General features: G+C 38.2%; 1 protein-coding gene across 3 annotated transcripts; it reads left to right on the forward strand.

Moving 5' to 3' along the window:
- The first annotated feature begins 17,454 nt into the window (after window positions 1-17,454).
- QSER1 (glutamine and serine rich 1) lies at window positions 17,455-100,475 on the forward strand. 3 transcript variants are annotated; one of them, XM_043580890.1, is made up of 13 exons: window positions 17,455-17,967; window positions 54,105-54,217; window positions 55,282-55,443; window positions 58,195-61,875; window positions 73,854-74,176; window positions 75,129-75,245; window positions 76,354-76,487; window positions 78,202-78,419; window positions 86,380-86,517; window positions 88,898-88,995; window positions 94,356-94,508; window positions 95,746-95,841; window positions 96,819-100,475. In XM_043580890.1, exons 1-13 carry the CDS (start codon window positions 17,771-17,773, stop codon window positions 96,957-96,959), a joined length of 5,571 nt encoding a protein of 1,856 aa, XP_043436825.1. In that variant the 5' UTR covers window positions 17,455-17,770; the 3' UTR covers window positions 96,960-100,475. The 3 variants fall into 3 exon arrangements, with proteins under 3 accessions (XP_043436825.1, XP_043436826.1, XP_043436827.1); XM_043580892.1 differs by lacking the exon at window positions 17,455-17,967 and adding an exon at window positions 19,629-19,805; XM_043580891.1 differs by lacking the exons at window positions 95,746-95,841; window positions 96,819-100,475 and adding an exon at window positions 93,086-93,211 and having other exon boundaries at window positions 94,356-94,464.
- The last annotated feature ends 14,977 nt before the right edge of the window (window positions 100,476-115,452 follow it).

Genomic DNA, 115,452 nt, shown 5'->3' on the forward strand with positions numbered 1-115,452 from the left:
TTGTGGGAGGAGGACAGAGGGTATTGGGAATTCTCTGTACTTTCCAATCAATTTTGCTTTGACTCTAAACCTGCTTTAAAAAGTGAAGTTTATTAATAAAAAAAAATTTTTAAGACAAAGTTTTCCTAGGGCCAATTGAAAGGTTTTTTTTTAAATACTTCTTTATATGCTATTAAAGATTAGGGGGGAAATGAATTGGCTTAGTAATTATTTTTGTGTATATTTAACTAGACAAAGCCTATAAGTGAAATTTCAAGGGAGTCAAAAATATATCCTAGATTTTGATTACTGTGATGAGATTGTGAAAGAAACAAAGATACAAGTTTTTAAAAACTACATGGCATAGCCACATCATCTAAGGAGGAACCTGTCCTAACAGTTTAGTGAATATGCTTCCAACAGAAACACTAATTTACAGGGCACGTAGATGGCTCCACTCATGCTCTAGCGCCCTCTCTCAAGAATAAACATTAAAAAAATAGAAGAAACACTAATATGGAGAAGAAGAAGAACTTTGGGGACTACAACCATAAAGATTTAGGAGGTGGGGTTGATTAGAGATACCCTTACAAAGTTAGTGCAATATTGTCTAGAATCCATTGCTGATTCTAAGCACATTTTTCTCACTCAAAGATTGGAAGAAATGACGCAGTCACTTGTAAATTGGTTAGGAGACAGGTCTAAAAGATAGAAGTCAGAACTCTAGTTGAAAGTCACAAAAGCTTGGGCCACCTGGCTGGCTTAGTCAGAAGAACATAGGACTCTTGATCTCAGGGTCGTGAGTTCTAACCCCACGTTGAGCATGGAGTCTACTTAAAATAATAATTTTTTAAAATAAAAAATGGTTCTAAAAAAGGAAAAACACCAAGATTCTAATTGGCCAGGCATGGGTCATATTTGCGAGCAGGCCTGGTTCATGTACCTATCTTGTATCCAGAGTGCAGCATATTTTGATTGGAAGTTGGGGAGAGACAGTTCCCTGAAAGAAGTGCTATTACTAAATCAGGGGCAAAAGGATGTTGAGCAGAAAAACCAGAAGCTCTCATCAGATCAAAAACCATCCTTGGGGAGCTTGGCTAGTTCAATTGGTAGAGCACAGTAGAGCATGCAACTCTTGATCTCGGGGTTGTGAGTTTGATTTCCACGTTGGCTATAGAAATGACTTAAAAATAAAGTCTTAAAAAAAAATCATTCTAAGACAGGTGGCAAGACCAGTTAGGATCTCTTGTACCAAATCAGATGAGGTGGGGCAGGGACTAAACTGTCCAGAAACAACAGGACAGTCAGAAAGAAGGCTATTAGGGGTACCTGGGTGGCTCAATCGAGTAAGCGTCCAACTTCAGCTCAGGTCATGAACTCATGATTTGTGAGTTTGAGCCCCACATCAGGCTCTGTACTGTCTGTCAAGCTCTGTGCTAACAGCTCAGAGCCTGGAGCCTGCTTTGGATTCTGTGTGTCCCTTTCTCTCTGCCCCTCCCCTGCTCATGCTCTCTCTCTCTCTCTGTCTCTCTCTCTCTCTCAAAAATAAGTAAACATTTAAAAAATTCTTTAAAAAAAAGAAAAAGGCTATTAGACAGTAGCCCTAACCTCATTTGCATTTCAAACCGATTACATTTGTTGAGGACTGTAGTTGTTTTCTTTTGCTGTATAACAAATTTAATGCCTTCAAACAATACACATTTATTATCCCACAGTTCCTGAGTCAAGAGTCCAGGCGCAGCTTACAAGGTCCTCTCCTCCGTGTCTAACAAGGCTGCAATCCAGGTGCTGGCCAAACTGTGTTCTCATCTGCAGGCTTCAATGTGGAAGAACCCACTTTCGTGCTCACTCAGTTTGATGGCAGAATTCAGTTCCTTGCATCCGTAGGACTGAAGGCCCTTATAGGCTGGAAGCTAAAGGCCGACCTCAGCTGCAGAGGTCACTTGCATTTTCTAGAAGCTGTTTGCAGTTCCCTCCACATAGGATTTATCAACATGGGCACTTTATCAACCCAGCTGAGAGATCTTTGGAGTGTGTCTGCTAGAAAAGGAAGCCTTATGTCATGTAACATAATCCCAGCAGTGATATCCCATTACCTTTGCTACTTTCTATTGGTTAGAACAAAGTCACAAGTTCCACCTGCACTTGAGGAGAGGAGAGTTACAAAGGTATGAATACAGACCTGAGGAATCATTGGGGATCACCTTACGGTCTATATACCATAAGCATCTATCCGGTCTATATACCATAAGCATCTATCATGTGCCAGTTTCTAGGCCAAATAGTTTCTCTATTATCTCTCAGTTCATATGAGTATGTTAAAAAGTCTTTCAGTTATAAAGTGTTATAAAAATGTGAGTAAACACCTAATACTAATATTATTATTGTTTCTTGAAGACTTTGTAATGTCTCAGTATTTACCATTTTCATTCATCTTGTTCATTTTCCTACAATTGTTAGCATTAAACAGTCTTGAGTAGGTTAAAGTGTTTATATAAAAGACAATATTTTTTAAAGTTTTTTTAATGTTTATTTTTGAGAGAGAGACACACAGAGCACGAGCGAGGGAGAGGCAGAGAGAGAGGGAGGAATAGAATCCAAAGCAGGCTCTAGGCTCTGAGCTGTCAGCACAGCTTGAATTCAGGAGAGCCGTGAAATCATGACCTGAGCCAAAGTCAGATGCTTAACCAACTGAGCCACCAGGCACCCCTAAAAGACAATAATATTGAGAACAATTTGGGGAAATTGGTCCTATTCCTCAGTTAGCCAAGGCACACCCAAAGGAAAAGGAACTAAAAAAGAGTGGGTCAGACCCTAATCCTTGAATGCCTCTGAATGTCTTCTTTACTCTCACATTTGATTTACAATTTGTTGTGTGTAATGTTCTAGGTTAAAAATCATTCTCCTTGGCATGTTGTAGATATTGCTGTAATATCTTTTTTTATGTTTTTATTTATTTTTGAAGGAGAGAGAGAGAGAGCATGAGCAGGGGAGGAGCAGAGAGAGAGGGAGACATAGAATCTGAAACGGGCTCCAGGCTCTAAACTGTCAGCACAAAGCTTGATGCAGGGCTTGAACTCATGAACTGTGAGATCATGACCTGAACCAAAGTCGGATGCTTAACTAACTGAGCCACCCAGGCACCCCTGCTCTAATATCTTTTACCATGTAATTGCCATTAAGAATTCTAATAGCATTCTTGGGGTACGTGGCTTACTTAGAGGAGCATGTGGCTCTTGATCTTGGGGTTGTGAGTTTGAGCCCCACATTGGGTATAGAGATTACTTAAAAATAAGATCTAAAAATTTCTAATAGCATTCTCATTCAATTCCTTTACATATGACCTTTTATTTCCAATAGAACCTTTTTTTCCCCTTAAACCATGATAATTTATTTTCTTACAATTCTGGAGGCTGGAAGTCTTGAGATCAACATCAGCAAAGCTGATTTCTTTGGAGGCCTCTGTACTTGGTTTGTAGATAGCCATCCTCTCTCCATGTTCTAGATGGCCTTCCCTTGGTATATGTCTCAGTCCTGATCTCCTCTTCTTAGAAGGACACCCATCAGGAGTGCCTGGGTGGCTCAGTCAGTTGAGCATCTGACTGTTGATTTCGGATCAGGTCATAATCTCTTGGTTGGTGGGTTTGAGCCCCATGTCAGGTTCTGCACTGTAAGTGCAGAGCCTACTTGGGATTCTTTCTCTCCATTTCTCTCTACCCCCCGCCCTGCTCTCTTTCTCTCTCAGAATAAATCAATAAACTTAAAAAAAAAGAAAAGAAGAAGGACATCAGCCGTATTGGATTAGGGCCTACCCTAAAGCCATTATGTTTACTTAACCAACCCTTTAAATATCCTACTGTCAAATCTAATCATATTCTTTTTTTTTTTAATGTTTATTTATTTTTGAGAGAGACAGAGACAGAGCCTGAGCCTGGCAGGGGTGGGGAGTGGGGGCCTGGTTCAGAGAGAGAGGGAGGCACAGAATCCGAAGCAGGCTCCAGGCTCTAAGCTGTCAGCACAGGGGGCTCAAACTCACGGACTGTGAGATCATGACCTGAACTGAAGTCGGACGCCTATCCGACTGAGCCACCCAGGTGCCCCAAATCTAGTCATATTCTTAGATACTGAAGGTTAAGGCTTCAACTTCAGTTCATCCCATAACACTGGTCTCCTGTTTTTGTTCTTGTCTCCTAAAGTCCAGTTTCCATCCTCTGGAACCTTTTCAAATCTTTTTATCCCTGGTCATCTCCAATTCATTATTCTGAGTCTTGGTATAGATTTTCATTTATTGTTCATGGTATCTAATATCTCCTTTCAATATAGAGATCTGTGTCCCACCTCCACACCCCCAAATCTAGGAAATTTTCATCTATAATTTTTGGCTTCATGTATAATTTTTTCTTCTCCTTTGTTTCTTCCACTTTTTGTGTGATTCTTAATGGTTGAATATTGGACTTCCTGAATTGATCTACTATTTTCCATTTCTTTCTCCATTTATCCTACTTTCTGCATAAGTTCTTATACTTTAACTTCCAACTCTATCAAATTTTAACTTTTTTTAAGATTTTATTTTTCTATATAACCTCTACCCCCAATGTGGGGCTTGAACTCACAACCATGAGATCAAGAGTTGCAAGTCTACCAACTGAGCCAGCCAGGCACCCCGAATTTTAACTTTTTGAGATTGTCATGTCTTTAATTTCCAAAAGCATTGTTTGTATTCTATGAATTGTTTCTGACATTTATAACAACTTTACTTGTGTATAATTTACATGCTATAAAATGAAGCCATCTTCAGTGAGCAGTTCCATGAATTTTAACAAAAATAGACACCAATGTAATAATCATCCCAAGTGCAGAAAGTTCCCATTTGTCCCTTTCCTGAGTCTCTAGCCTCAGGCTACCACTGATCTACTTTATATCACTATAGATTAGTTTGCCTATGTTAGAATTTTACATAAATCGAATCACATGACATGTATTCTTCAGTGTCTGGTTTCTTTCATTCAGCAGAATATTGTTGAACATATTTGTAGTTTATTTCTATTTATTGGTGAATAGATTTTCATTGTATTGATATTTATCCATTCATCTGCTGATAAGCACTTATGAATAAAGCTACTATGAGCATTCATTTATGAGTCTTTGTGTAGATACATGCTTTCAGTTCTTTCAGGTAAATACCTAGGAGTAGAACAGCTAGTAATAGGTGAGTGTATGCTTAACTTTGTAAGAAACTACCAAGTTATTTCTCAAAGCGGTAGAACTATTTTACACTCCCAAAAGGAATGTATGAAGGTTCCAATGGCTCCATATCCTTGCCAAGTCTTGCTGTTATCAGTCTTTTAATTTTACGCACTCTGGTGGGTATGTAGTGGTATCTCATTGTAATTTTAATTTGCATTTTCCTGATGAGTGATGATAGAATATACCTTTTTATATGCTTGTTAACCATTCATACAACTTCTTTTATCAAATGTTTATTAAAATCTGTGACCACTTGATTTATTTATTTATTTATTTATTTGGGCGCGGGGAGCAGGCAAGCATGGGGAGAGGGCCAGAGGGGGAGGGAGAGAGAGAGAATCTTAAGCAGGCTCCATGTTCAGTGCAGAGCCCAGCACAGGGTTTCATCCCATGACCCTGGGATCATGACCTGAGCAGAAATCAAAAGTTGGATGCTCAACCAACTGTGCCACCCAGGCGCCCCTCTGTGGCCATTTTTTAAATTGCCTTGTTTATCTTCTTACTTTTGAGTTTTAAAGAGTTCTGTGTATGTTCTGGAGATAAGTCTCTTGTCATATGTGTTTGGCAGATATTTTCTCCTAGGTCGTGGCTTGCCTTTTCATCTTCTTAACAGTGTCTTTCAAAGAGGAGAAGAGTCCAATTTATCAGCTTTTCTTGTAATGTTCATTGTCTTTTTGTGTGTCCTGCCAAGGAATTATTGTCTGCCCCATAGTTGTGAAGATTTCCTTATGTTTTCTCCTGGACATTGTGTAGTTTCAGCTTTTACATGTAAGTCTAATTTTTATGTGTATATGGAGTTAGGGTCAAGGTTCACTCCCCATCCCCCCCATAGAACTATGTAGTTGTGTTAGCAGGATGTATTTACAAGGCTATCTTTTCCCCACCAAGTTATCTAAATTATCTTGGAGCCTTTGTCAGAAATCAATTGAAGATACATTTGGAGTTCTCTGTTCCATTGGTCCCTATCCTTATGCCAATATCATACTGTTTTGCTCACTGCAGCTTTGTAGTTGAATCTTGAAAATAAATAACATAAGTCTTCCAACTTTATTCTTTTCCCGAATTACTTTGGCTATTGAAAGTAGTCTGCATTTCCATATATATTTTAGAATCAGCTTGTCAACTTCTAAACCAAAATACTTTGGAGAATTTTACTAAGATTGAGTTTAATTTATAGAAAAATTTAAGGAGGGGGTGCCTGGGTGGTTCAGTCAGTTAAACGTCCAATTTCAGCTTAGCTCATGACCTCAAACTTCTTGAATTTAAGCCCCACATCGGGCTCTCTGCTGTCATTGCAGAGCCTGCTTCAGATCCTCTGTCCTCCTCTCTCTCTGCCCCTGCTCCACTCATTCTCTCTCTCTCTCTCAAAAATAAACGTTTAAAAAAAAGAAAACTTTGGGGTGCCTGGGTGGCTCAGTCGGTTAAGCGTCTGACTTCAGCTCAGGTCATGATCTCACAGTTTGTGTGTTCAAGCTCCACATTGGGCTCCATGCTGACAGTGTGGAGCCTACTTAGGATTCTCTCTCTCCCTCTCTCTGCCCCTCCCACAGTTGCCCTTTCTCTCTCTCTCAAAATAAATAAATAAACTTTAAAAAAAAAAGAAAAATTTAAGGAGAATCAACCTTTTTTTAAGAGCTGATAGCTCAGAGCCCCGATGCGGGGCTTGAACTCACGAACCATAAGACCATGACCTGAGCCGAAATAAAGAGTCAAATGCCCAACTGACTGAGCCACCTAGGCGCCCCACTCTCTCTTTTTTTTAAGAAGAATCAACTTCTTAACAATTGAGTCCTCCATTCCATAATACATTTTTCAAGATATTGAGGCCTTTTAAATTTCTTTCATCAATGTTCATAGGTTTCAGTGTATAAATGTTGTATATATTTTGTTAAGTTCATCTTTAAGTAGTTCATGTATTTTTACACTATTTCAAGTGGTATTTTAAAAATTTGATTTCTGGGGCGCCTGGGTGGCGCAGTTGGTTAAGCCTCCGACTTCAGCCAGGTCACGATCTTGCGGTCCGTGAGTTTGAGCCCCGCGTCAGGCTCTGGGCTGATGGCTCAGAGCCTGGAGCCTGTTTACCATTCTGTGTCTCCCTCTCTCTCTGCCCCTCCCCCGTTCAAGCTCTGTCTCTCTCTGTCCCAAAAATAAAATAAATGTTGAAAAAATAAATAAATAAATAAAATAAAAATTTGATTTCTAACTCCTAGGTGTATACCCAAGAGTATTAAAAACATGCATTCACACAAAAATTTGTGTACAAATAGTCATAGCAGCATTAATCATAATGACCAAAATGTGGAAATACTCAAATGTCCACCAACCTATGAATGAATACACAAATGTGGCATATCCATTCAATGGAATATTATTCAGTGGTAAAAAGGAATGAAGTGCTGATATATGCTGCAACATGATGAACCTTGAAAACATTATGCTATGTGAAAGAAGTCAGACACAAAAAGGCATATCATTCCATTTACGTGAAATGTCCAGATTAGGCAAATCCACCGAGATAGAAAGTAGATTAGCGGTTATCAGAGGTTAGAAGAAAGAGGGAATAGGGAATGTTTGATGTTGGCTATGAGGGAATTTGGGGTGGTGGTGGTGGTGATGTAAACGTTCTAGAATAAGATAGTGGTGATGGCTGCACAATCTTATGAATATACTCGAATCCACTGAATTGTATACTCTAAAATGGTGAATTTTATGTTTCGTGAATTATGTCTCAATCTTTAAAAATCTCATTCTCCAATTGTTTATTGCTACTATATACAAATATGATGTTTTTTATTTATTGACCTTGTATCCTGTGATCTTGTGAAATTCAATTATCAGTTCTACTTTTTTCAGTAAATTCCTTAGGATTTTCAATGACATAATCATGACATTCACAAAGAGAGTTTTACTTTTTTATTTCTATTTCCTTCATCTTATTGCACTGACTAACCCTACAAAATGGTGTATGAAAGACAGAGATATTGGAAGAAAATGTGGCAAATGTTAACATTTATGAAATGTTAATGAATGATTTAAAGGTATTTTTGTACTATTCTTTAACTTTCTTTATGTCAAATAAAAAGTTTAAAATCAAAAACCAAAAACTATGTGTGTGCCAAGCACAGTTCTTTTTTTTTTTTTAATTTTTAAAAAAATGTTTATTTTTGAGAGAGACAGAGACAGAGCGTGAGCAGGGAAGGGGCGTGAGTAAGGGAGGGGGGGAGAGAGAGAGGGAGACACAGAATTTGACTCAGTCTCCAGGCTCTGTCAGCACAGAGCCTGACGCAGGGTGAACTCACAAACCGACCTGAGCCAAAGTCGGACGCCCAACCGACTGAGCCACCCAAGCGTCCCTGTTCTAAGCACAGTTCTAAGTGTATATGAAATTATTTAATTCTCTCAACACTTTGGTGAAGCAGTGGAAACGGAGACCCAGAAAGGTTGAGTAGCTTACCCAAGGTCCCACAGTAAGCAGCAGAAGCAGTATTTGAAGCAGCCTGGTTCCAGAGTCTATGCTCTTTAACCATTGTGCTATTCTGTCTCTCCAAAGGGTGCATCTTTCGTTTGTATTTTATTCACAAGGGCATTCATAGTAGGTCAGCCCCTCTTATTTAGTGTCCATTAGGTTATGTTTCTCAACTGGAATTCCTCTTAATCTCAGGTTTTTGTTTTGTTTATTTATTATTAATTGTGGCAGCTGGAGAAGAACCACTGAACTTTATTGACTTTAGTAGATAAGTGTCTGAAAAAAAGTGGTAGAGAGTTGTCACTCAAATCAAGATGGCACAGAAGGTGAGGATGCTCAGGTCACAAGGATACCTTGTATAGTGCTTGGGGCAGAGGGACTTATGTCTGAAACTAACTGTAAAGAGAAAAGGGACCAGTTGTGATTCTAAGCTCATCAGTACTATAAAGCAAATAGCACAAGTGTGGCTGCTGTGACCTTAATTTCAACAAGGTAAGTCTAAATGGATCCATGCATTCATGCTGACATGGTACACTCAACATAGTGCTCTCATGGACTGTCGGTGGAAGAGAAATTGATACACTCTTTCTGGAAAATAATTTGACGATATGGATCAAGGACATGAAGAAGCAGTCATTAAGGAGCATTGAGGAGCATTTGTGCTCCAAGACAAAGAAAGTCCACTTCTAGGAATATAGCTTAAAGAATCAAAGGATTACGTATTTTCAGAAAGTTGCTCATTGCAGTGTATAAAGTAAAAAATTAGAAATGAGGGGAGCCTGGGTGGCTCAGTCAGTTGAACATTTGGCTCTTGGTTTCAGCTCAGGTCATGATCTCACAGTTCGTGAGTTTGAGCCCCACATCGGGCTCTTTGCTGACAGCGTGGAGCCTGCTTTGGATTCTCTCTCTGCCTCCCTGCTCATGCCCTCTCTCTTCTCTTGAAATAAATAAAACTTAAAAAAAAATTATAAATGAATGTCCAACAACAGTTGAAAAGTTAGTTGAATTATGTCAATATAGTAGGACTATGATGTAGCTATCAGCATTTTAACAAAATAAAACTATTATAGATAAAATTTTAGCACTAAGAATTAACCAGCCACCGTTCCATTTCCTGAATACCAGCAGCTCTTATTTTGGGGCCCTGTTTTTGCTTTCTGCCTGAGCTCTAGCTACTTTTCTAGCCCTATACTTTTGAAACCAACTTCATAGAGGCCTCAGAGTTTTATAAGGTGTGTTGGTAATTGCGTGTAGGGAGCAAAGGAGAGGGCCAGCAAGACTCAGGATTCCACTTTTATCAGTATTATATACTAAGGGGGCATGTAAGCTTTCATTTGGAAGAACTACAGTGTGTTTTAAAAAAAGACCCAAGCTCACTTGTTTCACACTTTATATGGATAACATCTTTGGGATTGTCTGCCCCAGTTCTAACCTCTTGAACATGCCTTTAGAATGTAGCTTTTAGCACTTTTAACAATACTCCTTTACTCTACCTTGTTCCCTATGTCAGTCCACACCTGAAAACGGAAGATTCAATAACAACGTTGCCTTGGGAACAGCCACTTATAAAAACATACATAAAAATTTAAAGTGCTAAAATTAAGTAGTTATATCAAATAATAGTATAAGACATGTTTCCCTGAAAGCAGAACATGAAACAATGATTTGAATGCAGGTAGTTAATTGGGAGGCGGCAAGAATGACTGAGCAGGGAGTGGAACTGGGCAAGAGAACAAGCTAAAGGGTATGTTATCAAAGTTGTTGCTGTTAGCAACAATGGCTCCCTTCCACTAGGACCACTGAGAAGGGTGCAAAATGCCTCCCATAGCAACCCATCTGGAACCCGGGAGGCTGACTTATTCACTGACTTCTGTTCTCTATGATGGGAGAGATGCAAACTCCTCTACACTCCAGCAAGCTCCAGTGGTGTCACAAGAAGTGGAATACAGAAAGACACATGCAGTGTCTTGGGATAGAATGCTGTGAGCATGAGGTAAGTCAGAACTGTCTCAGAGGTGAGCCAGGGGATGTGATGTGGGCACCAGAGGGGCCTGCTATAACATGTCATGAGCAATGCTTCCTCTGAGTTTTTAAACTTGTGAGAAAGCAGTCATATTACATGAGCAGCATAAAAATGAGCACATACACATAAATATAATAAAATTGGTATAACGAATAGTCCAGCGCTTACCTTGCTACTTTCATAAATGTTCTCCATGAGTGGATTTGTGTGTGTGCATGCACACGTGCATAACTATGAAGAGACTGAGTTTCATTTTCTACCTTGAACAGAGCCATCGCTCCATAGAAGCAGAAAAAACTTGAAGACACATTGAGCAAGAGGGCATAAGTTTCCCCAGAATTTGCAGATATTTGGGAGAAGTTTTGGACTTCCACAAGGAATGTGAGCCTACCATATCTAATCTTAAGTAACTGAGAAATTCCATATGACAAAATTGAATCTGTTACCAAGTAATGAGATGCTACTAGTTAGTAACTATATACTAACATTAACGTGCATGAAAGGGGTGCTGGGTGGCTCAGTTGGTTAAGTGTCCGACTTCGGCTCAGGTCATGATCTCACAGTTTGTGAGTTTGAGCCCCCACGTTGGGCTCTGTGCTGACAGCTCAGAGCCTGGAGCTTGCTTTGGATTCTGTGTCTCCCTCTCTCTCTGCCCTTCCCTTGCTCATGCTCTGGTTCTCTCTCTCTCTCTCAAAAATAAAATAAACATTAAAAAATCGTGCATGGGGCGCCTGGGTGGCGCAGTCGGTTAGGCGTCTGACTTCAGCCAGGTCACAATCTCGCGGTCCGTGAGTTCGAGCCCCGCGTCGGGCTCTGGGCTGATGGCTCGGAGCCTGGAGCCTACTTCGGATTCTGTGTCTCCCTCTCTCTCTGACCCTCCCCCGTTCATGCTCTGTCTCTCTCTGTCCCAAAAATAAATAAACGTTGAAAAAAAAAATTAAAAAAAAAAAAATCGTGCATGATAATTAGGTGAAGTGTAGACAACTCCGAACTAGCTTCCTTTACCACTACCATACCTAGGGCTTTGGGACAAAGGGAACAGAGAAGTAACAAGGGAGAGGATATAAACCAGCATTGCAGGGGGCTTTCTGTTCAGGCAGAGCATGCTTCAGGGTCTTAAACTTAGGCTGTAGCTGAAGAATCTAGAGACTTGAGAACACATGCTCTACCAACCCTGGTTGAAGTTCAGTCCTTCAGCAGCAAAACCCCTGGAAAGTATTTGCCTCACGTTGTATTTATAAACAAGTAGGACAACAGGAATATAGTGGGACTGTCTTAAGTAGTGAAATGTTTTTTCTTTTCTTGTTGTTGTTGTTGATGGTGGTGGTATGTGTGTGTGTGTGTAAATCTATGAAGGGCCTGTGCTTCTCATGTTGGTACACCGATGTTCCATCTAGCCTGAAGATATAGACTACAGTGGGACATTAGGAAGGGCAAGGGAGTGTTTTCCATGGTTTTGATCATGTTATTCCATGCTTAAAATGTTCTCATGGCTCCTTAATGTGAGGAAATTTACTAAAGTAATTGTTTTGGTATTGGGCCAAATATGTGATTTGAACATAAAAATAAATATGGCAATGGATTATAATCCTATGTTCAAGGACCCTCCCAAGATCACCTTCACATTAAAAATCAATAAGTATGGTAACAAATTATGACCCACCCCCACCAAGAACACCCTCATGTTCAATAATTTATTATAGGAATTCAAAAGTCAGAGAAGTTGTTATACTGATGGTTATAGTTTATTACAGTGAAAGGGTACAGATTAAAATTGGCAAGGGAAAATGGCACATAGTGCAGAGGGTAAGGGAGACCAGGTGCAGCTTGCAGTGTTCTGCCCAATGGAGTCCTGTGGGCATTAATCAGTGAAGTACTGCCAACCAGAGAAGCTCACCTGAGCCTTGGTGTCCAGGGTTTTTACTGGGAGTGGGTCACATAGACATGACTGACTGCCCTGGTGGCTGACCTTAATTCTCCAGCCCCTCCAGAGGTCAAGCTGATACTGTGTGGTCCAAAGACCCCCCACCATAAATCACATCATTAGCATATCTGGTATGAACCAAGGCCTCAGGTAAACAAAGATACTCTTAATGGGCAGGGTATTCCAAGTGCTTAGAAGTTATTGCCCTGGAACCTGGCAAGGGCCAAATCTTTCTTTACAATGTACAGGGTTTGGACAAACTGGACCTGCTTAGTTAATCCTTTACCACACAAATCCGTTGAATAAGAATCCATGAGTCTGTACTGAAATAGATAAGGAAAATTCCTTCCTGTAGAAGAATGATCACCTATTATAGAACAAATGATGGAGTTAGAAAAATTACTATTTGGTAAACATAATAATAGTTGCTTCAAGAAAGAATCACTAGTGGATGTAGCACTGAGTTGATTGGTGACCCCCTAAAAGATGTGTCCATGTCCCAATCCTCAGAACATGTGAATGTGACCTTATTTGATAGAAGGGTCTTTGCAGATGTAATTAAATTAAGATCTCATCTTGAGATGAGATCATCCTGGATTACCCAAGTGGGCCCTAAATCCAATGACAAGTGCTCTTATAAAAGACACAAGAGAATGGCTTAGTCAGAAGAGTGACTCTTGAGAAAAAAAGAAAAAGAAGAGCAAATCTTGATCTCCAGGTCATGAGTTCAAGCCCCATGTTTTAGTAGAGATTACTAAAAATTAATTAATTAATTAAAACAAAACCCCCAAAATGTAAGAAAAGACAGATATACAGAGGAGAAGGCCTTGTAAAGACTGAGACAGAGATTGGAGTGCCATGGCCACAACCCAAGGAATGCCACCAGAAGCGGGAAGAGAAGAGATGAATTCTTCCCTAGAGCCTTCAGACAGTGCACACAGCCCTCCAGACATCGTCATTTCAGACTTCAGAATTGTGAGACAGTAAATTTCTGTTGTTTTAAGCCAGTTAGTTTGTGATAATTTGTTGCAGCAGCCACAGAAACTAATAAGGAAGCTAAAACCAGTGGTAAAAGAAGAATGCCTGAGGAATTCATGTAGTCTTAAAGTGCCCACAAGATATGTATTAATTATAAATTTTTTGTTTATCTTTTGAGAGAGAGACAGTGCAAGTGGGGGAGAGGCAGAGAGAAAGGGAGACACAGAATCTGAAGCAGGCTCCAGGTTCTGAGCTGTCAGCACAGAGCCCCACGTGGGGCTTGAACTCACAAACCATGAGATCATGACCTGAGCCGAAGTCAGATGCTTAACCAACTGAGCCACCCAGGTGCTCTGATACATATTAATTATAAACGAAAATATGGTAACTCTTCAGTGGAGAAACCTGGCAGGACCAAGCTTATGGAGTTTTGGAGTCAAACAAACATAGGTGGCCTGAAGCTTCACTTGCACCGTCATCAATTTGTAACTTAACTTCATTAGCCCTCAATTTCCTGTAAAATGGAGGTGATAAAAACCAATGCCCACATCTTAAGGATATTTTGAGGATTAAGTATAATAATCTATGTAAAGCCCATAGCACAGGACCTAGCACATACATATTCAATATTTACTGGTTTTTCTTTTTTTTAAAAGATTTTAGTTGTAAGTACTCTACACGCAACATGGGGCTTGAATTCACAACCCCAAGATCAAGGGTGGTACAGTCCAACAACTGGGTAAGCCAAGTGCCCCTATTTATTGGTTATTTTGATGAGAATAGCTATCATCTACAGAATGAGGTTAAAATTTCCTGTAATCTATTCAAAGAGATAAGAGATACACTCAATGAAAGACCATGATCAGGCCATACCTGTATCTTTCCAGGTCATACTTAAATTGTTTTTCATCCCCAGATCTCCTGGTCTTCTACCATTCAACCTTCCTTTTTCTAGACTCCTGATCAGCTAAGCCATTCATCAGAGCCTGAGTCCATCCACATCCATAGCTCAGACCATTTCTTTATACATACAAAATTGATGATCAAGTATGCTTCTTGAAGTTCTGCTGAGAGGAATGTGCCTTATCACTGTCTTTCAGTGACACCTCTGAGTGAGGCTGTGGCTTCCAAAGAAGCAGGCTCTTCTGACTCCATTGCTAGCTCCCCGATGGATACGACAGGCAATGGAGAGCAGTCAAAGATGACTGATAGGGTTAAGCCTCATAGACAGAGAAAGTAATAGTGGGACTTACTGTATTTCTGATGTTTTAATTTCTGATGCTGACCTAAGGGACTAGAATTAGGGTTGTCCTGGCAAAGATGGGGCTTATGCCAGAAAAGAAAGGAAAAATGAAAAACTAAGCCCCCTCCATCATCAATCCATTTCCCACTCCCAATATACTTGGTAAAACCACAAACTTGACCTCCTTGGATCTTTCCAGTTAACAGCTGGTCTGTTTGTAACATTAAAATATATTAACTCATTGACTGCATTTCCAGTCAGGCAACCCCAAATTCTGCCTTTCCCAACAAACTAATAAACAAGGCTGCCTCAGTGGAGATGGAGTTCCACTGTTCTCTCCTCCATCTGATAGCCTCCATCACCTTAAAGCAAGTGGCTGAACGCTGGGCCTCCGTTTCCTCAACAACAAAATAAGGGTGATGAACTACCCAGTCTAACTCCAATCTCCCTACAAGTTGAAATACTTTGTGATTTTTCTAATGGGAGGGAGGAAAGCTGGAAATGTGAGGACACCGTTCATGATATATTCTGAGGCATTAATAACTCCTAGACAATAAACTCAGAAGGAAGTGAAGATGGAGGTGAGGAAGAGGAAAGACTCCTTCTGAAGTGTAAGATTTCAATTCCTCTTGCCACCAAACTGCCTTTGATTGCATTGATTTTCAAAACTTGCCCCCAATTTTAGAATTGCGATAGAAATAGCGGGCAAAGAAACATCATATATGATGACAGAGGAATATTATTTTTAAAATACCAAAAAGTTCCCTTAATTTCTTTTCTGATTTATGTGACATAAATAAACTACATAATGGTGTGAGGGACTATAAAGGTTTTATTACCACTTGTTTGGTATTGCCTGCATATCTGAGTACCAGTTGTGGGTATCTCAAACTAAGTGCCATAAAACATTTACAGCATGCCACCCCACTTCCTACACTTTCCGTGAAGACAAAACTTGAGTGCTCACAAAATACTTATAAATGTAATAGTTAGTAGTGAGAACTTTCTTCTTTTATTTAGATTACAGATCTCCAGTCTGTAGCAAGAAAAATAAATGTGGTAAGGAAGATTTATGTTACTTCTCGGCAGGATCTCAGATTATCTGGCAAATTCCTTCCCCAAGGAAAACTACTTTTCAAAGAAACCCTCAGTAAATGCATACTGGAATTAACATAAAATTGGCAAGATCACTTGTGTCTAGGCGTTGGAATTCATTTGTAAATAACAACTGCTCACTTCCTTGCTTCCCCACCCGGGGACCAGACTCCCAAGCATTACAGGTGCCGAAAGACTTAGAAAAAGGAAGGAATAGGAACAAAAGGATGTTGGCGCCAGGAGGAAAACAGAATCTCCCAGAACAAAAATAATCTCAGAAGGAATAGCAGATTCAGTATCAGGTATTACCGAAATTTAAACTGGCTCTTAAAATGGTGAACAGATAGTTTTATTAACTAGGTCTTCTATTATGCCTGTCTGTTTAAACTTTTAAGCTTATCTTGAGGGGCAGATTTCGGTGCTAAGCACGTAATAGTTATTAAACTAATATTGACTTTTTAAATGGGTGATGGTCAATAAATATAAACTTTACTGTTTAACTTTTACTTTATGCCTTAAGGACCAAACGATGATTTCTATGATCCCTAAAGTTCACTACTCGTGAGTTATAGAAGAAACACAGCTCTGATATAAACACAGAAGATCTTCAAATAATAATTAAATCAACCCCTGCCAAACAGCGTGGTCAGATAAGAAATGTTTGGGTAGAGTCTTGCTGAAGTCCCAAGACTCAAAACAAAAAACTCCAACACAAAGTGTGCACAGTGAGTTTAAATATATTGTAATTAAAGTCATCCAGATGGTAGTTGGATCAATCAATAAGAGGCAGTATTTACCTTGGGATAGAAGATTCTGAAATCCAGAATGAGAAAATCCCTAAGGTGGGGGTGGGGACAGTTAATAGGAGCCCCTGGGAAAGGTCTTTTCAACGAGGATTGGAAAATAATACGTTTGAATTTGAATCTCTTTGAATATAAATCTCCCCTAACAACAGGAAAAGGGTCCTCTAGCCCAGCAAGCTTTGTGCAGGAAGGGAGTAAACGGAACTGTAAAACAGCCCGCTCAGCTGTTTCTGGTTTGGGACTGGGAGCAGAGAAAGAAATCGCGATGTGGGAACTGAGTATTTGAGACACTGAAAATAACTCGAAGGGTCAAATAACGAACTCCAGGCAAAGCGTTGACAAGCCTCCCCCTTTGTAGCACCTACGCTGGGTTTCCGCTCAATTTCCCCTCCCTCGCGCTAGGAGAACTGCAGGCGCGGCCCCTTCCCACGCGGGACGCGGCGAGCGTGGACAGCTCCCCTTGGAGCAGCCGAGGGCGGGAAGTCCGCGGCCCGTTGGCTACCGCTGGCGGGCAGCCCTCCGGGTCCCCGAAGCCGGCTGGGCCGGCAGGCCTCGAGCCTTCTCCGCCCTGGCTGGCCTGAGAGAGGCGGCCGGTGGCGGCAGAGGCCGCGCGGGCCGCCCGTCTGGCCCGCGAGCGGCGAGCGCGGGGCGCCGAGGGGAGGCGGGGCGAGGCCGTGGGGCGGAGGGGGGCGGGAGGTGCATCCTGGGAAATCCACCAACATGGGGCGAAGCGGCCACCGCCGCCGCCGTGAGTCCCGGCCGCGGATGCCGCTGCTTCCCTGACGCCCAGCTGGGGCCTCGCGGCGCGCCGCGGCCTGGGTTCCCCCGGCAGAGACCGGCCAGCGCGCCCTCCGTCCGTCCTCCCGCCGGGGCCATGTGAGGGGGCAGCTCCCTCCGCCGCCGCCTCCTCCTCCTCTTCCTCCCCCCGCCCCCTCCCTCCCCTCCCGCCCCCCTCACTCTGGGCCCTAGAGGAGCCCCCACTGCTGCCCGCCCTCCCTACGCAACCCCCACGATGGACAGGAACTACGCGACCTCCGGCTTCGCGGACCCGCCGCCGCCGCCGCCGCCCGCGCCCCCCGCCGCCCCCGCCACCGCCAGCGCCGCCGCACCACCCCCCGCCCCCGCCTGGGCCTACGAACCCCGAGCCGCGGCCGCCGCCGCCGCCAGTAGCAGCTGCAGCAGCGGCAGCAGCCCCAGCCTCAAGGCCAGGTAGGGAGGGTGGGCGGCGGGGTCGTCGTGGGCCAGGAAAGGCCGGGGATGCGTTTGGGGCCTTCGCTCCTGTGCAGCGCCGCCCAGGGGTCCGGGCCGGGCGGAGAGCCTTCCACTCTTCTCCTAGCCCATGCCCGCGTCGGGAGAGGCTGCTGATGACTCCTATGAGGTGGTCTTGGGGTGGGTGGGGGCGCCCAGTGCAGGATTCGCGCCCGGGGCTGCTCGGGGACTATGAGTAAAAGGGAGGGCTGAGCGGGAGTCGTGGGTCTCCGTCACCTCGCGGGTCTTGGGCTCTCTCACATGGTGAAGTTTGGGTTCGTGCCTGAACTCGGCGATCAGGGAGACCCGGGACTGGCTCCGGGGGGCCGAGGGGGGCTCTGAGGAGTTCCGGGCAGTGACATTCCATTGTATTGGAATGGACAATGTGGTTGGGGACCCCGGCAATGTGAGGGTGGGGGAGGCGCGAGAGGAAGAGGCGTCGAGCTGTGTCTCTGACATTGGGAGACCCGGGAGGGCTGGATTGCGGGAGAACCCCTGGGGCGTGGGGGCCCGGGAGAGGGCCTGGAGGGGCGCGAAAGCTGCGAAGGGGCTGGGTGACATATGTTTGCGGTGGTGGCCAAGACTAAGCTATTTCTCTTCCACGCGTTCAAAGTTACTGTTGGGTTTCCTCCCCTTTTAACAACAGCAGGAAGTAAGGGATCTTTTTTGCCTTCTGTATCTTGGGGAGACTAAGAGTTGGGAAGAAATTGGAGCGGGGGGTCAGCGAAGGCCATAAAGGTTGAAGAACAGAAGCATGCTTCTCCATCTCGGCTTCTGAAACCCCGGTTCATTATGTAGAGTGGGGTTCGGTTCAAGAGTTCATCTTTGCTACATCATGACCAAGAGAATCTAAAATGTTGACTCTTACTAGATATTTAAGCTCGCGGGAAATGTGTAGTAGTGCCACACTTTGAAATGGTCCATTTGAATGATAACTGGAAGGCGTGGTCTGCTTTGGACGATTCGGGAGCGGGGTGTTTTAAAGCCACCTCTGCCGAACAATGCAGAATCTGGTAGGTGCAGCTTCTGATTACAAGGACCAGGGAATCCTGGGTTGCTAATGACTTCATCCTCAGCTACCAACAGGAAGCTTCGTGGCTTTATGATCTCATCAGATTTCTTCACTATTGTCACAACAGAAGTGAACTTTTTTTTACTTTATATATTACACTGTTCTAGATTATCTTCTTTGTTTTTATCAAAGTTCCACGTTCGTGATTTGGAAAATAATGTGTGAAGAGTAGCTGGTCTTTTGTCTTAAATACTACCTCGGGATGATTCTGAGAGAATGAGAAAAATTTGGTTCAAGAAAAGGGAAATAAGCTTTCTTAGAAAATTTTAGGTCCTTTGTTTAAAAGAGCTGGGATTTAAAAAATAATAATGTGATGTGCCAATTTGGAGCTAAATAATTGAAACTTTTCAGAAATAGTCATAACTTTGTATTATATACAATTAAGACATTTCAGGGAGTTTTATGAAAAATGTTTGGCACTTTTCCCATTGATTTTTTTGATGCTAATTTTACTATCGTTTTTCAAGTGGCTTTTGCATTGAGTACGATAATTTACAAATTAAAATTACTTTCTCTTCAGTAAACAGTAATGATAGGTATTTGTGTATCATTTTTTATGTTTTAAATTAAAAGTATTAGGTAAATGGAACAATTTCTACCTAGTTATTTCTGTTATTTCTTTTAGCAGAATACTTCTGAGGCAAGAAACTAAAATCTACTTGTCATATTTTCCAAATGTTATTTATCACAGTAACAAAGAATGACTTCCCAAACACATTTGCAAACAGTAAGTAGATTCATTTGGGACACGTAATCTAAAAGAGATTTATTTTCTGTTTTTTGGAAGTTATTGATTCTTAAATGCTAAGCCCCCCCCCTTTAAAAATATGTATTTTGGGGGTGGAGTCAACTAAATTTTAGCATAGAACATGCAGGTTTTCCCCCTCCCCCACCAACTTGCTTTGTTAACATCTTGTGTTAGGATCAGGCCATCTGTACAGGGCTACGCACACTTCTTAATTGTACCTCATTTTATTCTTCAAATTGTGCAATGTCCTCTTTCATTTCAGTTATATAGAAAATACTGAATCTGAAATATGGCCTGTAAGTCTTTAGCTATTCTGCATTTTTAGAAGCCTATTCATATTTTTATAACATTTTTAAAAGCTTTTTCATAATTCATATATCAGTTGAATGTTTTTGTTCCCCTTTGCGGCAGTTTCTTCTTGAAGGTGCAAATGAGTACTAGTGTAATGATATATGGATACTTATCCATAAAGAATTAGTCTGTCACCTTGTTTCCAGTAACCTATTCAGAAGTGAACAGATGGTAATGACATTCAGTTGTTACTGACATGGGATCTAACATCCTACTTTGTGTCTTTGCTTGGTCCTGAGATGGAACATTTTCATCAGTTGATGGGAAAGAATGTGGTAAACAATTTTTCATTACTTTGAAATAATACTTTTTTGGTGTAACAGCTCCATCAGATACGAGGTATTTCTCTTGTTTTACAATTAAAAAATAAAGAGCTAATGGGAAACTCCAACCGTTTATCTTAGGGTGTATAGAGGATTTTCTGAATATTTCTGAATATATCTGAAATACGTGCTAAGTAAATGGGAAATTCAGGGATAAAAATTGGTCCTATAAATCTCCATTTTTTTTTTTTTGGTGTGTTCTTCGTTAGTTTTAGGGACTGAATGACTATATCTTTGCTTATCACCATGCATTTGGAAATACTTTTGTGGGGCTGTCTTAAATACCTTTGTATACCTTTTGGAAATAAGATGATCATCAGGAAGCTGCATACCTGCTGCCTTTTCTCTACCTGTTATTTATATCATGTACAGAACATCAAGAGGCTGTTTCCATCATAGTGATGATAGATATGTTTGTATTTGAATATGTACCAGAAAGTGACTAAATAAAAATGCTTTGTTTAAAGTAGGTTTATATCTGTTTTTGTAATTTTGTCACTTGAAACAGTCTATTTTTTTGCCACCAGTTTTTAAAATTTCCTGATACATAAGTTCTTTCTCATCGTATAGAATGTGTAATGAGTAGGGATAAGACCCCTCCAAAAACCAGAAAAATAATTAGCTTCTCTAAAACTGGTCAGCTATCTTGAGGACTTTTGGGGTAAGTTTTAAATCTAGAGTTTCTCTCAAGGCTTTTGGGAAAAGATCTTGTAAGATCACAATTTATGAGTAGAGACAATCCCAAATTAGTGAAGGGTTATTTCAAACAAACTTTTGTTATTCACAAAGTATTTTCTCATAGAGACCATGTTGTAAATAATAATAGATATATTTACTGAGCTAATTTGTGCTAGTTACTGTTTTAAGTGATGCATATGTGCATGCATACACAAAACACACACACAAACATGCTTAATCTTAATCCTCTGAGGTAGGTATTATTTTTACCTTTTATGAATGAGGAAACTAAGGCATAGAGGCATTAAGTATAACTAAGTCAAAGTATAATTAAGTGTAATATATTTATAGGCACCTAGTAAATAGGGGAGCTGGGATTTAAACCTGGGCATTGTGGATCTGGAGCCTGCATGTTTAATTACTATATTGGACTACTTCATGGTAAGATAATCTAACAGTGTAATCTGCCTATATTATGGGTTAAATGAGCTTTTAGAGCTGGCCTAGAAACCTACCATCATTAGTATCCTTATTTCAGTGTTCATGTCACTGTTGACCTTTTTTTCCCAAGGGAAATGTGCTTTTTTTTTTATTATTCTTTTAAATGTTTATTTTTGAGAGAGACAGAGTGTGAGCAAGGGAGGGGCAGAGAGAGAGAAGGAGACACAGAATCTGAAGCAGGCTCCAGGCTCTGAGCTGTCAGTACAAAGCAATGCGGATCTTGAACCTATGGACCGTGAGATCATGACCTGAGCCGCAGTCAGTCGCCCATCTGACTGAGCCACCCAGGCGCCCTGAAACATGCTTTCTTTTACTTTCATAGCACTGTACTTTGCTGGTTTTCCTCTTGCCTTTCTAACCCACTGCTTTTCCCTGTTCTTCATTAATTCTTCCTCTTCTGATCTCTACGTGTCGCTTGCTCAGGACTTTGAACTGATACAATTTCTTGTGCTTTCTCCTGAGGATAATTACATCCATGCGATGACTTTTGTTTTTTTAAGTTTATTTATTTATTTTTGAGAGAGAGAGAGAATGAGCTGGGGAGGGTTAGAGAGAATCCAAAGCAGGCCCACACTGTCAGTGCAGAGCCCGATGTAGGGCTCAACCCCACAAACCGTGAGATCTTGACCTGAGCTAAAACCAAGAGTCAGGTGCTTGACTGACTTAGCCACCCAGGTGCTCCGTGCCTATGACTTTAAATACCATCTCTGGAGATGCCTATGTATATGTCTAAGGCACAAACCTGTTCTGATCACCTAATCATATAACCAGCTACCTCTCTGAGCTTTTACTTGGGTATATAAGGACCATTTAGTGATGAATTCCTGCTGTCCCCACCTATTTCACCTCTGCTTCTCTAATGAGGCCTGTCTCAGGAAGTCACACTTTTGTCCATATAGTTACCCAGGTCAACCTGGGAGTTGTGTGTGCTTAGTCACCAATCCCTCCTGCTTTTTTTTTAATCTCTTAAATATATCTTGAAATTGTCTACTTCTTTCTACTCCTTTCCCTTCTACTGCTCCACCCTGATCCAAGCCACCATTATTTTTCACAATAACTGCAGTCTCCTCCAAACTAAACAATCTTGAACCTTTTCTTCCTTCAGTTAACTCTTAGAGAATTCAGACTGATTTTTTTTTTAAACATAAATTTGCTAGTTTGATTATGTTGCCCCTTTGCTTTATAAAACCTTTCCATGGTTACTCCTGCATCTTAGGATCAAGTTTTTAAAATTTATAAAAACAATGTATGTGGCCCTGCATTTACTGGTCCATTTTAAATTCCTTGGGCCATTCTAAATTCCTTCCTACCTTAAAACTTTCATACATGCTGTTACCTCCACTTAGACAACTCCCTCTTTCCCTCCCTCTTTACCTGACTTCTTAAGGTATTTATGTCAGAGACTCACTGTCTTCCAACCTCTGTCCCATGTTGTTTTGTGCAATGGTATATATGTTTTCACACTGTATTTTAGTGTACTTTAATATAATTCTTAGAAATATCATATACTTATATGCTATTTATGTAATAGATACCTTCCTCTTTAGAATGCAAGTTCTTTGAGGGACAGTTTTGTGTACTGCTATGTATCTAGTACTCACTCTAGTGTCTGGCATATAGGTGGTGCTTAATACATATTTATGACACAAAAGCCTGAACTCTTGAGTTAGTTTGGGAATTGGAAGCCCTTTCCTTCCTGCTGCAGCTTCTACTCCTTGACCCTGTAGTAGGAACCAAGACAAAGGGTTTAGGACATTTGTGATTATCATTGGTTAGAAGTGAGGATGTGGGCTGCTGCTTGTTTTCTACGTTTCCTTGCTATGCTCTCTGGAACAATGAATACTAAACTGTATCTAGCAAAACTTAGTCCTAAGTTTTTTTCCATTCATTAAACAAATATTTGAGTGCCCAAAGTACGTGAGACACTATTGCTTTATCCCAGGTATTATATATTTCTTCAGTGAAAACTTGAGAAATCATTCATTTGTGCATTCATTAAAATGTATTGAGCATCTTTGAGTTTCTGTTACTGAGCTAAGTTCTATAGGTACAAAAAAAAAAAAAAAAAAAAAAAAAAAGAAAAAGACACTGCTTTGCCTTTCAAAGAACTTGTGATCCAAAGAGGAAACAGGATAATATCACTTGCTGCCTCTCTGCTTGGTTTCTAAATGTTGAAGTGCCCAGGGGCTTGGAGTTCCAGACTTTTTCCTTCTCTCCTCACTTATCCTGGGTGAAGTTGCCATACACATCATTTAACTTTCAAATTTATATTTCTATATTCGTATCTAGTTACAACGGTGCCTCCGCATCATCTCCACTTGGGTATTGAGTAGGTATTTCAAACATACTATATCCAAAACATGGTTATCACCGTATGCCCTACTGGTCCTCCTTTAATCTTCCCAACCTCAGTAAATAAGATCACTTGCTTAGTAGTGCTGGCCCAAAAGACTGGAGCCACCTGTGATTCATTTCTTTCCGCCCATATTCATCCCCTCGGTAAATCCTGTTGGTTTGATCTCCATATCCATAATTTCCCACAGGACTATGAGTGTCTCCTATTGCTTTCCTTGTTTCCACTTTAGCCTTCTAGAGTTTATTAAACATGCAACAGCCAGTTAACATTGCAAAATACAAATCAGGTAATGTTGTGACCCTGCTTAAAACCTTCCATTGTTACTCAGAGGAAAATCCAACGTCTTTATCATGGCCTACAAGGCCCTGTATGATCTGAGCCTCAGCTAATTCTCCAACCTCATTATTCTACTCCCCCTACCATCCTTCAGCCATGCTGGCTTTATGTCTGTTCCTGAAACATGTTAAGATTATTTGTGCCCTAGGAATTTTGCGCTGGCTGTTCTCTTTATCTGGTATTCTTTTCACAGGTCTTCCGCTTTGTTGCTTCTTCTGGACACCCAGGTCTTCACCCAGGCCTCATAAAGGCCTTCTCTGCACTATCTAAAGTAACCTCTCATCATTGCATCATATCATAGAGTTTTGTTTTCTTCATAGCATTATCACTGTCTGAAGTAGTGATATATGTATTGTTACTACCCTTTCCTCATCCCACTACCTACCACTAATAGAATGTATATTCCATGAGGACAGAGATCTTGTCTGTCTTGTTCACCTCTGTAGAAGGCAGCTTGGAGTAGTGGTTGATAGCATAAACTCTGAAGTCAGAATTTTTGGGATTCTATTTTGACTCCACTTGCACTATGATCTTAAATAAGTTTCTTAATCTCTCTGTGCCTGAGTTGCTTGTATAAAATAAGCATTTTTGAAAAAATTTTTTAATGTTTATTTCTTTTTGCGAGAGTGAAAGAGAGTGTGAGCGAGCATGAGCAGGGGAGGGGCAGAGAAAGAGGGAGACACAGAATGTGGCAGGCTCCAGGCTCTGAGCTGTCAGCACAGACACCGGCATGAGGCTCAAACCCACAAACTACAAGATCATGACCTGAGCCAAAGTCAGATGCTTAACCAACTGAACCACCCAGGTACCCCAAAATGAACATACTTTCCAGAGTTCTTGAAAATTAAATGAAATAACTCAGAAAAGTGTTTAGAATGGCATCCACATTCTGAACTATATAGAATATTAGTTTTAAAAAAAAATTTTTTTTAATGTTTATTTTTGAGAGAGAGACAGAGTGCGAGTTAGGAAGGGGCAGAGAGAGAGGGAGACAGAGAATGTGAAACAGAGATCATGACCTGAGTTGAAGTCGGACGCTTAACCGACTGAGCCACCCAGGCACCCCTAGAATATTAGCTTTATTGTCAGCACTTAGGACAATGTCTGGCAGGCACGTTGTAAGTGTCTACTAAACATTCAGCAAATGAATTGAAGCCCTGTAGTACTAAGCAGAATATTTGTTTCTTTTTAAGTGTTACCAAAATGCTTTGGGGACTTAGAAGGAAAAATTATATAAAGTTCAAGGGGATCATGGAAGCCTTGTCAGGTATATTACATACATCTGACCTGAATTATTGTTAATGTTGCATGAATAGAATAAGGGATGAGCATGAAGTGGGGGTGCCTGGGTGGCTCAGTCAGTTAAGTGTCTGACTTCAGCTCAGGTAATGATCTCACTGCTCATGGGTTTGAGCCCCACGTCAGGCTCTGTGCTGATAGCGTCAAGCCTGGAGCCTGCTTCAGATTCTGTGTCTCCCTCACTCTCTGCCCCTTCCCTGCTCATTCTCTCCCCCCCCACCTCTCTCAAATATAAACATAAACATTAAAGAAAAAAAATTTTAAAAAGGAGGAAATGGAATCAGACCAGTTAAGGGCTGATCCTTAAACTGACATAGCATCACTTACGGTCAAAGCAGTTCTGGGCCCAGTGTAGAGTTATGGGAGAAAGACTATACAAAGGTGTGTTTCATTGGGGAGGTCAGCAGAGTAACACTCTACCACAGTGTATTAGTGCTAGACTTGGACAGCTTTGATGACAGACTACGGAGTATAGTCTATACATCTCAACAGGAAGCTTTGAAAGGTTTTTGAGAAGGATGATGATGATAGGAGCAAATAAGTGTTGTAATATTATTTTCTCAGTTAAGTACATAATGCATTAGAATTGGCAGAGGTAGGGACACCTGGCTGACTCAGTCAGTTGCGCATCCAACTCTTGATATCAGCTCAGGTCCAGGGTTGTGGGATGGAGCCCCGTGTTGGGCTCCGTGCCGAGCATGGAGCCTACTTGGGATTCTCTCTCTTTCCCTCTGCCCTCTCCCCAACTCACTTGCTCTCTCTCTAAAATAATCTTTTAAAAATTGGCATAGGTATAACACAGATACCAAATGAGAGGCAATTCATCAGTCCAGACAGGAGGGAGGTTGTATTAGTCAAGGTTCTCCAGAGAAATACATGATTTGTAATGGATGTGGATGGAGTATATGTATGTATATATGATAATTGTGGTATCTATCCATGTATGATTTATTATGAGGAATAGTTTCACACGATTATGGAGGCTGAAAAGGTCCATGCTCTATTCTTTGCAGTCTGGAGACAAGGCCTGTTGTGTAATTCAGTCTGAGTCCTAAGGCTTGAGAACGAGGGGAGCCCATGACATAAATCCCAGTGTGAGGACTGGAGAAAATGAGATGTCCAACTCACACAGTGAGGCAGGAAACAGGGGGCAGTTTATTTCTGGGGAAAAGGAGGCAGAAGCATGCTTAATCTGGGTACCCAGTGGCCAGTGAAGGTGACCTTGTCATCTTTACACCTGTAGGCATCTACTTAATCTTTACTTAATCTCCAAATAAAGATAACAATAAGATCATAATTTTTTCTAGCAGGATACAACTATCCTGTGTACAACTGAAAACCTGCCAGTCCCTTCCCCAGGAGAGCAGATTAAGTCCTTGAGTGATGTTTATTCTTCTCCTTGATATCCTATAACTTAAATACTGTAATGTAAAATTAATAATACGTAAGTACTGTGATAGAAAATCAGTACATCTTATGTCATATGATAAGGAAATAAGAGGAAAGAAAACAAATATACATGGACACAAAAACATAAGCAAAATAAGGAGGAAATACTCATGACAATTATAGTCCTGTTTCTTTAGCTGGTTATATACTCATAGCTAGTATTATAACTACCTCTTCCACTACCCATTCTGTTTGCCTTCAGCAAGTATCTCAGCTGCCTGTGGTTCTTTACCTGGTTGGGTGACCCAACCTTCATTTCTAAAGGGCCTGTACCATTATGGTGCTGTTTGGACTTAGTTGTTTTAGTTTTCCGTTGACTTTAATCACAGGGCATGGTAATACTTGAGCATCACCTTAAGGGACTTCCTGTATTCCACACATACTCATCATTGCTTGCATTGCAGAGTATTTCAATTTTCCCTTGGTAGAGTAGGAATTCCTTTTTTTGTCTGTTGATTCAGAGGCATGAGAAGCCCAAAGTGGCCGAGTGGCAGTCTTAACTTCCAGTCCAGTAGAATCATTGTTGGGTCTCCTAATGAAGCATTTTTCCTGCTGGATCTTAGACCTCCAGGCCAGCAGAGCATAAAGTCACTGAAACAGGGAATTTCACTTAGTGGTTCACTAAGGATGTTAATGAGTGGTGACACTCCCATTCTCTCCCTTGATTCCTAGGCCCATGAAAACAATACTAGGCAACAGGATGATGATTCAGAACATACACGGAGTTCTAGAGAACCTTGCCCCAGTCCTCAAGGTGCCCCAGTCCTAGTTGGTGCTTAAATAGTCTTCAAGAGGCCATTCCACCATTCCATCAAGCCAGCTGCTTCAGGATGATGGGATACATGGTAAAACCAGTGAATTCCATAAGAATGGGCCCACTGTTGCACTTCTTTTGCTGTGAAGTGAATTCCTTCATCAGAAGGAATTCTGTGTTGGAATACCATAATGGTGGATCAGGCATTGGCATTCCATAAGTCCACAGATGATAGTTGTGGCAGAAATCCACATCCAGAGTAAGTATCTATTCAAGCAACAACAAAGTGTTGCCCCTTCCATAATGGAAGCTGTTCAGTGTAATCAACCTGTCACCAGTAGCTGATCACCCTGCGGAATGGTACCATATCAAGGGCTCAGTGTCGTTATCTGTTGCTGGCAGATTGGGCACTCAGCAGTGGCCATAACCACGTCAGTCTTAACATGTGGAAGTGCATGTTGCTGACCCCATGCATAACATCTGTCTCTGCTGCCATGGCCACTTTGTTCATTAGCCCAGAGTGGCTGGTGAAGAATGTTGTCTGATATCCACAGACCAGGTCATTCTATCCACTTAATGATTAAAATCCTCCTCTGTTAAGGTCACCTTTTGGTAAACATTCACACAGAAAACAAATCTTCGATTTTTTTGCCCATTCAGGTGTGTATCCATATACTTTCTTTGTCAGCAATTTTCCAGTTATGTTCCTTTCAAGTCCCAGGCCATCCAGCCGAACCATTGGCTGCAGCACCTGAATCAATATATAATTGCTCTTCTGGCCATTTCTCTTTTCAAGGAAAATGGACATCCGGGTACTCTGCTTGATGTTCTGCCTACCAGGAAGATTTCCCTTTACCACTGTTCTTCAGTGATATCCCAGAAAGGGACTGTAGTGCAACAGCTGTCTCCTTTAGCTAGTGCTTACATATCTTACAGATAGGTAAACCAGGCCTAAGTCTTTTCCTCTTTCAATGGATTGTAAGGGTATAGGCTGGGAGAGAGAAGGCAGAGTAACAGGAATGGGGACCATGGGGATTTCGGCCACTTCTTTTTTTTTTTTTTTTTTAAGGTTTTATTTTTCAGTAATCTCTATACCCAAGGTGGGGCTTGAACCTACAACCCTGAGATCAAGAGTCACATGCTCTGCTGACGGAACCGGCCAGGTGCCCCCGGGCTACTTTTTTTTTTTTTTTGGTAATATTTATTTTTGAGAGAGAGAGCGCGTGCGTGTGCACAAGTGGGGGAGGGGCAGAGAGAGAGGGAGACAGACTCTGAAGCAGGCTCCAGGCTCTGAGCTGTCAGCACAGAGCCTGACACAGGGCTCGAAGTCACAGACCGTGAGATCATGACCTGAGCTGAAGTTGGATGCTTAACTGACTGAGCCACCCAAGCGCCCCCTTGGACCACTTCTTTTTTTTTTTTTTTTTTAATGTTTTTGTTTATTTTTGTTTATTTTTTTTTAATTTACTATTTCTTTTTATTTTTTTTAACGTTTATTTATTTTTGAGAGAGAGAGACAGAGACAGAGACAGAGACAGAGCATGAACAGGGGAGGGTCAGAGAGAGGGAGACACAGAATCTGAAACAGGCTCCAGGCTTTGAGCTGTCAGCACAGAGCTTGGTGAGGGGCTTGAACTCACTGATCGCAAGATCATGACCTGAGCTGAAGTCGGCCGCTTAACTGAATGAGCCACCCAGGCGCCCCTGTTTTTGTTTATTTTTGAAAGAGAGAGTGCAAGTGGAAGAGGGGCAGAGAGAGAGGGAGATACAGAATCCAAAGCAGGTGGAGGCTCCAAGCTGTCAGCACAGAGGCCCATGCGGGGCTCGAACTCACAAACCGCAAAATCATGACCCTAGCTGGAGTTGAACGCCCAACCGACTAAGCCACCCAGGCGCCCCTCCCTTGGACCACTTTTTAATGTAACTTTTTCCTTCAGGGCCTGCTTGGGCCTGATAGGCTATGTACTATGTCCATTTGATGATAGAGTATTGCTGTGCACATCCATCTTTATGGCTTGGTGGATCAGATAACACCCAGTTTATGATAGGTACCTTGGGTTCCGTGGTAACTTGGGGGCCCATGGTTAAATGTTCAGTTTCTGTTGAGAACCAGTAGCAGGTCAAGAGCAGTTTTTCAAAAAAGAGAGTAGGTATCTGTAGATGATGGCAGGGCCTTGTTCCAAATCCTAAAGATCTATGGCTGTAATTCACCGAAAAGGGCCTGCCAAAAGTTCTAAATAGCAGCCCTATCTGTTACTGACACTTCAAGAACCAATGGATCTGTTGGCTTATATGGCCCAAGTGGCAGAATACCTTGCACAGCGGCCTGGGCCTGTTACACATCCTTTCTTGTCACTCAAAACTAGCAGTTTTTTGGGTCACCCAGTAAATGGGCCAGAATAACATACACCCTAGTAAGGAATATGTTGCCTCCAAGTCCCACTGGGTACATCTCATGCATCCTTCTTAGTTGTATGAAGCCCAGAGACAAAAAACCTATCCATCACCTCAGTAAGGATATTTCAACATATCCCATACCACTGGACTACTAGAATTTCACTGAAGTAGAACACCCCTGAATTTTGTATTTTCCACCCAGTGATATATAAATGTCCTACCAGTCAGTCTAGGGTATTTGCTACATCTTGTTCAGTTTATCTAATCACCATAATATTATCAATGCAAGGTGATCAAGATCTGTGCAGAGTAAATTATGATGTAGAGCTACCGAATCAATATAGCACTGAGGTAAGACAGTAAAAGTGTATTGCTGGCATTGCCAGCTGAAAGCAAACTGCTTATGGACAGGTATGGAGAAAAAGGAATTTGCCAGATCCATAGCTGCATACCAGGCACTAGGGAATGTGTAATAATAATTTGCTCGAGCAATGAAACCACATCTGGTACAGAAGCTACAGTTGGATTTGCCACCTGGTTAAACATAGCAATCTGCTGTCATTTTCCAAGACCCGTCAACCTTCTGTATAGGCCAAATACATATGAATGGAGATACGGTGGAAATCACCACCCCTGCATCATTCAAATCCTTTCCTTGGTAGCACCAATCCCCTGCAGCTCCTCTGAGGATTTAGTATTTCTTTTGGTTTAAATTTTTTTGAGGTAGAAGCAATTCTAATGGTGTCCACTAGGCCTTATCCTCCATAATAACCCTCACACCACAGGTCAGGGAATCAGTGTGGGGATTCTGTGAGCTGCTAAGTATGTCATTCCAATGATGCATTCTCAACCTGGGAAAATAACCATAGAATGAGTTCAAGGACCCACTAGACCCATGTGAGATGAACTTGAACCTGACCTCCATAAGCCCCTACTCTTTTTTAAAAAAAAATTTTTTTTTCACGTTTATTTTTTTGTGAGAGAGAAAGAGTGTGAGTGGCGGAGGTGCAGAGAGAGGCAGACACAGAATCAGGAGCAGGCTGTAGGCTCTGAGCTGTCTGCACAGAGCCCGACATGGGGCTCGAACCCACGAACTGTGAGATCATGGCCTGAGCTGAAGTTGGATGCTTAACCGACTGAGCCACCAGGCGCCCCAAGCCCCTACTGGGCTACAGTGATGTTTTGGGTCTCCTGGAATTAGCGTCAGGTTATAGCCCACATCCAGTAGTTCCTGAAAGATCTGACATTATTTCCTTTTCTCCAGTATACAGTTACCCTGGTAAAAGGCAATACATACATAGGTCCTTTTGGAGAAGGCTGAGAGAAAGATTAACAGTATACATTTTCAGTAATGTACTGCGGTCCTCCCTCATGGGGACTTGGCCTCTTTATTCAAAGACTTTTGAGTCTGGGGCCCCTGGGTGGCTCAGTTGGTTAAAGTGTCTGACTCTTGGTTTCAGTTCAGATCATGATCTCACAGTTTATGAGATCAAGCACCACGTGGGGCCCTGTGCTGGCAGTGCTGAGCCTGCTTGGTATTCTCTCTGCCCCTCCCCAACTCACGCACATGTTTTGTCTCTCTCAAAATAAATAAAACTTTAAAAAACTTAAAAAAAAATTCTGAGTCTGCAGTCTGGTTCAAGTCTGGGAATTGACTTAAGGGCTTTTTTATTATTTGAATTAGGCTTTTGTTCACTTGACCTAGAAATTTTGTGCTTATGTAGATTAAGAATTTGGTTGGCTTCCTGTCTGTTTTACTTTCAAGGAACACCATAATCAACATCAAAGGTCTAAGTGATTCAGACTATTCAGATTGCTGCTTTGAGTCTGCTGTCCATTACAGTAACCATGTCCACCTTGCCTTTTGTAGTTGATTGACTCTTGGCCCCTGCTACCCTGGAGTCTAATTATACTCATTGTATTTAGGTTAATTGACAACAGTTTCTACAGTGAGGTTTGACCCACAGAGATGGGTGGTCACAGAGCACTCCACAGATGCCAGGATTCCCTTCACAAATTTATTCCTCACAGTATTGGTGAAAAGTATGTCTTCTGGACCTTCCCAATGTGGGGAAGTAGGTCTTGATAAACCTACTGGAACATTCTAATCTCCATAAGCCTTTGAATCACTTCTACATTAAACCAAGGCATGTGGGCATTTCCAGTTTGCACCTGGTGGCTGACTGCCTTTTAGTCCATTTTTCAGCTAACCAGCCAAAATGCTAGAGCCTTTTCCAGCTCCCTAAGCTGTGGCATTAAATGCAGAATCTCTGCTTAGTGAGCCCATGTCAATAAATTTGGCCTGATCAAACCATGTTTCTTCCACCGTTAGATCCACACACATGCCCATTCCCATACATGGTCCTCAGATTTTTGTCTATATAAGTTAGAAATCCAAGTATTTCTTTTAGACTGTAACATACTTCATCCTGGACCTGACACATGGTGCCTCACCTTTAGGGGCCAGTTGGGACTTCAGTCTAGTTATGGGTCTAGAAACACAGACAGGTGGTAGGGATGGGTCCTGAGGAGAATCAGCATTGTCTTACATAGCAAGTGCCTCAGGGGAAACCATTACAGATTCATCAGGCAGTGCAGAATTAATCCCATCAGATGGAGGTAGAGAGGATGCTTCTACTGTGGGTGGGGAAACCTCTTCCACCAGTAAAGAAGACTGGTAAGAATTTAGAGGCCCAGTGTCTCCAGCTCCATCAGATCTTTCCACATCTCGCCATCCCAACTTGCAGGATCTCATTCTTCTTTCCCAATCAGTGCCCTCACTTTAACAGTAGCCGCCCTGTGATGCTGAGAGTTCAACTTGTGTTGTAATTCTACCACAGGATGAGGTTCTACATGGACTTTCAGCCATTTCAGCCCAGTGGCTACAGGAGGTAAGGATCTCCTTCAGGAATACCTAGAAGCTCTTAGGTCATTTACTGCACTAGAGCTGGGAATTTGAATCACTGAGCTCATCCTCTCTTTTCACCACTTTGCCCAGTGACATTAGGAGCAACCAGCCAATGTCATATTCATTAGTTTTCCAAAAAGGTTTGAAAGTATAACATACAGAGTCATTTAGCTCCTTGCTGCTTATAAGGGGATGATGAGGAATATCCAGTGCAGATATTTTGCATATCTCTATAAAATAGAGCTCATGCCATGGACTATCATTGCTCTTTACAACTGGAAACTTTAACTCTAATCAGATTAGAGAGCCAATTGCGGAAACCCTAGGACCATTTTAGAAAACTCATCCTTAAAATTCTCTTCCTCTGTAACCAGTCTTGGTACCAAAATCTGTATTGGTCAGATGTTTTCCAGAGAAAGAGAACCAATAGAATGAATACACACACACAAGTATATATAAATGGAGATTTATATATATAATGCAAATTTATCATGAGGAATTGGCTCATGCAATTATGGAGGCTGAGAAGTCTCATGATCTGCTGTTTGCAGTCTGGAGACCCAGGAGAGCTGATGGTATAATTCAGTCTGAGTTGTAAGGCCTGAGAACCAGGGGAGCCCATGGTATAAATCCCAGTTCGAGGGCAGGAGGAAATGAGACAAGATGTCCCAGCTCAAGCAGGAAAAAAGGTACAAATTCCTCCTTCCTCTACCTTTTGTTGTATTTAGGCTCTCAGTGGTTTGGATGATTCCCACCTATATTGAGAGGGGCTATCTCCTCTACTGACTCCATGGATTCAAATGCTAATCTTACCCAGAAACACTTTTTTTTTTAATATTTATTTTTTGAGAGAGCCCCAGTGGGGGAGGGGCAGAGAGAGGGGAACAGAGGATCTGAAGCAGGCTCCGCACTGACAGGCTGACAGCAGTGAGCCATTGGGCTTGAACTCACGAACCGGGAGATCATGACCTGAGCTGAAGTCAGACGCTCAACCAACTGAGCCACCCAGGTGCCCCTCACCCAGAAAACAGTCTTACAGACACACCCAGAAATAATGTTTAATTTGGGCTCTCTATGGCCAGTCTAGCTGACACATAAAATTGACCATCACAGAGGGTGTAGAAAGGAAGAGATGGGTATAAGAGACATTCAAGATAAAATTGCCTGAGATTGTTGAAAGGGAGGGTATGTGTTAAAAGGTAAGCAAAAGGAAGTACTGACCTTTTTCTGGTGACTGGAAGAAGAATGGTGCAATAAAAACAAGTAGAGATGTTCATTCATTTTGGTCAGCAAATACACCATACACCTCTTCTAGGCTTATTGGGAGTTCTAGGCAATTAAGAAGGACAATTAAGACAGACAAATATAAAGTCTTGTGGAGTTAATATTCTTGGGGTGGGAGATCAGACAAGCAAATAAACAAGAAAATGTCCTACCCGAGGAATTCGTATTTCCCCAAGATTTGACGAAAGGGCTCTCATGCAAATGTCTGATGGCAGAAACAAGTCTGATAATTCCCCTCCCTGACATGATCTTACGCTAGCTCAGTGGTTTTCCAATTACGAGTCCTTCAGATTACCCAGAGGGCTTGTTGAAACACAGGTTGCTGGGCCTAGACCTAGAATTTCTGAATCAGTAGGTCTGGGGTGAAGCCCAATAATTTTCATTTCTATGTGATGCTAATGTTGTTTGTCATCTTATCATCCTTGGCTTCTTGGCATTGTCTCTGCTTAAAAATAAAGTATTTGTCCTCAGCCAACAAGACCAGAAAAGTTAATATAGGAGTCTGAATAGACATTTGTGTAGAAGACAACAGTAGAATCTTAGAGATTAATATTTCTTTTTTTTTTTAATTTTTTTAATTTTTTATTTTATTTTTTTAAATTTTTTTTTTTCAACGTTTATTTATTTTTTGGGGGACAGAGAGAGACAGAGCATGAATGGGGGAGGGGCAGAGAGAGAGGGAGACACAGAATCGGAAACAGGCTCCAGGCTCCGAGCCGTCAGCCCAGAGCCTGACGCGGGGCTCGAACTCACGGACCGCGAGATCGTGACCTGGCTGAAGTCGGACGCTTAACCGACTGCGCCACCCAGGCGCCCCGAGATTAATATTTCTAAGAATGAAGAGTAGATGGCTGAGAACTGAACGTAAGCTGTTGGTGATAAGTAGCATTTGTTGAATACCTACCCTGTGCTAGGCACTGTTCTGATATTTATGTTACCTCATTTAATTTTCACAAGTCTGTGCAATAGGTCTATTAGCCCATTTTACAGACAAGGGAACTAAAGCAAAGAACTGTTAACTTGTTCAAATTCACACTGCTGGTCAGTGGCAGAGACAGGATTTAAACCCATGAAGTGTGACTTCAGTGTGCTGTTAATCACAGGGTGTTCATCCCTCGGGGAAAACTTTTGAGAGGGGTGGGGGATTAGGATGAAGTCGAATTGGCAAATGAAGTCAGAGCCATTAGTGATGGGAGACTTTTAACAAGAATATTGAATCTCTTGGAAGTTAACATGTATGCTGGAAGGTTATGCTTTCTCAGTTATTTTAAAAATTAGAATAATTTTTCCACAACATACTTTCACAAAAAGTTCTTGAAGAAAACTTGGATACATGAGTTTATATCAGATTGAATGGTTGCCATAAGGTATGGGAATTTCAGAGATGTTTACCAAGCACCTCTCATATATTAAATACTGGGGAGTTTGGGATATATCAGTGAACAAAACCAGGATGCCTGCCCTGGAATTTAATTTACACTGGAGTATGTGGAGTGAGACAGATGATAAATAATAAACATAACTAAATTATCTAGTATGTTTGGAGGTGATACAAGAACAAGAAAACATGGGGTAAGCAGGAATGGAAGGTGGGTTGTGAGGCAGTGTGGATTAAATAGTTTGGACTGGGCAGGCTAATTGAAATAGTGATATTTGAACAAGGACTTGAACATGGTAATCTTTTGAAAAGAGAAGAAATATTTTACATTGAGAATAGTACGTCAAAAAGGGTGTTTTGGTTTTGTTTTCTTTTTTGTGCACTAATTCAAATATGACTACATGTTTCTGTGTTGTTTTTTTTTTTTTAATTGCCTACTCCTTTGCTAAGCTTGCTTACAAAAAAATCATTTCTTTGTTATGTGTTTATCCTTGGTTGCTGCTACTGACTGCTGTTTTCATTTTTAGCAACATGCTAGATGACTTCTTGTTACAGGGATGCTCTGATCAGTTTCCTTATTTTCACTCAGACCAGCAGAGGCCTTTGCAGTTGCAATCAATTCTCTTTTCATTTTGGTCAACAGTAAGCATTTGTTAACCAGTGTGCTAGCTGTATGCTAATATGTGTGTACATATTGCATAATATGAAGAGGTAAATGGGAGGACACAGGCTTGTTTACCTTTCATTTTTTGTGGAACATGACCTCAGATTCTCCCTTGCCCTCTTGTTTTATCTTTGAATGAAACATATTTTTCATTGTTTCTTAAACAGTAGTAGGTATGCCCTTACCATGGGGTCTTTGGGCTGTTTCTCCGCTAAGACCAGTCTTCCCTCTGATAATCTGCATGGCTTTCTCCTTCAATTTATTCAGCTCAAAACATCACGTTGCTAGAGGCCTGCTTTTCTAGTACCCTCAATGGAAGGGTGTACCCCCACCCCCATCACTGTATAGCCTAGTACCTTGCTTGAAGTTTCTACATAGCACTCATCAATCCTTGATGTTAAATATTTCTCTGGTCTTCTTGTTGGTCCATCTTCATTAACTTGGTGGTTTCTTGACCGTCTACATTGAGCAGTTTTTTTTTTTTACCATGTATCTGTCATATAATAACTTCAATAAATATTGATTTACTAAAGAATATATTTAATGTTGACATATATTCGGCTTTGACTTGTTATCTCATATTCAGAGTTGAAATTTGACATCCATAAGTTTAAGATTCTTTAGCAATCCTGACCACGTAGCTTGTCCTATGTTGGTAAACCTGTCAGCATTTATGGGGTGTAGCTAAACATAAAATAATGAAATTTTCATATGACTTCATTCTCATTACTGTGTGATCACTGATCCTATTTAAATAACTTGAGACCAGATTTGTCTGACCCAGTGAAGCATGACAAACACAAAAATGTGGATAAGCTAAAATACTTTTGCTTGGATCTGCTTAAATTAGATGGCTTAACATTTTCAAACATTTCTCATACTGAGCAGACTGCAAAATGAGTATTACTCTGGTAAAGCAGCTGGTACTCTCCTCAGTTAAACAGACATTAGACTAAGTTGATTTGCCCAGAGCCACTAAGGGTCTAGTGGAATAATGTCAAAATAAAAGTGTGAATGATATGGAAGGATAGAGGATTTAAATAGAATGGTGCATTTAGTCATTCATTGGTTAATATCTTTGTATTACTTTCTTTTTTTTTTTTTCAACGTTTATTTATTTTTGGGACAGAGAGAAACAGAGCATGAACGGGGGAGGGGCAGAGAGAGAGGGAGACACAGAATCGGAAACAGGCTCCAGGCTCCGGAGCCATCAGCCCAGAGCCCAACGCGGGGCTCGAACTCACGGACCGCGAGATCGTGACCTGGCTGAAGTCGGACGCTTAACCGACTGCGCCACCCAGGCGCCCCTGTATTACTTTCTTTTTAAACAAAAGCAAATCTCTCTGCCCCTCCCCTGCTTGTGCTCTTTCAAAATAAATAAACTTAAAAAAATTAAATAAGAGCTAGTCTAGTATATCAGCTAGTTAATCTTGATCTATTGTGTACCTTATTATGGTCAGCTTAGCATCATCTTCATAAAGTATACTTTGGAGTGAGTATGAATGTTATTCACACTTAACAGATATGTTTATCAGAAATTTTAAGATAGTAGGTTTGTAAATTAAGAAATTGTTTTTACCTGTTGTTTAAAAATAGGGTATAGGGGCGCCTGGGTGGCGCAGTCGGTTAAGCGTCCGACTTCAGCCCGGTCACAATCTCGCTGTCTGTGAGTTCGAGCCCCGTGTCGGGCTCTGGGCTGATGGCTCAGAGCCTGGAGCCTGTTTCCGATTCTGTGTCTCCCTCTCTCTCTGCCCCTCCCCCGTTCATGCTCTGTCTCTCGCTGTCCCCAAAATAAATAAACGTTGGAAAAAAAAATTTTTTTAAATAAATAAATAAATAAATAAATAAATAAAAATAAAAATAGGGTATATACCTTTTCTTTAATGTTCATTATAATTTCTTACTTTGCATTAATCATTGTTGTGAACCAGAAATCCAGAACATAAATTAGCTACTTGGAAGTTTATTTTTCTACTACAGACAATAACATTTTTATTAAGGAAAATTTTCAACCAAACACATTTAGAGAGAATGGTACAACAAACCCTACATATTCATAGCCAGCTTTAAAAACTTTAATACGTGGTTAATCTTTTTTTTTACGTTTATTCATTAAAAACATTTTTTAATGATTTATTTATTCTTGAGAGAGAGAGAGAGAGAGAGAGAGAGAGAGACAGAACATGAGCAGGGAAGGAGCAGAGTGAGAGAGGGACACGGAATCCAAAGCAGGCCCTAGGCTCTGAGCTGTCAGCGCAGAGCCCGATGGGACTCGAACTCACAAGCCTTGAGATCATGACCTGAGCCGAAGTCTGATGCTCAACTGACTGAGCCACCCAGGCGCCCCTATTTATTCATTTTTAGAGAGAGGGAGAGAGAGAGAAAGAGAGGAGAGAGAGAGAGAGGAGAGAGAGAGAGAGAGAGGGAGGATCCCAAGTTAATATCGTGGAGCTCGACATGGTACAAGGCTCAAACCTATGAATTGAGAGATGGTAACCTGAGCCGAAACCAAGAGTCAAACGCTTAAATGACTGGGCCACCCAGGTGCCCCCCTACATGGTTAATTTTGTTTCATATATACCTCCAACTACTTTCTCTCCCTACTTTGTATTTGTTTTGTATTTTTTCAAAGTAAATTTCAGGACATGTATGTATCTCTTTCAACCATAGTGTGTCTCTGAAAGATAAAGGTTTAAAAATTTTTTTTAACATAACTTCACTATATAGGATATTTTAAGGCAGTCTATTTGGTCAGTGGGGTTATAAATTTCTGGAAATTTCCTTAAGAAAGCAGAAGTAGTGAGCTTATAGATGATTTCTGATTAATTTATATTAAAATTTCTAGAGAACAAAAAAACAGCATACTGAGTATCAAGGTGAATAACTTTGGATTTTGACTCACCTGGGAATCTTTTTTTTCTGCTCCAAAACGTTATTAGGTTCTTATATTAAACCAAAGGTGTATAAATGTCTAGAAATCTAGTGTATAAATGTGAATTGCCGTGATGAATGTATATTAGACAGACTTGACTTACCTAATGCCAGAAATCCTAGATCACATGAATAATAGTGAACAAAATTGTGAAAGAGTAAAAATTCAGCTGTACTAGTTTCTCATAAAAGGAAGAAGTTTAATTTGGTAAGGGAACTGGGCCACAAGATACAATGAAGAAGCTAAGATTAAAAAACATTTCATAGCACCTATACAATTGAATTATGGAAATTTGAACTCTGTTATGTGTTATGAGAAATAATCAACTATATAGTAGTTCATTTTTAATAATTTCTTTAGAGCCTGAAATGAAAGATAATCATGAAAACCCACATGACCATTTTTGTCTACTTCTTAAATGAGTATGTTAATGTCTGGAAATTACAGGTAGTTAATACATTGCAACAATTTGAATTACAAATTAATTGGCTTTGACAGATGTATTTGGGTTTTTTCCCTTGGGTTTTTTTAAATTAAAAAAAAATTTAATTCAAGTATAGTTGACCTATATTATTACATGAGTTTCAGGTGTACAACATAGTGATTTGACAATTATGTACATTATGAAATGTTCACCATGATAAGTGTAGTTACCATCTGTTCCTATACAAAGTTATTGTAGTATTATTGAGTGTATTCCCTATGCTATTTTGGTCATCACTGTGGCATATTTATTTATAACTGGAAGTTTGTACCTATTTAATCCTCTTCACCCATTTCACCCCTTGCCCTTTGGCAACTACCAATTCTCTGTGTTTATGAACCTGTTTCTGTTTTGTGTTTGTTTTGTTTTTAGATGCCACATATAAGTAAAATATGGTATCTGTCTGACTTCTTTCACTTAGTATCCATGTTGTTGCAAATGGGAAGATATTCTTTTTTATGGCTGAATACCACATCTCTTTCCATTCATCTGTGGATGGACACTTAGGTTACTTCCATATCTTGGCTGTTGTAAATAATACTGCAGTAAACATAGGGGTGCATATATCTGTTCTAATTAGTGTTTTAGTTTTCTTTGGGTAAATACCTGGAAGTAGAATTACTAAATTGTATGACATTTCTTGTCATAGATTGTCATTACTAGACTAGACTAGTAATTGTCATACTAGATTGTATGATATTTTAAATTTCTTGAAGAACCTCCTCCATGTGGCTGCACCAGTTTTCATTCCTACCAGTCGCACATGAGGGTTCCCTTTCTCCACATCCTCACCATTAGTTATTTCTTGTCTTTTTAATTCTAGCCATTCTGACTCGTATGAGGTGATAATCTCATTGTGATTTTGGTATGCATTTCCCTGATGATTAGTGATGTTGAGCATCTTTTCATGTGTCTGTTGTCCGTTTATATGTCTTCTTTGGGAAAATGTTAAGATCCTCTGTTCATTTTCTGATTGGATTGTTTGGTTTTTTGGTGTTAGGTTGTATGAGTTCTTTATACATTTTGGGTATTAACCCCTTATTGGATATATCATTTGCAAATATCTTCTTCCAGTCAGTAGGTTGCCTTTTCATTTTGTTGATGGTTTCCTTTGCTGTGCAAAAGCTTATTGGCTTGATATAGTCCCAGTTGCTTATTTTTGCTTTTGTTTTCTTGCTTAAGGAGACAGATCCAGAAAAATATTGCTAAGGCTGATGTCGAAAAGTTTACTGTCTTTGTTTTCTTTCAGTTTTATGGATTCAGATCTTAATATTTATTTAATCTATTTTGAGTTTATTTTTATGTACGGCCTAAGAAAGTGGTCCAGTTTCATTCTTTTGCATGTAGCTGTACAGATGTATTTCTTCTAAAAGAAAAGTGCTCTAGGAAAATACTGGAGGTGGGAAAAGTTGGATCTGAAAATTTTGTCTTTGTTGAAAGGAAAGGTCAGTAATGCAGGTGATGACAGAGATAAAAAAGGAAGATGATGAAATGGAATTTTGGAATTGTGTCCAATCCAGGCCTTGGTGTCTCTTGTTATGAATATAGCCAAGCATATGCCACATCACCATCACATTTCATTTATTTCCTGACAGAACAACAGACGGAAACTCTTCATAGCCTTGACTTTGGCATCGTTTTTCTTGGGCATCTGTTACAAATGCCAAAATCTGTCTCTCTGTGTGAATAGTGTTTGGAACTGATAGACTGATTAGTGAATATGCTCTACCACTCCACCTAGGCAGGAAATACCATACCTTTCACCTTCTTAGTGAAAACAAAAACACCTTTTAGCCAACTTTATTTAGTATTATCGTTTATATAAAATGAAGCAGGATTGTTTTGGTAAAGATCATTAAAGATGTATGTAACAGCGAAAACAAATTTACTTATTTCAAGAAATCATACTTGATTTGACAATAACTTGGTACAAAGTACCAATTGCACTTCCTTTACACCAATTATCAGTTAAGGGCCCTGCCTAAAACATAATTTTGTTCCTTTCATTCATCTGAGGCCTCATATTAATGAGGCCCAGTTTATAGTTGGGGGGCAGGGTTAAGGAACCAAAATAAGGATAATGAGATTTTGAATGAGTTGCAGCAGTGTGAAGCCACTTTTAGGCCCATGAAGGGGCAGGGCAACAAGTTATTGGAGTCCAGACTTAGCTGTAGTTGTAGAGGGATGCGGCTTGACTGGAACCATGGTTGTGATGGAGGGAATGAACAAATAATACTCAGACTTCTGGGGCGCCTGGGTGGCTCAGTAGGTTAAGCATCTGACTGTCAGTTTCAGCTCAAGTCATGATCTCATGGTTCTTGAGTTTGAGCCCTGTGTTGGGCTCTGCACTGACAGCATGGAGCTTGCTTGGGATTCTCTCTCTTCCTCTCTTTCTGCCCCTCCCCCACTTGTACTGTGTCTGTCTCTCTCAAAATAAATAAATAAACTTAAAATTAAAACAAAAATAATACTCAGACTCCTTTCATCTGCCTTCTGATGTTCTGCAGAACATACTTCTAATGGCCCCGAATGAACCAAGGTGATGCAATGAATAGGAAGGAGTTACTTGTGCAAATGAGCAAATGAGGGGTGCCTGGGTGGCTCGGTCGGTTAAGCATACAACTCTTGATTTCAACTCATGAGCTCGCAGCTTGTGGGTTCAAGCCCCACATTGGGCTCTCCCACGCTGATGGTGCAGAGCCTGCTTGGGATTCTCTCTGTCTCCCCCTCTGCCTCTGTCTCTCTCTCAAAAATAAATAAATAAACTTAAAAAAAATTTTTTAATGAGCAAATGAAGGCTCGGAGAAGCTGTAAATACATTGCTCAAGGTCCCCTTAGAGATAGTGAATCTAAGCCATTTGACTCTTCCAGCCCTTTTTTAAAAAAAGTTTTTCTTAGTTTATTTTGAGAGAAAGCACGAGTAGGGAAGGGGCAGAGAGAGAATTCCAAGCAGGCTCTGCACTATCAGCATGGAGCCTCATGTGGGGCTCGAACCCACAAACCACGAGATCATGATCTGAGCTGAAATCATGAGTCAGACACTAAATGGACTGAGCCGCCCAGATGCCCTAGCCCCCCCCCTTTTTTTAAATTAACAGCTTTATTGAGATTTAATATACTCACCATGAATTTCTCCTATATTAAGTGTACAGTGATTTTTAGTATATTTACATCACTACAGTGTCATAACAATCTAATCTTCAAACCTTTTCATTACCCCAAAAAGAAACCTTGTGCCCATTTGTAATCACTTCCCATTTTCACCCCTATCTAGCCCTTGGTAACCATTAATACCATTTTCTGTCTCTTTAGATTTGCCTTTTCTGGGCATTTCGTATAAATGGAATAATAAAATGCATGTTCCTTTGTTTCTGGATTTTTTGACTAAGCATACTGTTTTAGAGATTCATCCATGTTGTAGCATATATCAATCAGTACTATAAGTACTTAACAGCAGAGTAGTATTCCATTGCATAGACATAGCTCATTTTGTTTATCCGTTCAGTAGTTGTTGTATATATGGGTTGTTTTCACTTTTTGGCTCTTGTGAATAATGCTGCTGTGAACATTTGCATGAAAGTATTTGAACGTATGTTTTGTTTTCCACCTAGGAGTGGAATTGTTGGGTCTTCTGGATATTCTGTGTTGAACATTCTGAAAAACTGCTAAATTGTTTTCTAAAGTGGCTATACAATTTTACATTCCCACCAGCAATGTATAGGGGTCTGTTTCTCCACATTCTTGTCAATATTTGTGATTATCCTTTTAATTATAACCAATGATACCCTGGAAAGTTCATCATTTTTAACCCATAGATTTGTCTCTTCTATGATTTTCTACAAAGTTGAGTACAAAGGAAAGGATTATGTTTTCTCATCAACAACTATGTTATTTTCATTGTTTTTTTACAACTAAAGGACATTACAATGGAATTATTCAGCAGTTCATAGCCAAATCCATTAAACTCTTCATCCCTTAACATTAATTTTTAAAGCAACTTTTAGTGAAACTTGGAGCTATTTGGGAAGAAGTGTGTATATGAGGGTAGGAGTTGACACTGAAAGGTGTATTTGATTTTAGGATTCCCTTTGCTTTCAATTTTAGTTTGAGAACTGAGGGAGTTTTGAAGCAGCAGCCAGTGTTACCTTGTAAAAATGTATTTAGGCACTCTCATTCCATTGCACTTGGAATAAAATCCAAACTTTACCATGCCCACAAGGCTTTTACATGGCCGCCTGTTAACCCTCCAGGTAAATAAGGCTCCTGCTACAGTCCCCTTCCCTCAGTACACTCAAAGCATGTTAGTCTTCTTTCAGCTTCTCTATAATAGCAAACTCTTACCTACTTCAGGCCTTTGCATAACTTTTCTCTTCTCTTCCTCTGGTTTGGCACAGGAATAGTTTAATATTGTGGAGACTTTTTCCTGATCACTATATCCTCCAAAAGCAGTATCCCCATAGCTTCTGTCCTCAGCCTGTTTCTCATGTAAGACACTCTTGGGCATTTTCACCCACTTTCATGACTTAAAAAATACCCAACTGGTAATGATTCTCAATTTTTTATTTTCATCTCGGACTTCTTTGCTGGGTCTTAAATGGGAATGTTCATTAGTCTGCTTTAAAAAAAATTTTTTTTAATGTTTATTTTATGTTTGAGAGGGACAGAGCACAAGTGGGGAAGGGGCAGAGAGATAGGAAGACTCAGGATCCAAAGCAGGCCCCGGCCTCTGAGCTGTCAGCACAGAGCCCAACACGGGGCTTGAACTCATGAACCATGGGATCATGACCTGAGCTGAAGTTGATGCTAAACCACTGAGCTATCCAGGCACCCCTCATTAGTCCACTTTTGATTATTCCTCATTCTATCTCTTAAGAACACCTCACCTCAAACTTAATGCATCCAGAATTGAACTCTTCCAGTTGGATTTGTTCAGCCTTATGGGTGGTTCACTATCATTCATGATTCCTCTGACTTTTCCCACAAATCTTTGTTGGCCAAACCTTGTCAGTTCTGTTTGTTTTTAAGAGTTCTCAAATGTCTATCTGTGGCCACTGTTCTGTCTTTACAGCCTTTTACTTGGATTTCTGCAGTAGAATCTTGGCTTTCCTGCTTTCAGGCTTTCTCTGTCCTTTTTGTTTGTTTGTTTGCTTGTTTATTTTGAGAGAGAGCATATGCTGGAGAGGGGCAGTAAGAGGGAGAGAGAGAATCCCAAGCAGGCTCTTCACTGGCAGTGCCCACACTGGGCTCAATCTCACAAACTGTGAGATCATCACTTGAGCATCCAAGAATTGGACACTTAATTAATTGAGCCATCCAGGTGCCCCACAGGCTTCCTCTGTTCTTCACACTGCTTATCAGATCGTCTTTCTAACACAGTGATTCTTAACTGCTAGTACATGGCAGAATTGCTTTAAGAGTTTTTCAAAGTGACTTACAGAGTCCTGTCTCAGAACTATTAATAAATAACTTCTGGAAGTGAGAACTAGAAAGGTACATTTTGGAGGAAAAACAACAAGAACAACAACAACTACCAGATGATGCTAATGGGCACCCCTGGTTAAAAACCACTCTTTTAAAATACAAATTTAATTGTTTAACTCTGATTAAAATTCTTTAGAGGCTTTTGATTCCCTTGAAGGTAAAATATGAGATCCTGGGGTGCCTGGGTTCCCAGGGTCACCCTGGGCTCCGTGCTGAGTGTGGAGCCTGCTTGGAATTCTCTCCCTCTGCCTCTGTCCCTCACCCGCTCCCTCCCTCTCTCTCTCCCTCCCTCTCTCTCTCTCTCTCTCTCTCTCTCTCTCTCAAAGTAAAAGTAAAAATAAATAAAAAACTTAATTTTCTTTGTTAAACAGATTAAAATGAAGTTTAGGGAAAGAATGTTCAGACCTAAGGTAGAGAGTGGTAACTGAATAATCTTTTGGCTCATTTTAATTTTTACGAAAATGTCATTTTTTCAAAATTTGGCATTTAAAGTGACAACAGCTGAAGGAAGATGATACTTCCCTTGCAAAATTCTGATCCTTCTTATCTTCCACAATGAGTCTACCCTACTTTGAGTGTGTGGAGAAGGGATGGAAGATTGAAGTTTATGCTAGGCTGGGAATATGAAGATTAAAACAACTGCATCTCTTATCTCTTGGCTCCTTCCTCTTCTCTAGGCCTTAGCTCCTGTAATTTTTCGATTATATATGGGGATAGTATAAATTCTCTGTCTTTATCCGTACCACCCATCCAGACCTGGGGGCTAGGAGGACTATACCAGGGTAAGTCCGATATTAAATAAATGTATATTTATTCAAAGGAAATCTTTTATTGGTTCAAATATGGGAATTTGTTGACCATGTTTTGAGACATATTTTTTTACCAAGATAATTTTTTTTAATCTGGCTTTTGTTGGGGCTCCTCGCTGGCTCAGTCAGTAGAGCATGTGACTCTTAATCTTGGAATCATGAGTTTGAGCCCCACATTGGGTGTAGAGATTACTTAAAAAACTTAAACACAGATTTAAAAAAATAAGTGATGTCAACAAACCAGTGACTATCAGATTATTGTCAGGGTTAAAATCTTTCAACTTTGGCCAATGAATGCTCATTCATGTTTTTTATTATTAAAGAATTTCAAATTATATTCAAAATGAGTAGCAAAAGAATAAAGTTGGACTCGTACCTTATAGTATGTACAAATATTAATTCAAAATGCACTGTAGACCTAAATGGAAAAATTAAAACTGTAAAACTCTTAGAGGAAACATAGGAATAAATCTTTAGGACCTTGGTTAAGTAATGGTTTCTCAGATATGCCATCAAAAACACAAGTGACAAAAAAATCTATTGAACTGCATCTAATTTTATTTATTTAATTATTTTTAATTTTTTTAATGTTTATTTAATTTTGAGAGAGAGACAGAGCAGAAGCGGGAGAGGGTCAGAGAGAGAGAGGGAGACACAGAATCCAAAGCAGGCTCCGGACTCCGAGCTGTCAGCACAGAACCCAACATATGGCTTGAGCCCAAGAACTGTGAGATCATGACCCCAGCCAAAATTGGATGCTTAACCGACTGAGCCACCCAGGTGCTCTTACCTGCATCTAATTTTAAACTTAAATTTTAAGGGGCACCTGGGTGGCTCAGTTGGTTAAGCATCCAACTTAGGCTTAGGTCATGATCTTGCATTTTGTGGGTTTGAGCCCTGCGTCGTCCAGCTTGCTGCTGTCAGTGCAGAGCCTGCTTCATATCTTCTGTCACTCTCTTTCCCCCTCCCCTGCTTGTGCCCTCTCTCTCAAAAATAAATAAAACATTAAAAAAAAAAAAAACAAGGTTGAACCGAATTGTTGGATGGTCACCCAGTTGGTGTCCAGAGAGTTGGAGAAGTGGTTGTTGGTGTAGGAAAAAAAAAAAAACAGCAAACAAACTCAAACTTTAAAACTTTTGGGCTTCAAGGGCACCTGGCTGACTTGGTCGGTGGAGCATACGACTCTTGATCTTGAAGTTGTAAGTTTGACCCCATGTTAGGTGTGGAGATTACTTTAAAAAATCTAAAAAATAAAATTAAAATTAAAAATTAAAAAAAACAAACAAAAAAACTTTCAGGCTGCAAATTACACCATCAAGAAAGTGAAAAGATAACTTACAGAATGGGAAACAATATTTAAATATCATGATGTATTTGTCAGGTGCTTGTATCCAGAGTGTACAAGGAATTCTTCTTACACCTTGATTTAAAAAACAACAACAACCCAATTTTAAAGTGGGCAAAGGATTGGAATAGACATTTGTTCAAAGAAGAAATACAGATGGTCAGGAAGCATAAAGATGTTCAACATCATTAGGTAAATGCAAATCAAAACCACAATGAGATACTATTTTATACCTACTAGGATAGCTATTATAATAAAAACACAGGTGTAAGAAGTGTCAGCAAAGATGTTGAGAAATTGTAACCCTTAACCATTGCTGGTGGGAATGTAAAATGGTACCACTATTTTGGTTGGCCATTCCTCAAAATGTTGAACATATTTGAGTTGCAATATGACTCAAAAATTCAACTCCTAGGTATACACCCAAGAGAAAAACATACATCCACACAAAAACTTGTACATGAATGTTCCTAGGAGCATGATTCATAATAGCCAAACAGTGGAAACACCCTAAATGTCCATCAACTGTTAAGTGGCTAAATAAAATGTGTATCTATAAAATGAGATATTATTCAGCCATAAAATGAAGTGAAGTACTGATACATAGATGTTGTAACATGGGATGAACCATGGAAACATTGTGTTAAGTGAAAAAAGCTAGTTGCAAAAGGCCAGGTATAGTATGATTCCATTTTTGTGAAATACTTTGAGTAGGGCAAATCCATAGAGACAAAAGTAGATCAGTGATTGCCTGGGGCTGGGTGCCAGGGGATATGTGGAATGATAATGGGTACAGGTTTATTTTTGAGGCAGTGAAAATATTCTAAAGTTAGATTATGGTTCTGGTTGCACAACTCTGAATATTCTTAAAAAGCACTGATTTGTACACTTTAAAAGGATGACCTTTATGGTATGTGAATTACATATCAATAAAGCTATAATTAAAAACCATCTAGAACAACATAACAAAAATGAGATACTTAGGGATAAATTTAACAAAATACTGGGGTGCCTGAGTGGCTCAGTCGGTTAAGCATCCAGTTCTTGACTTCGGCTCAGGTCATGATCTCCTGGTTCGTTAGTTCAACCCCCATGTTGGGCTCTGCACTGACAGCCCAGAGCCTGCTTGGAATTCTCGCTCCCTCTCTTTCTGCTCCTATCACACTCATGTGCGCATGCTCTTTCTCTCAAAATAAATACACTTAAAAAAGAAACACTTTCTCTCAAAATAAATATACTTAAAAAAGAAACTTTTAAAAAATTTAACAAAATACTTACAAGAATTATGCACTAAACACTACAGAAGACTGCAGAGAAATTAAAGACCTAAATAAATAGATATACTCCTGGATTAGAGTCCTCAGTATTTCTAAGGTGGTAGTTTTTCTGAAAGTCATATATAGATTCAGTACAATGTTTTTTGTAGAAGTTGACAAGCTGACTCAAAAATTTTTATGGGAATACCTGGCATACCCAAAATAGTTGTGAAAAAGAACAAAATTGGAAGATTTGTCCAACCTGAATGAATCATTTACCAGGCTGTGTTTTATTGGCCTAAGAACAGACATATTGATGTAACAGAATAGATAAGAATAGAACCACAAATATATGGCTAGTTTTTTTAAAGAAGAGATGCCAAAGCGATTCAATGGGTAAAGAATAATTTTTTTCAATATATAGTACTGGGATAATTGCATATCCAAATTTTTAAAAAAATGAATCTCAAGCCTTAACTTCACACCATGTAGAAAAAATTAACTCCAAATGAATCAGACTTAAATGGAAAAAGTAATACCATAAAACTTCAGAAGGAAACAAACCTTCCTTCAAGAGGAAAAAGGAGAAAATCTTTGAGATAGTGGATTAGGCAAAGATCTCTTAGCAACAATAGCAAAAATACAATTCATAGGGGCATATGGCTGACTCAGTCAGTGGAGCATGTGACTTTTGATCTCAGTGTTGTGAGTTTGAGCCCCACGCTGGGTGTAGAGATTACTTAAAAATAAAATCCTAAAAAAATTCATTTAAAAATGGTTCTCTTCTTCTAACTACATTATTATGAGGATGGATTAAAGCCACAGAGTGGGAGAAATTATTTTCAAAATGTATATCTCACCAAGGATTTGATGATATCGGGCAAAAGATTTGAGTAGATATTTTACCAAAGATTTCTGCATGTTAGATGAACAAATGATGCTAAACATTGTTAGTAGGGAAATGCAAATTAAAATCACAGTGAGGTACTATTGCACACCAATTAGAATGGCTAAACTTTGTTTTTATATTTAAAAAAATTTTTAAGTTTATTTACTTTTGAGCAAGACAGAGAACAGGGTAGGGGCAGAGAGAGAGGTAGACAGAGGATCCCAAGCTGGCTCCATGCTGTCAGCACAGAGCCTGACGTGGGACTTGAATTCATGAATCACGTGAGCTCATGACCTGAGCTGAAACCAAGAGTCAGACGCCTAACTGACTGAGCCACCCAGCCGCCCCTAGAATGGCTAAAATTTTTAAAAAGAAAAGAAGCAACTTACAAATTGGTAATACTTAGTGCCAGTGAGGATGCAGAGCCATAGACCAGACATACAGTACTAGGGATATGAGAAAAAGGATAGCTACTTTGGAAAACAAGCAGTTTCTCTAAAGTTCAACATTACCTTATTACCATACCAGCCATCCCCCTCCTATATGTTTAGTCAAGTGAAATGAAAACTTGTGTTCACACAGAAACATACACAGGTGTATGACAACTTTATTCATAACTGCCAAAAACAGGAAGGAACCCGAAGGTCCTTAAAGTGATAAATGGATTTAAAACAAGCACTAACCTCTGATGCATCCACATAATGGAATGCTCCTCAGCTATAAAATGTAATGAATTACTGGTGTAAATAAAAACATGGGTGAATCTCAGAGGCATTAAGCTAACTGAAAGTAGCCAGACACAAAAGGCTACACAACATGTTAAATTACTCTATTCATTTGACATTTTGGGCAAGGGAAAACTATAAGAACAGAGAATAGATCCTTGGGAGATGGTGGGAGGATCTAACCATAGTTGGGCATGGGGGAATCTTTTATAATGCTGGGACTGTTCTCTCCCTTAGTTTTTGCAGTATTTACATATTTTTTCAAACTCACTGACCTGTATACTAGAAAGGGTGAATTTTATTGTATGCAAATTATGCCTTAATTTTTGAAGAAATTTAGAAAATGAACCTTTACCCTTACCTTACAAAATTTATCTCAAAATGATTTCATACACCTAAATATAAAAGCTAATACTTAAAAAAAAAAAAGCTAACACTTTAAAACTTAAAGAAAATATAGGTGAATATATTAGTGACAGGATACTAAAAGCACTGACTTTATAGAAAAAAATATAATTCAGGTTGATCAAAAATTAAAACCTTGTTAGTCAAACTCAGAAGCAGAGAAAAGGAATGTGGTTGCCAGAGACTAGGGGAAGGGAGAATTGGGGAGTTGTTCAAAGAATATAGAGTTTCAGTTATTCAAGATGAATAAGCTCTAGAGCTCTGCTGTACAACATAGTTAATACTACTGTACTTCACACTTTGCTAAGTGGGTAGATGTGTTGTTAAGTGCTTTTACCACAAAACTGATGAAAACCTTTCACTGAAAGACACTAGAGGGCACCTGGGTGGCTCTGTTGGTTGAGCATCCGACTTCAACCCGGGTTGTGATCTCAGCGGTTCATGAGATCCAGCCCAGCATCAGGCTTACTGCTGTCAGTGCGGAGCCCTCTTTGGATCCTCTGCCCCTGCTCTCTCTGCCCCTCCCTCGCTCATGCACATGCGCGCGCTCTCTCTCTCTCTCTCTCTCAAAAACAAACATTAAAAAAAGAAAGACACTAGAAAGTATAAAGGAGACCATCAGACTGGAAGGAAACATTCACAATACATATATCTGACAAAAATGGTAGATCCAGAATATAAGAAAAGTGCTACCAACCTGAATTTTTTTAAAGGCAAAAATTCAGAATGAACTTTACAAGAGGAGCTGAAAGAATAGCCTGTTAGCATATAAAAAGATGCTCGTCATCATTTGTTATTAGGAAATGCAAATTATGCTGTGGTGAGATACCACTATACCTACTAGAATGACTAAAATTAAGACTGAAAATATCATGTGGTGAAAAGGTTGTAAAGTAAAAATGTGCGCCTGGGTGGCTCAGTCGGTTGAGCGTCCGGCTTCCGCTCAGGTCATGATCTCACAGTTTGTGAGTTCGAACCCCACGTCAGGCTCTGTGCTGACAGCTCAGAGCCTGGAGTCTGCTTCAGATTCTGTGTCTCTCTCTCTCTCTCTCTGCTCCTCCCCTGCTCGTGCTCTGTCTCTCTCTCTCTCTCTCTCTCTCTCTCTCTCATAAATAAACATTAAAAATTTTTTTAAAAAAGTAAAAATGGAAATTTGATACATTACCTTACATGGTAATGTAAAGTAGTACATACCCCTATATTATGACCCTGTAATTCCACTCCTAGCTATTTAACTTAAGAGAAATGAAAACATATGTCCATGAAAGACATATACAAGTGTTGATAGCAGGGGATATAGTCAATAATATCATAATCATGTTATAGGAGATAGGTGGCAACTACATGTATCATAGTTAGCATTCCATAATGTATATAATTGTTGAATCACTATGCTGTACACCTGACACTAATATTATATGTCAACTGTACCTCAATTTTTAAGTCTACAGTGATATATTTAAAGTGTAAGGTGTTTACATTTTTGAAAAATATTATTAAAATATAAGTAAATATCATGTATGTACATGAGAGAAAAAGGGGGGAAGCTGATTTTTATTTTACAGAAGAATACTTTTAAATATTAAAGGAATGATGTAATTAGAAAACACCATTTCCAATCTCCAAGGTGGTAATTTAATTAAAGATGGATGATGTCTGAAACCTTTGCTTTTGGGAATAAGGTATTTACAAAGTCTTAAGTAACATCTCCCAATTGCATTTCAAAGGAGAAAAAATAACTACATGGAGAGATCTGACATGTACCTTACCCACTTTAAGATTAGTATCACCAACAATGAGACAAACTGACATGTGTATCCTCATATGAGGCAATATGAAGTACAAAATATCATTTATGCACTTCTCATGAGGTATCCTTTAGAGTCAGAATTTGAGATAGTCTACATTCAGCTGACTTGTTTTCCTCAACAAGTCTATGTCATGAAATCAAGACAAAAGGGATCTGGGATTAGAGGCAGGGTAGAGGCATTGTTCTAAATTTAAAGAGAAATAGCCAAGTGTAATTCTCCCTTCTTTAAAAAAAAAGTTTATTTTGAGAGAGAGTGTGCATATACATGTGAGTGTGAGCAGGTGAGGGGAAGAGAGAGGGAGAGTAAGAATCCCAAGCAGGCTTCGTGCTGTTAGCACAGAGCCTGACATGGGGCTTAACCTTATGAACCATGAGATCATGACCTGAGCCGAAACCAAGAGTCAGAGGCTTAACCCACTAAGCTGCCCAGACACCCCAGCAAGTGTAATTCTTGAATTTTTCATTGGATCCTACATAGAAAAGCTTTAAAATCCCAAACATTTAGGCAACAATTGGGAAATTAGAATATGACCTCTGTATTACATACTGTTATTGACTCAAATTGTTAAGTTTCTTCAAGTCTAATAATGATAATTATAATGATAATTAGCTGTATAGGAGAATGACCGATTCCTAGGAGATACAGCTGAAGTATTTAAAGATGTAGCGTCCTTATGCAAGTTATTTTCAAGTGGTTTAGTAAAAAAAGAAAGGTTTAGTAAAGAAAAGTGTATATATGTAAAGAAAAGTGTGTGTGTGTGTATGTGTGTGTAGAGAAAAATAAAACAAAGGTAAAAAAATGTTCATGATTATTGAGTCTTAAGCAACAGGTGTATAATATTTTTATTGGACTTTCCATTCTTCTCTGGGTTTAAAATATTCAAAATAAATGTCAATGTTCTCTGGGTTTAAAATATTCAAAATAAATGTCAAGATAAAAAATATCTTGTTCTGAATTACTCTCAAAATGTACAAGCTTGAAATTGTCTAGGTGAGTTATTTAATTATCAGCTTATTTGAATTATCTGATACTCCATAGAATGGTAGAATTAGAGGGACCTTAGATCATCTTCTCTAATTCTGTATTCATACAGATGAAGAATTCAGTCTGACATTAAGTCTTTTATTCAAATGATACTGTAAGCAGGTGGTAGAGGTTGTATAATGAATTCAGCTGTCCTGTTTTCCAGGCTATTGCTCTTCCCACTGTACCATGTTATTTCTCTCCCAGTAAAAGGAAGTAAAGTTAAATTAAGGAATATACTGTGTATCATTTTTCTTCCTAGTATATCTTCAACATATTTCCCCATTTTGACAGTATTGTTAGACCGTATTTGATCTATTAATCAAATCTATTGAATTTAGTCAGAGACTTTTGCTACTTTTGATAATTGCTCTCCTAGAAATTTTTTGATCATATGGTTTGAGCTGTGTTTTTGGTCACTTATTTTTATTATCCTCTAGTTTAAGCTATGAAGAAGGACATCCCTCACACTCTGAAACAGATCTCCTTCAGAGACAGACTTTTGCAGCCTCCCATCAGCTTCCTGGATATGCTGCCACACCTCAGCCAACTGGTAAAAATGCTCTTGTAAAATTAATCTGGCTACGTTTAGGGAATAAGAAGAAAAATCAGTTTTCATATTTTGGGTTATGAATGTGGGCAGAAAATAATGGCGCTGTGGGAAAAGTGAAAATGAAATTAAAAGCTTTGTCTTTTACTGATAGGGAATATCTGTATAATTAATTAATTGGGAGATCTTCCCAATCCTTGTAGATTTTTTTTTAACTTTTTTCTACCTTTTTTTTTTTTTTTTTTTTTTTTTTTTTTGAGAGACAGAGCACAAGCAGGGGAGGGGCAGAAAGAGGGGAAGACACAGAATCTGAAACAGGCCCCAGGTTCCGAGATGTCAGCACAGAGCCCAATGCAGGGCTATAACTCATGAGCTGTGAGATCATAACCTGAGCTTCTGAAGTTAGATGCTTAACCGACTGAGCCATCCAGGCACCCTGATTTTTGTAGATTTTATATTGTAACCATGCTTCGTCAAATTCACGTGTGTTTGCTATTTCAAAATAAAACAGTTTAGGGTTGTAGAGGTTTTGGCCTTAAATTTCAGGGATTCTTTTTTATTTATTTATTTTAAAACATTTGAGACAATGCAAGAGTGCACGAGTGGGGGAGGGGCAGAGAGAGAGGAGAGAGAGAATCCCAAACAGGCTTTGTGCTGTCAGCATGGAGCCCTATGCCAGGCTCAGTCTCACGAGCAAGGTCAAGACCTGAGCCAAAATCAAAGAGTCAGACGCTTAACCGACTGAGCCACCAAAGCACCCCCCTGTTTTTATTTTAAAAAGGACTCTCTGGGGGCACCTGGGTGGCTCAGTCAGTTGAGCATTCAACTCTTGATTTCAGCTCAGGTCATGGTCCCAGAATCATGGGATCAAGCCCTGCGTCAGGTTCCAAGGGCTCCATACTGAGCATGGAGCCTGCTTGGGATTCTCTCTTTCCTCCTACCCCTGCTCCCAGGTGCACTCTCTCTGTCTCTCAAAAAAAGTAGGTAAATAAATTAAATATGAACAGAAATATACTTCTGTATTATTAAATATTTTACTTTGTGACATATTTTATCTTCAAACGTAGGTCTCTCTGGAATATTTGATACTAGTGTGAACAGTGCCAGCACTAACACTAAAGAATCTTCAGTGATGAATTTTCTCTCTGCTGTTGAATCCCGAACTGCTCAGGCTGCTTCTTCAGGAACTACTCTTTTACCACAATTCAGGGCTCCATCCTGGCAGACAGGTGATTCTTTGTTTTCACAATTTTTTTTTTAAGTTTATTTATTTATTTTCAGAGAAAGCATGAGTGGGGGAGGAGCAGAGAGAGACTCCCAAGGAACCATGAGATCATGGCCCAAGCCAGGATCAAGAGTCAGATGCTTAACTAGCTGAGGCATCCGGGCACTCCTGTTTTCAGAACTTATAAGTCCAGAAAAAATACTGATAAAAATTTTTATGGCCTTGTCATTATATAGTGTAGCTGAGAGTAATTACTGGTTTTCTGGTGAAATTTAAAACCTGGAATTTTTCACAATTTTAAGTTGGACGAAACTCAGATTTATCACTTTGGTGAAAACTTAACAGATTGAAGAAGATAGATAATTATTGAAGATAAACCCTAGGTATAAAGTTCCTATCTGGCAGTTTATGTAGCTACTTGTCTACTTAATAAAAGCAAAAATTAAATTTTCTTTTATTTTTCCATTTCAGCTTTATTGGAGTATAATTGATACAGAAAATTATAATATGTTTAAAGTATACGTTGTGGTGATTCACCATACATTGTGAAAGAATTACCCCGCAGTTGATTAATTAACACATTTATCACCTCACATATTTATCTTTTTTGGCTTTTGGTGAACGATTAAATTCATTTATCTTAGTGACTTCAGGTTGAGTAGATGATATAGTAAAAAACAATCTTGAGACTGATTTCATCATTAGAGTTTAATGTAAAGTTATCCAGAATTGAACAGATTAAATCACTATTTATTTAAAGTTCTGAATTACTCTCAAAATGTACAAGCTTAAAATTTTCTAGGTAAGTTATTTAAATCAGTTTATTTGAATTATCTGATATTCCATAGAATTAGAGGGGCCTTAGATTATCTTGTCTAGTCCTTTATTCATACAGATGAGGAATTTAGTCTGACATTAATTAAACTGTAGTGGACATTACAAGCTGATATTATATTTTCCCTGTTTATATATACATTCCATTTTTCACTTACTTCTCCCCCAAAATTATGTGTATGTTTTTACTTTTCTCAGGGTGACAGGAAAGTTAGGTGTTTTTTTTTTTAAAGGCTTTGTTTTAAATAATAAGAAATGTCATCTTATTATTTGAGGAGATGTTTTATTTTTTAAATGTTTATATTTTTTTGAGGGAGAGTGTGAGCGGGGGAGAGAGGGGGACGGAGGATCCCAAGCAGGCTCTGGGCTGATAGCAGCGAACCTGATGCAGGGCTGGAACTGAGGAACCTGTCATGACCCGAGCCAAAGTCAGATACTCAACCAACTGAGCCACCCAGGTGCCCCAAAGAGATATTTTTAAATAATAGCTATAGGAAATAATACTTTACTATTCTGATATAATTCCATTAATAGAGCTCCTCAATTTAGCAGTTTTTTTTTTCTGCTTCCAAGGAGATAATTAGTGTTTTAATGTGAAATAAAGGAGAATATTAAGAAACAAAGTAGCTTCTTCCTTTTTTGCTCCCTGGAATAATTGTACATTACACATAATCAGTTAGGCTTTCTATTCCAATTTCTATGATTATATTATTTTAAACACAAATACTAAATGTTTATTCTTTTAAGTATAACTAGATTACTTTCTGTCTTTGTAGTAGCAATATTTTTTGACATTTAATGGGAAGAAGTGAGAGAAAAAGGTTTTTGAAAGGGCCAGAGAATCTTTTTTCCCCCTATTTTTCTAAAATAAACAACAAAATTTTAATGGAAGCTCACAAAAAACATGGAAACAATAAAAAAGTTATATGAAATGGAAAGTGATACTTCCTAACTACATTCCCACTTTTGTAGAGAAGAGTTAACAGTTCTTTGATATCTTTGTATATCAAAACATCTATATTCATGTACTCAGGGTTTGTAGCAATAGTATTAATAGGATATGCCATAATTATTTGATCATTCCCATGTTGGTATACATACGGGTTGTTTCTACTTCTTACACACAATAACTATAAGAAAGTATCTTGTATAGATATCATTGTGTCCATGTATTGCTATATGATAAATTTCTAGAAGTAGAATTTTTAGATCACAAGAGTATACGTTTTCACTTTACTATATGTGGCTAGGATGGTTTCTTGAAATGTTAATAATCTTATTGATAATACTTTATTAATTTCTGATCAGCCTTGTATAATAAGCACACATCTATTGTCATTGGAAGTTGTTCATAGAAAGCCAAAATTTGGAATCCAAGAGATTTTTAAAATTTATATATTTTGATAAAGGAAATTGCAGTGTTAACCTCACTGTATATTTTTAGATTTATTTATCATGTTAAATGTAGACAGTTTAGTTTTCATTTTAATGTTATGAACATTTTAGTTTGTTGCTATTGCATTGAGATTTCAGGATAAATTAATCACTAGAGATTGTGTACATTTTTACTGGCTTCTTAATTTTCAGATGGCATTATCTAACTATAAAACTCATTTCTATAACAATTATAGATACAAATTGCTAATACCTTTGTAACTTTGTTTTTGCTTTTAAGAAAGCTAGCTGTCTTGAAATGTAATTTTTTAAATTTACATGTAGAACTAGCTTATCAGGCTTTTCAGTCTTACAGAGATTTTTTTCCCCCGCCCCTTCACCCTAACAGAGATTATAATGGGTTATGGGTACGTAAGTCTCTACTGTAAAAACGTGTGCGTGTGCGTGTGTGTGTGTGTGTGTGTGTGTGTGTGTGTGTGTGTGTGTGCTGTGATTGCATAAAGTTCTTTATGTTTTCTCTTCACAGGTATGCATTCCTCAGCAGCAACTGAGCTGTTTGTTACTGGACCTTTGCCAACCACTGGAACACTTCCACCCTCTGCCCTCTCTGCTTATCAGCATCCCACCACCTTCAGCAATAGAAACTTTGCTACCACCTCACCTTTGGTGCTTCAGGATTCGTCTTTTAACACTACATCAAATGGAATTTTAAATCCTCATGACCCTCTGCTACAAATCAAGACTTCCCAGGGAACTGTTCCAACTGCTTTGGCATTTGAGCGCCTGGGCAGTTCTGCGTTAAGTAACAGCATACCACCTCAGTCTTCAACGTATCGCTCAGCGCAAGAGTCTGCACCCCATCTTTTACAACCTCAATTTAGTTTGTTGCCTTCAGCACTTGGGGGAGCCCAGCAAACTCCTCAAGCCTACAGTTCAACTCTCTTTACTAGTTCTACTGCTTCCATTGAAAGAGCTCTTCTTCGAGAATGTAGTGTTATTAAACACCATCAGCGGCCTTCAGGTACCCAGTCTATTCAGGCACAACTGACTGGTTCACAGCATTCCTTACATAGCTATCTGTCAAATGCAAGTGTGGTTAATTTTCAGGAAACAAGTAGGCAGTCATCTTTATCCTGTAGCCCAGTTGGAGATTCTACTCAGGTGAGCAATGGAGGATTACAACAGAAGACCTCCCAGGTGTCAGTGGAACTTGCTCAGTCTTACTCATCTACAATTCCATCATCAGGGTTTCCTCCATCTGCTACAAAAGTAAAAAGCTGTTCTACAAAACAACCACTAGCATCAACTAAGACCCCCAAACCTCAAAGTGTAATTCCTCCTGTGCAAACATTAAGCTATTCCAAACCTTTACATAACCAGAGTTCTGTAATATCGGGCCAAGCACAAATTTATTCTACAGCGCAGCTACCAAGCCTTTTATCAGTTAGTCAGTCCCAAAATTATGGTTTAGTACAGCCACATAATGTGCCATCTATTGTTCATTCACAGGTTTATAGGTCCAACAAAGTTGAGAAGTTGCCATCCTTATATAAAACATTGACTTTTTCTGGATCATCTCAGACTATAACTTCTGAAAATCAGACACTTAATTATTCTTCTAATCAACAAGAAGTATTATCTTCAGTTACAAATGAGAATTACCCTGCCCAGACAAGAGATCTGTCTTCAGTTAGTCAGTCTCAAAGTTATTCATCTAGTCATTCTCAGGGTTTACCACCAGTTAGCCAGACACAGGTTAGTTATTCATCTCAGTCACAGGTGTTATCAGTTGTTAGTCCTTCAGAAAGCTATGCTTCAGGGCAGTCTCTAACATTAACAGCCCCTTCTCTTTCTTACTCTTCTGCCACTCGGGCTCAGAATTTGCCAGATTCTAGCCCAACCCAGAATTATATTTCCATGCATTCTTCCCAGAATGCTCAGACTCAAGGGTCATCATCTCCCCAGTCCCAAAAGTTTTTGCCTGCTGCCCAGTCATCATCTTTTGCATCCTCTACTCACTGTCAGACATTACAGAATAACATACCTTCCCCTGATCCAAAGTCTTATGCTGAAAGAAAACTTGACTCAACTGTGTATACATCTTCAAAGCAAGAAGAGGATTTTCCAATGCAAGAGTTACAGGTATTGCAGCCACAAGTGTCTCTTGAGTCATCAACCCAAAGGCTGTCAGATGGAGAAATTAATGTTCAAGAATCGGCTTATAAGGTGTCAAAGGCAGATGACAGGTATTCTCAGAGTGTAATTAGAAGTAACTCTCGTCTTGAAGATCAGGTTGTTGGGATTGCTCTACAAGGGTCAAAAAAAGAAGAAAGCATGGTTGGTTCAGTGACACAGCTTACCCAACAAATTGGCCAAGTCAGTGCAGCAACCCTTGATATTAAGAAGGCAACTAATTTAATGCAAACTCCACAAATAAGGTTGAATACTAAAGACCTCAACCCGCAGCATTCTCTTATACATAAGGTACATGAAGCCAAGGTCCAGGAGCAACATGATCAAATAATTAATGCCTCATCTCAGATTCAAATTCCAAATCATGCTATAGGGCATGGCCATCAGGCATCTCTTCCTAACACACAGGTCCTTTTAGATTCTGCCTGTGATTTACAAATTCTTCAGCAGTCAATACTGCAGGCAGGTTTAGGACAAGTAAAGGCATCTTTACAAGTACAGCGTGTTCAAAGTCCTCAACAAATAGTACATCCTTTCCTTCAAATGGATGGTCATATTATTCAGAGCAATGGTGATCATTCTCAGCAGCAGCTCCATCCTCAGACTTCTGAAATTATGAAAATGGACCTCTCTGAGTCTTCAAAACCATTACAACAACATCTAACAGCTAAGGGCCATTTTAGTGAAACAAGTCAACATGATTCAAAGAATCATTTTGTTTCTCTTGGATCAATGTGTTTCCCAGAGGCAATGCTTCTCAGTGATGAGAGAAATATTTTATCAAATGTAGATGATATCTTAGCAGCTACAGCAGCAGCTTGTGGGGTTACTCCTTCTGATTTTTCCAAGTCAACTTCAAATGAAACCATTCCGGCAGTTGAAGATGGTGATTCTAAATCTCATTTTCAGCAGTCATTAGATGTTGGGCATGTGACTTCAGATTTTAACTCTGTGACAGCCGCAGTAGGAAAGCCACAGAATATAAATGATATTTCCTTAAATGGAAATCAAGTTGCTGTAAACCTGTCACCAGTACCAACTCTCCAGTCAAAAATGACTCTTGATCAACAGCATATTGAAACTGGTCAAAATAAAGCATCTAAAGTAATTTCACCTGTGGTTGGACCAAGTCATGATGTCCAGGAGCAAAGTTCTGGCTCATTCAAGAAACAGTCTGCTACCAATCACGAATCTGAAGAAGATAGCGAAGTTCCTATGGATAGTACATTAAATAATAACAGAAGCCAAGAGTTTGTTTCTAGTAGAAGTATAAGTGGAGAAAGTGCTACATCAGAGAGTGAGCTCACCACTGATGACAGCAGTGTGTCAGTGAACCCAACTAGAAGTACACTTGCACTGTTGGCCATGGCCCAACCTGGGGAGGCCATCGGTGTCAAGATTGAAGAAGAAAATCAAGATTTAATGCATTTTAACCTTCAGAAGAAAAAAACTGGAAAGGGGCAAACAAAAGAGGAAGACAACAGTAATCAGAAACAGCTGAAAAGACCTGCCCAGGGCAAACGCCAGAATCCAAGGGGAACAGATGTGTATCTGCCATATACTCCTCCTTCCTCAGAGAGCTGCCATGATGGTTATCAGCATCAAGAAAAAATGAGACAGAAGATCAAAGAAGTAGAGGAAAAACAGCCAGAAGTCAAAACAGGATTTATTGCCTCTTTCTTAGATTTTCTGAAATCTGGGCCCAAGCAGCAGTTTTCCACTCTTGCTGTACGAATGCCTAACAGGACTAGACGACCAGGGACCCAGACTGTTCGTACATTTTGTCCCCCACCACTTCCAAAGACTTCTTCGACAACACCCACACCTTCCGTGTCTGAAATTGGGGGTAACAGTCCATCAGAAAAAGTTGATAATGAACTTAAAAACTTGGAACATTTATCTTCATTTTCTTCTGATGAAGAAGATCCTGGAGTATGTGGTCATGATATTTATAAAAGCGCCTCTACTACCTTAACTACTTTGGATGCTACTTCTGATAAAAAGAAGAAAGCAGGTAAAAGTTTTAAATTTTGGATTCATAATAATGGCTTTCCACTCTTATTTTTATGGTGACAGATTGGGTTTTAAGCTTTTTTAACTTGAAGCAGGTCTGCAAATAAATTTTCAGGACAAAATGCATAGGGAGGTATTTTAGGTACTTTTTTTTTTAATGTTTCTTCCCTGTAGGAAAGTTTTGGGGTTTAGGTTGAGAACTTCTGTGTTTTCTTGACTTTTTACCACATGATACATAATTTACGTAGTGTGTATCCAGGTTCTCTAATTTGAGACATCTTGAGGTGGGTTATGGACATGAGGCATTTGTACTGGGGGCCCTGTTGTAGTAGTAACTGGCATATTTTCTTGGTATGTCAATTTTACATGAAGACAAACATTTTGCTGTTAAATATTATTATACTATGTGTAGCATGCACATTAAGGTAAAATTAAAATTTTTTTGTGTTGGCTTCAGACTATACCCAAATCTTTGGGTGTGCTTTCACTTTACTCTATAGTTAAATGAACATTTGGAGGAACTGATTTAAGAAGCTCTGCCTCATGTAAACTATTTTAAGGAAGATGCTAAGGAAAAATATTTATAACAATATAGTAGCCACCACCTCTGTGCTAGGAACTAGTAGCAGTGTTATGAGATCTGCATTGTTCTCTCCAATATCAGATGGTATAACCAAGAGTGAATGAATTGTGCAGGTCCATACAACTAGTAAGCGACAGAGCTGGAGTCTACTCAGGTTTGTCTGATTGAGCCTCTATTCCTGCCTAGCTCTTTTGTATAAAGTGGTGCTTTGAAAGTTAAACCCTGTTTTGCGATGTACCTTATTAGTTTCTCTCTGGACTTGAGACTACCTTTAACTGCTGAAGTGATCTGAAACAACCTGTATTCCAAATAATCTGTTAGCATAAACATCTGCTAATTCATTTCTAAAGAATTCACATTTTGTTATACAGGGAAATCAGTATAATGGAATGTCAATGTTAGAGCCAAAGACATTATGTACGTGGATAATCCTAGTAAGATTCTACACTCCTTTTCCCCCAATTCAGGGTGCTTTGCAATTGTTATTATATTCCCTCTTCCATTTGTAGAACAATGCTTTTATAATTTTTGTTCTAAAATAGGAATCTAGGGACACCTGGGTAGCTCAGTTGCTTAGGCTTCCGACTCTTCATTTCAGCTCAGCTCATGATCCCAAGGTTGTGGGATAGAACCCTGAGTCGGTGCAGAGCCTGCTTGGGATTTTCTTTCTCCCTCTCTCTCAGCCCCATCCCTGCTCGCTCACACTCTCCCCGCCCCCCCTCAAAATAAATAAACTTAAAAAAAAATGAAAGCTCCAGCACTGAGAGGGCCCTTTCATTTAAAAAAGATAAGTAAAAATAAAATATGAATCAAATATGAAAAATGAATATAAATCAAATCTGAAAATGTGAGCCCTGCGCCCAGCATGAGGCTTGAACTCACAACCCTGAGATCCAGAGTAGCATGCTCTACGGACTGAGCCATTCAGGTACCCAAAGTCTGACCCTTCTGGTTTATTTTTACAGGAGGTGAGTGAGGTATGGGTTGAAGTTAATTTTTTTATATATGGAAGTCCAGCTTTTCCAGCACCATTTGTTGAAAAGAGTCCTTTCTTCTTCTGTTGCCTTTGCATTTTTTATAAAAAATCAGTTGATCATATTTGTATAAATCTATTTCTGGACTGTCAATTCTGTTACATTGATCTGTGTGTTTATGCTTTTGAAAATAACACAGTCTTAATTGCTGTAGCTTTATAGTAAACCTTGAAAAAGGGCAGTTGCGAATTCAAATTTGTTCTTTTTCAAAATTGTTTTGCCTTTTCTAGTTCCTTTCCTTTTCCATATAAAATTGCAAATCAGCTGTATCTACCAAAAAAAATTCTCACTGGAATTTTGATTTTGATTTCTTTGAATCTATAGCACTTTGAGGAAAACTGAACTATTAACAGTGTACTGAGTGTTAACAATTCATGAACACATTTGATTTTTCACTAGTCTTTTACAGTTTTGGGCATATAGATCCTGCACATGATCTATATTTAGGGATGTAGAGCCTAAATATTTTTGGTGCTATTTATTGTAAATGATGCTTTTTAAAAATTGCTAATTTTAGTTATTTATTGGTAGATTATAAAAATTGTCATATATATGTATATTATATACATAATATATATGTATATATAATATATAATATGTTATATATGTGTATATAATATACATATATATATGTTGATCTTAAATCCTACAAATCTGCACAACTTATTAATTCTAGGGGTTTGTTGTGTTTGGTTTTTTTTTTATTCTGTAGGATTTTTTATGTAGAAAATTATGTCATCTGCAAATAAGGATAATTTCATTTTTCTTTTCCAGTCTTAATGCCTTCTTCATTCCTGTCCTACTGTATAGGAATAAACATTCCTATACAGTGTTTAATGAAAGAGTTGAGTGTGGACATTCTGAATATGTTCTTGATCTTTGCAGGAAAAAAAATCAACCTTTTGCCATTAAGTACAATGTTTACTATAGGTTTTTTGTAGATGTCTTATCACATTAAAGAAATTCTTTACATTGCCTAGTTTGGTAACAGTTTTTATAATGAATGGAAGTTGAATTTTGTCAAATGATTTTTCTTCATCTGTTGAAATGATCATGTAGTTTTCTTATTAAGTCTTTCAATATGGTGAATAACATTGACTGATTTTCAAATATATTCATGGCCTTGCATTCCCAAGATAAACCTCAGCAATTGTGATATATTATCTTTTTTATACATCAGTGGATTCAATTTTGTAATTTTTTTACATCCATGTTTGCAGTGGATATTGGTCTGTAGTTTTCCTTTTGTAATTCCTTTGTTTGGTTTTGGTATCTGGTTGTTGCTGACCTCATAAATGACTTGGTGATTCTTCCCTTCTCTGTTTTCTGCAAGAGGTTGGGTAGTACTATCTCTTCCACAAATGTTTGATTGAATTTGTTAGTGAAACCGTTTGAACCTGGAGTTTTCTTTGTCAGAAACTTTTTTGCTATGAGTTCAGTTTCTTTGATACAGAGCTGTTCACCTTGCCTGTTTCTTCTTGACTATGCTTTGGTAGTTTGTATCTTTGAAGGAATCATTCCGTTTTAATTGACATGTCAAATTTATCAGCATAGAGTGGTTGGTAGTATTTCCTCATGTTAGTAATTTGTGTCTTCTCTCTTTTTGTCATGGTCTGAATAGAAGTTTATTAATTTTATTGATTCTTTTTCTCCTTTGTTGGCAGTTTCACTGATTTTTGCTCTTCTTGTCATTTCCTTTTTCCTGCTTGATTTAGGTTTATTATACCCTATTTTTCTAGTTTCTTTTGGTAGAAGCCTAAATTGTTAATTTAAGACCCCTCTTCTTTTCTGCTATACGCATTTAATGTTACAGACCTCTCTCTAAGCCCTGCTTTAGCTATGTCCCACAAATTTTAATTATTTATTTTTATTTATATATTATTTTTTCAGTTCTTTCTCTCTCAAAAAATAAACATTAAAATTTTTATAAAAACAATATTTCAACTTTTAGTATTTCTTTTTAAATTTATCTCTGCTTTTTCTGTCTGTATCTTTTTGTACTACGCTTCTAGTGTTTGACCTAGTGATTACCATCCACATAGAATTAATATTTTTATGATTCTGGCACACCTGGATGGCTCAGTTGGTCGAGTATCAGACTCTTGATTTCAGCTCAGGTCATGGTCTCATAGTTGGTGGGTTCAAGCCCCACATTGGGCCTTGCCCTAACAGCGCAGAGCCTGCTTGGGATTCTCTCTCCTCTCTGCCCCTCCCCAACTTGCACTCTCTCTCTCTCTCAAAATAAATAAATAAACATTTTAAAACAATATTTTTATGATTTCAAGTAAAATGTCAAAGTCTAATGACCATACAGGTCCCTTTACCCTTGCCCTTACGTTATACATATTTGGCATATATATTACATCTATCTACATATATTGAAAACTTTAATAGGGGTTTGCTTTCAATAGTCAAATACATTTTAAATAACTTAAGAGGAGGAAGAGAGCCTATTATATTTACTCAGATATTTATAATTTCTATTGCAGTTCCTTTATTCCTGATGTTCCAAGTTACCCTCTGGTATCATTTGCTTCCCATTAGCCCAAAGATTACTTTTTCTTTTTCTTTGGTTTTCAGCAATGTAATTGTTTATCTGGGTAGGGTTTATCCTGTTTGGAGTTCACTGAGCTTCTTAAATCTGTAAAATGTATGTCTTTTACCAAATTTGAGAGTTTGGGGACATTATTTTTTCTGTACCAATCTCTCTCCTTTCAGGACTCCAGTGACACTTCAGTGACACAAACGTAAAACCTTTTGATATTGTTCCTGACATTCTGTTCATTTTTTTCAATCTTCTTTTCCTCTCTGTTCTAAACATTGTATAATTTCTATTGGCCTATCTTACAGTTCATTGATTTTTCAGCCTTCTCAATTCTGTTATCGATCCCATCCAGTGAATTTTTTATTTCAGGTATTTTTTTAATTATAAAATTTGTTTTTGGTTCTTTTTTCTAGTTTCTATTTCTCTGCTGAGAATTTACATATTTCCATTCATTTTAATGTAATTCTTTTTTTTTTTTTTAGTTTTTTTTATTTTGGGAGAGAAAGAGTGAGTGAGGGAGGAGCAGAAAGAGAGGGAGAGAGAGAATCCCAAGCAGGCACCATGCATGCTCAGTGTGGAGCCCAAATGGGGCTCAATCTCATGACCTTGGGATCAGTCATGACCTGAGCTGAAGTTAAAAGTTGGACACTCAACCAACTGAGCAAGCCACTCAGGCACCCCTTAAAAAAATATTTTTAAATTAACAATGTGTGTTGAATTTTGTCATATGCTTTTTTTTCCCACATTAATCTATTATTTCATTTCTTTTTTTTTTTTAACATTTATTTATTTTTGAGAGAAAGAGACAGAGTGAGTGGAAGAGGGGCAGAGAGAGAGAGAGAGGGAGACATAGAATTAGAAGCAGGCTCCAGGCTCTGAGCTGTCCAGCACAGAGTTCAAGCAGTGCTCGAACTCACGAGTGGTGAGATCATGACCTGAGCTGAAGTCAGACACCCAACTGACTGAGGTGCCCTTTTATTTGATTTCTTAATGTTGAACCTTTTTAAGAAAATTCTACCATAAACTCTGCTTGGTCATGCTGAATTATTTTAATCCATTGCAAGATTTAAGTTGCTAGTGTTTTATTTAGGATTTTTACACTTAGATTCATAAGTGAGATTAACACTTATAGTGTTTTTTTAAAGTTTTTTTAGAATATTTATTTTATTTTTGAGAGAGAGAGACAGAGCATGAGCAGGGGAGGGGCAAAAAGAGGGAGACACAGAACTCCAAGCAGGTTCCAGGCTCTGCGATGTCAGCATAGAGCCCAATGAGGGCCTCAAACTGTGACATGAAACTCACAAACTGTGAGATCATAACCTGAGCTGAAGTTGGATGCTTAATTGACTAAGCCACCCAGGGGCCCCTATGCTTATAGTGTTTTTTGCCTTAATCTTTTTATTGCTATATTTTTGGTTTTGTGTTTTCGTTTTTTGTCTTAATATTCACTTTTATAGTCAGAGTTTGTTTTTTTTTTTAATTTTTTTAACGTTTATTTATTTTTGAGACAGAGAGAGAGCATGAACAGGGGAGGGTCAGAGAAAGAGGGAGACACAGAATCTGAAACAGGCTCCAGGCCCTGAGCTGTCAGCACAGAGCCCGACATGGGGCTCGAACCCACAGACTGTGAGATCATGACCTGAGCCGAAGTCGGACACTCAACCGACTGAGCCATCCAGGCGCCCCGAATTGGGAGAGTTTTTATATTTGTCTAAGCTTTGAAAAAATTTACCTACCACATATAATAGGGGTTTGGTAGAACTTTCTAAGAATATATCTGGGACTTTCCAGTTTTTTTCCTGAGGTAGTTTAATCTATCAAGATCAATTTTTTTGAAGGTATGGTATTTTCTAGTAAAATCATCCCTTTCACTTAGATTTTTTAATCTGTTATGTAGTTGCACATAGCATTTAATCCCCTCTGTTTCTATACATATGTTCTCTTTCTTGCTCCAAATGTGTTTGAATCTTTTTCCTTATCATTCTGTGAAGTTTACCTATTTAATAGTTCTTCTCAATGAACCAGTGTACTTTTTATTTATTCCTGCTTTCATTTTCTTACTCACTTTTTCTTTACTCAGTTCTATTTCTCTATCTTCCCTGGGTTCAATTTAATATTCTCTCTCTGGCTTCTTGAGTTTAATAGTTTATTTTTATATGTATATCCTTGCTTTTTAATGAATGGCATTAAAGTGTAAGGTTTCTTCATTGCAACACACTCCGGCTCTATCTATGCCTTTGGTTTCAATTTGTAATGCTCTCACTCCTTTCTAAATGCTTTGTCATTTCAGTTTTAATTTCCTTTTTTAACCTAAGAGCTATTAAGAATTGTGTGTTTTTGCCTATTTCCTAATAGGTTTCTATTTTTGTTGTTGTTGGTACTCATTTATTACTAATTTATGGCCCTACTGTATTTTGGTCAAAGGAGTGCTTCAATAATGCCTGCTTTTGGATATTTATGAAAAGTTTGCTAGTGGCTTGGTAAATGATCATTTTTTATAAATAATTCGTGAATACTATGTGCTGTAGATTATATTTGGTAATGCCGTTCAAATCCTTTATATCTCCTTTTTTGCTTAATGTAATACATGACATTAGGTTATATAAGAAAATTTATGTTTGTTGGACCTAAATGACAGGGCTAGAATTTGCCTTGAACTATCCCAGCAAATATAAAAGGGGTGATGGAAATATGAAAGAAGTATACCAAAATGTTCGTAGTAGTTACTATAACTGGGTTATGATATTTGAGGGTTTGTATTTTCTACTTTTATGTATGTTTGAAATTCTGAATAATAAACAGTTTTTAAATCCTCCCTATCCTTATTTGTTTTTAGATTGCTTGATCTGTTGATTCCTGAAAAAGGTGTGTTAAAGTTTCCAACTATGTTTGATTGTTTCTCTAATACTGTTTACTTGATATGTTTCAAACCCATGTGATCGGATACATAAAATTGTACTAAGTTAAATTTCCTTTTCATAAAATCTTTTTCCCTTTTACTTTCTCATTTCTGTTTTTAATATTGCCATACTAATTTTATTGTTACTGTTTTGGTATATTTTTCCATATCTGTTTTCTTTCAAAATATTTTCTCTTGTGAAATATAACTCACATATGGAAATAAATATAAGACATGTAAGATAACACACATACAATTTCTATAAATTGGAAAATGCAGACATTACTTAAGCCATATTCCCTGACTATAATGCAATAATTTTATAAATAATAGTTGAAAGGAAAAAAAGAAAAAGACAAAGAAATAAAAAGTTTATTTTTAAAACTTCTAAATAACTTCTCCTAAATACCTCATGGCTTTAAAAAGAAACCAAAACTGAAATGATTAACCACTTAGAAAGGACAGTGGAGCATTACATTTCAAAACCAATGAGATGTGCTAAAAGTGTGGAGCAAAGAATAAAATTTAATGGTGTTAAATGCTACTCATTAGAGAACAAGAAAGTACAAAATTTGAATATTATATTAATTTTTTTAATGATTAGTATTTTGAGAGAGAGACAGAGACAGAGTGCAAGTTGGGGAGGGGCAGAGAGAGAGAGGGAGACACAGAATCTGAAGCAGGCTTCAGGCTCCAATCTGTCAGCACAGGACCTGATGCAGGGCTCGAACCCACAAACTGTGAGATCATGACCTGAGCCAAAGTCAGACGCTCAACCCGGTGCCCCCAAATTGAATATTATACATTAAACTCAACTCATAACCTCTAGAACTAACCACTATCTTAGTTGGGGGTGGTAATCACTTCCTTGCTTTTCTTTTGTAATTTTATCACCTGTGTATGCATCCCTAAATACTATACCTTTGTTTTTTTAAGTATATTTGACATACAATGTTATATTAGTTTCCAATGCATAGCTTATTGATACAACAATTTCATACATTTCTCAATCTGTCACCATGCAACATTAATACAGTATTATTGACTGTATTTCTTCTGTTATTTTCATCTCCATTACTTATTTTTTAACTGGAAGTATGTACCTCTTAATCCCTTTTATGTATATTATACTATACTACACCTGAACACTCTTCTTAGTTTTGGTTTGTTTTAAAGCTTCATAAAAAGAGCATCATAGAGTATTTATATATAGATGTTTCCCTTTACTAATTTGAAAGTTATACATTCTTTTATTTTTATTAAAAAATTTTTTTTAATTACTCAGCAATCAAAAAGAATGAAATCTTGTCATTCGCAACTATGTAGATGGAACTAGAGGGTACTATGCTAAGTGAAATTAGTCAGAGAAAGACAAACATCATATGACTTCATTTGTATGAGTACTGTAAGATACAAAACAGATGAACATAAGGGAAGGGAAGCAAAAATAATACAAAAACAGGGAGGGGGACAAAAACATAAGAGACTCTTAAATATGGAGAACAAACAGAGGGTTACTGGAGGGGTTGTGGGAGGGGGGATGGGCTAAATGGGTAAGGGGCATTAAGGAATCTACTCCTGAAGTCACTGTTGCACTATATGCTAACTAACTTAGATGTAAATTTTTTAAAAAATTAAATAAAAATTAAAAGGAAAAAAAACCTCACAGTGAAAAGGAAAATGTATTTGATGACATGAGAATTTAAAAAGTCTGGATGCAAAAGCTCCATTGATAAAATAAAAATAATTATACATTGGGAAATAAAAATAAAATAGAGAAATAAAAAAATTTTTTTAATATTTATTTTTTGAGAGACAGACACACACAAAGTGTGAGCAGGGGTGGAGCAAAGGGAGACACAGACTCTGAAGCAGGCTCCAGGCTCACACCTGTCAGCACAGAGCCCAACTTGGGGCTTGAACTCATGAAACTCGAGGTCATAACCTGAGCTGAATTCGGCCACTTAACTGACTGAGCCACCCAGGTGCCCCAGTTATACATTCTTTTAAAAGAAATATTTGCTTAGTTTTTTACTATGGACATTTTCTTTTTTTGCTTATTTTTTTATATGTTTATTTTGAGAAAGAGGGAGAGAGAGCACACGGGCAGGGTGGGGGGGAGTGGCAGACAGAGAGGGGGGAGAGAGAGGATCCCAAGCAAGCTCTGCACTGTCATTACAGAGCCCGACGTAGGGCTTAATCTCGTGAACTGTGAGATCACGACCTGAACCGAAATCAAGAGTTGGACACTTAACTAACTGAGCCATCCAGACACTCCTACAATTTATTTATTTTGAGAGAGAGCACATGTGTATGCACAAGTAGGAGAGGGGCAGAGAGAGAGAAAGGGAAAGAGAGGATCCCAAGGAGGCTCCATGCTGTCAGTGCAGATCCCGAAGTGGGGCTCAATCCCATCAACCATGAGATCATGACCTGAGCCAAAATCAAGAGTCAGATGCTCAATCCACTGAGCCAATCAGGTGCCCATGGGCATTTTCAAATATAAACAAAGATTGATATAATTAAACCAATGTATGTATCACTCAGGGTTTTTTTTTTAATTTTTTTCAGTGTTTATTTTTTTGAGGGAGTGTGTATGCACATGTGCAAGGGAGGGGCAGAGAGAGGGGGGTATAGATGATCAGAAGTGGGCTTTGTGCTGACAGCAGCGGGTCCAGTGGGGGCTTGAACTCACAAACAGTGAGATCATGACCTGAGCCAAAGTCGGACACTTAACCAACTGAGCCACCCAGTGATAGGTGCCCCTATCACTTAGCTTTAATAATCATTGATATGTGGTCAGTCTCATCTCATTCCTGTATTCCCAACCCCTCATTAGTTTGATGAAATATTTCTGTTCTTTTCCTGGTTATAGTAGGAATTACAGTATGTATTTTCTGCTTCTCAAAATCTGTTAATATCTTTCTCTCCTCCTGGATAATAGTAGACTTTTGAACACTAGAACTCTTTGAACAATGTGTATAGTTTTCAGAAGGGAAGCTTTATATTTTTCTGAAATTTATTTCCAAATATTTTTTTCTTTTTGATGCTATTATAAGTGGAATTGTATTCCTGAATTCTTTTTTTTTTTAATGTTTATTTATTTATTTATTTTGAGAGAAAGAGTGTGCTCATGTGAACAGTGGGAAGGCAGAGAGAAAGAGAGCGAGAGAGAATCCCAAGCAGGCTCCATGCTGTCAGCTCAGAGCCCCATACAGAGCTCCATCTCACAAACCATGAAGTCATGACTTGAGCCAAAATCAAGAGTGGGACACTTAACCAACTGTGCCACCCTGGTACCCCCCTGAATTCATTTTTGGATTGTTCGTTGCGAGTATATAGAAATACATTTGGGGCCGCCTGGCTGGCTCAGTTGGTACAGTATGTGACTTTTGATCTTAAGGTTGTGAGTTCATGGCCCACGTTGGGTGTAGAGCTTACTTTAAAAAAATACTATTGATTTTTATATATTGATTTTATACTCTGAAAACTTGCTGAACTTACTTATTAACTCAAATAGTTTTTTTAGAGATTCCTTTGGATTTTCTATATACAAGATTATGTCATCTGCAAATAGAGATTATTTATTTCTTCAGACATCTTTCTTAGGGGAAAGCATCTATCTAGTTTTTTACCATTAAGTCGGATGTCAGCTTTTGGGTTTTTGTAGATGCCCTTTATCAGGTTGCAGTTCCCTCCTATGTTCAGCTTGTTGAGTATTTTTATCACAAAAGCGTTTAAATTCATGGTGCTGAATTTTGTCAAATGCTTTTTCTGCATCTAATGAGATGATCCTTTGGTTTTGTCCTTTGTTATGTTAATATGATGACTGATTGATCTTTAGATGTTAAAACCCATTTGGTCATGATGTATAATTCTTTTTATATGTTGGTTGATTTCCTCATATGTTGAAGATTTTTGTGTATATATTCATGAGGGATGCTGATCCTATGGTTTTTTTGTGTGTGCTGTTTTGTCTGGTTTAGGTATTGGAATAATACTGGCTCTATAGAATGAAGCGGGATGTGTTTCCTTCTGTTTTTTTGGCTTATGATGGATTGATATTAATTCTTACTTAACTTAAAATTGGTAGAATCTATTTGTGAACCCATTTGGGCCTGTGCTTATCTTTGTGGGATGCTTTTTAACATTTTTTATTCTCCCTACTTGTTGGTCTGTTCATATATTGTATTTCTTCTCGAGTCCTTTTTAGTTTTCATTTTTCTAGGAATTTCATCTTACTTGTTAGCATACAATTTTTCTTGTTATTATTTTACAATCCTTTTTATTTCTGTAGTTCTTAGAGCTTTTTCAAAGTATTTTGGGGTGTTGTTTTCCCTTCCCACATCCAATTTGCTTTTCTCCTTCTAGGAATTCTTCACAGCTTTGGTCAGCTGACCCTTCTTATCTTGCATCCCTTTTGTGTCTCAGTTCTTCTAAAAATTTTTTTAATGTTTATTTATTTTAGAGAGAGAAAGACAGAGAATGAACAGGGGAGGGGCAGATAGCGGGCAACACAGAATCCAAAGCACGCTCCAGGCTCTGAGCTGTCAGCACCGAGCCCAGTGCAGGGCTTGAACCCACAAACTACAAGATCATGACCTGAGCCAAAGTCGGACCCTTAACCGACTGAGCCACCCAGGCACCCCTCTGTTCTCAAAATAGCTTTGTGCTACTTAATGGACTCAGTGGTAAGAGTAGGTTGATGGAGGCCCTCAGTCTGATTGTCATCCAGATGTAATTCTATCACTTTGTTTCTTGGAAATTTACAGCCATACTTTAATTTCTTACTATAGTGTTCATTGTTTCAAACAATTGATGGTAAAAATAATCAAGTCTTTCTTTTTACACTGTTCAGATTTTACTCCAAACAAGTAAATATTTATTTGTATTACTGATTTGCATTTGCTTGATCTAGTTTCAGAAGCCCTACGGGTGGCAACTACTAGCCCAACTGCCAATACTACTGGTACTGCTACCTCTACCACTGTGGGTGCAGTTAAACAAGAACCTCCCTGCTCTACTTCATCTGCAATAAATATCCTGGAAAATATAAACTCTACAGAACCCCCAAAGCCCTGCGAACTTGATGGGCTTCCTTCAGACCAGTTTGCAAAAGGACAGGACACTGTTGCCATAGAAGGTTTTACAGATGAGGAGAACACAGAAAGTGGAGGAGAAGGCCAATACAGAGAGCGTGATGAATTTGTGGTAAAGATAGAAGACATAGAGACTTTTAAGGTGATTTAAATGTTCACAGGTGTAAAGGTCATAGTTTAGTGGGCATGTCCTATACTAAGCCTTCATAATGACTAATAGTATGCCTCTGGCTTGAACTGCAAAAAGTTATATTTTTATAGTTATTCTGTTGTAATTGCTAGATAATAAAATCAAACTAGCAGATGTCAGATATTTTGAAAAAGCAGTTTAAAATTATTTTGACTTTTTTTGAGTTTTGCATATTTCTGACTAGTCAGTATGCTGCATTTAGGTGCTAGTAATGAGAGCAGTTTTGAAATGTTAATGTTTTTGAAGGTTCCCAACTCAATTGTATTGTTAAGGGGTTGGAGAAAATGGTTATTTTTTTTTTACTTAAAAGTTTAAAGAAAGTAATAGGAATATAAAATAAACACAGAATTCACTTATTTTCATAATTTCAAATTATAGAACCACAGGTAGAATGGTAAATTTCATACCAGACGATTTTAGCTGTGCTTAAAATAATATATTTTTTGGGTTTTTGTTTCCTTTTGATTTTATTTTTGAATTGGGGTGGAGAGGAATGGCATTAAAAAGTATAATGAGGACTATAATACAACATTCAAATTGTCTATATGCCTTCCATTCACAATTAACTACTGTTAATATTTTAGCATATTTGTTTCTGGTCTTTTTGAATATATACATACTCTTATAAAACTGCACAAATAATGTATCAAAATATCATTAGGGGAAAACTTGCCAGTAGTTACACAAAAGGGTAATGAGCTACTGTACATGTTGGTGTCCTCCCTATTTCTGGAAGAATTTTAGCAGAGATTGAATAGCCACCTTATAAAAATTATTGCAAAAATTCAGCTAGGTTAAAAATAATAGCTATGTAGGTCATTCATTTTTCTCTTAGTTCTAAGATTCTATAAATCAAGAATATGTTGCCAGTTTTTAAAATTATAACTGATTCCACATATTACAGGAGGCTTTAAAAACAGGAAAAGAACCCCCAGCTATTTGGAAAGTACAAAAAGCTTTATTACAGAAGTTTGTTCCTGAAATTCGAGATGGACAAAGAGAATTTGCTGCTACAAATAGTGTAAGTAAAATGCTTGGTTACATTAGCCTTCCTATTTTTTTGACAAAACAGTTATCCTGGGAAAAATAAAGGATGATTTAAATTTAAGTGTATTTTTATTATTTTTTAAATATTTATTTTTGAGAGAGAGAGAGAGATAAAGAGAGATCAAGAGCAGGGGAGGGGCAAGGAGAGTCAGAGACACAGGATCCAAGCAGGCTCCAGCCTCTGAGCTGTCAGCGCAAAGCCCGACACGGGGCTCCAACTCAGGAGCTGTGAGATCATGACCTGAGCCAAAGTCAGATGCTTAACCAACTGAGCCGTCAAGATGCCCCTAATTTTTTTTTAATGTTTATTTATTTTTGAGAGAGAAAGAGAGAGAGGGAGACAGAGTACAAGTGGGGTAGGGACAGAGAGAGCGAGAGGCACAGAATCTGAAGTAGGCTCCAGGCTCTACACCATCAGCACAGAGTGCGACACGGGGCTCAAACCCACGAACCATGAGATGATGACCTGAGCTAAAGTCAAACACTTAACCAGTTGAGCCACCCAGGCGTCCCTAGGCGCCCCTAAATTAAATGTATTTTATATTAAGCATTTCTGATATAAAATTTGATAATATAATACTCTGATAGTCTGATTATAAAACAGAATCAGTATGTAAATACCAGTTTTTAAAAATTAAATCACTTTATACATATATATATATATATATATATATATATATATATATATATAAAAAACCTTTTTTTAAAAAATGAATTAGTTATTAGTCTATAAAAAGTTCATACGGAATCAGGGGCTGCTACTATATTGATTATTCTGCCAATCAAACATCCCAATTTATCAGAAAACTTACAAAAGTGATTCTTTTATACTTATGTAGTTATTTAACAGCATTGAGTAAGTAAGCATCTGATGATTAGCCAAATGATTAGCCAAATGTAAGCTTCTATGTAAGGGCTTACAGTCAAGAATGAGACTGAGATCATTTTTATTGAGGGTGAAAAGTAGCTTGGCCAGAGATGCATTTTGAAAAACTTAAAGGATGCTAATGTAATAGTCAAGCCAACAAATATTTTATGTACAGAATGTATAAGTATGTAATTCATAGTGTTTCTTTCCTTAGTACCTTGGATATTTTGGAGATGCAAAGAGTAAATACAAAAAGATATACGTGAAGTTCATTGAAAACACAAACAAAAAGGAATATGTCAGAGTGTGTTCCAAAAAGCCAAGAAGTAAGCCTTCACAAACTATCAGGTATTTATTTTCATATGTAATATATATATATATATATATAAGGCTTATTTTTGGCAATGTCTTTTATTTTAAGTTAATTTTATTTTAGTAGTCTCTACACCCAGCGTGGGCTTGAACCCAGAACCCCAAGTATGTGACCCCCAAGTCACATGCTCTTTTGACCAAACCAGTCAGGTACTCCAGCAATGGTTTTTTTTTTATTTTGTTTTTTAATTTTTAATTTGTTTTTAACTTTTGAGAGAGAGAGAGAGCACAAGTCGGGGAGAGAAACAGAGAGAGACAGAGAGAGAGAGAATCTTTGGTAGGCTCTGAACTCAGTGTGGATCCTATGACCCTGGGATCACAACCCAAGCCAAAATCAAAAGTCAGACATTGAACCAACTGAGCCATCCAGTCATCTGCCCACACCCACAATGTCTTATACAAAGAATCACATCAGTTAAAGAGCCTAACATTTTTTCATTATATACAAGTCTAAAAATTCAGTGTCTGCTATAATAAGTGATTCTTTTTTTTTTTAATATTTTAATTTATTGTTGAGACAGAAAAAGATAGAGCATAAGCAGGGGAGGGGCAGAGAGAGAGGGAGACACAGAATCCAAGGCAGGTTCCAGGCTCTGAGCTGTCAGCACAGAGCCCGACGTGGGGCTCGAACTCAAGCCTGTGAGATCATGACCTGAGCTGAAGTCGGACGCTTAACCAACTGAGCAACCCAGGCACCGCAATAAGTGATTCTTTTTGAAGTAATGAGACCGGAGCCGTAAAGCTCATGACCATCTGTGGTGGGATAGGTACTCTTTTCTTTCCCAGAAGCCTTTTGGTGTCACCCTAATGTAATGGAGGGAAAATAGATTTAGAGTCAGGAGGTTTGAATCCAGCTTTTTATGACCTAGAGTAACACAACCTTTTTGAAGCCCTCTTTTTTATCCATAAAATGAAAATTAAAATGGAGTGTCAAATTTAAAATGAAATAAATTTTAAGAAAAAACTCTAAAACCTATACATTACCAGGCAAGTGTACAATAGAATTATCATATATTAATGTGATCTGGGTTGTCTGGAACATGGATCTGGAAGACAACTGACCTAGCCACATTCCTGTGATCTGTATGGGAAAAGGGGGTATGACCCTAGATATTCTCAATCTAGTGCTGGTAAGGTCTAGTTTGATTAAGATTCCAACTTATTAGAAGCAGTGCACCTTATTTTTATGATGGAATTTTATCCACTCAAATCTCCAGAACTAACACAGCAAATCTTGAAGGGCTCTAGGACAGATGTAGTTGGTCTCCACACCAAAACTTGCTACCACAAGAATCTGAGAGTTTCAGATGGTCAGAGTTACTACATATGGCTATTGATGGTTTATCATGAATTACTTCCCAAAGCCTTTTGATCACCTGTTGTACAGCTTCATCCTCAGGAAAATGAGTTCATAAAGGGAGAGAAGGAGTGAAGAGAGAGAAATAGGGATTAAATTAATAGTCCTTTAATAACTGAATACTGAATGTCAGTGGTTAGAGGGTATTTCAAGAGAATTTGTCGGGAGGAGGGTGGGAATCATCATTGGAGATGTATGGGACTTGGGCTTTATTTTGGAGATGTTGGTGAGGTAATTATACTTTTTTTCACTAGTGTTATTCATTTTTGGTCTAATTTATTTTAATCTGACAAGATTGCAGTGTGTTAATGAAGTTTGTTTGTAACATTGCAGAACTGTTCAGGCTAAACCAAGTAGTAGCAGTAAAACTTCTGATCCTCCAACACCAAAAACTACAACTACAAAAGCCCCTTCAGTGAAACCCAAAGTTAAACAGCTGAAAGTAAAGGCTGAGCCACCACCAAAGAAGCGGAAGAAATGGAAAGAAGAGTTTTCATCATCCCAATCTGACTCCAGTCCTGAGATCCATTCTACTAGTAGTGATGATGAGGGTAAGTTGTCTATGAAGTGAATACCTTGGTAACTTTAGGTTATCTACATGAACAGAGAGAAGCAATGATATTCACAATTCAAAATTGTTTTATTTCTCAGGGGATTTACCTACCTAAGTTCTGCCTAGGCTTTTATAAAAATACATTAAAAAATAAATACATATATACATACATAAATTCTCATTCCTTGAACACTAATTGAAGTACACTTTGCCCATACATGCAGCCTTGTAAAGTAGAAAAGAACAGTGAACTGAAGGAAGACTGCTGCCATAGTCATGCCAGTTATCTCGCCTCTTTGGGTAGGATGGGGATTAGATCAGATCATTTATGCTGAGTCCTGTAATCTCTGTAGTTCTAATCTTCAGTCTATGTTTATGCTGGAAGAAAAGAGTAAAATGAGCCTAGGAGGCAGCAACTCTGAAACTATAGTTAATAGGGTATAATAATGTATATAATAATGTATACTTATATGGAATATAAGTATATGGAATATATTTGGAATATATGGAATATATTTGTTAATTATATGATACACTGTATACTGCCATATATCTGCCACTAGCCAACCAGTACCCTTGACTAATCTAGGTGACCTCTCTGTGCCTTAATTTTTTCTCTTTTATAAAATGGAAAGGTTGAAATAGATCAGGCTTTTTGACCTTCAAACCCTTTTATACTCTTAAAACTGTTAAAAGACACCAAAGAGCATTTTCATTGGCTAGATACAGATACAGGTATATTGATTTATTAGAAACTAAACCTGAGATAGTTGTAAAACACAAGAATATACTAGTGCACATTCCATTAGCCATCAAATTGTTGTGAATATAAGTAAGAAATACCAAGCAGTTCATTCTAGAGCAAAAGTTGGCAAACTGGCCAGTGGGTCAAATCTGACCTGCAGCCTATTCTTGTAAATACAGTTTTAATTGGAATGCGGATTCATTTACATATTTTCATATAGTTGGTTTTCTACCACAGTGGCAGATTTGAGTCATTGCTACAAAGAGCATGTGACCATTAAAGCCTCAAATATTTACCACTTGGCCCTTTACAGAAAAAGGTTGGTGACCCTTCTAGAGCATAAAGTTGGAGGTAGGCAGAAAAAGTTGAAAGGATGATAGAAGGCCGGATATGCCAAGCTAAAGCTAAAAAGCCTGGGATCCTGTAAGCAAAGGAGAGTCCCTGGAAGGATTTGAGTAGGGAGCAACATGTTAAAATTGGAATTTGTATTACAAGACCTCATAGTTCAGGTATAAATTGAAAGTCTGAAGTTGGGGCAGTAGGGATGGAAGAGGGGGACACATGAGAAATTCAGGTTGAATATAAATGGTGAATTGTGTGTTGGGGTGCTATTGAGGTTGATGACCAGGTTGGATTCTGACATTACAAGCTCATTGCTTGGGAGCTTATCTTAAAGCTTATTTGAACAGAAAGAGAATGGTAGGGCATCTGGGTGGCTCGGTTGGTTAGTAGTTGAGCGTCTGACTCTTGATTTTGCCTCACATCATGATCTCAGGGTCGAGCCCCATTTTGGGAGCCTACTAAAGATTCTCTCTCCCCCTGCCCCTTTCCCCAGGTCATGTTCTCTCTCTCTCTCTCTCTCTCTCTCTCTCTCAAATTAAATAAAAATAAAAAAATAAAAGCTACTCATGAAGTTTGAACATCAGAATTTATAAAGAAATGCAGTGCTTTGGGCCACCTGGGTGTTTAGTCTTGATTTTGGCTCAGGTCATGATCTCATGGTTTGTGGGTTTGAGCCCCGTGTCAGGCTCTGCACTAACAGCACAGAGCCTGCTTGGGATTTTCTGTCTCCCTCTCTCTCTACCCCCCACCTCCCCACACCCAAAAATTAAAATGGAAAAAAAAAATTTTAATTCTTTTAAGGATTAAAAAAAATATATTCAGTGCTTTGAGTGTGTATGGAAGGCAATACTTGTAATTTTGGTAGTTTGCTTTCCTTTCTATGGTTTAGAATGGAATGGTTTAGGTTCTAAATTTGCACGCAATTATACCGCTTCCTTAAATGACATTCAAGATGTTTTTCTTTAATGGTGACTTGAGTTGCCACTAGGTGTCACTAATAGGTAAGCATTTTTATTGTTTTTGATTATTTCTTAAAAGGCAAATATTGATAATAAACATAGATTTATACATTGGTGGTTTTTAAAATTATTTAAGAGTTTTTTATAATCTTCAGATTTATTGAGGATTCCAAAATACTTGTGCTTTTGTGGGCTATATGTATTGACATTTACCAAATGTCTACTAAGATAATTAAAAAAAATTTTTTTGATGTTTATTTATTTTTGAGAGACAGAGTATGAGCAGGGGAGGGGCAGAGAGACCCACACACACATAGAGAACCTGAAGCAGGCTGCAGGCTCTGAGCTGTCAGCACAGAGCCTGAGGCGGGGCTCAGACTCATGACACCACGAGATCATGACCTGAGCTTAAAGTCAGATGCTTAACCAACTGAGCCACCAGGGTGCCCCTAAAACAAATTTTTAAAATATTTATTTAAAGTAAACCAAGGGCGGGGCGCCTGGGTGGCGCAGTCGGTTAAGCGTCCGACTTCAGCCAGGTCACAATCTCACAGTCCATGAGTTCGAGCCCCGCGTCAGGCTCTGGGCTGATTGCTTGGAGCCTGGAGCCTGTTTCCGATTCTATGTCTCCCTCTCTCTCTGCCCCTCCTCCGTTCATGCTCTGTCTCTCTCTGTCCCAAAAATAAATTAAAAAAAAAAAAAAGTTGTAAAAAAAATTAAAAAAAAAAATGTGTATTTAAAAAAAAAAAAGAAATAAAATAAAGTAAACCAAGGGCTACTCAGGTGGCTCAGTTGGTTAAGCATCTGACTTTGGCTGAGGTCATGATCTCGCGGTGTCTTGAGTTCGAGCTCCGCCTCGGGCTCTGTACTGACAGCTTATAGCTTGGAGCCTAGAGCCTGCTTCAGATCCTGTTTCTGTCTCTCTGTCCCTGCCCCGCTCAAGCTCTGTTTTTCCCACTCTCTCAAATATAAAATAAACAGATTACAGGGGTGCCTCGGTGGTTCATTCTGTTAAGCCCCCGACTCTTGATCTCGGCTCAGGTCTTGATCTCATGGTTATGAGTTCAAGCCCCGCGTCAGACTCTGTGCTGACAGCTCAGAGCCTGGAGCATGCTTCGGATTCTGTGTCTCCCTGTCTCTCTGCCCCTCCCCCACTCGCACTCTATCTCTCCCTCTCCCTCTCTCTCAAAAAAATAAAAATAAAAACATTTTTTTAATGTAAAAAAATAATAAAATAAAATAAACCCATTACTTATTAACATTTTTAACTACTATATTTTCCTAAACTAACAGAAGAGTAGCATTTTCATGTTTGCTTCTACATATATTATTTCAGCTAATGTATAAAAAGAAAACCCACTTATATAGATTTTTTTTTTAATTTTTTTTTTTAACGTTTATTTATTTTTGAGACAGAGAGAGACAGAGCATGAACAGGGGAGGGGCAGAGAGAGAGGGAGACACAGAATCTGAAACAGGCTCCAGGCTCTGAGCTGTCAGCACAGAGCCCGACGCGGGGCTCGAATTCACGGACCGTGAGATCATGACCTGAGCTGAAGTCGGACGCTTAACCGACCAAGCCACCCAGGCGCCCCTAGCCATTTTTAAGTGTACATTTCAGTAGCATTGATTATATTCACACTGTTGTGCAACTATCACAACTATTTTCAAGACATTTTCATCACACCAAACAGAAACTTTGTAACCATTAAGCAATAACTACCGATTCTCTCTTTCCCCCAGTTGTTGGTAATCTCTAATCTAGTTTCTGTTTCCATGAATTTGCCTACTCTAAATATCTCATATAAGTGTATCTGTCTTATTTCACTTATAATGTTTTCAAGGTTCATCCATGTTACAGCATGTATATGAACTTAATTGCTTTTTACGGCCAGCTATTCCATTGTAAGTTTATGCATTGTATGTTCATTTATCTTTTCATCTTTTGATGGACACATAGATTATTTCCACCTGTTGGCTATTGTAAATGGTGCATGCAATGAACATTGGCATACAAATATGTTTGTGTCTTTTTTTTTATTGTTTTGGGTGTATACCTAGGAGCGGAGTTGCTGGGCCATATGATAAGTGTATGTTTAGCTTTTTGAGGAACCACCAAACCTTTGAAATACCCCAATGATTGCACCATTTTACTTTACTGCCAGCAATGCGTAAGGTTCCAGTTTTTTCACATCCTCACCAACACTTGTTATTTTTTTGTTTCTGGTGGGTTGTTTTGTTTTATTTTTTATTGTAGCCATCCTAGTAGGTGTAAAGTGATATATGACTGAAGTTTTGATTTGTAGTTCCTTAACAACTAATGTTGAGTATCTTTTCAAGTGATTACTGTCCATTTCCTTATCTTCTCTGAAGAAATGTCTATTCTGATATGTTGCCTAGTTTTAATTAGGCTATTCTTTTGTTCTGAAGTTGTAGGAGTTCTTTATATATTCTAGATAATAAACCCTTACTAGATGTAGGATTTAAAATATTTTATCTTATTCTTTTGATAATGTCCATTGATGCACAAAAGTTTGAAATTCTGGGGCACCTGGGTGGCCCAGTCAGTTGAGCATCCAACTCTTGATTTCAGCTCAGGTCATGATCCCAGGTTTGTGGGATTGGGCCCTGCATCAGGCTCCACGCTGAGCTTGGAGCCTGCTCAAAATTCTTTCTCCCTCTGCCCTTTCACTGCATGCTCTCTCTCTCAAAAAAAGTTTGAAGTTCTAACGAAGCCAAATTTCTTTATTTTTTCTTTTATTGCTTTGACTTTTGGTGTCATATTAAGAATCCATTGCCAAATACAAGGTCATGAAGATTTACCCCTATATTTCCTAAGAGTTTCATGACTTTATTTTTTTTAATGTTTTTTTTTTTTAATTTTTTTAATGTTTGTTTACTTCTGAGAGAGACAAAGCATGAGCAAGGGAGGGTCAGAGAGAGGGAGACACAGAATCTGAAGCAGGCTCCAGGCTCTGAGCTGTCAGCATGAAGCCCAGCACGGTGCTGGAACTCACAAGCCAACTTACAAGCCACGAAATCATGGCCTGAGCCAAAGTCAGAAGCTTAACTAACTGAGCCACCCAGGTGCCCCTAAGGTTTATTTTTGAGAGAAAAAAAGAGTGCATGTAAGTGGGGGAGGGGCAGAGAAAGGGAGACAGAGGATCCAAAGCGGGCTCTGTGCTGACATCAGAGAACCCAATGCAGGGCTCCATGAAATCATGACCTGAGCTGAAATCAGACATTCAACCAACTGAGCCACCCAGGCACCTCTAAGAGTTTCTTGATTTTAGCTCTTACATTTAGGTCATACATTTTTACAGTGTAACACTAATATTACCACTGATCTCATCAGGGGATGTTGTCAAGCCCACAGCTGTAGATACATGTTTTCCAGAATTCTGATTTTCATTTGAAACCTGAAATTTTGGGACTGCCTGGCTGGCTCAGTCGTGGAGTATGCGACTCCATCTCAGAGTCGTGAATTTGAGCTCCACATGGGGTGTAGAGATTACTTAAAAATAAAATCTTTTTAAAAAATTAAAAAAATGAAACCTCAAATTTTGTCATTGTTAGTAAATGCTGTCATTTGTTCTCTTTGAATGACAGGTTCATTTCATTAATTTTTGAGAGAATGTCTGCCAGATACCTGAGTCTGAATAGGCATGGTGTGTCTGGCAATCACTCTTTCAAATGAAAATGGTTGTCCCAAGGGGAGAAAAGGGTCTAGTTCATCTTGTAACTCAAACAATTGCATGGATGCTCTTCCTGGAGATAACCATCATACTTTAAAACAGAAGTGCTTCATTTGTACCTCTAATTTATCACACAGAATATTGAGACATTTACTCAAAAGTAAAAAATTTAATGCAATTAATCATTTTTACTGCTTCATGAAAAACTATTTTTTTCATTTTTTTAAGTAATGTCTACCCAATGGGGCTTGAACTCAGGACCCAACATCAAGAGTCACACACTGCACCGATAGAGCCAGCCAGGCTCCCCAAGGACTATTCTTTAAAAAAAAAAAATTTTTTTTAATGTTTATTTATTTTTGAGAGAGATAGAGTGTGAACAGGGAAGGGGCAGAGAGAGAGGGAGACACAGAATCCGAAGCAGGTTCCAGGCTCTGAGCTGTCAGCACAGAGCCCGATGCGGGGCTCAAAGCCACAAACCACAAGATCATGACCTGAGCCAAAGTCAGACATTCAACGGACTGAGCCACCCAGGTGCTCCTCCTTAAGGACTATTCTTATTTGAAACTGGCTTTTTTCCCCCTTTAAATGCATGTCAGGGAGATGGCAAAGTATATGGCTACTAGTGCAATTTGGTGCCACTGCTTTGATTCATACTAAGTAAGGCACCAGCATTTTTACCCATCATTATTTTTACAAATGTCAACAGAGTAAAAAAGGTATATAGCATTTAATATTTTTATGAAAACAATTTTGACATTATGAAAAGGATCTTGGAGGAAACCTCAAAAGATCCTTGGACCATACTTTAAGAACTGCTTTAAAGGCTGTGATAATAGTTTGTTAAATAACAAATATTCAACCAAGTAAGTTTTACACATATTGGCTTTTTTATTCAATTAATGGATCAGGCAGCATCCCATCTGGCAAGTAGAGGGGAGCTCCAAAGGGCTATAGAAAAGGAAAGGTTTTAAAAGTAGAGAGGGAGTGGTAAAAAGGAAATTATTAGCAAAAATCCACTGTTTTAGGCAAGGTCACCCTCCTAAGTGGAACAAAAAGGATCTATCAGTAAATTTCCTAGTGCTGACCAGGAAATTCCCATGTTAACTGGGTAAAGGTTACATTTCTGGGGTTTGAAACTGCAGTTAGGTTAAGTATTATTATGTCCTGGCTTATGTCCTCGTCCTGTTATTAAGTCCTGGTAATGACTTGGGGCCTTACCCTAAGTGACACCATTTTGGGCCTGTGTGTGTATAAAACAAACAAACTTTTTTTTTTACAAGTTATGTATTTTAATCAAAAAAGTAAAAATTGAGACATTTCTAATCTTGAAGTTCTTGCCATTGAACTTGAGTGAAGTTTTCCTTGTGTATGGGCTATTTTATATATATATTTTAAAAGTGTATATGCCTTGGCTCTAGACCAGAATTTTACAGTAATTTAAGTGTAGAATTAAAAAAAGAAGAGATGGCTGTATATTAACTCATACATTAGATGTCTTACGTAGTTTCTTCAATCTAGAGAAACCATCAGTTCTGGAGTAGCACAGCCAGGGGAGAACAAACAGGTTCCTGTGGGGCTGATGTTTACCAATGCTGGGCTAGTATTGGGCTTCAGAGTCACCTGGGAACCTTTAGAAGTATAATATTTAAACCTCATCATTACTGCTACCACCACCTACCCACCCACCCCCACCAAAAGATTCTGTTGTAATAGTCTAGCAAGCTGATTTGTTTGTTTTGTTTTGTTTTGTTTTGTTTTGTTTTGTTTTGTTTTGTTTTACGAGCTCTCTAGTGATGGTGATGTGCAAACCAGCTTTAAGAATCTGTAACCTGGGGTGTTTTTAAAAGCCAAATGTGGGGGTGCCTGGGTGGCTCAGTCGGTTAAGCGTCTGACTTCGGCTCAGGTCACGATCTCGCGGTCCGTGAGTTCGAGCGCCGCGTCGGGCTCTGGGCTGATGGCTCAGAGCCTGGAGCCTGCTTCCGATTCTGTGTCTCCTTCTCTCTCTGCCCCTCCCCCGTTCATGCTCTGTCTCTCTCTGTCTCAAAAATAAATAAAAAACATTAAAAAAACAAAAAAAGCCAAATGTGAGAAGCTTGAATTTGAAGAAATTTTATCTACAACCTTTTATCTGCTTGTAGGCTCTTTTTATAAATAAAAGTGTTTTTTAAATTTATCAGGAAGAATATTTAATATTTCGTCTTTTCACTCTCTCAGAATTTGATCCTCCAGCTCCCTTTGTCACTCGTTTTTTGAACACAAGAGCGATGAAGGAAACCTTTAAGAGCTACATGGAATTGCTTGTTAGCATCGCTTTGGACCCTGACACAATGCAAGCCTTAGAGAAGAGCAATGGTACAGTCTGCTAAGTAGTACTTTCTTGGTAGTGCTTCATGGATCTTCTTTATTCTTATCTGTTAGTTATGTGTTTAGTATATAGGTTTTCTAATAGATATCTGTATATTGTCAGTTCACATGTTCATGATACTGATTCTATAAAGTATTCCTGTCTTTTCATGAATTGTCAATATTTGAACAAATTTATATTGAGGGATTTTTTTAGATTGAATGTATTTTTATTGATTCCTACTCATGGGAAAATTATGTAACTACCCACTAGTTTCTTTCAATTCTAAACCTTTGTCATCCTTATAACATTTCACTAAGTGTCTATGTTACACGCAAGGTCCAGAGGTCAACACATTCTGCTTTCTAATGATTGGAAAGATGAAGTGGATAGTAATGGTATAAAGATTAAAATCACATTATTTGTGTCTCATAAAAGATACATCACCAAATAATTATATTCTAATCAATTAATAATAAAACAATGTATGCATTAGGTTACATTCATTAATATTACTCCTTTATATTCTTCCTTTAGTAACTTTTCCTTACAGTAAAATAGAGATGAGATTGATATTTGAAATAACTGGTGACTCATATATTTAATGTTGCTTGCTAATATTTACTACTCATCTACTGTAGCATTCACCAGGGAAGCTAAAAGAGGGAATGAAAGGGTTGTTAATGAGTCAGTTTCCATCACCCTCCTATCAAAATGATTGTATGCATGTATGATCAAAAGATAGTAACAAAAATCACTAACAATATACTTCAACAGTAATGCCTAATAATACATATGTTATTTCCACATACTTTGATATATATTATTCTGTTTTACTCCCAAAACAATTCAGACAGCCATTTTGTGGATGAAGACAGTGAGGCACCTAGAGGTTAAGTGTCTTGCTTAAGAGCCCACAATTTGCATGCAGCAGCAAAAGGATTACAATCTCAAGTCTTCTAATTTTTGGTCCATTGTTTTTTGACCGTATCAGAGACAGTAATCCATTCATCAGTCTAAAATTTTAGAGTCATGTAGACCTGGAAGAGACATTAGAGATTATCTAGTCTAAAACATTTATTTTGTAGACTAAGGTTCAAAAAGATTAAATGTATTTCATAGTTATAGAACAACTTAATCATTGAATAACCACAATTAAAACCCATAGTTAATTCCCCACATCAGTGTTTTCACCATTAAATGTTTTCTCTCAATCAAAACTCCTTGCATCATACAACATACATTTCTTAGTAATGGCAATTCCTGGGTAGTTGTATTTTAATTGATTTTTTTTTCTGTTGCTTATCATTGTTTTCTGATTTTTCTCTATTTGATATAAGGGGGAAAGACTTTAATGGTTATATTTTGTTTTTTTTAATGGTAACATTTTTAAAATATCCACAGCTGTTTAAACCTTGTTTTGTGAAATGTAAATTCTTACAGTTTTTGAACAGATTTAATCACTACTAGAAAGATAAAAGAAAACTATCACAGTGTGTATCTAAGGTGAGTGACCTCAGAATGCATTCCTCACTAAGGACTTTTTCTTCAATTAGAGGAAGTGTTCTTCTGCTGGTCACTGCTTGTGTTTGTATTCCAAATATAAAGAATACTTTTATTCATCTATGAAATTAGCGGCCAGATTCTGAGGATTACATATACATTTTCAGAATGGTCATTAAAGGTAGTGTTATAAAATATATTATTATGCTGATAATTTGAGAAATAATCTAGTAACCTAAAATATTTAATACAGCACCAAAAGTAATTAATTCTCCAATGAAAGTGCTTTTTTTTAAAAAAGATCTTAAAGTTTTAGAGGGGTGAAAAAGAAAGTAAAAAGTTTTGGTTAGAAATCTTTATCATACTTTTACTCTCTCCTTTTCTGAAATAACTATTTTGACTCTTCTCTTGTGTTTTTGAAACTGGATTTTGATCATTTTTCTTCCCCTACTTTTTCTTTGGCCCAAACTACAGTTAAATTAAGACTATCATATTTGGTATTTTATAGATTTTTATAATGTCAGATAAATCTATATTTTGTAATATGATTATTGTTCAGATGATAAATGAGGTCTGGAGAAACTAGGCAGTCTGCTCACTGGTCATGGTAGCTGTCATCAGTCAATTGTGGTGGCAGAGACAGGGCTAAAACCCAGGACTTCTGATCTTGTCCTCATACTGTGCTGTTTCTTTCTCAGGTTGGCTATTGCAAACCTATTTTTTCAAGTTACCTTTTGTTCAGAAAGCTACATGTCCAGTATTTTTAAAGTAATATTTACATACACCAATGAATTTAATATCTTAACTTTGAGGAAAACTTGGATTTTTAACAAGTTTTTATGTTGATAGTTTATCCTGTTACAATAAATTTTTATCTTGTTTTAGATGAGCTCCTTTTGCCTCATATGAAAAAAATAGATAGTATGCTGAATGATAACCGAAAGAGACTTCTTTTGAATCTTCATTTGGATCAGCCATTCAAGGTATTTCCTTCAGATGATTTATTAGCAAACTCACTGGCAATCATAGTCTTAAGAATAATAGGCAAGAAATTTATGAAAGTCACTCTCAGTTTTATAAAATTTTTCACCAGACGAAAATTTAGTTTTTATTCATTATGAGTCTGTTTAGCTTGTCTTTTCATTTTATTAAGCAGATTCTTAGTGTTAATCATTTGCTTTTTTTTTTTTTTTTTTGCTTAAGTTCATTTTTTAGGCTTTTATATTTATCTAGAATTCCTTTTACATAATAATTTCCAAATATTTTCAAAGGTACTTCCTTGGGGTGCCTGGGTGGCTCAGTCGGTTGAGCGACCAACTTCGGCTCAGGTCATGATCTCGCAGTTTGTGGGTTCGAGCCCTGCGTCGGGCTCTGTGCTGCCAGCTCAGAGCCTGGAGCCTGCTTCTGATTCTGTGTCTCCCTCTCTCTCTGACACTCCCCCACTCATGCTGTGTCTCTCTCTGCCTCAGAAATAAATAAACATTAAAAAATATTTTTTTTAAAAACAAAACAAAAGTACTTCCTTTAAACTACCAAATTTCAGTCTTATTTTTCTTTTAAACCTTTTCAAAATTTTCACATTTCATCTATAATTAGAATTGGCCTTTTCTTAGCATAGTTATAAAAATTTCCTTTATTTGTCTGATTTACTCAATATCTGAGGAAAAGTTATCTTAACATAATGGTAGATATATATAGTTTAAATTGGTCTTGGTGTCATCAGAAATATAGAACAATAAGAAGCTAATCTAAACACAGAAAAATTTATCACAGAAGCTACCTAGTAGTCAAGTTTTTCCAGCTTTTCCTTTTTTTCTTTAACTTTTTTATTGTTTATTTTTGAGAGAGAGCACATGCGTGCTCACACGAGTGGGGGAGGGACAGAGAGAGAGAGAGGGAGACACAGAATCCGAAGCAGGCTCCAGGCTCTGAGCTGTCAGCACAGAGCCCGACGCGGGGCTCAAATTCACGAGCTGTGAGATCATGACCTAAGCTGAAGTCGGACGCTCAACCAACTGAGCCACCCAGGTGCCCCCAAATGTTATATGTTATACTTTTAATAAGAAAAGCTGAGGGGCTTCTGGGTGGCTCAGTCGGCTAAGCATCCGACTTCGGCTCAGGTCATGATCTCACGGCTCATGAATTTGAGCCCCGCGTCGGGCTCTGTGCTGACAGCTCAGAGCCTGGAGCCTGCTTCGGATTCTGTGTCTCCCTCTCTCTCTGCCCCTCCCCCGCTCATGCTCTGTCTCTCTCTGTCAAAAATAAATAAACATTAAAAAAAATTTTTTTTAAGTATAACATATAACGTTTAGAATCTTTTGATCATATCTACCTTGGGAAAAGTTTTTTTATATATTTGTATATCTTTTAATTTTTATAAATAGAATTTCTTTTTTATTTTTCTTTAATGTTTATTTTTGAGAGAGAGGGAAGGAGGGGCAGAGAAAGAGGGAGACAGAGAATCTGAAGCAGACTCTGGACTATCAACTATCTGATATCAGTGCTATCAGTACAGAATCTGACACGGGGCTTGAACCCACAAACTGTGAGATCATGGCCAGAGCCAAAGCTGGATGCTCAACTGACTGAGCTACCCAGGCACCCCTGGACTTTATTTTTATAGCAGTTTTAGGTTCACAGCAAAACTGAACAAAGTACAAAGAGTTCCCATCTACCCCACATGAACAACCTGCCCCATTATCAACATCTCCCACCAAAGTGGTATATTTATCACAATTGATGAACCTACATTGATGTATCTTTATAACCTGAAGTCCACAGTTTGCATGGACTCTCTTGGTGTTGTACATTCTATCAGTTTGGAGAAGGTATAATGACATGTTATCTACTATTAAAGTGTTATACAGAGTCTTTCACTGCCCTGAAAATCCTCTTTGCTGTATTCATCCCTCCCTACCCACTTAACCTCTTGCAACCACTGATCTTTTTACTCTCTCTATAGTTGTACCTTTTCCAGAATGTCCTATAGTTGAAAACTATACCATATGTGGTCTTTTCAGTTTGGCTTTTTTCACTTACTAATAAGAATTTAAGATTTGGGGGCACCTGGCTGACTCAGTTAGTAGAGCATGCAACTCTTATCTAGGGGTCATGAGATCAAGCCTCACATTGGGTATAGAGCCTACTTAAAAAATAAAAGGGTGCCAGAGTGGCTTAGTCAGTTAAGCATCCAATTCTTGATTTCAGCTCAGGCCATGGTCTCACAGTTCGTGGGATTGAGCCCCCGTCCCATAACAGGCTCTGCACTGACAGCGTGGAGCCTGCTTGGGATTCTCTCTTCTCTCTCTCTCTCTCTCTCTCTCTCTCTCTCTCTGTCTCTGCCCCTTCTCTGCTTGCACACATATGCACGCACACTCTCTCTCAAAATAAATAAACATGAAAAAATATAAAAAAATAAAGATCTGTAAAATAACTTGTTTTAAAAAAAAGAATTTTTTTCTGCCATGTCTTTTTATGGTTTCGCAGCTCATTTCTTTTACCACTAAATAATATTCCATTGTCTGAATGTACCACAGTTTATCTGTTCATCTACTGAAGGACATATTTGATTGCTTCCTAATCTTGGCAGTTATCAATAAAGCTAGTATATAAACATATGTGTGAAGGTTTTTGTGTGGATGTAAGTTTTCAGCTCATTTGGGTAATTTGTATAGCTTTTTCACATCCCTATTTTATCCAGACTCCACATAAAAGTGAAAATTGGCTTCATTTTACTAGGTAAAAATTAAGGCTCTGAGATTGAGTTCAAAGTTAAATGACACCAGAGTTGCCTGGCTGGCTCAGTCAACAGAGCATGTGATCCTCGGGGTCATGAGATCTAGCCCCACGTTGGTTGCAGAGTTTACTTAAAAAAATCAAAAGTTAAATGACACCAAACTACTAATAGTCCTGTATCATTCACAGACGTGCACTTACAGACAAAAAAGTCAAAAGGTAGTAAGAAGCCCGGTACTAAGAATTTGGTCTGCAGACTACAGTCCAGTATTTTCTGCTTAACTGCTATTATCAATTGAAATTTAGAAAATACCTTGCTTTCTGCAGAGAAGGGAATGCTTTTAGATGTGTGTTTTCTAAAAGTTTACCAAATCTTAAAAATGAGCAGTTTGAGGTACCCCCCCTTTTTTTTTCAAGTAATCTCTATACCCAATATGGGGCTCAAACTTCCTCCCTAGAGATCAAGTCTCCCGCTTTACAAACTGAACCAGCTAGGCTCCCCTTGGCTAGCCATTTAGAAATGTTAAACCTGTTCTGGGGCACCTGGGTGGCTCAGTCAATTAAGCGGCCAACTTCAGCTCAGGTCATGATCTCAAAATCATGGGTTCGAGCCCTGTGTCAGGCTCTGCACTGACAGCTCAGAGCCTGGACCCTGCTTTGGATTCTGTGTGTCCCTCTTTCTCTGCCCCTCCCCTGCATTTCCTCTCTCTCTCTCTCTCTCTCTCTCTCTCTCTCTCTCTCTCAAAAATAAGTAAACGTTAAAAAAAAGGAGGGGCGCCTGGGTGGCTCAATCAGCTAAGCGTCTGACTTCACCTTAGGTCATGATCTTGCAGTTTATGGGTTCAAGCCCTATGTTGGGCTCTGTGCTGGCAGCTCAGAGCCTGGAGCTTGCTTCAGATTCTGTGTCTTCCTCTCTGTCTTCCCCTTCTCACTCACTGTCTCTCTCTCAAAACATTTGTGTGAAGGCTTTTGTGTGGAAAAAAAAGGGGGGGAATTTAAACCAGTTCTCTAATAACTTGTATTAAAATAAAAGCCACCACTTGAAATTTAATAGACTCTGTAGATATTTAAAGCTTATGCGATAATTTATAATGAACAGCTGAAAAATTAGTTTTCATATTATTTTCACAGAAAAAAAACAATTTCTAATTTTGAAATTAGTTATTAATTTTTATTATTTTAATTTACAGCATTTTGCATTTTAAAACCAAAATACAAACAGTAGATTGTAAAAGATGTCAGTCCTTTAGAAATAATTAACACCATTACTCATGATGATCTTAGTAATTTTAGGAATCCTAAAGCTTTTTGAAGTAAATCATGTTCTGTTTTCCTCAGAAATCCATGTGCTTCCAATCATCTTTAGCATCTTGTCACAGAAAGTACTTGGGAACCCATACAGAGTTTGGAAGAGGTGGCCCTAAAGGTTGTAACTGTTTATAAAACAGTATAGCCTGTCAAATGGTAATTACATTCTGAATAATCAAAATAATGGAGGCACTTGAACCTGTATATTGTCAGAATTCAAAATAGTAAATGATAGTGGTTACTCAATTTAATCTTTTAAAACAACTTTTTCTTTCTTTTCTTTTTTTTTTTTTTTAAGTAAACTCTATGCCCAACATAGGCTCAAACTCACAACCCTGAGATCAAGAGTCACACACTCCACCACCTTAAAACAATACTTAAACTAGTTAAATTTAGCTATAAAGATCATTCGTTATTGTTTGTGGCTTTTCATGATTTACCAAGTAGGTAAGGGCATAAATGTGCCAGTGACTTTTAAAGAATGGATTAGAGGAACACTTGGGTGGCTCAGTCAGTTAAGTGTCAGACTTTTGATTTCAGCTCAGGTCATGGTCTCACAGTTCCTGAGATTGAGCCCCATGTCAGGCTCAGCACTGAATGCGCAGAGCCTGCTTGGGATTCTCTCTATTCTTTAAAAATAAATAACAATTAAAAAAAAAAAAAAGTATGGACTAGAATTGGTTTGGCTATATGACCACTAACTTGTCAGTGAGTAACTACTGTGTCATTGTGGCCAAAAAATTCATCAAGACCTGTTTTAGACTCTCTTAACACAACCATAGTCGCAAAAGGCAGAGGAGTAGTGAAGCCAGAGAAGTATTATGATGCTGCTCATTTTCACTGTTCTCATCCTCACCTGTGATCCAATGAATTCTTTATAGCAGGGGTTGGCCAAGTTGAATTGGTAGAGCTTTGGAGAAACATATGTCCCTATTTCCCCTACTTTGAAGCCACAGAGAGGCATTACTAGAACTCCCTGCCTCATTAAGGAGTCCCTACAGTGCCATGTGCTGTTGGCATAAAGCAGGTCATAAGGCTCACTCAAATTTAAGGGATGAGGAAATAGATTCCACATCTTGATGGAAGAGCTACAAAGAATTTGTAGCTATGTTTAATACCCGTGTATATATCTGTATTGTATATATTTACCACATGCCATCTGTACCCTCTGCATATTCGTGTGTGTACTAAGCATAAATGTATGTATGTATTTTTTTCTGTATTTTTTAAAATAAAATTTGAATAGCTGAAAGTAGTTTAGTTTTCTTCTGATGTCAGTTATTTTTGCTTTATTTTAAAGAATGCTTTGGAAAGTTTTCCTGAACTAACAATAATTACCCGTGACTCTAAAGCAAAAAGTGGGGGTTCTGCTATTTCTAAAATCAAAATGAATGGCAAAGCTTATAATAAGAAAACTCTAAGGACTTCTAAAACAACCACCAAATCTGCACAAGTAAGTAGATATTGATTGATAAAATTATACCTTTTCCAATTAATATAATTCCTATTTAAAACATTGAAACAAGCAAATATTTTACTAAATTTTGTTGTAAATATGAAATCTTTTCAGATACGCATGAGCAGCTCCAGCTCAAGGAACAGGAATTTGGTCTTATTCTTTGTGTTTCTCCATCATTCAGCAGGGTATCTGCATGTAGTTAGTGCTCGCAGATTTTTAAACTAGATTAATAGGCAAGGAATCACCTGATGCCTGTATTTATATTTTATATACACTTTTTACCATTGGATACAAATGCATATAGATAAGTGAGCATACACATTTCCATGAGATTCAATATTCCATATCTGTAAAATTATTGAAATTGGAATTCACTCGTTTTCAAACATAGTCTAAATTATTGCCTTTTCAGAAAACAGTTTTACCAATCAATTCCACATCAAAAATATATTCTGTAGAAATACATTCACAAATGCATAAAAACGTATGCCCTTGCTCATTGTGCAGTTGTTTGTAAGAGCAATCCAGTTATGCTTTGCCAGTAGGAGATTGGACAAAGAGCCATCCAGATAATGTAATACTATGTACTTTTTAAAAAGAGACTCATTCATTCTTTCAGTAAAATATTTTGAGTGCCTACAGTTTGCAAATACAGTTCTAAGTACTAGGAATATAACAGTGAAAAATGGTCAAAAATCCCTGCCCTCATATCATTTATAGTGGCAGGGGGGATATATGTAATAGATAGATAGATATTCAAGTTTTAGTTAGGAAAAAATAAGTTCTAAAAAATAGAGTTGCAGAACAATATGTATAGTAGGATTTCCTTCCCATTACAGAATGAGAGTTATTAATACGTAGTATACATCGAGGGAAAATATGAAAGAATATATACCATGCTGTTAACCTTGTTTATCTCTAAAGCAAGAGATTATAGATTCTTTTACTTTATAAGCCATCTTACATGTTTACTGTTTAAATTTTTTCTATGTTTAAACTTTTTGAAATAGTGTGTGTTTATATTCAGGAAAAAGAGTGAAGGTTTTAAAATACAATTTAAATTCTTAATCGAATAAGCCTCTTGTCCATATTTAAGCGTGTATCTAGCCATATTAGTCATTTATTTTTAAGATTTCCGTTGAGACTTTTGGTCTAGTGTTCTTGGAAAAAGTATTCGCAGCTCAAATATTCCATGAAATAAATATACCTATAAACTCTTTTCTTTTTATAGGAGTTTGCTGTTGATCCAGAGAAAATACAGCTGTATTCTTTGTATCATTCACTCCATCATTACAAATATCATGTTTATCTGATATGTAAAGATGAGGTAATTTTTTTCACTTATTTAAAAATGAAAAATTTTTTCTGAACTTTTAAGGATTCCATACCTATCATGGTTTTTTAATGTTTTAAAGAAAACTGTTGAAAAATATGTCTCTCTATTGTCCTGTAAATAATGTTATTCTGAGTATCTCTGTTATGTGTTGTGCTCATATTAATCTGAGGCTCTTAGGGAAGCTGTAAGTGGTAATGTTTTTAAGCTATTATGCTTACTTACCTTGCCATAATAAATGGTACTTTATTTCATTTTCTTCTCCCATAATACAGAATGATCCTGCTTTAATTCATTTCAGGCACTGCTTTGACATCCTGCTGTCTTCCTTATCACTAGAATGGCCTTATCCCACTTAATTGCAGAGAAAGGGGTTTTTGTGCCTTGGCAGGAAGAAATGATAGTTAAAATTTAATTGTAACTTTTAAGTATCATAATTGAGCTTGCTCAGAAATTATATATGACCATACTACCACTTTATAGGTGGGATAATAAAGTTCAATTTCCTCAAAGGTTTAATGGTTCTAGACAGTAGTATCTTTTTTGACCAGCACTACCAGTTTTTTAATAAAGAGTTAAGTTGGCCCAAGGCTATACTTGATGTGTTTGATGATAATGTGCTGGAAAGATGGTCGTGCGATATATGTTGACTATTTTTACAATGCTCTGAAATGTAGAATTGACCCCAAAATTGGCCACTTAAATTTAACACAACTGGAAGCAATTGAGAAAGTTTGAGCCATTTTTTTCTAGCTTCCTCCTTGCCTTTCTGGAACTAAAAATGATAGGATTAGACTTCACCTGAATTTATGTGACATAATCATTCTCCATGGATGGAATTTGTTTTTTAAAGCAGTATTTGTAGGTGGATTCATAAATCCTTTTCATTCGAGATCTAGAAACAGTGAGCTCTTATTAAGAGCTAATAAAGAGATAAGTATAAGCTAATGTGGCAATTCTCTTTATTTTAGATTTCTTCTGTGCAGAAAAGAAACGAAGACTTAGGACAGGAAGAAATTGTTCAACTTTGTATGAAAAATGTAAAATGGGTAGAAGACCTGTTTGAAAAATTTGGAGAACTTCTAAATCATGTACAGCAGAAATGTTCCTAACATTTCCACAAAAATTCCGTCTACTTTATAGCACTAATGAACTGGCAGAGGCGGGTGGTCGAAGGGGGTGCAGAGCCTCAGATAATTGAATGTCAGGCAGTGGTCTCCTGCGGGCACACCTGCTTTGACCATAGAACTTGCATCATGACCTCTGCTGAAGGACAGCGGTGCTGCCCAGGAAGTCAGTCCTTTGGAAATGGACCTAAAACCCTACCACGTTTTTATCCTAATGAATGACTTTTCTATTTTGTAAACCATTGGGTAACTGAGTTTTATTTTCAGAAATGTTTTTTGACAAATGATGAAGCATGCACTAAATATAATTTTTCTTTATGGCTAGAGAAATAACACTTACGTAACTTGATTATTTTTTCCTGACTCTGACTAAATACCAGAATGAAAGAGAGGTGGCACAGAAAGCATATGTTTATATTCATGTCTGGCCACAAAATGGAAAGTATTGTACATTATGTAAACAGATCTGGTGTGACGTGACATTTTGTATGAGAATATCCTCAATTTAAAATATGAAATTCAGAAACTGCATTCTGCTTTACGAACTCCTTTTACTCTTAACATGTTCAGGAAACTGGATGTGGAATTGGTGCAATTCTAGGACTGCTTTTTGTGTCAAATTATATTGTAATGAGAAAAACAATGACATACTATTTTCCCTATCTCGAAGAATATTTTCGTTTATACTGTTTTTCCTTTGGAAAAATTTTCAATTGTACATTTTATTTCACTAATAGTTGTATTTTTCACAAGGAAAATGTTGTGGTTATAATTAAGTTTGATGTATCTGTACTACACTTTCCATTATTTTCAGTAAATCTTATTTAGTTATATATGGAATTTCTATTGTGAATTCTATCTTGAGGTAACCATTTTTGTTTATACAGATTTGCTTCAGTGTTATCCACAATATGCATTCAGTACTAGAATTAGTTTAGCTTTATAAATGGAGTTGTGTTAGACACTGCAGTAATTGTCTAATTCATGAAAGTAAATTTCTTACTAAACTAGTACTTGATAAACTGATTTGTCAAATCAAAATTCACCACGTTATACGTTTGGAAGAATGAAATTTATGATTAGGCTACATGCAGTGTTAAACACAGCTTACCTAACTCTTAGAACTGCAAGTGGTAGAACTCTCCTTTGGTGCCTTTCCAACCTTTATACATGCTGTTGTAGCTTTCTTTAGTTTGATAGCTAGTGTTTCAAGTAGTATAGCTGAGACAGTGAATGTATTAGGTTCAACATGACCTTTTGTTTTATTTGTGTTTGCCAACAGGATGCCTTATTTGTTTGAGAAAAAGATTTACTAGTGTCCTTCTAAATGATCTCCTTTTTTAGGATTCTAAAGAAGTTGTTAATCATCATACTTTTTGTTTATTTTACCACCGTTTAGTGCCTTAAGCCCTATCAAGAAAGCAGTGTTACTGCTCAATGCCCAAATAAGACATGCTTATGTGGACATTGCTGTTGTCTTGATTTTGAGTTAACAGGCCAACTTCTTATACTTAAAACCTTGCTAAATTGGCAAAGAATTAAAGATAACATGTGACTTGATTTGAGAGTAAAACATTGTAGCGTTGGGTAGAAAATGAGTGAGTTAAGCTTACATATTTATTTTTGATGGTTATCTTATTAAAAGCAATAATTCTTAATCCAACAATCCTTGTACCTGCCATTAGATGAGATAATAATAGAAGTTTCTCTCAAGGGTTAAATGTTCCACTTCTGAAAGTTTCTAAAAAGACCTGTTTAAACAGTTGATTTTGAAAACAAAAGTAACCTATTAGATTCATTTTGCCTAACTCAAATGAGAGACTTACCAGTGAGAGCATCATAAAATTAATTTCACCAGGTGGAGAAGAGTAGGAAGCAGCCATATTTCTTTCTGATATTGACTCTGGACAGAATCGGTTTCTTTCGTTTCCAAAGTGCAGAGTAGATAACTACATCTCCTAATGTAGTGTTCTAAGTACATAAGTACATGTCTTTCCTCCCTCAGTTTAACTTTCCTGAATCATTGATGGTTGAAATGCCATCATGCATTTAGGTAACACTTGAAGTACATGTTTGAAATCACTAGCCACATTTCCTTGTTAAGGCCCATGGAAAACAGGTACATTTCCTTAAAGTTAATCTTATGTTTCCTATAGAAAATAACCCATTTCCTCTTCAACTGCAGTTGTCCTCAAAATGTTTAAAGTTGTATTCATTTTAGTAAAACAAGTGTTTTCATAACGTCAGAGGCCAAGTCTGTGATAACTGCCTGAAGGAGACCCAGTTGTTCGGCACTGTCTTCTCTCATTTGATCATTAATATAGGCAAGGGCCTCAAACTCGGGCCTTCGCAAAAAGTGGGACTATTATTATGATAACCATTCATGAGTCCTTTCTTTGTATGAAGTTGAATAAATACCTAGCTGATTAGCATTCACATTCCTTGCCACGGAGTTTGAAATTTGTAGTATAGAAATAATTTTAGGTTGTAGATAGAATTAAAGAGGTAAAGCACACATTGCCACAACCCATGAAAAACATTTTTAAGAAAGATTGGATTTTCCTTCCTGCAGATATATCTGGAAATAATATAAAAAATCAGTTTGTGTTGGTGTTTATTTGTAGTTCAGACTGGTGGTTGTAGAAGGAGCTTCCTTGTTCCCATTTTCATAATAATCCAGTTTCCACTTACTTGATCTTTAATGAAGTCACAAACTTATGGTGATGTGAATTTATCATAGTAAGTCAACAATACAAACTGTCCACTCTTCTTTTACACTATCAAATAGAAAACATTGGTGAGGTGCAAAAATCTTAATTTAAAACGGGAGACGTTCAGATTATCTTTAAGTTTCTAAATTTCTTTAAGTTTCTAAAACTTGAAAATGATAGGTGACTCATACATTGTTACTGGTTTCAAAGCTTTCCTCACATTTTTTAAAGTCTCACTTTCCTTTTAATATATATATTTATTTTTGTTGAAACAGCTGTTTTCCAATCTATGATTTTGAAGATACACCGATAAAAACCCAATGTAGCAGCAGGGTTATTAAATCAGCTTTGGGTCCCAAAAGTTGCTTCAGATGTGCAAGTTGTGAATTTTATTGTATTTGTAGAATACAGTTTTTGTTTTGAACTACAGTTTCATCTGCTTCTCAAAAATGATTTTCAAACAGAGTGAACTGTCCCGGGATAACTGCTTCTACCCATGTCAATTGCATTTGACACATAACTGCACAAATGAACAATGTACACTATTGGTTGTGCATTAACTTACATGTACAACTTTTGGCATCTATGTTCACAAATGCATGTTTTCGAAAATCACCTTTATTTATAAGTGACAATGATTGAAGTTAAGGATACAAAGAAACCTGCATTTGTAGCCCAGAGTTTTAAGTGGTCCATAACACAATGTATGGAAATGTGAAAGACAATTTTGTATATTTGTTTGTTACTAACTCAGATCATTAAAATGAAAACAATTTTTTAAACAACAAAATCAGAATGTTTTGAGGGTTTGTTTTTTTTAAGAATAGAAAACTGAGGTATTCTATTATCCAAAAGCATCATCATGTTATAGATTCTTCACACAACACCTATTTTGTAAAGTCCTATTGTAAAGTTATTAGGTACAAATCTATATTAACTATTGAATATGTAAAAACAAGTTTATCCTGATTCATTAATTTTTAGAGTAATAATATCCTGCCTTTACCTTCACATGCTATTTTAAAACATTAAGTATTCCAAGTAAATACATGCTCAGCATATTTGCTGTGTTTTAAAAGTTTTTTCCAAGAATCTTTACACCCAACGTGGGGCTCAAACTCACAACCTGATATCGAGAGTTGCATGCTCTACCGACTGAGCCAGCCAGACACCCCAATTAATTTTGATTGTAAAAGCACATTTCAATCCTTGACTTATTTTACATTGTTCAAAACCAAATCTTCAATCCATGATCTCTATCAAAAATTGTTTTAAAATTTTGTAACGTCCCTGTTTTATTCTCCATTGGTTGCTAAAATTGTGTTAATTTTCAGAAATAGTCATTATTCAAATATCGTAGAAAATAGTCATTAAAATTATATTGCAAACCTAAATGATAACACTTCTACACTGCTTTATTAATGTCTTGTTACTTTCTGGTTCTTTTTATTAGTGTTTTTTTTTTATTTTTTATTTATTTTTTTAATGTTCTTTTAATTTTTTTAAGTTTATTTTAAGAGAGACAAAGACAGTGCGAATGGGGGAAGGGCAGAAAGAGAGGGAGAGAGAATCTCAAGCAGGCTCCCAGCTGCCAGTGCAGAGCCCAATGTGGGTCTTAACCCACAAAACCGTGAGATTATGACCTGAGCTGAAACCAAGAGTCAGACTGAGCCATAGGTGCCCCTAAGGTTTTCTTTTCTAATGTTTATTTTAGAGAGAGAGAGCATGAGCAGGGGAGAGGCAGGAAGAGAGGGAGACACAGAATCCAAAGCAAGCTCCAGCCTCTGAGCTGTCAGCACAGAGCCTGACGTGGGACTCGAACTCAGGAACTTTGAGATACGATCTGAGCCAAAGTCAGACACTTAACCAACTAACCAACTGAGCCATCCAGGTGCCCCATTAGTGTTTTTTAAAATGAATTTTGTGGGGCGCCTGGGTGGCGCAGTCAGTTAAGCGTCCGACTTCAGCCAGGTCACGATCTCGCGGTCTGTGAGTTCGAGCCCCGCGTCGGGCTCTGGGCTGATGGCTCAGAGCCTGGAGCCTGTTTCCGATTCTGTGTCTCCCTCTCTCTCCCTCTCCCTCCCCCGTTCATGCTCTGTCTCTCTCTGTCCCAAAAATAAATAAACGTTGAAAAAAAAAATTTTTTTTTAATGAATTTTGTATCTCAGAGGAGCTCTCTAAAATCAATTATTTAACCTGACTTTCTCAAGAAATATGTGTAAGAGGAGACTTGTTTTCCATATGGAAATGTTTTTATTACCAGAAAAATAATAAAGTTACATACTTATTGTATGAAAAAAAGTCACAAAATGTGAAAATGTAAAGAAAAAGGTATAAACCACTCTCAATATTAAGTCTTAACATCAGCCCAGAACATGCTTTCAATTCCCAATTTGGGATGGGTCACAAAATTAGGTATTAGCGATTAGCCCTTTTCTGTGGTGTGACTTTAAGTAAATTCTTAGATTTCAGAGATACTTGTGTTTAAATGAAAATGAAAAGGCACATTCCAAAGGGAAATAGAAACTATCTGGATTATTGTTCATTTTAGGTTATATGTATGTATATATATATATCTGTTCAGTTAGCATGAATAATTTAGAGCTGACCGGTTTCAAATAAAAGGAAGATAGAATTACCTAGTAGTCTGTTGTTAAACCTTACCTATTTTGTGATGTTAATCAGGAGTCCAGAAATTGCTTTGCAAGAATCACTTCTGTTTTACATATAATTTACCTGTAACACACTGAGAGATGTTTTCACCCGTAGCAAATACAGATTTTCTTTTATTTTAGCCCCTTACAATATTTAGAATAAGGCAACAATGAAAATCATTTAAGACCTAGAATAAAAAATAATGGACATGGTAGAAATTTTTCTTAAATTGTAGCAAGAAGGATCTTTTTCTTCCTTGTCCTTCCTCTCTTCACAATGTTTCTGTGTCTTTTCATTGCTTTTAACCCAGACTCTTATAAAGTTAAAAGCACTTTATGAAATGAAATGTTTCCTCCTTTTTTTCCCCATTTGTGGCCCAGGCTTAAGGAACATCCTTAAATTCCTCAAATGTGTGTTTTTTCTTGCCTCTAGTAGTTCTTGTTCCCTCTGCTGAACTAGTCTTCCTTCATCTTTTAATTCTTCAGGTTTCACTTTAATATCTCTTCTTTTGAATCAGATTAGGTTTTAACCCTCTGGCCCAGATTATGTGCCCTGTGATTCCTGTAATGTAGCATTTACCACACTTTGTTATGGTTACTTGACTGGTGCTCTTTACTGTGATATGATAGGACCTATGTGTGTTTTGCTCACCATTGCACTCCCAGCATCTGGTGCAATATCTGATCTCATTAAATATTTAATGAATAACTGGATATATGAAAGAAAAGTTACATGGAACATTAAATGGTAAAAACAGGAAAGTACTCACTGCATTTTGCAATAAAGGCATTAATGACTTTAGTGAGCAATGTGCAACTGCAGCGTCAGAAGAAAGCGACGATACCAAGAGTTTGTACAATAGAATATTGGTATTTTATGAAAAAGTGCAATGTAGTGGCCATTATTTTTTACATTTTGTCCTCATCTGCAGAGACAGCCCAGGGACCCTGATTTCACATTCCTCTCTTGTGGGCTTTAGACTCCAGCTGGAATAATTCGAGAACAAAGTTCCAGTAAAAGTGAATGAATGTTTCTGTTAGAAGTCCTCGTTGTGAGTGAAATACTCGAGAGGGAGTGTTTATCTACTTGGGGAGCATCCTGCAAAGCTTCATGGAAGCAGTAATGATTAAGCCAAGTCTCAAAGGTTGGGAGAAATTTTACACAAACCTGGATGAAGAAAAAGGCATAATACTTTGTTTTCAGGAAAGTGGTTTCTACTTGCCACTAAACTAGCTCTGTCCTCAGACATGTTATGTGAAGCCTAGTCTCTATTTTCTCATCCTGAAAGTGAGGTAAGAAACAAAGTCTTCTAAACTATTAATGTTCTTTGATTCTATAGAGACTGGAACGTTGGGAGAAATGCAGAGTTGTTCAACAGTAGCACCAAAGAGATAGAGCAGAACAGGAAGAATGACTTTACCACATTATTTCCAAGCTTTCACTAACTTGCAAGACTTAGATTAAAATCATTAAGCAGGTATTTTATACACACACCCTCCTGGCAGCGCTTAGTTTACCGTGTGACAGTAGTATAAGATTAGAAACATCTGCTCTCACCAGTCACTTGTGAAGTACTTAAGGTCATATCTACATCATCTTCACCTTTCTCGCTCCAACAGCACGAAGTATTTTACACAATAGGCTCTTAATAGGTATGTGTTGAATAGATGGGTGATTTATACATGAGTGTTCGTTTGGACAGTGTTTTCAAGCTGGCCTGTAAGTAGCTCAAAATGCCATTAGTATGGTGCCTGACTGGCTCAGTCAGGGGAGCATGTGACTCTTAGTCTCAGGGTTGTAAATTCAAGCCTCATGTTGGGTGTAGAGATTTCCTAAAAATAAAATCTTAGGGGAGCCTGGGTGGCTCAGTCGGTTAAGTGTCCGACTTCAGCTCAGGTCATGATCTCACGATTCATGAGTTCGAGCCTCTCATTGGGCTCTCTGCTCTCAACACAGAGCCTGCTTCAGATCCTCTGTCTTCCTCTCACGCTCTCTGCCCCTCCCCCACTCACTCTGTCTCAAAAATGAAATAAAACAGTAAAAATTTTTTAAATAATAAAGTCTTTAAAAATGCCATTAATGTCAGTGGTCCATTACCTGCTTTCTCTATCTTTAAAAGAAAACCTCTCATCACTGTGCTTCTCAACAGACCAAAGTCCATTCTCTGAATTTTTCTATTTAATTTCCATTTAATCTATGGAAGTGAATGAGCTATCATCAGAGAGCAGCTGTCTTTAAGCAATGAAGCAAGAGAATTAAAAACACTAGCAACAACTTAGCCGAAAGAACTTGGCTTTCCAATGTATTTTTTAAATTAACCTTGTTTGCATACTCTTTTCATCAATGACTTAAAAACTGTTAATGGGACAATCAGTAAAAGTCTTTTCAATGCCAGTCCTCCATTGAGTTTATTAGAAGATAACGTTATTTGATTTAAGTAGAAGTCAGGAAGTTAAGGTTTTTTACAAATGCATTAATGTTATCACAGGAGTTTGCAAACAATTCACTATCAAAAAGATTATGTGTTAAAGCACCATTCACAAAGCATTGCAAAGCAAAAATTTGTCGTTTTAAAGAATGCCCACACTCATGAGCAAATACTGTGCGATCCAAATGAGAAACACGAGAAGTCATCACTGACTGGTAGCTGAGCACCACTATATTACCTTTCTTGGGCTGCTATCACAAAATACCACAGACTTAGGTAGTTTAAACAACAGAGACTTATATTCTTACAATCCCAGATGCTGTCAGTCCAGATCAAGGTCCAGAAGTAGAGTTGATGGTGAGGGCTCTCTTCCTAGCTTGTAGATAACTACTTTCTTGCTGTGTCCTCATATGACAGAGAGACTCTCTGGTGTCTTCTAAGGGCACTAACCCCAACATGAGCACCCCAAATTCACAACCTCATATAACTCTAATTGCCTTTCAAAGGCTTCACTTCCAAGTACCACCACATTGAGGGTCAGGGCTTCAACATATGAATTGGGGGCAAGGAACAAAAACGTTCAGTCCATGACAATAACTGAGGTGTCAGTTATGACAGAAAAGCTGAAGCCTGCCCTGCAAATAGTCAGCACTGACTGGCTTAAAATTATCTCTGGTCTGGGGTGCCTGGGTGGCTCAGTTGGTTAAGCATCAGACTTAACCATGATCTCACAGTTTGTGAGTTCAAGCCCCACATTGGGTTCTGCTGTGACAGTGCGGAGCCTGCTTGGGGTTCTCTCTCTCCCTATCTCTCTGCCCCTCCCCTGCTCACTCTCTGTCTCTCTCAAAATAAACTTAAAAAAATTATATTAAAAAAAATATCTCTGGTCTATCCAGAAGCAAGAACATAGTTTATATATAACTCTTCTACCATAGAGAAGTGACCACAGTGAAAATCTCTTAGCACAGAGGTCAAAGCCTTGCCACTTTGAACTTCACATAGGCAAAAACAGACTATCAGTTCCTTCCTAAATAAACCCCCCTTTCCCAATTTCTCTCTTCCCCAATTTTCACACCTTTTCTTGAATAAATGTTTTTTCACCTTTTATTTATACCTAGGACCTTTTAATTTTTTTTTTACCCTATTTTTTTTGAGAGAGAGAGCATGAGTGGAGGAGTCGCAGAGGGAGAGAGAGAATCTCAAGAAGGCTCCACGCTCAGTGCAGAGCCAGACTCAGTGCTCAGTCCCACAACCCTGGGATCATGACCTGAGCCAAAATCAAGAGTCTGATGCTAAACTGAGCCACCCAGGTGCCCCAAATGTTTTTTTTTAAGAATTTAATTTTAAGTAATCTCAACATGGGGCTTAAATCTACAACCCTGACAGGGTCAAGAGTTGCATGCTCCACTGACTGAGCCAGCCAGGCACCTCAAATTGGTTGTTTTTTGAAAATAACTTTTACCAGTTTACTGGTTAATGGGTCAATGGAACTCCTCACACTATCATGCCAGATGTCAATCTCCAACTGTTAAAAACTTTAAGTGTATGATTTTATGCAAAAAATTCAATGGTCTATGCCATGAGTTTTATGCCATGTTTGCATGTGATAAAAATAATAATTAAATGTAATTAAAATAATAGAGAGCACCTAGCTGTGTCAATCCATTGAGCATGCAACTCTTGATTTCAGTTTTGTGGGTTTCAGCACTATGTTGGGTGCAGAGATTGCTAAAAATAAAATATTTTAAAAATTTTATAAATATATATATACACATATAATTTTATATATTATGTGTATATATATATATATATATATAGCTTAAGCAATAAAAATGATTTTTAAAATTCAGGGGTTTTTTGGTAAACTTTTAATTTTTAAAAAATATTTTTTTAATGTTTATTTTCTTTATTTGTGAGACAGAGATAGAGCATGAGCAGGGGAAGGGCAGAGAGAGAGAGGGAGACAGAATCCCAAGCGGGCTCCAGGCTCTGAGCTGTCAGCACAGAGCCCGACATGGGGCTTGAACTCATGAACCATGAGATTGTGACCTGAGCCCGAAGGTGGACGCTTAACTGACTGAGCCACACAGGTGCCCCAGATTAGTTTTTTTAAAGGTATTATTATAGGTATGAAATATTAGGGAATACATTTCTCTTTTACCTTTTGTTGTCCCTTAGTCCTTTTTTTCATGTTCCATTTTTTTCTTTTTCTTATTATATGTAACATTTATAAATATTAACCTTAATAGGAGCAAGGTCTGTTTTTTTCTAAATCAGAGAGCAGCAAAACTTCCTTCAATTGGGAATTAAACATTACTCCAAATACGCATGTTGGCATGATTAGGTTTTTATTATATATTGAGATTATAGGAAAGTGATTTACTAACTACATTGTATCCAGTTCTTTAAATAAAAGAAAGTTTTGTCATTGGATTTAGGACTGCTTGTTGTGAACTTTGAAGTCACAATCTCACATCCCACTCAATGTTTATCTTGGTAAGTATGCCATTATGGTCCATGCCCTAAGTGCTCTGTGTGTATGTATTTTGTTAAAGAAAGTAGATGATTAGCTTAGTGGGTGTAATTTACTATTAATTCACTGTCTATAAAGACATTAGCTCCCAAGCCCCATTCTTTGTAAACAATATTATTTTTTGGCTAACTGGAAAACAGTATTTATAATTCATTACCTAGTTTATAAAGTACCCATTCCGTACAAGGTGCTCTGCTTTTGAGATTTACACCACAATAAAAATTAGGATGAAGATAAGCTAAGATTTATTAACTAGTAGTGAAAACAGAAATTATTTCTTCTTTATACTTGGGCCAGTCATCCTGGGTCCTTTTATTTTTTATTTTTGAGGATTTTTCTTCTTTAATTTCTACACCCAACATGGGACTGGAGCTCACAACACTGACACTGATTTCAAGAGTTGTGAGCTCTACCAACTGAACCAGCCAGGCACCCCAGTCCTGGGCCCTTTTATTTATTTTTATATTTTTTTAATGTTTATTTATTTTTGAGAGAGAGAGAGAGAGACAGTGTGAGCAGGGGAGGGGCAGAGAGAGAGGGAGACACAGAATCTGAAGCAGGCTCCAGGCTCTGAGCTGTCAGCACAGCCTGACTCGGGGCTCGAACCCATGAACTGTGGGATCATGATCTGAGCTGAAGTCAGAGGCTTAAGCGACTGAGTCGCCCAGGTGCTCCCTAACAAAGATTTTTAAAAACAGTTTCCGTTAGGGGTGTCTGGGTGGCTCAGCTATTGGCTGTAAATGGAGAGCTGGAGAGAGTGTTTTCCAAGACACATTTGTTAATGGCAGAGCCATGACTAGAAACAAGTTGTCCTACCTTCAAGTCTTCGTACCTGGCTAGAGGGAGCAGGCTTTTGCAGGGGCTTTTTTGTCCATGCTCATTGGTATCCAGGTTCCTGGCTTCTTCAGCTCTAAACCTGGAATATACAAGGTAAAAAACAAAAAACAAAAAAACAACTCATCATCATGTCATTCTTGGTCCCTAGCCAGTATGTCTTCTTTTTCTACACCATTCAGAGTCTTCTTATGTTTGTTTTATAATAGTATCCAGAATTTTTAGTTGTACTTACTAGGAAGAACAGGGAAATGTACTTCTATTCCATCCTTCCAGAAACAGAAGTCTGTAACCAATTTTGAATTTATAATTTTGTATTATTCTCCTCTTTCCCTTCCTCCTTTTTTTTCCTCTTCCTTCTCCTTTTTTTTTTTTTTTTTTTTAAAAGAGGGCTCACATGGGGCACCTGGGTGGCTCAGTTGGTTGAGCATCTGACTCTTGATTTCAGCTCAGGTCGTGGTCTCCTGGTTCGTGCGATTGAGCCCCACTTCGAGCTCCACACCACTTGGGATTCACTTTCTCTCTGCCCCTCCCCAGATCACCTCTCTCACTCTCTCTCAAAATAAATGGGTAGACATTTAAATAAATAAATAAATAAATAAATAAGACTCACAGATTTGTGATAAGTTTCAGGCCTCACAGAGCCTGGATCCACCTGTGGGACTAGCACATGAAAAGAAATCAATACATATTTTTTAAATGGATAAATGTGGGGCGCCTGGGTGGCTTGGTCAGTTAAGCGTCCGACTTCGGCTCAGGTCATGATCTCACGGTCCGTGAGTTCGAGCCCCACGTTGGGCTCTGTGCTGGCAGCTCGGAGCCTGGAGCCTATTTCGGATTCTGTGTCTCCCTCTCTCTCTGCCCCTCCCCTGTTCATGCTCTGTCTCTCTCTGTCTCAAAAATAAATAAACATTAAAAAAATTTTTTTTAAATAAAAAATAAAATGGATAAATGATTAAATCCCATAATTAAGATCTAATAAAATTATGGTACTCAACACTGAATCCTATAAAGAATGGTTCCCTTAAAATATTGGGAAATAACAAGGAAAAAAACCCCTAATTTGAAACACCCCTCAAGCAGTGATGCTGGCTGGATACCTTCAGTATCTTGGTATTCTGGGTAATGTGTTTCGGTTTTGAAAAAAAAAAAATGAACTGCAGCAAAAAAAGCAGCTAAGTGGTGACCAGTTGAGGGTCCTGCTTTTATAATCAGCACAAGATTTTGCCTTTCCTCTAAATCCTAAATACAAGCCTCACTGATCGATTCCAGCAGTCCCCAAATCTGGCTGCATCCTGAAAGCATTTAGAAAGCTTCTTTCCAAGTGCAAAAGAGATGGAAAATTTTTGTACACACCCTACTGGCAATTATTAAATTATATACTCTTGGACTTCCGAGCACCAATTTATAATTGGTTCCTGCCAAACTGCCACTGAAAAGACCAGAGGAACTTAAAAATAAGGAAAAAATCTGCAATAACAAATAGATATAATCCAAATGCTCCAAACTTCAAAAAAATCTGCTAAACAGAGTGTTGAATGAGATAAGGTTGAAGAGAAATACCAGAGATAATCTTCAACTCTTCTGAGCAGGGCAGGATGTTGCTAGGGTGAGTAAATGGAGATCTTGGCAGACTCCAGCTATTAACCCCTAATTCAGAGAAATAAAGGGTGGCAGAAAGGATAGGTCATAAGACATTAGTGGAGCAGTTCAATTAAAACACCCTCCCCACATTCAAAAGGCCTTCCTTCCAAAGCCACAGGTGTTGGAAAGCCTCGGGGCACGTACCTCCACACTAAACGTAAGCCAGTAGGTGGTGAAGTAATTCCCCACCAGGAGGAAGTTGCAACAGGAAAGACACTGAATACAGTCACGCCATGTACATGGAGTGGGAACTGGATCAAATATAAAGTTAGAAAGCTGGCCCTTGTACAAATATTTCATCAAACACAGAAAAGAAGCTCTCGGGATGTTGGATTACGGATCCAGTCATGTAAATGTACACCAATGAGCTCTTGGTCGAAAGATTGGAGAGAAGGCATTTAACAACACGACAGTGTATAACATGGAGATCCAAAAAGGATGTCTTTCCCCTGTTTTAAAGCAGATATTAGACTTAAAAAGACCTCTCCTCTTTCAAGAATGGAAAAAAAAAAAAAAACCTGAAAAAACTCAAAATGGAGTTTATGGGACAATTCTGCAGTGTAAATAAAAGAACCTAATAGCATGGAAAGACAGTCTCGTTTTCAATCCTTAATTCATCAGCTATTCATTGAACACCTACTGTGTGCCTGGCACTCTTCCAGGTACTCAGTCTACATCAATGTATCTTACCTACATAGAGATTACATTGGGGGAGGGGAAGGAAATAGACAATACACAATAGTTTTTTTTTAATTATTTTTTTTAACGTTTATTTATTTTTGAGACAGAGGGAGACAGAGCATGAATGGGGGAGGGGCAGAGAGAGAGGGAGACACAGAATCCGAAGCAGGCTCCAGGCTCTGAGCTGTTAGCCCAGAGTCCGATGCGGGGCTCGAAACTCACAGACCGCGAGATCGTGACCTGAGCTGAAGTCAGGTGCTTAACCGACTGAGCCACCCAGGCGCCCCACAATAGATTTTTTTTTAAAAGTCAGTATATGTGGCTCCTGAGTGGCGCAGTCAGTTCAGCCTCCAACTCTTGATTTCAACTCAAGTCATGGTGTACATGTGTTTGAGTTCAAGCCCAGAGTCGGACTCTGTGCAGAGAGCACGGAACTGCTTGGGATTCTCTGTCTCCCTCTCTCTCCATCTCTCTCTCTCTCTCTCTCTCTGAAAAATAAATAAATAAACAATTTTTTTAAAAGTCAATATATCTATTAGAAAGAGAAAAGAAATCGGTAAAAGAGGGGCACCTGGGTGGCTCAGTTGGTTAAGCATCTGACTTCGGCTCAGGTCATGATCTCGCGGTTCGTGAGTTCGAGCCCCGCGTCAGGCTCTGTGCTGATGGCTCAGAGCCTGGAGCCTGTTTCTGATTCTGTGTCTCCCTCTCTCTCTGACCCTCCCCCGTTCATGCTCTGTCTCTCTCTGTCTCAAAAATAAATAAACGTTAAAAAAAAATTAAAAAAAAAAAGAAATCGGTAAAAGAGAGAAAGACCTAATTAAGAGAGACCCAGAGTGCTGAGGAATGCTATGGAAGATGAGGTGGTGACTGCAGTATTTAAATAGGATGGTTAAGGAAACCCTTGTTGAGAAGGTGACATTTTTACCAAAATGTGGAGAATTTGAGAGAAGTAACCATGTCTGTATTCGGGCAAGGAGCCCTGTAGGCACACTGAACAGCCGTACAGAGGCCGGGAGGTAGGAGTGTACCGGGTGTGTTCATGGAACAGGTTTGAAAGCTAGTGTAGCTGGAATGGAATGAGGGAAAGGTACAGTGTAGGTAGCCTTTGCAGAAAGGAAATCTGTGGCATAACGTCACTTATGTTTTAAGGACTACTCAAGTAGCCTTGTTAAAAGACTGAAAAGGGTGGGGACAAAGAGAAAAGCAAGGTCAACAAGGAAGCTACTGCAGCAGTCCAGATAAAAGACAGTAGTGACTCAGGCCAGGGTAGTAGGAAGGGAGGTAGTGGGATGTGGTCAGATTCTGGATATATTTGAAATATGGAGCCAACAGATTTTCTCATGAATTGGGTATAGGGAGTGGAAGAAAGAAGTCAAGGATGACCCCAAGATTTTTGGCCTAAGCTACTAGAGAGCTGGCACTGCCATGAACTGAGCTGGAGAAAGTTGGTGTGGAACAGATTTAGAGGGGGGATGATCAGGAGTTTGTTTTGGGGCATGTTAAGTTTGGGATGTGTACTGGATATCCAAGTGGAGATGGAGAGCTGGCAGTAGATAAATGAGGCTGGAGTTTTAATGAAGTGTTTAGAGATACAATTTTGGAAGTCTTCAAGAGGTTTTTAAAAACACAAGACTGGACAGGGAAGTGAATAATAGAGAAGGGGACAAAGGACTGAGCTCTGGGACACTTGAACATTAGTAGGCAGAGAGAAGAGGAAAGTAGATATCAAAGGAAAGGAGACAGAGGAATAGCAACCAGTGAGACAAGACGAATAGTTGGAGTACTAAGCTTTGTGGGGTTTTTTTGTTTTGTTTTTTGTTTTTTTTTTTATGTTTATGTATTTTTGAGAGAGACAATGACAGAATGCGAGTGGGTTAGGGGCAGAGAGAGAGGGAGACACAGAATGTGAAGCAGGCTCCAGGCTCCGAGCTGTCAGCACAGAGCCCGATGTGGGGCTGGAACCCATGAGCTGTGAGATCATGACCTGAGCTGAAGTTGGATGCTCAACCGACTGAGCCACCCAGGCATCCCCTAAGCTTTGTGTTTCATGGCTATTGGCAAAGGCTGTTTTTATCCATTTTAGTTTCAGGATTTTAAAGATCATTTGAAAAGAAGTTTGAGGTAGTTAACTTCGGAAAAAAAATTTTTTTTAATTTTATTTATTTATTTTGAGAGAGAGAGAGAAAACGAGTGGAGGAGGAGTAGAGAGAGAGTGAGAGAGAGAACCCTAAGCAAGCTCCGAGATGTCAGCACAGAGTCCAACTCAGGGCTGGATCTTGCCAACCAGGAAATCAACACGTGAGCCAAAATCAAGAGTTGGGTGCTTAACCTACTGAGCCACCCAAGCACTCCAGCTTTGGAAAATGTTTACCCATTTTAGTTTTAGGATTTTAAAGATCATTTGAAGAGAAGTTTGAGGGACATAAGCTATTATTAACTGATGTTGACTCTTGGGTAATAAACAGTATCTTGACTTTTTTTTTTTTTTAAGTGTATTTATTTTGAGAGAGAGAGAGACAGTGTGTGTGGGAGGGGCAGAGAGAGAGGGAGAGAATCTCAAGCAGGCTCTGCACTGTCAGTGCAGAGCCCAACATGGGGCTCAAACTCATGAACCATGAGATCATGACCTGACCCAAAATCAAGAGTCAGACACTTAACCAACTGAGCCACCTCGGTGCCCCTTGAATTCTTTTTTAATTAGAGGAATTAAATGCTTATGAATCTAAAAAGTTTTGTATCTTTAAACACCCAGTGGTAATGTGTTAGACTTTGCATGTATTGCTTCAGAAGAAAAATAAAGCTATGTCCATTTTATGGGGAAAAAAAGAAACACCATTTGTAAAAGAGAAAATGGTTGATCTAAGCCAAATTTGGGGGCCTTAATAAAATTATGAGGTCATAGTTTATCTCTGTTTATTAGTTTATCTGCCCAAAATAGTCACAGCAGTTTGCTACATGCATTATTACATTCTAAATATTAGTCATGATACATATTAGTTTTTAATTTATTGAAACTTGTATAGAACAAAAAATAAAACAACCATTTAGTGTATTTCACTGTTCCATGAGAAAGGCCATTGTTGATTTATGGTCAACATAAAGAACAAAGGGGGTGGACTGTGGATAACAAATATTTCTACAAAATACTTATGATAAACATAGTTTATTCTAATTCTTCCATAGCACCCACAGCTTTCAACTAATAAGAAAAGTTTAAAAGTCCTGTATTTGAAATCACATGAATGGCAAGTCATTACTAATACTAATTTTAGGGGCTCCTGGGTGGTTCAGCTGGTTAGGCATCCGGCATCAACTCAGGTCATGATCTCGGGGTCCATGGGTTTGAGCCCCACGTTGGGCTCTGTGCTGACAGCTCAGAGCCTGGAGCCTGCTTGGGATTCTGTGTCTCCCTCTCTCTCTGCCCCTCCCCCACTCATGCTCTGTCTCGATCTCTGTCAAAACTAAATAAACATTAAAATTTTTTTTAAAATACCAATTTGGTACTCAATCTTCTATGATTTAACTTTCCAAGTAAAATTGTACAGAAGTTTACATTAAAACTTTTATGCTTCTTGGGGCGCCTGGGTGGCGCAGTCGATTAAGCGTCCGACTTCAGCCAGGTCATGATCTCGCGGTCCATGAGTTCGAGCCCCGCGTCGGGCTCTGGGCTGATGGCTCGGAGCCTGGAGCCTGTTTCCGATTCTGTGTCTCCCTCTCTCTCTGCCCCTCCCCCGTTCATGCTCTGTCTCTCTCTGTCCCAAAATTAAAAAAAATAAAAAAAAAAAAAACTTTTATGCTTCTTGAAACAGAAAGCTTAGGATATATCATTATATCAAGTAAACTATGTATACAGAAAATTATATTTTTCTTGATACTGCATCTGAAATATTTTATTTTTTTCAGGCATTTACAAAAATTAAGAGCTAATTATGAACTAGGTTCTGAACTAAGTACTGAGGATATAGCAGTGAAAAGACAAAAATTCCTGCAGTCTTGGAACTTATAACCTATGAAAAATGTCCTATCAGGGAAAAGGAAACTTTGAGATTTTAGAGAAGTATTTCTCAAAATGTGGTTCACTGACATTCTGCATTCTGCATATCAGTGATACATGTTAAATATGATGATTTGTCTATTTTTACCATAGTTAAAAAATGATGAAGACTGTCAGGGACACCACCCCGGAAGCAAGAAATCAAAAAGTGGGGTGGAAGACATGAATCTGCATTTTTTATTTTTTTTAATTTTTATTTTTTATTAAAAAATTTTTTTAGTGTTTGTTTCTGAGAGAGACACACACACAGAGTGAGAGCAGGGGAAGGGCAGAGAGGGAGGGGGACACAGAATCCAAGGCAGGCTCTAGGCTCTGAGCTGTGAGCACAGAGCCCGACGCAGGGCTCGAGCTCACGGACACAGAGATCATGACCTCAGCCAAAGTTGGATGCTTAACCAACTGAGCCAACCAGGCACCCCACTTGTGTGCATTTTTTAAAAGTGTGTAATGGTAGAAACCATTGTCAGAATATTTTATTGAAACTTTTATTTTAGACTATGATGTTTATTTTTCTTCTCTTTCTTTCTTTTTTCTTTTCTTTTTTTTAAGTAAGCTCTACGCTCACCATGGGGCTTGAACTTACAATCCCAATATCAAGAGTTGCATGTTCTGCAGACTCAGCCAGCGACATGCCCCTAGACTGCGATTTTTAGAGTATCTTTATTTTATTTAATTAATTTGTTTGTCTATGCAATCTCTACACACAATGTGGGGCTCAAACTCACAATCCTGAGATCAAAGAGTTGCATGTTTTTCCAACTGAGCCAGCCAGGCACCCCTAGAGTATCTTTAAAGTCCTGATAGACCCAGGGTGAAAAAGGCCATTGTAAGGACATGCAAATCTAAATTTTTTTTCTAAATTATGAGCGATGGATTCAAACTTGTTGAATGCACTCATTTGAACTGACATTAATCTAAACCAAATAATGCAAACTACC

This window comes from Prionailurus bengalensis, chromosome D1 (assembly GCF_016509475.1).
Source record: "Prionailurus bengalensis isolate Pbe53 chromosome D1, Fcat_Pben_1.1_paternal_pri, whole genome shotgun sequence".
In the NCBI taxonomy this organism is placed as follows: Eukaryota; Metazoa; Chordata; class Mammalia; order Carnivora; family Felidae; genus Prionailurus; species Prionailurus bengalensis.

Coding starts and splice junctions, on each gene's coding strand:
- QSER1 (XM_043580890.1), top strand. CDS start 17,771: ATGGACAGGAACTACGCGACCTCCGGCTTCGCGGACCCGCCGCCGCCG. Junction 54,218..55,281: donor TGCCACACCTCAGCCAACTG/GTAAAAATGCTC, acceptor CTTCAAACGTAG/GTCTCTCTGGAATATTTGAT. Junction 78,420..86,379: donor TACTAGTAGTGATGATGAGG/GTAAGTTGTCTA, acceptor TCACTCTCTCAG/AATTTGATCCTCCAGCTCCC.